At 38.0% G+C, this 144,179-nt stretch overlaps 9 protein-coding genes across 9 annotated transcripts; 7 read left to right on the forward strand and 2 right to left on the reverse strand.

The window, feature by feature from the left end:
- Window positions 1-22,681: 22,681 nt before the first annotated feature.
- Window positions 22,682-24,884, forward strand: LOC138893556 (uncharacterized). The gene is made up of 5 exons (XM_070178182.1): window positions 22,682-23,294; window positions 23,501-23,542; window positions 23,705-23,937; window positions 24,042-24,319; window positions 24,374-24,884. The coding sequence occupies exons 1-5, from the start codon at window positions 22,682-22,684 to the stop codon at window positions 24,882-24,884; spliced, it is 1,677 nt and encodes a 558-aa protein (XP_070034283.1).
- A 7,007-nt stretch (window positions 24,885-31,891) lies between these two features.
- LOC104093034 (uncharacterized) lies at window positions 31,892-37,463 on the forward strand. Its single transcript, XM_009598743.4, has 2 exons — window positions 31,892-32,614; window positions 36,113-37,463. Exons 1-2 carry the CDS (start codon window positions 32,016-32,018, stop codon window positions 36,771-36,773), a joined length of 1,260 nt encoding a protein of 419 aa, XP_009597038.1. The 5' UTR covers window positions 31,892-32,015; the 3' UTR covers window positions 36,774-37,463.
- Window positions 37,464-41,764: 4,301 nt separating this feature from the next.
- LOC104093033 (phosphatidylglycerophosphate phosphatase PTPMT2) lies at window positions 41,765-45,834 on the forward strand. Its single transcript, XM_009598741.4, has 6 exons — window positions 41,765-42,186; window positions 43,628-43,750; window positions 44,550-44,643; window positions 44,718-44,800; window positions 45,151-45,240; window positions 45,328-45,834. Exons 1-6 carry the CDS (start codon window positions 41,980-41,982, stop codon window positions 45,580-45,582), a joined length of 852 nt encoding a protein of 283 aa, XP_009597036.1. The 5' UTR covers window positions 41,765-41,979; the 3' UTR covers window positions 45,583-45,834.
- A 2,693-nt stretch (window positions 45,835-48,527) lies between these two features.
- On the reverse strand, window positions 48,528-57,116 carry LOC104093032 (mitochondrial-processing peptidase subunit alpha). The gene is made up of 13 exons (XM_009598740.3): window positions 56,954-57,116; window positions 55,523-55,759; window positions 55,113-55,409; window positions 54,863-55,030; window positions 54,586-54,753; window positions 54,385-54,465; window positions 53,493-53,559; window positions 51,816-51,913; window positions 50,338-50,410; window positions 50,063-50,133; window positions 49,913-49,962; window positions 49,068-49,180; window positions 48,528-48,783 (listed from the first exon to the last, which is right to left on the reverse strand). Exons 1-13 carry the CDS (start codon window positions 56,990-56,992, stop codon window positions 48,731-48,733), a joined length of 1,515 nt encoding a protein of 504 aa, XP_009597035.1. The 5' UTR covers window positions 56,993-57,116; the 3' UTR covers window positions 48,528-48,730.
- A 2,612-nt stretch (window positions 57,117-59,728) lies between these two features.
- Window positions 59,729-60,927, forward strand: LOC138893557 (uncharacterized). The gene is made up of 2 exons (XM_070178183.1): window positions 59,729-59,930; window positions 60,026-60,927. The coding sequence occupies exons 1-2, from the start codon at window positions 59,729-59,731 to the stop codon at window positions 60,925-60,927; spliced, it is 1,104 nt and encodes a 367-aa protein (XP_070034284.1).
- A 2,479-nt stretch (window positions 60,928-63,406) lies between these two features.
- On the reverse strand, window positions 63,407-68,182 carry LOC104093031 (glutathione hydrolase 3). The gene is made up of 7 exons (XM_009598739.4): window positions 68,020-68,182; window positions 66,621-66,955; window positions 65,268-65,786; window positions 64,916-65,142; window positions 64,572-64,836; window positions 64,328-64,465; window positions 63,407-63,989 (listed from the first exon to the last, which is right to left on the reverse strand). Exons 1-7 carry the CDS (start codon window positions 68,132-68,134, stop codon window positions 63,714-63,716), a joined length of 1,875 nt encoding a protein of 624 aa, XP_009597034.1. The 5' UTR covers window positions 68,135-68,182; the 3' UTR covers window positions 63,407-63,713.
- Window positions 68,183-80,696: 12,514 nt separating this feature from the next.
- On the forward strand, window positions 80,697-81,567 carry LOC138893558 (uncharacterized). The gene is made up of 2 exons (XM_070178184.1): window positions 80,697-80,919; window positions 81,473-81,567. Exons 1-2 carry the CDS (start codon window positions 80,697-80,699, stop codon window positions 81,565-81,567), a joined length of 318 nt encoding a protein of 105 aa, XP_070034285.1.
- A 29,408-nt stretch (window positions 81,568-110,975) lies between these two features.
- LOC138893559 (uncharacterized) lies at window positions 110,976-111,455 on the forward strand. The gene has a single exon (XM_070178185.1). The coding sequence runs from the start codon at window positions 110,976-110,978 to the stop codon at window positions 111,453-111,455; it is 480 nt and encodes a 159-aa protein (XP_070034286.1).
- Window positions 111,456-112,082: 627 nt separating this feature from the next.
- On the forward strand, window positions 112,083-112,526 carry LOC138893560 (uncharacterized). Its single transcript, XM_070178186.1, has one exon. It carries the CDS (start codon window positions 112,083-112,085, stop codon window positions 112,524-112,526), a length of 444 nt encoding a protein of 147 aa, XP_070034287.1.
- Window positions 112,527-144,179: the final 31,653 nt, after the last annotated feature.

Below are 144,179 nucleotides of genomic sequence, written 5' to 3' on the forward strand. Positions count from 1 at the left end.
TATGTATTATCAACAAGGCGACAAGTTAAACATTTATGCACATATAGTTCTAATATGACACTTGAGCATCAAGAGTTAACTTTACTCATCAAGGAAGCTCGCTCTCTCATGTAGGTCATTGTGGATCCCAAACCCCTCCTCCTCTACTTTCTATTTGCCTAGCTCACTTAAGAATTTTAGCACGCAATCCAAAGATTTATGAAAGGTTCACTCGTCTCTCTCAACAGAATGTCACAAGTACGACTTCAAGTACCATAGGCTAGCCCCTTATGTAGATCGCCACTAATGTAAGCTCACTCGGCTCGAGATCAAATATGACTTCTTTTGGGATGTAATGAAGGCTTTTGGATTAGGGTTGGATACAATATGGTTGAGTGGTTACACCTTTCCTTAAGCACTCCATCTTTTTATTCTCGGCTCATACCTTGCCAATTCTTTGAGGCATTTTCTTTTCCTTGGGGGACTAGAGAGACTTAACATCATTCTTTCTTGATCATTACATTCATATTTCTCCATGTGTGGGATCATTGCCTTTATTTGAATCCCTTCAACTCTTCTACTTATTCATTTTGTTGCATTTTTCTTTTTGTTCTTTTCTTTTCCTTTCCTTTTCTTCTCATCATTTCTTTTTCTCTTTTTGCGCCTTGATACCTTTTTCCACTTCCTCATCTCTCCTCCAAACTTATGTTTTTAGCCATTTGTTTCACATGAGTGTTAAGGAAATCTCGGGTTCCAAAAGAGGGTCACAATAGAACGGGTAAAGGATTATAACATGGTTTTCAAATGAGAAAAGCTAAAGGCTCGAAGAAGTTGAATAGGGATGACATCATTGGTAGGAAATAGAAAACTCAAACGGGCCAAGAAAAGCCTACAATCACTTCTCAAACCAAGCAAAACTTAGGATTTTGCCTTGAAACACATTCGGGGCAAGTTCTAGACCTTTTGCACGGGTACTTGGACTAACAACAAAGCAACTCACCTCTCAAGCAACTGGATTGTTAAAGAGGATAGAGTCGAGGGCCTATAACGACCACATTCAAGATTAAAAATCATATGGTTCTATTAAACCACTTGATGGTTGCCTAAGTCAATACAAGAGTCACAAAGTCACTAACTAGAGCTATTTCTTTCAAAAGCCTTATTTCTAACCATAAGCACGTAGTTAAGTATGTTGGTGCCAAATGAAGTACGATTGACTCTTCGAGCATGAATCAATTAGGTATTTTTATTCATTATTATTACTATTATTACCTAAACACAAAACATACTCATTCCCTTAAGAAGGTTGTCACGCCATCCATCGTTGGGATGAGTCACCCAGTTAACACAATAACTACCTTTGAAAAGAACCATGACATTAAGAAAACTAAAGGCTTATTATCTACTGAAACATAATAAGAAGCTACTAAATCAAAAGGAAGCTACTAATTCAAAAAGAAGCTACTGAATTAAATACTAACTAATACGAAAACAAACATAAAGAAGCTACAAAGCAAAAACTATCGAAAGCATAACTAATATACATAATGAGGGAGAAAGAGAAGATACATACATAATGAGAGAAGAAGAAGAAGAAGAAGAAGAAGAACAAGAAGAAGAAGAAGAAGAAGAAGAAGAAGAAGAAGAAAATAGTATAAAATTATTACAAGCCAAATGTCTCAGAATCATCAAATAAGATCAAATAAACTCCACCCCCTGAATAAAAATAAGCATTGTCCCCAATGCTTAACAAAATAAGAGTAAAGGAAGGGAAAGAGTGAAGAAGACTCTTTATGGCTCCTTGGACATCTCTGTATCCCCAGCAATGTCACCACCCTCAGTCTCGTCCAACTGGATCTCATCATCCTCAACTCTAGGAGTGACTGGGTTGGTGAACATGCACTGCCTCGGCAGTGTCGGCAACAGAGTCTAGCTCTTCAGACTGGCCAGCTGGTGCTACTGGTGCTGATGGTGTTGCAGCATCGGGTCCTGAAGGGTGTGGGTCAATCAGCATGTCGAAGGGAATATCTCCGGCTGCAGCAAGCTTGGTAAACTATCTCCGGAGCTTGTCCACTGACTTCTTGGAGGCCTGGAACTTTCTCATTTTCTTGACTTCTTTGCCCAGCTCTTCAATCACTGACCCGTGTTGTACTATAGTAGCCATGATGGTGTTCTGGTTCTTTAGGAGCTTCTTCATTGTTTCTTCCACAATAGGGGGAACTTGAGGTGCATGAATAGAAGACTATGTTGCAACAGTACTAGATAAGTCAACCAGCTTTGCAGTGGTTCTCTGCATCCAGTTATTGAGGCTCGACAATGACTGGGAGACTAGCAACGCAAAAACTGGAGCAGTAGGCATGGGCACCGGCTTCAAACCGAGGTGGAACCTATGGTAGGAGTTGCAGTAGGAACTGAAGATGGTGGTAGAGGCATAGTTGCAGCACTAGATGAAGGCTTGGTCAAAGTGGATGGAACATCAACTGCCTCTGCAACTACCACTGATGGTTCATCAGACTGGCATGTGGTGGTAGACGGGTGACCCTTTCTCTTAGGGTTGTGTGCATCCATCATCGAGTACCATGAGAAAGGCTTTTTCGCCCGCACCTTTGTATCAAAGTCCCTCGGCTCTACCCTAGCATCCGTAAGATACTCTATAATAGTGTTGGGATACGGGTAGGACATGTCAGCTTGCCGAGCAATCACAGAGATGTTGGCCGACATCATGCCATCCACATTGATAGGGTAACCGTCCATGATGGAAGCAACTAGAATTTCCCGAGGGATCGGAAGATAGGTCTCATTCTGGCACGGGTCTAGTCTGATGCATACAAAGGTTTTCCACCCCTTTGCCTCAAAGTTCACAGTGCTCTTGTGAATAGAAACCCATGTTGTGATCCATGGTGGTGGTGGCCCACGAGATGCTAGCATCTCTGCTAACCAAAGACGAGCTGCATCCCCAAGTGCACACTTTTCTAAGTACTCTGTGGGCTCGACATCATCAAATCCCAAGTATGTGTTCAATGTGTGCTGATTAAATTGCACTTTGAGGTTTCACACTTTCGTCACCTTTGTCCATTTCTTGGTATGTGCCACATTAGCGTAGAATTCCCGGACAAGGTACTCCGTAGCATCCACTACGCTATGGTAAACCACATCCACCCTTTGCTTTCTCTAAACTGTCTCAATATTGCAGGGTTATACCTCTCCAAATCTTTCAACTGAAACTGTCACTCAAGAGTGAGCGACCTCACTGGCCACCATTCACAGAAGCTGGAGAAGGCACCCAAGCTGACAAACCGGTTCTCCCATATCTCTTTCTTCTTCGACCTTTCAAGGCCGACAACTATAGCATCTCCCCCTCTGTCATTATCGGGGATGTCCTGAACTAATGTCTCTGGTGCCTCAGGGATAGGTGTAGTGAAAGGCTCAGAAGCCTGACTAGCACTTTTCGAACCCTCGGAAGTGCTGTGTGATGTGGACGACTCATCCCCAAGTTGATACCTCCCTGGCGGCCTTGACTGGACAGTCGGTTGCTCATGTACAGAGGCTGAGTTTCCCTCTGATACGTCCCTAGATGGGGAGTATGAACTGGTCTCGAAAAGGTTTGCACCTCTCCCTCTCCCGGTTGTAGGTTTCTTTGTGAATGTTCTTTGTTAGCCGACAGGTAAGGCAGTCTTGCCTCGACCCCTAGAAGGTTCACCCCTTCCTTTCGACGTGTCACTTCTGCCTGTCGATCGAACCATTATATGTATTAAGTAGAAGCAGTTGTTAATGGCAATTCAGTGTTCAATCAGATATAGGAGATACACAAGAAAACAACAGAAGACACAATGAAGGTCACAACAAAGTCATGCTTGCAGGGTGAGGACCTGCGGTCCACACATTTTTCATTGCGGCCACGGATTGGCTCTTGCGGACCACAAAATTCTCTATTGCGGCCGCAGATGTGAAGTGTGGTCCGCACATCCTTCATTACGGATGTAACTCATAACCCAAAAATATGCCAACTTTGTGATGACAGAGAATTGGCTGATGTGCGACCGCAACCCATTTTCTGTGGATCGCACATTTTTTCTTGCAGTCGCACATTGAATCACAAATATGTACAGCTGTTTTACGGCCGCAATGGAAATTCTGTTGTCCTCATAATTTTCCTTGCAGTTGCAGACCTATTCATTCCTAGACATCCTAGACTCAACTTTTGTGGACTGCACAATTGCTTGTGCGGCCGCAGATTTCCACAATTACGAACAGGCCAGTATTTGCTTATCTAGTGCTTGCAATTTATGCATACATTTTGACATGGAAACAGCGTACAAGCATGAAAATCGATTGACCTATTCCCCCTAGAGCATTTATCAGTTGACCCACTACAGATTTATCCCCATATGGTTGTACAGTTGAGTTCTATGACAAACGGCCTAAACTAATTAAAATAAGATCTAAATTAAACTAAAAATTGAAAAAATTTAACAAGTCATTGAATCATACCAGATATGAATCAGTGCAAGAAATGGGTGATCAATATTTCTAGGCGTGTGGGCAGATGATTTTCCAAGAGGTTTCAAATTGATGCAAGTTTTGTGCTCACAAAGGGAAAAGGGTAACAGTAGCCCTAGCCCTCTTATTTATACTATCGATTTTTCAAGGGAAGAAGGAGTGAGTGCAACCGTAGAATTCCAATTGCGGACCACACTTTGTTACCTTGTGAGTCTAAACCATCATTATGTCTGCGGTCCACAGAATTTTGTGTGCGACCGTAGATCCTTGTTACGGACAACAGATTTTGTATTGAGGCCGCAGATTGGCCATTTTTCTGACTGACCAACTTTAGAGAGATGTCATTTTCCACCTTCAATTTTTTCGATATGCAATTTAATTGTGCGGCCCCTGAGCACTTTTTGCTATAGCAACCATAATTGTGCGGTCCTCACAATGCAACTGCAGTCTGCAATTCTTTCGACACTTAACCATATTTCTGGTCACAAATCCTGTAAAGCACACTTCAAATCAAGTTAGCACAAAAATAACACTTAACTACAAAAGAAATAAAGAAATGAAAGATTTAACGTCGCGACACGACGCAGAATACCATCAGTTGAAATGAATCACCGCCACGATGTGGCCACCACCAACTTTTCACAAATAGTGCTTCACCCGGTGACTATTTACTCGGAATACCTTATCGTTTTTGTTCTTCAAGTCCAATACACCAAAGGGCGTCACACCCACAATTTCAAAGGGACCACTCCATTTAGACTTTAGCTTTCCGGGAAACATCCTCAACCTCGAGTTGAACAACAATACGAGATTGCCCACCTCGAACTCTTTGTTCTAAATATATTTGTCATGAAGATATTTCATCTTTTCTTTGTATAAGGACGAACTTGCATAAGCATGATAATGTCACGACCCAAAACTAACCCCTATCGTGATGGCGCCTATCGTGGAACTAGGCAAGCCGACTCATTTCCAAAACAAACCGATATTTTTATTTAAAAGATAATTTCAAGGTTATTTGACATAAAACCTCCATTAAAAGAGTTCAAATCAAAGAAAAACATAAGTGCGGAAAATAAAAGCCCGACATCGAGGTGTCACTAGTCATGAGCATCTGCTACAATCTGTCTAACAATATCAAGGCTAACTCAGCCCGAAAAATAGCTAAATACAACTAGAGGAAGATAAGAGGGAGAAGAGCAGGGGATGCGATCGCCAAACAGCTACCTTGCTATCTCCAAGAAAAATCTGCAACTAGAACACTCAATAACCGCTACCGTGTGCAACTACACCTGAATCTGCACACAAGGTGCAGGGAGTAACGTGAGTACGCCAACTCAGTAAGTAACAACAATAAATAAAGACTGAGCAGTAGTGACGAGCAATAAAGCATATAACGTTCATATCAGGAAATCTTAGTAAAATACCACATACTTTTAAAAATCATGATTTGAATCAAATTATCTAGTTTAAACCCAGTTCCAGTAAAATTATTTAAAGACATTTTTCCAACAATTTTTCAAACAAAGGCTCAATGCAAAGGTGAGCAAAAAAAATGATGAAATCATAAGCAGCCCCTCGGGCAAAACCTCACAGTCACTCGTGCCACTCGGGCATACCTCACAACCACTCTTGCTACTCGGGCATACCTCACAATCGCTCATGCCTCCCAGTCACTCAGCACTCGGCACTCAGCACTCAGCACTCGCACTCAGTAGGTACCTGCGCTCACTAGGGGTGTGTACAGACTCCGGAGGGGCTCCTTCAGCCCAAGCGCTATAATCTGCACGGACAACTCACGTGCCAAAATAATAAAGTATGTTGCAGGCGGGCATCCCCGATCCACACTCATCCTCACAAATCAGGTCCTTGGCCTCACTCAATCATAAATATGTTGCAGGCGGGCAGCCCCAATCCACACTCATCCTTACAAATCAGGCCCTCGGCCTCACTCAATCATAAATATGTTGCAGGCGGGCAGCCCCAATCCACACTCATCCTCACAAATCAGGCCATCGGCCTCACTCAATCATAAATATGTTGCATGCGGGCAGCCCCGATACACACTCATCCTCACAAATCAGGCCCTCGGTCTCACTCAATCATAAATATGTTGCAGGCGGGCAGCCCCAATCCACACTCATCCTCACAAATCAGGCCCTCGGCCTCACTCAATCATAAATATGTTGCAGGCGGGCAGCCCCAATCCACACTCAATGAAATTCTTTCTAAAACATATAAGTATCATATGATTTCAACAAAGTATGCAACCTTACAGTTGCCACGGGACGAACCAAGTCACAAATCCCCAAGAGTGCAGGCCCACACGCCCGTCACCTAGCATGTGCGTCACTTCAAAATAGTATAATGATACGAAATTCAGGGTTTCATACCCTCAGGACTAGATTTACAATCGTTACTTACCTCAAACCGGTTAAATCTCTAACCCGCAATAATCTTGCCTCTGGACTCGGCCTCAAAATGCTCCGAATCTATTCACAATCAGTACAATACCATCAATGCGCGCTAATGGGATGAATTCCATAAGAAAAACTACAAAATTAGACCAAAACCCAAAATTGGCTCAAACCCGGCCCCCCCCCCCGGGTCCACATCTCAAAATTCGACAAAATTTACAAAACTAGAAAGCTCAGTCACTCACGAGTCTACCCATACTAATTTTACCAAAATCCGACCTCAACTCGACCCTCAAATCTACAAATCTTATTTCCAAATTTCTAAGTTCCAATCTCTGATTTACACCTCAAAATCATGTAATCTAGTCGGATTATTCGATGATAATTCAATATTATGGAGTAGAAATGATCACAAAGGACTTACCTCAAGTTTTCCTTGAAAATATATCAAAAATCGCCTCTCTTCAAGCTCCAATTTATCAAAAATGGCAAATGGGACGAAGTCCCTATTTTTATAATTCTGCCCAGACAACCTCGGTTCTGCCTCGATCTTGGCCTTCGATCGAGGTCCACGATCTTGGTCCTCGATCTTGGTTCTCGACCCTAGGCCTTCGATCCTGGTTCTCGATCCTAGGCCTTCGATCATGTCTTCGACTCTGGGCTCGATCATGGCTTCGATCGTGGCCCTCAACTCTAGGCTCGATCATGACTTCAATCGTGGCCCTCGACCCTGGGCTCTATTTCTGGGCTCGAATCTGGCAGAAGAATTTCCAACAAAAGGAAATTGCAGCAGTTGTTGTAGTTCAATTTTTTAATCTGTAACCATCCGAAACTCACCCGAGGCCCTCGGTACCTCCACCAAATATACCAACAAGTCCTAAAACATCATACGAACTTAGTCGAATCCTCAAATCACCTCAAACAACGCTAAAACCATGAAATTCGCCCCAATTCAAGCTTAATGAACTTTGAAATTTCTAATTTCTACAAACAACTCCGGAACCTATCAATTCACGTTCGATTTACCTCAAATTTTGCACACAAATCCTAAATGATATAACAGAGGTATTCCAATTTTCAGAATTGGATTCCAACCCCGATATCAAAAAGTCAACCCCCCGATCAAACTTCTCAAAAAAAAACTTTCGGCATTTCAAGCCTAATTCTTCTACGGACTTCCAAATAATATTCCGGACACGCTCCTAAGCCCAAAATCACCATACGGAGCTATTGGAATCATCAAAATTCAAATCCAAAATCGTTTACATATAGGTCCATATCTAGTCCACTTTTCTAACTTAAAATTTTTAATAATGAGACTAAGTGTCTAATTTCACTCCGAGTTCCTTCCGGACTCGAACCAACTAACCCGATATAACATAATATAGCTGAATAACACCAAAAAAAGTAGGAATGGGGAAAACGGGATTATAACTCTCGAAACGATCGGTCGGGTTGTTATAGATAATAGCTCATCCAATTCATTCAAATGTCCAACCTCAAGTTAGCGGCTACATCCCAATCAAGATTCAACTTCTTTAGAGCCCACATGGCTTTGTGCTCAAGTTCCACCGGAAGAGGACAAGCTTTGCCAGACACCAACCGGTATGGCGATATTCCGATAGGTGTTTTGTAAGTCATCCGATAAGCCCATAATGCATCATCAAGCTTCTTAGATCAATCCGTCCGGTTAGCATTCACTGTTTTGGACAAAATACTCTTTATCTTCTGGTTGGAGACTTCCACTTGACCGCTTGCTTATGGATGATAAGGAGTCATGAATTTATGAGTAACACCATACTGACTAAGTAAAGTGTCGAAAGTCTTGTTATAAAAATGCGACCCCTCATCGCTTATGATAGCCCGCAGAGTGCCAAACCTTGTAAAAATTTTCTTCTTTAAGAATGCCACAACACTTCTTGCCTCATTGTTGGGTAGAGCAATGCCCTCAACCCATTTAGACACATAATCAACTGCGACCAAGATGTAGGTGCTTCCACAAGAACTCACGAAAGGACCCGTGAATTCAATACCCCACACATCAAAGATATCAATCTCCGAAATGGTGGTGAGGGGCATTTCATTTTTCTTTGAGATTCCACCGGCCCTTTGACATTCATCACATCTTTTACTACATCACTTACATCCTTGTAAAGAGCGGGCCAATAGAAATCGCCACTTAGCACTTTGGCCGTCATTCTTTCCCTACCATGGTGATCATCATATGGCGAAGAATGGCAAGTCCCAAGAATTTCCCCTTGCTCTTCTTCCGGTACACATCTTCTAATCACCTCATCCGTGGAAATCCAAAAAAGTTAAGGTTCATTCCAATAATAATCTTGACAATCCCATTTGAGCTTCTTCCTTTGGTTCGAAGAGAACTCATCCGGGATGATTCCACACATAAGAAAATTTACTAGATCCGCAAACCATGGAACCTCCTTCATTGAAATAGCCATGAGTTGATCATCAGGGAAGGAGTCATTGATTTTAAGGCCATCACGCGGCCTCCCCTCCTCCTCCAAATGAGACAAGTGGTCCGCCACTTGATTTTCACTTCCTTTTCTATCTTGGATGTCAATATCAAACTCTTGCAACAAAAGCACACATCTTATCAACCGAGCTTTGGAATCTTTCTTGCTCATAAGATAACGGAGTTCCACATGATCCGTGTGGACAATAACTTTTTCATCCATCAAGTACGGGCAAAACTTCTCAATTGCAAACACAATGGCAAGGATCTCTTTCTCCGTAACGGTATAGTTGACTTGTGCATCATTCATGGTCTTACTAGCATAGTAGACTAGATAAAAAATCTTGTTGATGTATTGCCCCAAAATATCCCCAACCGTTACGTCACTAGCATCATACATGAGCTCCAAAGGGACACTCCAATTTGGAGCGGTGATGATGGGAGTAGTTGTCAACTTTAATTTAACAATTCAAAGGCTCTTATGTAATCATCGTTGAAGTTAAACTTAGTATCTTTCTCTAGAAGCTTGCACAACGGGTTCACCTCCTTAGAGAAATCTTTGATGAAACGCCGGTAGAATCCTGCGTGGCCCAAGAAACTCCGCACGCCTTTCACCGAAGTTGGAGGTGGAAGTTTAGAAATCACCTCAATCTTTGCCTTGTCAACTTCAATTCCATTCTTTGAGATCTTGTGGCCAAGGATAATTCCTTCCTCGACCATGAAATGACACTTCTCCCAATTTAGCACCAAATTTATTTCTTCACACCTTGCCAACACTTTATCCAAATTTGCAAGACAATCATCAAAAGAATCACCAATTACCGAGAAGTCATCCATGAAAACTTCAAGGTAGTCCTCCACCATGTTTATGAAGATAGCCATCATACACCTTTGAAAAGTCACCAGTGCATTACACAAACTAAATAGCATCCGTTTGAAGGCGAAAGTACCATAGGGACATGTAAAAGTTGTTTTCTCTTGATCATTCGAAGCAATAAGGATTTGGTTGTAGTCCGCATATCCGTCAAGAAACCAATATAAAGCACGGCCGGCCAACCTATCAAGAATTTGGTCAAGGAAGGGGAGTGGAAAATGATCCTTCCTTATGACTTTGTTGAGCTTGCGATAGTCCATACACACTCTCCAACCGGTCACCGTTCTTGTGGGAATCAACTCATTCTTATCATTGGTGACCGCCGTCATGCCTCCCCCTACCCCCTTCTTTGGGACATATTGAACCGGAGAAGTCCATGAACTATCGGAAATGGGGTAGACAACTCCGGCATCCAACCACTTGATGATCTCCTTTTTGAAAACTTCTTGCATAGCCTCATTGAGTCTCCTTTGATGTTCAGTAAATGGTTTGGCGTCCTCCTCCAATTTGATCTTGTACATGCAAAATGTGGGGCTTATTCCCCGAATATCCGCCAATGTCCACCTAATAGCCTTCTTCCTCTTATGTAGCACCGCCAATGTAGAATCTACATCTTAGTCAAACAAAAGGAAAGAATAAACAGCAAAGTAGAACAAGGGCCAAGAAATTCATACCAAAGATGTGGAGGTAATGGCTTTAACTCCAAGATAAGAGGCTCTTTAATGGAAGGCTTGTATGAGGAGTTTTTCTATTTTCAAGATCCAAGGATAGTTTCCGGGGTGCATAATTGTACGATCCCATTCCTTACAAAGAGTTCACATATTCCATGAAGCCATCCATCTTGTCATCATCAAATTTGAGCAAGACTTCCTCCAACATATCACCAAATCCACCAAAGAACACACCTCGTTGCTATTTGGTTGCCGCATAGACTTGCACACATGGAATACCACTTTTTCATCACCCACCTGAAAAGTGAGTTCTTCGGCTTCCACATCACAAAGATCCTTCCCCGTAGCAAGGAAAGGTCTTCCAAGAATAATCGGCACTTCATAATCCACTTCACAATCAAGAATGGCAAAATCTGGCGGAAGAATGAATTTATCAACACGAACCAAGACATCTTCAATCACTCCCAAAGGTCTCTTCATTGTACGATCGGCCATTTGCAATCTCATTGATTTGGGTCTTGGTTTCCCAATTCCCAAGGTCTTGAAAACCGAATAAGGCATCAAATTGATACTTGATCCAAGATCACAAAGAGCTTTAGCAAATTTGGCACTTCCAATTGTACAAGGAATTGTGAAAGCATCGAGATCTTCCAATTTAGGAGCCATTAAATGCACAATTGCACTCACTTGATGAGTGACCTTGATAGTTTCAAAATTCATTGGCCACTTCTTTGTCACAAGATCCTTCATAAACTTTGCATAACCGGGCATTTGTTCCAAAGCTTCAACTAATGACACATTGATTGAGAGACTCTTCATCATTTGAATGATCTCTTTGAATTGATTCCCACCATTTGTTTGGCAAGTCTTTGAGGATATGGAGGTTGAGGCTTAGGCAATGGTGCCTTAGCCTTTTGCACTACCGGTTTTGGTATGTTAATAACATGATCCCTAGATGGGTTCACCTCTTCTTGAGTCTCTTCCACACTATCATCAATATCAATCCGAACTTTATCATTTGTCTGCACCACATCATTTGGACCTCTTCTTCTTGTACCACTTGCTCATCATCCACAAGTTGCCTTTGACTTGAGGTGGATGCATTCCCATCTTTTTCACTTCTTGTAGTAACGACAATGGCATGTCCCGTGTTGTTTTCACCCTTTGGGTTCACCACCGTTTCACTTAGTAGTTCCCCCTTAGAAAGAGAATTTAAAGCTTGAGAGATTTGCCCCATTTGAACTTCTAAGTTGTTGATCGATGTGTTGTGTGAGGCAAGTTGGGCATCCGAATCGACATTCTTTTCATCATTTTCTTGAACATGTTCTCAATACGCCTCATCTCATTGGTTAAAGAACTAGGACCATGGGAACTAGGACTATAGAAAGCCCCGACCCCCGATTGCCTTGATTATTTCTCCACCCGCCTTGATTGTTACCTCCGCAATTTCCTTAATTATTATTGTTATGCCAATTCTCTTGATTGTTGCCACTATTCCAATTTCCTTGTTTCTTTCCACCACTCCAATTTCCTTGGTTGTGAGAATTCCAATTTCTTGATTGTTTTGAGTTCGCTATTGTTGTTGACTTGGGCGTTGGAAGTTGTTTCGTTGCCCTTGAAAGTTGTTCACATATTACACCTCCTCTTCTTGGTCATTGTAAGAATCATCTTGATCAAACTCACTACCTTTTTGCACAAAATTGTCCACTCGTTGCACTTGGGGACCCTTGGTTTTCTATTTGTTCACCATCATGTTTACTCCCTCCATGGCATTGACTTGCCTAGGATTTTTCACTTGTTGAAGTTGAGCCTTTTCTAGTTGATTCATGGTGGTAGTCAATTCGGCTATGGCTTTCCCATGGTCATGCAACTCTTTGTGGAGGAGAATCACGTTGGGATCACCTTGTGGAACATTAGCCCGGGATTGCTATGTCAATGATGTGTCCGCCATTTCATCTAAAATCTCACACGCCTCTGCATAAGGCGTAGTCATAAAGTTCCCACCGGCAAGTTGATTCACAACATATTGGTTGGTTGTGTTGATCCCACGATAGAAAGTTTGTTGAATCATGTTATCCGTCATATCATTGTTGGAATATTCCTTAACGATTGTTCTATATCGTTCCCATATCTCATGTAGTGGTTCATTCAACTCTTGCTTGAATGCCAAAATTTCATCTCGAAGTATAGTCATGTGCCCCGGAGAGAAGTACTTAGAAATGAACTTTTTCGCCAATTTATCCCAAATGTGAATGGAATGATTCGGCAAACGTTCCAACCAATCTAAGGCTTTCCCCCATAGAGAGAATGGAAAAAGCCTTAGCCTCAAAGCATCCTCGGAGACATTTGTTTGCTTGCTCCCCCAACGCGTGTCCACAAACTCCTTCAAATGTTTGTATGCATTATGACTTAGAGCACCGGTGAAGAAACATTGTTGCTCTAGCAAAGTGAGCATCACGTTGGTGATTTGAAAGTTGCCCGCCCTAATACGGGGAGGGACTATTGTACTTACATATCCTTCATTGGGTAACACTCGGTGTGGAGTCGCTCGTGGTGGAGGTGGGGGTAGAACGGGCACATTGTCATGAGGCACTCGGCCTCTTCTATTTTCTTGAGGTTCAAGAGTAACCTCATCCACTTGGTCATCTTCAATGTCCACATCCCCCAAAGCAATATTTCCGAGCTCATTATTTGCCAGGGTTGTACCTACGATTTCTCAAACAAGTTAGTAATACGGAAGGGAAAAAAATACTCCAAAAACACACCCCAAATATATAACTAACACCATTTTTAACTCCCCGGCAACATCGCCAAAAATTAATCGCATCTAATTGCACACCTCAAAAGAAGTATGAAACGGTTATTTGCAATAATAAAACCCAACTACGAGTCGGGGTCGGATCCACAGGGAGCTAAGATGGGAGTTAGGGGTATATATTTTAATGCACGTGATTGAATTATCTTGATTTGCACTTCCACAATAAGGTTTGTATGTTATTTCTAATTTTACACTAAAGATTGCAGAATAAAGAAAGAAGACTAGGATAATTGTTTTTGAGGTTTTTCAAATTAATAAAAAGCATAGGGTTGTGACCATTACCTAGGTGTTTGCCTAATGGGATAAAGACCTTAATGCTTGTTTTGTTGATCGGGGTGTATTATAGCTATCAACTCTCAATTGCCCACTCAATATCTCTGGGTCAGAGAGTGGTTTTGCCCAATTTGGCTTTCTCAAGACCAAATGGGTATCACACAAAACAGTTGATAAAAGCTCAAGTCGGGTTATTACTATCTCTAGGTTGAACCCTTTAATTAGGTTAATCAATCTCTCAATTGACCCAATTCCTTGTTTGCCAAGTTTTTCTAGACTAAGTCTCTCTTTCTCAAGTAGAAACTAAGTCAAATGGGCATGAACTAATGTTTAACCATTAATTCCATAAATTAAAGCATGAACTAGGTTAAATAATAAACACCAAATCATAAACAAGCACTAAATTAGATACTCATAAGGTTTACATACTAGGGTTGGGTCACAACCCTAGTAAACATCTAGCTACTCATACTTGGGTTTGAAGAAAAAGAAGAAAAAGAAGAATAAAGACTAATTAAACTCATAATGTACGCTTAAAATAATAAAATCTATTGTAGAATACACCAAAATATAGTAAATTTCCAAAAGAGGCAAAGAAAAACGGCTACAGTGATTGCTGATGTCAAACCTTGACCTAATTTTGTGTAACTCTTCTATTTATACGAGTCTAAAAATCTCGGACAAAAATGCCCCTCGGGAGGTTCTATGGCCGCACATTCCATGTGCGGTCCGCAGACTTCTTCATCTGGCAGGAGCTGGGATTCTGCAGTCGCACAATTCTGGACTGCGGCCGCGAGCCAACATTTTTGCGATCCGCAGATTATGTCTGCGATCGCAAACCAGTCTTCTGCGGTCCATATATTTATGTCTGCGGTCGCACAATTCTTGTGCAGTCCGTAATTCACAGGGACTCGGGACATGGAAATTTGCACACTGTCTGAACTTGAGTCCTAGCCCAGCTCTTGCGGCCGCACAATTCATGTGCGGTCCTCAATTTGCACAAATATCTGCTGAATTTTGTTTCTTTGTTTGCGGCCGCAGGTGGAATTCTATTGTCCGCAATTGCTTCTGTAGACAGCACATTGTATGCTTTTGTGCCCTTTTATTTCCTTGTGCTTGGACTACTCCTCTTTGAGCTGGATTTCATCTTGGGAGTCCAACTTCTAGCATTCCTACAATTTTGCACAATTCATTAGTTTCAGGAATACAATTCAATGCTTTTAGACTAAAACAAAAGCTAAAAGGCACTAATAAGTAGTCAAAATCCCCACTTATCAACAATTAACTACCAGACTACCCTTGTTCAATGGAAAATATTACAGATGGTGAAAAGCAAGAATGGAAGACTTTATGACAACTGAAGACTATGAACTATGGACCATAGTGAACCAAGGTCCATTGATTCATACTAAGCAAAATGCACAAAATGAAACAGCTCTTAAGGACCCCCTATGAATTTGTGGCAGCAGATATCAGAATGATGGAGAAGAATGCAAAAGCTAAAAAACTCTTTATCTGTGGACTTGGTCCTGATGAGTACAACAGAATTTTTGCATGCTCTAATGCAAAACAGATATGGGATGCACTTCGAACTGCTCATGAAGGAACAAACCAAGTGAAAAGATCAAGGATAGAACTACTTATGAGAAACTATGAGCTCTTCTCCATGAAGGAGTCTGAGCTCATCCAGGAGATGATGACTAGGTTTTCCATAATAACTAATGAACTAAAATCACTTGGAAAGGTGTTTACCTCAGGAGAGTTGGTCAGCATAGTTCTAAGGATCCTTCCAACTTCATGGGAATCAAAAGTCACAGCGATCCAGGAAGCCAAGGAGCTGGACAAAATCTCACTTGATGAGTTGGTTGGAAACTTAAAAACTCATAAAATGAGAAAGATAAAATTGCGCAAGGAATAACCAAAGAGGTATAAGGCCTTGGTTCTTAAAGAGTCTGAGGAAGATGAATTTAACAATGATGATCCTGACCTAGCAATGTTTGTTAAGTTCAAGAGGTTCATGAAGAACTCTAAAAGTGTATTTAAGAGAGAGACCAGTGGTAAGCCTATGCAGATTGACAAAGCTAATTATGATGGGTGATACAAGTGTACCAAGCTAGATCACATGGTCAAGGACTGCCCAATGTGGGAAATTGAGTGGAAGAAAAAACGAGCTGAAAAGGAGAAACGAGAGAAGATGAGAGAAAAGAGTTCCAACAAAGGAAAAATCCTAGGTAAAGGATTCACTGAAGCAATGAAGCAGGCCTTCTTTGCAGCATATGAGGACAGTGAAAGTGAAAATGAGGAAGAAAAGGAGATGAGGCTATAAGTCTCTATGATGTAATTGATGAATACTAGGCAGTGGAGACAGAGCCTCCAGTACATCTTGAAATGCACATTGGAAGACCTCCTTTGTTTGATGGACACCACTATGATAAATGGAAGCTACGTATGGAAATATTCCTTCAGGCCACTGACTTTGACCTATGGGTAATTTTTAGTCATGGACCAATTCTCCCTGCCAAAATGGAAGGTAGCAAGTTCAACAAGAGAGAAGAGGAATACGAGGATGAAGGTCGCCAGCTAGTCCACAAAAATGCTAAAGCAAAGGGTCTTCTTTACATAAGCTTGTCCAGAAACATTATCTACAAAGTGTCATCTTGCATCTCTGACCATGATATATGGAGGACCTTGGAAGCTAACTTTGGAGATGAAAACATCGAAGTGGCACTGATGGCAATTGAAGAAACCCAAACAAAAGAAGAAGTGATCGGAATGATGGCCATGAGTGATTCAGAAACTGAATTTGAAACAAACTAGGTAAGTATCTCTAAATTGAAAGAAAACATTTATAGTATGTCTAAAAACAATTGAAGGCCACAATTATGACCATGATGAGTGAAATGGATAAAATGAGTGCTGGAAATGATCAGTTAATAAGCAATCTTTCATGTGTCAAACTTGATCTCAAAGAGCTTGAATCTGACAAAGATAATCTAGAGAGACAGGTCAAAGACCTTAAGAACCAGGTTTTTATGCTTACTTATAAGAATGAGAAGTCCCATGATATACATGGTGAGGAAAAAATGAGTGATCTGCAGGATAAGCTTAAAAAAAAATTAAAAGGGGCTAAAGATAATTTTTGTGATGCTGAATGTAGAAATAAAGTCCTGCAAGAAAATTTAGAAAAGACTAATTATGAACTATCTAGACTAAGCAAATGGCATAGATCTTCTAATGCCTTGAATTGGCTGAATGAAAACTGTAGCTCTAACAAATTAGGAATTGGCTACAGAAAACCTCTTCCCAAGTTTGATCCAAAGTATGTAGAAATTTCTGATAATAAAATATGCACTCATTATGGAAAGGTAGGACACTTTAGAGACACATGTCCTGTCTTAATTCATGCCCAGTTTACAAACACCTTTGGTATTGCTAAAAATGTGAATAAGGAAGAGGAGTCAAAAGCCAAGCCTCTTGTCCATATTAAGTGGATTAAGGTTAATAAAAAACTAGCTTATAATCCTCTTCCCTTCTAGGTAAGAAGATATCTGATTCATCCTTTTTCAAACAAAGAGGGACCCAACCTTGTCTGGTTTTCCAAGACTAACTTGTAATTTTTGGTGCAGGCTAAAGTGAGAGGGAACAATCAAGACTGGTATCTAGACAGTGGATGATCAAGACATATGACTGGAGAAAAAAAAAACTTCCTCTCACTGACAACCTTCCAAGGAGGGAGTGTGTCATTTGGAAATGGGAAAAAGGCCAGATAACAGGTATTGGAAAGGTTGGTAAGTCACTCCCTCATGATATGGAAGATGTGTATTATGTGGTAAGCCTTAAACATAATCTTCTTAGCATCTTTCAAATGTGTGACAAAGGAAATGAAGTAAAATTCAATTCCAAAATTCATACTGTCACTAAGCTTGATACTGACGAAGTTGTGTTAAAAGATAAGAGACATAACAATGTTTACAAGATATCTATTATGTCACTTCCCCAGAGTAAGCACACATGCTTAAGTGTAGTGAAAGATGATCCACTACTATGGCATAGAAGACTGGGTCATGCCAGTCTTTCTCAACTCAACAAGTTAGCAACAAAGGACTTGGTCCTTGGTCTACCAAAAGTTGAGTTCTCCTCAGACAAGGTATGTGATGCTTGTGTTAGAGGAAAAATGTAAGGTCACATTTTAAGTCCAAAAAGGTTGTCATCACCTCCAAACCTCTGGAACTCCTTCACATGGAACTATGTGGACCAATGAGAGCAAGGAGCGGAGGAGGTAAGATATATATTTTTGTGATTGTAGATGACTTCTCCAGGTATACATGGACTCTATTTTTGGGATCTAAAGATGAAACCTTTGATATTTTCTGTGTATTTTTCAGAATTATTCAACAGAAATTGGGGTGCAATGTATTAAGTATAAGAACAAACCATGGAACTGAGTTTGAAAATTCCAAATTCATTGAGTCCTGTAACTCACATGGTATTGATCATAAATTCTTTGCACCTAGAACTCCACAACAAAATGGGGTTGTAGAAAGAAAGAATAGATCCCTAGAAGACATAGGGAGAACCATGTTGATTGCTAGTGTCCTAAGAGTTTATGGGATGAGGCAGTTAATATTGCCTGGTCTGCTGAACAGATGCATGGTCAGACCCATTCTTGAGAAAACTCCCTATGAGTTGCTTCGAGGGAGAAAACCCAACATCACTTACCTGAGAGCATTTGGGTGCAAATGTTTTACGCATAATAATGGTAAAGAAGCTCTAGGTAAGTTTGATGACAGAAGTGATGAGGGAATTTTCTTGGGTTACTCTCCACATAGTAAGGACTATAAAGTTTTTAATAAAAAAACTATGTGTGTAGAAGAAAATATTCATATTATCTTTGATTAATCTAACAATTTAGCTAAGAAAGGTCTGCAGGATGAAGACTATGTCATAGGACTCACTAGTGATGAAGAACCTAAGGATTCTGAACCTCAATCTGAAGATGGATCCGGAGACTACAAGGAAATTGACAGTGATCATGAGGAACAAGAAGAAGAGAGAACTACTCTGACTGCTAACCAGACTGATGAAGCCATATCTATTAAACCTGTTCCTTTGGGTCACTCCTTGGAAGAATCTTCTCTTAGTATATAGATAAGTCCATGGAAACATTAAAGTTCACGTCCTCTTGAGAACATCATCTCTAATCTAAATGCAGGAGTGCAAACCAGGTCATCTATGAGAAATCTGTGTACACTCACAACATTTCTCTCACAGATTGAACTTAAGACCATCAAAGAAGCTCTAAAGGATCCATGTTAGATTATATCCATGCAAGATGATCAAAATTAGTTTGAAAGAAGCAAGGTCTAGAACTTGGTACAAAGACCCAAGAACAAAACTGTCATAGGTACCAGATGGGTGTTCAAAAACAAGCTGGATGAACAAGGAAATATCACAAGGAACAAGGTCAGGCTGGTGGTTTAGGGATACAATCAAGAGGAGGGCATTGACTATGATGAGACGTTTGCACCTGTAGCTAGAATGGAAGCTATAAGAATGTTTATAGCCTTTGCTGCACACATGGAGTTCACCTTGTACCAAATGGATGTAAAGAGTGCCTTCTTAAATGGTTATCTGAAAGAGAAAGTGTTTGTCAAACAACCTCCTGGTTTGAAAGTGAAGAATTTTCTGATTATGTGTTCAAGTTAGATAAAGCTTTGTATGGACTGAAACAGGCTCCAAGAGCTTGGTATAAAAGACTCTCAAAATTCCTCTTAACCAACAACTTTGTAAGAGGAAAGGTGGACAACATTGTAAAGCCCCGTAAATTCTTTTTAATTAATTCCTACTAATTTCGAGCTTAAGAATACGATTTAGTTCAACCCGGGTTACGTGATATTTCTTGAATAGAATACGTCATTGGAACACTTGGGGATAATTATTCTATCAAAGGTTTAATGTTGGATTAAGAGAAATTTAGAAGTTATCATTAACACTTGGATATAAATTTTTGTATAATGGGATAAGTGTTTGGAAAATATTAATCTTCAAGAATAATGATGGGGCAATTATATTTGGAATAAGATGGAAAGAGAGGTTTGGCAAAAAGTTGCCAGTAACTAAATTAGAAGAAGGAAACAAGGGAACAAGGGAATTAATTATGGATGACAAAAGCAAACATGTTAAGTTGAGAAATGAAATGAACAAAGTTGAATATCAAAATGTTGCTTCAGTATGGACGCTACACTTGATGTGTCGTATCTCCATCACGTCCAAAATAAGTTGGAGCCCATTATGAGGCAGTGAAATGTAGCGAAGGCGTACAACTTAGCATCCGAAATTTAAAACCCACATCTAAAGCTCTTATAAATAATTCGGGAGAGAGAAGGTTATATAATTTTGGTCCAAGTATTGAAGGTTTAGATAGGAGGGAGAGCTCTCTACCATTAATACATCTTCAAGGTAAGAATTAAATGCCTTTCTTTGGTAGATTTGGTTCATTTATTACATCTTTTGACCCTCCAACATCATGGAATTCATAGTTTTTTGAAGATAATCTCAAGGACACTTCAAGAACTCAAATCTTAAAAAATTTTGGGTTTGACAAAGAGGTAGTCTCTTCACTCCAAACTTATAAATTATACTCCATGAACGTAGTAGAGCTTACTTATGAAGATAGATTTGTATTTGAAATATCTATTCATGAAACCCTAGAAACTAGTCTTGAAATTGAAGAGTTGGTTGGTAGGGATGATGAATAGTGTTGGGTCTTACCTGAACGGTATCATTTTGAGATAATAATGGAACAATTAGATACCATGATATGTTTAATTAAGGATTTGGAGTTAAAATTCAAGGTTTGACCTTCAAATGATGAAATGGTCATTTTTGCTAAACTTATAAAATTGGACTTAAGTGTTAGATACTTAGTTGGCTTAGTTGGTATTGTTATGACGCGTTATTGAATTATGTGAGTTTGTATATGTAGATTGTGACTCCTTGGAATTATTGGATTATTTGGGATAAGGTTGGAAGCAATTTGAGGTGCGTTGAAACTTACTACCCTCAGAGCTTTTCTCCAAACTCATATCGAAACGTGATTAAATAAAAATTCTAAATGTGAGTCCTAGCTTGTGGGGACGAGCGAGTTGGGATTGTACTGCTTCTTGCATCATAAAATATTTAAATCTTATGAATATTATTTTCTTGAAATGTTTTATTTTAATTTTAAAACTAAATGAAGGAGGAATAGCACTTGTTGTATTTTTGAAATGAAAATACATGAGTTGTAAAATATCTTAGATTTAGCTATTCTCAAATAGTTGATTTGGCTATGAACATTATCATTGATAAATGTAAATATTTTGGTAGTTACTTAAGTTCACCGATATTGACCTTGGATACTTTTTCTTATTAGGTCATGAAACTACACGTGTCGGTGTAGGCGTAGAACCTACCTTATGGTTGGCAACTACGGTAGAGTACTTCCCATGAGGGGGTACTATTGTGCTATTTAATTAGCATGGTTGAGTCAATTCGTGTGGCATAACAATGAGACGACCTGAGCAAGTAGGGTATATGATACTTTTCGCTAGGTACATAACCTAGTTGACTTTCTTCTGTATCGGTGATGGTATAGTGCTCCCGGTAAATAAAAAATCTAACATGATTTTGTAAAGATTAATGCTAAAGGAAGACTTTGAAATATGTTTTACCTTATTATTTTATTATATTTTCTAAGTTGTTAATTGATATAAATGCTTCTTTCTTATATCAATTGTTATTGCATATCTTATATCTTCTTAAGTCTTGTCCTATCTTTTGGGAAGCGGTTCATGATTCGTACTAGGCATATGGAGCTTAGTCCTTTCGGCCACATTTTCATTTATGTTTTTAGGGACTGGATCTGAGCAGCTTGGGTCGCGTGGTTAGGATAGCTCTATATTTTTTGGTGAGACTCCACACTTGTACTCGTGGAGGACTTTGTTGTATTATTATTCTTTTGAGCCACCGGGTTATGTCTTGGTTGACTATTTCATTCCGTGTCATAGAGATTCCATAGACAATAGTAGTATTCATTTTTGGGTTATAATCCTATGGTTGCTCATATGGCATGTATGAATGAAATTTTCTTTTATCTTCATGATGTTTTCTTCTAAATGAAAATATTTACTTAAAGACATTATTCATGATTTGTTATTCCTTAAAATGATTATATTTGAAGAGGCTTTCGCATTCGACTATTAGGCATATAGATGAGTATTAATTTATGGTATGGTTCACTCGGGTCGGATAGAGTACCGAGTGCTGGTTATGTGGTTTTAGGTCATGACAAACACTCTGTTTCTAAGGAGCAAAGGCAAGCATATTCTGATTATGCAAGTGTATGTGGATGATATTATCTTTGGGGCTACTAATGAAGCAATGTGCAAGGAATTTGCTGAGATGATGGGAAATGATTTTGAGATGAGCATGATGGGTGAACTGAACTTCTTCTTGGGGTTGCAAATCAAGCAAACACCTACTGGAACCATGATACATCAACAGAAATACATCAAAGAACTGTTGAAGAAATTCAACATGGACTCCTCTAAGTCCATTGACACTCTCATTGCCATTGCATCAAAACTGGACCTTGATGAAGAAGGGGAAAGTGTTGAACAGAAACTATATTGAGGAATGATTTGGTCATTGTTGTACCTCACAGCAAGCAGGCCTGACATTATATTCAATGTGGGACTGTGTGCAAGATTTCAGGCAAATCCCAAGGAATCTCACTTGATGGTTGTCAAGATGACACTCAGATATCTCAAGGGGACCCTTGACATATGCATATGGTATCCCAGAGGGTATAGCTTTGATCTAGTTGGTTATGTTGATGTTGACTATGCAGGTTTTCATGTTGACATAAAAAGCACTTCAGGAACAGCTCATTTTCTAGGTTCTTGTCTGGTGTCTTGGGGAACAAAGAAGCAAAACTCAGTGGCCTTATCCACAGCTGAGACTGAATATATGGCAGCAGCATCCTGTTGTGCTCAGTTATTATGGATAAGACAACAGCTAAGGGACTATGGTATTTTTGTTGATTGCATTTTCATTTTATGTGATAACACTAGTGATGTAAATATTGCTACAAACCCATGTCAACACAAGAGAACCAAGTACATTGACATTAGATACCACTTTCTCAGAGACAATGTTGAAAAGGGGAATATCTCCATTATCTTTTGTAAAACTGAAGATCAAATTGAAGATATTTTTACTAAAGCTCTGAGTAGGGATCACTTTGAAAGTAACAGACTAGAACTAGGTCTAATCAATACTTCCAACTAGTTGAACCCTAATGATTGGCTAAAAAGTATAATTAGATGTAGATAGTCAAGTACAATGTGCTTGATTCAGACTCGTGCTTGTATTAAGCACACACAGCTGCTTAGAAAATATGGATGATAACTATATTGCATGATACTAATGTGAAGTGTTGAAGCTTTATTGCAGATTCAAGTAAGGAGTTACTAAGGAGTTGGTTCTTCGATTCAGGTATGTGTCATCTTGTCTTAATTCACTCGGACTTTATATCCTAAATTATGGCTATGCTCAGACTTCTAATCTTGTTAGCTTCACTTCTAGTTGTCTTCTAGTCAAAGAGTAAGGGAGAATCCTAGAGCAATTAGAGTTTAATTGCTCCTAAAATCATAACAGTCAAAGTAACCGTTATAAGAGTCCCGTTAGAACTCAAATTCGGTCACCTTATCTCTTCCAACTATGCATATGTGCCTGCTGCGAAAAATACCTCTAAGTCAACTAAGGTCAAGGCTACTCCAAGAAAATCTGTCAAGAATGTCAAGGTAGTTTCTGATGCTACTACTCAAGTAGACACAGTGGTCAAGGAAGCTATGGTTCATGGGGAATCAATGCCAATCACTACAAGTCAGGTACAACTCCCTCCTTGAAAATTAGATGTTATGGTATCCGCTATAGATGTTACACCCGTATACACTCTTCCACCCAGGCCACAAGTGATAAATCATAAGTGGAGGAACTCACTATAGAAAAAAGTGTAGACAATCTGGAGAAAGAGGTAGATACCACTATTGTGGTGCCTGTGGTTGAGGGAAAAGGGAGTAAAGAACCAGCGCAAAAGGAGGCATATGATGGTCTTTCATTCAGTTGGATGGAGGATGAGGATGATAATGGGGGAGAAAAGGAAGAAGGAGTTGTGGGCGGTCATGAGGAAAATACTACTCAGGACATAGCTAATGAAGAGGAAAAGAGTGAGAATGAGGGAGATTCTGGAGAAGATAATGAGAGTGAGATGTATGATAGGATAGGTGAACAAGTGAATGATTCTGCAGAAAAATAAAATAATAGTGAAGAAGAGGGCAATTCTGAGAATGAAGGTGAGGCTCAAGAAAAGGCAAGTGAAAGTGAAAGAGTAGATGAAGAAAGTGAGGAAGAGAATGAGAATATGAGTGAGAAATCTAAAGGCTCTATGACCATTGGGAACACTGTCATAGCCCCTTCAGAAGAAGCAAGTGGAGAGAAAAGGACTAAAGAATTCGGGCCCTTGTTAACACCTTTCACTGGAGATAAAGAGGTCAGCAGTATTGAAAATGACTTGCCCCTGTATGAGGTAGGGAAGAAACCCAGGAAGACTCCTGTGAAAGCAACAGAGTCTGCAGTCCCAACAAGTAAAGAAGTGGCTCCTCTTGCCAAGACTCCTCTTACAAGGAGTGAAAGAAAGGTTGTTGATAAACAAATCATTAAGGAGTTCAGAAGTGCCAAGAAGCCAAGGAAGAAAGTTTTAATTGTGGAATCTATGGTTGAGTTGGATGGAGAAGATGAGTTTAAGTCTGTTTTTCCAGAAATGTTCTCTACATAAAAGAGAAAGGTTGCCAAAGCTACAAAAACTGCTACCCCATTTGCAAGGGCCAGTAGAGGAAAGAAGAGAAAGAATGTGCCAGTTGTGGTTGATAGACTCACTGAGTTCGGGAACAGAAAGGGGATAGCTCAACTGGTTGAAAAACTTGAGCTACATGGATGGAAACACATGTTTGTCAAAGCTTTCCCCCCTTGTATGTGTTCATGTTGTGGTGGAGTTCTATGCAAAATTTCAATTTGATAAAAAGATAGTCAAAAGTAATGTAAGGGGGTTTGAAATGGAGTTTGATATTGAGGAGCTGGGGATGCTTCTGAATATTTCTTCTTTAGGATTTGACAATTACTGGAAGAAAAAATGGCCATCTATAGACAATGATGTTAATACTAAAATTGTGGTCACAAGAAAAATTTTCCAAAAGTTTGAGCTAGATGCTCCCCAGAAGGTGTACAAGACTGATATGATTCATTTCCAGAGGTCTAACAGAAGGCATGAAGCTACCCCATTGGACATGGATATAATGGAACTGCTTGACACTGGTAGACCTATCAATATCCCTAGCCTAATGATTCAGCATATGGCAAGAGATGCATACACTTTCAAGCCTAAGCATGTTATGCCTTATGGCGTCATGTTGACTGAGTTATTTGACAAGCTCAACATTGCCTTGCCTGAGCTTAAGTATGGAAATCACAATTATATTTTGGATGTTGTTACCCTCAAGCAGTGTGGCTATGAGGAGATCAAGGCTAGGGGATCCTCAGGATCTGCTATTCTACCTGGAAGCTGCAGGGCAGCAGAGCTCAGTAAGAGGTTGGGGTTGACTGTTGAAGAGAATGCCAAGCTTCGTGAAGACAATGATGAGCTGAGAAATAAAACCAGGCAACTTAGGGAAGAGCTCAGAAGAGATAGGGAAGCTCATGCCCAACAGATTGCCACTCTTGTGAAAGCATTGACCCCATCTACCTCTCACCTATGAACCTGTTCCTTCCCAATGTCCTTAGTTTCCTTTGCTATCCCAGTGATGCTTTAATTTATTTTTTTCTAATTTTAGTTTGAGTAGCTTGCAGTATGTTTAGTTTATTTTGTTCTAATGGTTTAAGACAAGTCCCTAGGGAAGATAAAGTTGGGGGTGATGAATATGTCTGTCTATGGTGGTGAAGATGGTGAATAAATTTGTCTTGATGTGATTACCTGTTCTAGTATGGACAAAGTTTGTCATCATTAAAAAGGGAAAATTTGTTGAGTATTGAGATTTTGATGATTAACAAAGTTTTGTTTAGATGCAATATTTGAAAACTCGGGTCCTCAACGAAGCTGCTTCATTGTTCTAAGAACCAGCTCCTCGGGGCAAAGTACTAGCTCCTCTGATTGATGATTGTACATATGTGCAAGATAACAACTTTATTTCAAAGTTATCCAGGTCCGAATTTGGTGGAAGAAGGATGCTATATGTGATAAGGGTTGTTGCCCAAGAAGATACGAATAATTCAGTGAGAGACAAGAGTCCCAAAACTTGTGGAGTCCTTGGAACAGTAAGCGTTCTATCAAACAAGAAGCTGACTATGCATAGGACTCCTAGAAGATCTTGAAGTCCAGACGTTTAAATACTATCTATTTTGGACTTATGAGATTATCCTTTTACACATCAACTGAAGAACTACATTCTGTTCACTCTAGTCGAGTACCAGTATTGTGTTCTTCTTGAGTCAGTCTAGTGAATATATTTTAGGAAATCGAGTTGTAATCAAGTGTCAAAAATAACTAGTGAGTTGGAGTGAGTGTTTGCTTTACAAGTTAGAGTAACTTGTAAATCAAATAGTCGTAGTAGGAGTACTAGAGAGTATTGAATTACCATCTTGTAATTGATACATTTTGGCTTATTGTTCTAGTGGAGTTGAAAAGCCTACATAGTAGGTTGTGGTTTTTGCACCTTTTGAGCCGGGTGAATTTTCACGTAAAAATCGTTGTTTTTACTTTACTACTTATTTTACTTCACGTTTAAGAAATACAGTAAATAACCAAGTTTTTTAGTAACTCATACAGGGACTCAATTTAACACTGTGGACTACTTAATATAATATTTTCCTTCGTAAATGTTTTTCACATGCACTAGCTGAATTTTTCTCTTCATTTAAAAATGAGATGCTCTAGTGGACCAAAACAAAAATCTAATGAAAGGAAACTCGGAGCATTGCCAAATTCCACAAATGACAGATATATTCAGCTTTCTAGCAACAACAAAAAAAAAATTATTCTTAATAAGAAATTTTTGTACAACAACAACAATCCAATATAACCTCATTAGTGGGGTTTAGGGAGTGTAGTGTGTACGCAGACCTTACCCTTACCCTAGGGTAGAGAGGATGTTTCCGATAGACCATCGGCTCCCTCCCTCCAAGAACTCTCCACCTTGTTTTTGGGGTGACTCTAACTTACAATCTCTTGATTGGAAGTGGAAGGTGTTCACCACTAAAGCAACTTGTAGTCGCACAAATATATTTTTTGACAACTAACTTTTTTTCATTAAAACAAAAGCTTTTGTAAAGCCGTTCTAATTCCACGTAATGCTATAACATTACAAACGTAGGATATGTCCCTCGCTATACACTTAAACTTACATCTAGAGATCTTCCTCTCTTTTTTTAATTCTATGCTGAATCAAACTATATACTTCACAGAAATTTTAATGGGAGAATATATGCTAGCCTAGGTAGCATTGTGAGTCAAATCACACTAAACTTATTTAACTGCCATCAAGATAACATACTAGTTGATCGTGTCTCTGTGCAGTCAGGTGCACAACGCATTACGTATGTGCAGGGTCCGAGAAGGATCGTATCCTAAGATGTATGATGTAGGCAGCATATCATAATGCAAGCATTAATGGTTGTTTTCACGATTCGAACCCGTGACTTATAGGTCATACAGAGATAAATTTATCATTGATTATGTGTGTGAATATATATATATAGCTTGATAACGTGTCAATACAACAACCATAATTGAGTGGGATACCAGGAAGTTGTTTGCCTGCCCAAATCTGAAATATAAAAAGACAAAATAGTCCTTGGACCCCAGCCCAATGGACCTGTCAATACTCAAGTTTGGGCTAGAGTGTGGGGCTTTTGTTTTGGGAGTGGTTCTGTGTGTGGGGTGGGTTTTTTTTGGGGGGGGGGGGGGGGGGGGGTTCCTACACAAACATTATGCTGCAAAATGATAGGTCATCTTCCAAAGACAACTGGATGGGTCCAAAGGGACAAAAGATTGGGGGGAAAAATTAGAAAAGGGTGATAAAGAGAAATAGAAGAGAAAAGAAAAAGTGCATTCAAATTCCTGCAAAATAAAATGACCGAAAATTATGCTTGAATATTCAAATTTCGACGGACTATTGGAAATAGTCTCTTTATCCTCACAAAGTAGACGTAAGATTTGCGTATACACTATCCTCCCCAGACCTCACGGTGTGGAATAATACTGGATATGTTGTTGTATTCAAATTTCAACGAACAAAAAAATATTAGGTAATTTATTTTTAGATGTCTATGTTTAAATGATGAACGCTCCGAAAAAGATATAGGTGCTCGAAAATGGTCAAAGTAGTTAAATATGAGGATCACTATTAGGAGCAAATATAGTGCATTAGCTACGGGTTCCCGTGAACCTAGTAACTTTTGTCTAGATCCGGTATTTTTAATGAAAAAATCATTAAATGTATAAGAATATTTTGCTTGGAATTCAATCCGTTAATCCAGTTATTATTGTATATTAATTTGAGATTTACGTAATAATCCATAAATTTAGAATTCTACGTACGTCCGCCTCTGATCACTATGACTACCGCCTGTGTTACTGAAAGATATCAGTATTTTGCTTACTGAAATAAGCAAAATACGTACAAACTAAACTAACAAATGCACTATAAAAGAGATGCATTAAGAAATATAGTAAGGTAGCAAAGTGACAATGTCATTATCAAATAACAGTTGTAAATAGGAAAAAAATGGTAAATAACAACTGTGAATGATTAGCATAAAGCTAGTATATATGGTTGGTGGTAAAGGGTCTTAATTAGCAAGATTTGGTAAGAGATTGAACAAAAAAGTCTCTATGGTTTCATTATGACAAAACAAATCTTATTGTTGCAAAATAGCTGTGCCTAAGTCACTAGACATAGACTAAAGTGCTGATGTCATGATGTCCTAATATTAACCAAAAAATAATAATCGCTAATTATTCTGATCATATAATGGGAAAGGAGTTTTGCAGCGGCTTACCCAGAAATTTTCATAAATATATAAATTATTTAAGTTATAAGCGATGTCATTTTCTATTCTATCTCTAATATTTTTAATATTTTATGCATATCTAGTAAAAGATTTCGACGACTCGTGACACCACATAAGCAAGGTGTATATGCCCTTGGAATTTTGGCGGTGTATACGCCCCTAAATTTTAGCGCAACAATAAAAATTATCGTTATTGTGATCATAAAGTAACGAGTTCAAGTCGCGAATACAATTTAACGATAAAAATAAGATTGTATGCATAAGACTTATATGTTCAGGCCATTTCCAAAACCCAAGAATAATAACAAGAGTTTAGTGCACCGATTTATCATTTTATTTTCTTCATATAATTGATTTAGAATTATTGATAGAGCCGCCGCTTAACAGCCGTCAAAAAATTCGGATAATCTGAGCTTGCACACAAATGACACGTCATAAACTTTTCCGTTAAATATCTAACGGCCAAACTGAAAGAAGAAGAAAAAAAAAAGGATTTCAGTTCCAAGACTAGTTAAGAAAAAAAGTTTGGTGACAACCTTTGCCAAACTGTTATGGGACCTATAAGGCTATAACTAAAGACCAAAGGAGACTTCAATTTCATGTCCTTTTCCTCTGCAAATTATCGTCAATTTCAGAACTCATCAATATATACAAAACAAGAGCAAAAATCTTGAAAACAATTTCTGAAAAAAAATATATTATGTCATATAATGGAATGATCTTTCATGTTATTTGGTCGACGAGAATTTAAGAATGTAAATATTAATATTTGGCGAAGGGTAGCAATTAATTCTCCTTGAACAAGGATAGTTCTATTTATGGTATTTATAATTCACGATTATAATGCAAGGATAAGTAATGTAAAGATTAGTAATAATAACATTACAATATATGAATTATTTTGTTGAATATTCAGTTTGATACGCTTTGCTATCATGACGGTTCGTTTTATGAGGAAAACAAAATTAGCAATCAAATGTTGTAATAAGTTAATGTTGAATTTTATGTGGAGATTATTATTATATATAATACCAATAAATTGTTTTTAAACTTCAGCAATTCTTTTTTTTTTCAATTGTAGTATTTATTTAATGCCGCCACAATTATGGTAATATGGTATTCGTGGCCACTCTATGAATTATTCGAATGCCAATTAGATCTTTAAGTTTAAGATAATATAATTAGACCCCTAAACTTAAGGTATAAGAAATTAAGGATTAGTACTTGAGTACAAACGTCTTCTTATAAGTATAGTTCTTGTACTACTAAGGAAATTTGTTCAATTAGTTATTCAAATGTCATTAAGTTTTTTGTGCAAAAACAATGATTGAACTGCTGTGCATTTTTAAAATAATGCCCAATATCCTAATTCTATGTTTTACCAACTGTTTTTTGGTGGAGAATCGTTGAGACTCTAGAGAAAATTAATCATTAGCTATTATTAATTTGAGGGCTAAATTATTTAGTCAAAAATCAAATGCTATGAAGATATATTCCATATCTTCACTAAATACTTGCGCAGTTGCTATATAATCATTTATATTTGGAAGAATCTCTAAATAAACTTTCTCAATTTTAATTATTGTGATCTTAGAATAACTTATATTGGTTGAGAAAACATTATTTACTTTTAATTATTGGCATTATAGGAACAATATTCATGATCCTTATAATGCACCGATTCGTTTGGTGCTCAAATTTCCAACTTGTACTTTATATTATAACTAGTAGCTGCCACAATCAAATTAATGTTGTTGTCAACCTTTTCCAAGATAATCCGATTAAATACAAACAAAAGATAGATAAAGTGAAACAAAGCTAAGGCATGTTTTTTTTTTGGAGTGTGAATGTTCAATTAAGCTCTATAACTTAATTTAGCAAATTAAAATATAAAGAGCTAAATTACTTAATCATGCTATTAATATTGTTTGGTGTAAACATTGGGTGCAAGTAAGTATTTACCATAAAAATACCAGTATCAATCACTTTAAAAACATTGAAAATACAACTTCATCAATTTCAACTTATGTGACCTAATTTTCTTTTTTGATATGTATACAAAATTATAATTTCTTTTTAAATTTGGAAACAATAATTTAAACTTTGCATTTTATATCTAATGACAAGTTTTTATTGTCACACAAATATTTAATACTACAAATTTCTGATATTTTATAACCACGTAAATGTCATACCATATTTAAAAGTACAAAATTCAGAGGTTTGTGACTTGTTAATAGTACCGTAATAGACTACATTACAATAACAAAGACGACGACAACAACAACATACATAATATAATCTCACAGGTGAAGTTTGTGAAAGGTAAAGTGTATGCAGACCGTACCCCTATTTCGTGTGAGATATGTTGTTTTCGATAGACACTCGAATTAAAAAAAATTATTTTTAAAATAAATTTAAAAAATACAAGAATAAAGACTCTATGATTAAAATTTTGAAAGAAAAAAAAAAGTATTAGATAACCCAAACAAAAAGAACAATAATATTGAAAAACAGTAACAATACTAATAGAGTGCGTTGTGATATGAAAATCATATCGTGACTAATAGTAGACGATATATACGATTACAAATAATTTTAATCAACTTAAATTAAAAAAAATTAAAGAAAGCAAATTAGATACAAGAAAGCCAGGGTGAGTGGGTTGGGTGTTTGGGGGGGGGGGGGGATTTGCAAATATATAACTTTATATGCATCCACTGCAGAAAACATAGATGTTTCCCAAGCTCCATACTACTATTGCCATTTTCATCTATTCCTCTCCTCAAACTTCTGTTCACTAAACCAAAGAAACAAAATTAAACAAGAAAACAAGTTAATTACAATGGATCCATGTCCTTTTGTTCGTTTAATAATCGAATCATTAGCTCTTAAACTACCATTAGCAGCAACTAAACCATCTGGTCATCACGTAATCCACCCTTCCACAACTCCCTGTTACGCAAAACTCAAGCTCAAAAACTTCCCTTCCCAAATTACCATTCTGCCCCTCTCCCCCGCTTCAACCGACTCCTCTCCTCCAGACTCCTCCGCCGTCGCCGCCGGTTTCCACCTCGACGCTGCCGCTCTCCGTCGTGTCTCAACCAAACCGGTTACTTTACACGTGTCTATTTTTACTGGACGTATGGGTCGCACGTGCGGGTTTAGTTCGGGGAAGTTGATTGGTTCTGTTCAGGTGAGTGTTGATTTTACTGGGGGGCATACGGAGGCGCGTGTGTTTCAGAATGGGTGGATGAAGTTAGGTACGGGAGAAAAACCGGTGGCGATGTTACATTTGGTGGTTCGAGCTGAACCGGACCCGCGGTTTGTTTTTCAGTTTGGTGGTGAACCGGAGTGTAGCCCGGTGATTTTTCAGGTTCAGGGGAATAGAAGTCAGCCGGTTTTTAGCTGCAAGTTTAGTGCTGATCGGAATAATCGTTCGCGGTAAGTCTTCGTCTCAACACTATGCATTTTTTATTGGATTTAACTTAAACTTATATTAAAATAAAGATTATACTAATTCACTTTAACTTACTGCTTTGTTTTTTCACGAACATTTAAGTTTTATAAACAGTGTATTATGAATTTGTAACCTAAAAATAAGTTCAAGTATACTGGTGTAATTTTTTTGTTTTTTATTGTCAGTTATAAGTTATCATTTTCACGTTATTAAATTCACTTATTATGAACAGTTAAATGCGGTTTATCTTTCGTTATTTCTCTTATTTGTAGAATTAGAGATTAAGTTCTACGCACTAGTGTAAAATATCTTTTTTTTATATGAGTAAACCCGCATCCGTTACACTTGGTGCGCACCGGGTAAACAAGCTATGTGCGACAGGCTTGTCCCAAAAAGCATTAAGGGGTATTCGATCTCAGGTCATTCGTATGACCGCCCTACAAACAAACAAACAAACAAACTGGGCAACCCGAAGGGTTGTAAAATATTTTATAATTAAGTCATTTATAAAGAAGTTATATGTGTACAAAAATTATTTCCTTTGTCTTTTTTTACTTGACATCTTTATACTTACGGCAAAGGGTCAAATATACCTCTTTACTTTAAAAAATAGTCTAAGAATATCCCTCATTATATTATTGGGTTATCTATACCCCTGCAGTTATACTTTGTGTTCAAATATGCCCTCATTTAAACGGAGGGACACATGTCATCGTCCTGTTGGTCAATTCTAAATATCTCCTAATTAATTAAAAAGACTCATTACTCATACCCGATTTTTTTTTTTTTGTAAATTTTGTAAAAACTGGAAAAAACTAAATTTGTTTTACTAAAAACTGAAAAAAACGAAAATATTTTTTTTCCCAGTTTTTACAAAAAAAAAAACTGCTTTAAAAAAACTGAAAAATATTTTCTAAAACAATATTTTTGTAAAAACTGAAAAGTAATTTTCTAAAGCAATTAAAAACTGGAAAAATTGAAATATTTTTAACTAAAATCTGAAAAAAAGTAAATATTTGTTTTTTTAGTTTTTACAAAAATATTGCTTTAGAAAATTACTTTTTAGTTTTTTTTCAGTTTTTACAAAAATATTATTTTAGAAAATATTTTTCAGCTTTTTTTAAAAGCAATTTTTTTGTAAAAACTAGAAAAAAAATATTTTCATTTTTTTTCAGTTTTTAGTAAAAACAATTCAGTTTTTTCCAGGTTTTACAAAAAAAAATTACATTAGAAAGTTGATTTTAAGCTTCTTCTTTTTTCAGTTTTTACAAAAACATTGTTTTAGAAAATATTTTTCAGTTTTTTCTAAAGCAGTTTTTTTTGTAAAAACTGAAAAAAAAAATATTTTTTTCAGTTTTTAGTAAAAATAATTTCAGTTTCTTCCAGTTTTTACAAAAAAACAAATATTTTTCGGATATGGGTAGTGAGTTTTTTTAATTAATTAGGAGATATTTAGAATTGACCAATAGGACGATGACACGTGTCCCTCCATTTAAACGATGAGTATATTTGAATCAAAGTATGACTGCATGGGTATAAATAACCCAATAATATAACGAGAGATATTTTTAGATCATTTTTTATACTTACGGTCGACACAAGAACGCTTTCTTGGAGAAATTTGTCGTGGGGACTGTAAATTATGGGACCATCGAAAATGATCGAATAATTAAACTGTCTCTGGAGAGAAGGAGTACTATTCTTGTAATATTTTCGTAAATCCTACTTTCACTTGGTCAATTTTGTCAAGGCTTTGTTGGAAGGATTTAACGTACATACGGCTAAATAGTCGTTACGTTATTCACGCTAATAACGTAATAAGAATTTATGGTATCGGTGCATTTTAATATGTTATACTACCTCCGTTCCAGTTTATGTGAACCTATTTTCTTTTTTGTCCGTTCCAAAAAGAATGACCCCTTTTTAAATTTTGCTTAAACTTACAATTCTACCTTTAATGAGAAGCTTTTATAGCCACACAAATACTATGGGCCTCTTTTTGAATTGTTTAGGACCACAAATTCCAAAAATCTTCGTTTTTTCTTAAACTCCGTGTCTAGTCAAATAGGTTCACATAAATTGGAACGGAAGGAGTAGCAAATACTAATTTTTCAGGTTAGTGAACTTACTTAACATAGTTAGTTACCTGCATTTATCTATAGTTTAATATTTTTTAAAAGGTATACTTATTTTGAGCCGGATTTCTATCGGAAATAATCTTTCATCCTTCAGACCCCACTTGTAAGACTATACTGGGTATAATATTGTTGTTATTACAGTGTATAGAAGTTAAAATCACTTCAAAGTTCAAACTGTTTGTTGAAATTGTACTGTACTATTTATTTATTTATTTATTTGTGAGGCTTATACCAATTAGATCTACACCATGACTTCCAAGTGATGATCCCATTAGTCCTCTTGTCGTTTGTACAACTGTTTGCTATAATAATCATCTCATGCATTTACTGATACACTAGATTAATTATTCTGTTCTTTTTAATGGATAATTCTTTATTAGGTTTTGTCTTGACCCTTGGCATGTAGAGATATTATAAAGTTGATTAAAGATATCTTACGATTTTATTCCCTTATGTTATACTTATAACACATTATCGGTCCAACCAATTAACTTTTTATCAAGTTCGATTATGCATTAATGACAGAGATTAGATAATTTCCATTCAGCAGATTTAGTTTAATCAACAGACAAAAGTTAACCACCATTGATTCCCTTCCCATGTGCAAAGATTTGGTTCCAAATTCTCCATCAACTGGTTAATATTCTTCTTTGACTATCTGTTTAGTTCGGATCCACCATTTGTTTTAGCATCAATTTATGGATTTATTAAATACACTGACTTTTGTTTTAATATTTTTTACTATCAATGTTTTTTATCATGTTATAAGTAACATGTTACCTACCTTACTGTCTAGTCAGGAATTTCACTAAGGGTGTCTAAGATTTAACATATTTGTAAAAATATTATTTGACTGATAAACTGACCATCTTTCGCCGACTGAAGCTTCGTTCTTTATCTGTTGTTAAATGTCATCTTAATCTCATAAAATACAGAAATAATGAACATCCTTCGTCCAGAGGCGGTCCTATGTGTGGAGTAGAGGGGTTATCGGAATCCGTTAACCTCGGCAAAATTATCGATGTGTTTATATGTTGAAAACCGTCATATATTTTGTTTGAAACCCTTATGATCAAAAGTCTGATGGGGACAGTAGTTGGGTAGTCCACTCATGTGCCGTCGCCACCTTCAAAATCCTGAGTCCGCCTCTGCCTTCGTCAGTTGTAGCTCTGCTCCTACTTGTTGTTACATGTCATATTGTCATCTTAATCTAATGGAATAAAGAAATTATAAACTTGTCACTCTGTATTGCACAGAAATTTAACTCTTAAATATGTTCTAGTTATTAACTTTGTTCATAAGTGGTCTCTAAGCTGAGTTTTTCTCTCTGTTGTGTCTGTACAGATCTCTTCCATCTGATTTTAACTTAAACAATAGAGGTTGGATGAGAACATTTTCTGGAGAAAAGGACAGAACAGGAAAGGAAAGAAAAGGGTGGATGATAATAATCTATGACCTTTCAGGATCTGCTGTTGCAGCAGCATCAATGATCACACCATTTGTACCATCTCCGGGTTCTGATCGCGTTTCGCGATCAAACGCCGGTGCATGGCTCATCCTCAGGCCAAATGGTGCTTCTGTTAGTAGCTGGAAGCCGTGGGGTCGACTCGAGGCGTGGAGAGAAAGAGGACCAGTTGATGGACTTGGTTACAAATTTGAACTTGTTACTGATACTGGCCTTACTAGTGCTGCTATACCAATAGCTGAAGGCACAATGAGCATGAAAAAAGGTGGACAATTTTGCATTGACAATACAGTGAAAGACTCTGTACTGAGCTCAAATTCGCCAATTCGCGGATTTGTGATGGTGTCAACTGTGGAAGGTGAAGGCAAGACCAGTGTTCCGACGGTTCAAGTTGGGGTGCAACATGTAAAATGTATGGCTGATGCTGCTTTATTTGTCGCGCTTTCGGCTGCCATTGATCTTAGTATGGATGCTTGTAGGCTTTTCTCTCAAAAACTTAGGAAGGAACTTTGCCATGATGATCAAGAATCATACTTCTAAAACTTGGTTAACAAAGCTCTAGCCCTACTATACAACAACAATGACAATAACAAACCCAGTGTAATCGCACAAGTGAGGTCTGAGGAGGGTAGTAGTGTGTACGCAGCCTTACCCCTACCTTGTGAAGGTAGAGAGTTTGTTTCTGATAGACCCTCGAATCAGGGGAAGCACTCTAACCCTACTATATATTCTTTCATTCACTTGCAGTGATGACCAAAAAAATACCCTGGTTTGAGCATGAAAGATGCCCTTTTTCTTCCTATAGCTGATTTTTAACCTATGTTGCTTGAATCCTTCAAAATATCGTCGCACACATGTCGAATCTTCAAAAAGACATTACTTTTGATGGATCTTGGACATACTTGACGGCATTTTGGAGGATCCGGACAACATAGTTTGTAACACATACTAAATATTTATTATTCTTTCAGAAAGAAAACATTCTTTATTTTTTGTAATCCTCTTTGGAAATCAACTCTCCTTTTGCAGGCTCAGTTTCTTAAGGTGATGGATTCTGTTAATAGATAACCATTCAGGGGTACTCTTTTTTCTTTGGTTACTTCTCAACCATGTTGATTTGTATAAATTTTTTTTATTACAGATATAAATATGTATAAACAAATGATTGATTTGTTCTTTAATATTTGTTCATTCTTTTATTATATTCATAATTTTCAAGTTGTGGGATTATACGGGATATGTTGTAATTTTTAAGTTGGTTGTGCTCTCCCAATACAAGTATTTCTCCACCCCAACCCCTTTATTTTTGTTTAGTTCTTTTTACAGATGTTGCCAACCTAATATTAATTATTATCATTAGAAATTTTCTTAATTTTATTTCAAGCAAGAAATTTCATATATCCAAGCTGACATTGTCCAATGTCGTTAGATTAAGGAAGTTGGTGATTTGATGATAGGTGAGTTGGTGAGTGATTGAAGTCCCGGTCTACAAATGGAATAGTACTTTTTCTGGCAAGTAAAGATGTACTCTTAACTTCTCATTAACTAATGATCAAGCGAAGCAGAAACAACAAATATATAAGTAGAATCTACCGTATTCTTTCTGGCAACCAAAAATATACTTTTAACTTCTTATTAACTAATGATCAAGCGAAACCGAAATAACAAATATATAAGTAGAACCTTTGTACGTTAAGCGAAAAAATTCTTTTGTTTCAGATTTTCGCTTACTTATTGTTTTTTTTTTTTGTAGAAATATTTATCTAAAGTTTTGATATCTACATATTAAGTTGACCCAAATATATTGGATGATATTTTACTGAATCCCTTAACATCAATTATGTACATGCTTTAATATTCTGAGTTATATTTGAAAATGGAGATGGTAATTCTCTATCAAGTGTCAAAAGCCGTAGATAAGTTTGTTATGCCTGACTATGTAAGTTGTAACCCAATAAAACTTTATTTGTGCAAAGATCACTTTTAACCTAGGGTCGAAATTATTTATTAGGAGAATTAAGTTAAATATAACATATTCAAAATGTCGAAAAAAAATATTTTGTATTAAGCTAGTCCGTGGTCAATAATAGTGGACAACCAAAGCCCAATCACGGGTTTGTTTCGTTTCGGGCAAAGAATATTTTTAGCCCGTGGTCAAAACTATTTATATCCGATAGTTAAAAAAATGTCTAAAATTTGTATATTTTTTATAATGTCTATATTTACAAAAAGATATTATTATTTTAAAAATGACTATACAATGTCATTTTCCTTTTTGTTTTTGTACTTGCATTGAGCTTATTTAGGCCCAAAAGCTTCTTCATTTTTCAACTTGAACTCAAATATTGAAGAGAAAATGACATTGTATAGCCGCTCTTAAAATAATAGGCGAAAATATATATTTTTTTTTGTATATATATACATTTTGTATGTTATATATAAATTTTATACATTTTTTCGGCTAGCGAATGTAAATAATTTCTGGCGCGGGTTAAAAGTGATAATACCCCAAATTTATATTTTATTTCATACATCACACATATTATAGTAATATTTATTTGAGTTTTAAAAAGTTTATACTAATTGATCCGTATGATCAGAAATTAATAACTAAAAGAACATTTGTAATAGATAATATGTGCGTCTTGCGGTCTAGGGGTGTAAATGGTTCGGTTCGACCGGTTATCTTGTAAAATTCGTACCACATCAATTTTTCGGTTATTCTATTATGTATAACCAAAATTGAACTTTTAAAAACCGTCCTAACCATATCGGTTTCTCTTCGGTACGGTACGGTTCGGTTAATTTTTGGTATTTTTTTTTATGTGATGTAAAAGTCACTAGTATGAGTAGAATACAATAACATACGTACTTTTATAAGATTTAATAAAGCTTTCTTAATATTTTTACATTTGAAAGGGTGATGTATTAAGAAAATATGAAAGATGGCTAGAGTATAGATCCATCAACTATTCCACATCAGCGTAAAAGAAACTAAGCAAATTAATACAAAGAAAATATAAATCACACGAGTGGAAAGATATTAACCAAGGTGGGACTGAGACTCAATGATAAAGTCTATAGAAAATTGAATATTCAAAAAGATAAATCTAAATCATACGAAAGGAAACATATTCAATACATTGTCGTTTGCTGCTCATAATCTCTACAATAACTTGTGTCTTAGCTTGCTATTGAATATGTTGGAAATAATTTAGTTTCAATAAGAGTAGCATAATAGGTTTAGAAATTAAAATTTTGAGTTTAATTACTTCTTGGCTTGTAACTGTTTTCATAATTCCAAGACCAAGAAATTTTTTAATGTTTTATTATTTTTAAAATTAATATATAAATATATTTTTTACATCTAAATTTATTCTGTGCGATTATAGATTTATATAAAAACTTACGGTTTTATTAAAACAAACCTAAAAACCGGTTCGGTACGGTACGGTTCGGTCGGTTTAATCGATTTTAAAATATTCATTAACTCCCCCTATTGCGGTTAATATAAATGAATTTGATCTTTCCTATTCCCCAATTAACTAGGGAAACTACCAGCTATGTCCATTTATAAGTAACTCATTACAAATATTGGTCAATTCATAAAATATTACTAATATTAGCCAAATATTACTAATATTAGCCAATTAGCTATTTGTAGCAAAAAATATGTCAAAATTTTGCTTTCTTTTGAGTGGTGTTATTATAATAGATTCGGTACATCTTAAGGAGCTTGAATCTCGGTTTTGGGATGATTTGGTGAAGTTTTGAGGTGGTTTGAATTGAAAATTCGAATTAAAAACTGAACATGAAAAACAATGATATATGTATCACACTGTGTATCATTTGTGTATCACATGTATATCCATGTGTGTGAGATACATGCGTGATACATGTTTGATACATGTGTCGCAGAAGAATTTTTTGAACTCGATTTAATTACGAATTTTGATACAAAACCAGTCCAAATCACCTCCAATCTTCCTCAAATTTTATATATTGACTTATCTATATGTTTTCAATGAATTTCAACTATACCCATTGAAAAAGTTCCCTTTTTGGTTAGATTTTTGGAATATTGTATATATTTTTTTGTATTTCATCACCTTATTTGCTACCTCATCCATAAAATTTCCTTTCCGTCTTGCACCTAATGTTGTTAAACATGCTTAAAAATATGGAAGATGATTTTTGCATGTGGTTCTTTGAGAGAAAGAATCTTATTTATTTGATTTTTCAATTTTTATATGTACTTGGCTAATTTTGGTAAGTTTATGACTAATGGCTAGAGGTTGGTAAGTTAAGACTTATTTTGGATATTTGTGTAAGTGTCCCTATTAACTATTCGTAATGAAAAAATACTAATGAATTTGATCTTTCTTATTGCCATATTTACTACTCATAAGGAAGTCAAATAAAACTATAAAAACTAACTCCAAACAATAAAACTTCGATCTTTATTAAAATTATAAAAGTTAACAAAAAATTAACCCTGAGCCAACCCGAGACCAAGGTGTTCCAAGACTTTGACTCGAATGGCCGCAAGTTTCTCATGATAATAAGGCCTCATTTGTTTGCACTTAATGGAGATTTGAATCTTAATCATTCAGATCTCAGACATTAAGTGCGTTTGTTTTTAAATTCTGGGTCTTAACCATTAGATCTCAATCATTAAGTATTTTTTTTACTTCACAACCACTTAACGAGTCTGAATAGGTGTGTATGATTAAGATCTATAGCAAAGATTTATTTTCATTAAGATGCTATCATACACATTCATAACTAATTGCCGCCACCGCTTACCATTATCAACTACTACCACCACCACCATCCTCAACCGTAGCCGCTACCACCCCCACCACCCATCGCCCCCACCACCATCAACCTCAACCATCATCAACCTCAACCATAACCACACACTCACCTAGCTCAACTACCACAACCAACCAACCTATCACCGTCAATAATCATAGTCGGCAATGTCCACCATTATAAATTACCACCACCCACCATCCCCTTACTCAATCACAACCACAACTACCACCACTACCTACCATTATTAACTATCACCATCCACCACCATCACCCTCAATCATAATTGCAATCGCTACCAATTGCCATTAGCTACTGCCTAGAATCACCACTATTAGATTAATTAGTATTTTATTTAAATTTTATATTTATTAATTTTTAAATAACGATAAATTTTATATATTCAGATATTAAAAAAACAAACAGTCTTAATCATTTAGTATTCAGATCTTAATTTATATTTTAATATTAAAATGTGTATTCATATTCAGATGTCTTAATCTTTTAATACACATTTTCATATTTAGATATGTATTTAGATTAAGATGTCTTAATATTTAAAGAAACAAAGGAGGCCTAAAGATATTATTCTTAATTCTCTTAAAAATTAACTTTATTCCTCTTATCTACTTATCAATTCTTCTTAGTCACATGCAACTCACGTGACAGTTCCTAATCTGTCTATTTCTGTAATTATCCTTAATTCCAGGCCTCAATTATCAACTTTTCCACTGCTCTTCTTTTCCACACTTTTGACTAGCTTCTGCTCTTTGATCCTTTTTTTTCTTCTCAAAAAACACGATCAATGGTCCGTACAACTCTCTCTTCTCGATTTCTCTATTTCCAATAATCACCAAATTGCCCCGCAAGTTTTCGATTTGATCAATTTAGGGTTTGATCTTTAGCTGTTCTGATCAGTTTATTAGTGGAAATGAAGATAGTGGATTTGGATGAGTCGTTAATGGAAGGTGATGGCAATTGTATAAATACTGAGAAACGGGTGATTGTTGTTGGTGTTGATGCTAAAAGAGCGTTGGTCGGAGCCGGGGCTCGGATCCTTTTTTACCCGACCCTTTTATACAATGTTTTTCGCAACAAAATTCAATCGGAGTTCAGATGGTGGGATCAAATTGATCAGGTTTGACTTTTTCCTGCGCTTCGTTACAATTTATGTGACATAGTTTGCTCTGCATAGAGTTTTAAGAAAGAAATAAAATTTTGAAACTTGTGGTTTTAAATATGTTATTACTATATAAGCTTAGAAATTTAAAGTTAAATTATTTTTATATATATAAAGTTACTTACTCCATCTCAAATTATCCGTGTGATTTCTAAAAATAGTAATCTCAAATTAATTATTTTTTGGAAGTTCAAGATAAAATAAATTATATTTTTTCTATTTTACCCTTAATAGTAATTATTATTGAAAATTGAGATAGCACATAAATATAGTAAATATTCAATGAAGAGAGATCATAGCTTAAGACATAAATAAGGATAAAATAGTCTAAAATCCCTCCTAATTAATGTTTCTTAAGAGACGTGTAAAAGAGAAATACGACATATAATTTGAGACGGATGGAATATCATTCAAGTTGGTACAGATAAACAAAAAGTGCATCACTTAAATTGGAACAAAGTGAGATAATCTATATGACATAGGTTGACTCTTGCAAACAGAATTTAAGAAAAGAAGGAATACTTTTGAAATAAACTTATGGTTTTAGATATGTCATTAATATTTGTGGGGCTATAAGGTTTTTGAAGTTGTGGTCAGTTTTAAACATAATATTTGTGTAGTTATAAATACTTCTAATTAAGAGTACAATGAGAAGTTTAATATGGAAGGTCTTAAACTTAATATTGGTGTCTAAAAATAGTTCTCATTAAGGATAAAAATGAGAAGTTTAATGTGTAGTAAGGCCTTAAACATAAAAATGAGAAGTTTAATGTGTAGTAAGGCCTTAAACATAAAAATGAGAAGTTTAATGTGTAGTAAGGCCTTAAACATAATATTAGTGTGACGATAAAAGTTTTTAATTTACGATAAAATGAATAGTTTGATGTGTAACAAGACTTTTGAAGTTTGTGGTCTTAAGCATAACATTTGTGTGACTTGTAAAAGCTTCTCATTACAGATAAAATGAGAAGTTTAATGTGTAATAAGATTTTTGAAGCTTGTAATATGGCAAGTCATGTTGAATGTCTACAACAACAACAACCCAGTAGAATCCCACTAGTGGGGTCTGGGGAGGGTAGAGTGTACGCAGACCTTACCTCTACCTTGGAGGGGTATAGAGGCTATTTCGGGGAGACCCTCGGTTCAATAAAAAGGGAGACAGTAGATCCGTAACAATAACAGAAACCAGAAAAATAATATTAGCATCGTAAGGGACAACAACCAAATGGAAGGGCAATTCATGTTGAATGTCTCTTCCTAGTTTTTAGTTGTTTGCCCTTCGCAACTCTGGAGAAGGAATTTGCCTCGCCCTGCTGCCGACCCCCCCAAAATAAATTTATACTAAGCTTAATATGTTAAGGTCGTATGCATTTGTGACTTTGTTTCTTGGTTTATCCAGTTTCTCCTCCTTGGAGCAGTTCCATTTCCCTCGGATGTCCCTCGGTTGAAGCAGCTTGGTGTTGGTGGTGTAATAACGCTGAATGAACCTTATGAAACTTTGGTACCATCATCATTGTACCATGTGAGTGATATCTATATAGAATATCATCCATTTTTCTGTATTTGATTATTGTAATTTGTAATCAAGTATCGTTAATTGGATAGCTATCGGTAGTCATTATAGGACTGGTACATTGTCTTTAAGCTTTTTCTTCCTGGAAAGCTTTCAGACAAGGATGTTCATTTCTTATATAGCTCAGTTTTGAATTGCTATGGAGCTTTTTTGTTGTAGTTTGTGTGTGCATATTGCAAGTTATCATTTTTTGTTTTTAGTCTGAAGTCTGAAATTAGTGTTGTGTTATTTGCCCCAAAAAAGAAGTATTCTTTGTTGCCAATGGCATGATACAATCTTCAGGGAGTTGCTCTGAATATCCACAATGACATTTTGACACATCCTCTGTCGGTAGGTAGTAAGAATTTCTATCCTTGACACTTTTCTGATCTCATTCAGTATCAATCAGTAAGTGTTTCTCTCTTCTGATATTCCAGTATCCACTATCTGAGGTAGACTAGGGTTCCAGCACCTTTCGTTGTGTTACATAAAGAGATGAAGCAGCTTCTCCCCTCTCGCCCATTCCTGAGCCTACATTGCACTGTAGAGGGCGACATCTGCGAGAAATTCAATGATAACCTTTGCAATTTGTTTGATTCTTTCTTTTCCAACTTAATCTGATATTGTTGATAATGGGTCGCAGAAATGTGTTTCCAGTTAAAGCATGTAGAGAACTTACTTTTTTGAGGGAAAAAGTCAAAAGAGTTGTCATTATTCATAGTTTTATTTCTTTAGGTGTATTTACATCTCTTTTACTCTGTGATTTCAGGCCCATGGGATAGACCATCTCGTTATTCCTACCAGAGATTATCTTTTTGCACCCTCTTTCGTGGATATAAACCGAGCAGTAGATTTTATTCGCAGTGAGTGATTGTTGTTTAAATATCTTCTCTGTCATACTGTGGCTTTTCCTCACTTATTTGCTTTTTTGTTGCAGGGAATGCGTCCATTGGCCAGACTACATATGTACATTGCAAAGCCGGAAGGGGAAGGAGCACAACCATTGTGCTGTGCTATTTGGTAGTTGCCTTTACCTAATATAAAGCCATTTGTTTTCTGTGAGGATAATGCTTTTCAGGCAAGCTAATTTAGTACTCCCTCTATTCTAATTTATGAATGATGCCTTTCTATATTAAAAAACAATTTGACTTCAAACTTCCTAGTTTACCTTTAATAAGTTGATTTATAGCCACACAAATATCTATGACTTATTTTAGGTCACAAGTTTCTTGAGTCTTTCCTTGTTTCTTAAACCTTGTGTCTAGTCAAAGTGCATCACATAAAATGGGACCGAGGGAGTAATTTTTTTACTTTCAACACTTTTAGCGATCTTTGGATTGTGTAAAGGGTTGATGCATTCACTAATTTAGGTGGAATATAAGCACATGACTCCTCGTGCTGCCCTGGAATTTGTTCGCTCCAGAAGACCTAGAGTTTTATTGGCTCCTTCTCAGTGGAAGGTAAAGAAGAATCTTTGAGTTACTTACCTGCTCCACTGGTGCAACATAGGATATTTATCTGCACGTTAATATATCTATGTTAAACAGGCTGTTCAAGAATTCAAGCAGCAAAGAATGGCATCTTCTGCGCTCTCTAGTGATGCTGTATTGATCACTAAAGCAGATCTTGAAGGATATCATAGTTCTTCGGATGATAGTCATGGCAAGGAACTAGCCCTTGTGCCTCGAATAGCAAGAACACAGCCGATGATAGCTAGATTATCCTGCCTCTTTGCATCCTTGAAAGTATCAGGTGGTTGTGGACCTGTTACCAGGCAACTGACCGAGGCACGTGCCTGCTAATCGCACACTCATCAGCAGCAGCTACCTTGTACAGAAGACCACTGCTAAAATAAGGTCAGAAAGAGTTTTATATCTTTGAATCTGTGCTTCAGAGTGAACATCAAGGGATTATGAATAGAAAAAAAAAACAGTTGAAGAGTCCTTCAACATTGTGTAAACATGTACAGAGTATGACTTTTGTTTTTATTTGTAAATATTGCATAATTATACTCTTCCCATAAGAAAGGGCTTGAATACAGACTTATTCTGAGAGTGGATTAAGCACACTACCAGCAAACAGTAATACCTTTGTTTTATCATCTCTAATTAGGAAGAGAAACAGACCAGCAACAAAGTCTACTTTCACTTCTCCCAATTGCCTTAGTCTCTTAACATAAGATCCCAGTTTTACTTCTCCTTATTTCTATCCCTTTCCCTCACCCCATGTGGGGGGCGGTTAAAGTTGAAGAATGTCAATGTTAAGATTGCGCGGAAACAAAAAATAATAATAATAATTAAAGAGTACTACAACAACAACATACCTATTATATTCCCACAAGTAGGGTTTGGGGAGGGTAGTATGTACGTATTCCTTATCCCTACGTTGTGAAGGTATAGTATAAGCAGTGACGAAGTCAGGAAATTCAACAAGGGTGTTTAAATATTTGCCAGTGGGTTAAGTAAGGGTGTTCAAAACCTATTTTTAATCAATAACAAGTAATATTTTACCTTATACGAAGTATAATTTTCCGGCAAAGGGTGGTCAGTTGACCACCCTTGGTTGCACGTAGCTTCGCCCGTGAGTATAAGTATATGTTCATAAGTTGTATTCCTGGAGCTAAAAGATAAAAGGTATAGTATGACACATAGATAAATCCAAAAAAAAAAAGAATAATAATAATTATTATTATTATTGTTATTGTTATTGTTATTGTTATTATTATTGTTATTGTTATTATAGAAAGATTTAATAATGAAATTGTTACTTCTGGTGTCCTAGTTTCACAATCAATTCAACACATCACCTCAAAGTGTGTGTTGGTTGGAGACTCATATGAATTAGCTGTTAGATTATTATTTTTATCTTTATTAATACTACTTTGTTGTGCGTGTATTCCTATCCGTGAGTATAATTCGTCTCTAACATTACACTTAAAAGCTAAGGTGGGTAATAAGGTGATTTCGATATTAAGTTACCAAGAGTGTACCAAAAATTACATTTGATAGTTTCTTTTCTTTTTACACAAATAATACAAGTGAAATCTAATGCACTGGAGTTCTACTTGTCAAAGCGTTGAAATCCAGCAATGATTTTAGGTAGGGTTATTTTTGTCCAAATATTTTACCGTGTGAAAGAGTGGCTAAATGCTAGTAATAGCTTTTTAAATACCGGCTAAGTTCTAACAAGATGTGTATGTGGATTGGATTGGATTGGTTTGGTTTTTATCACAATCAAACCAAACCAACTATATCGATTTGGATTGGTTCGTTTTGTCGGATTTTTCGGATTTTTTTGTTACATGAATATTATTTTAATCTTACTTTGTTAAATTTTTTATAAGTAAATATATGTTTTGAAAAAATTGACAAACATATGATCTATTAATATATTTTTATGGGAGAATTTTTTTAGTAATATATGATAGTTAATTTTTTAGTTGTCTGACAATAATTTTTCGTTCATGTACACTTTCAAGGTTAACTGAATTTAATAATTAAGCATAAAAATCAATATGATACTTATATAATGATATATTCTATTTAATTTTAAATTATCAAAATACCACATTCGAAAAAGATATATAAATTTAATAGATCCTGACATATTAATATGAAAGAACAAAGAGATTGACGCATTTCACTAACACTTGATAAGAAATTGATCATACAACTCATTTTTTTTTAAGTTAATAAAAATAGAGCACTTCATATTTAACTAAGTATTACATTCCATAAGGGAATCGCAAATATTTTTTAGACATTTCTTAAAGAAAATTTTATGAAAAGTCTTAAAAGTATATATAAAAATTATATATGTATGTGTCGGTTTGGTTCAGATTTTTTTACTCAATACCAAACCTAATTGAATTTTTTAATCGGTTTGGTTTGACTTTTCGATTTAGTGCGATTTTTCGGTTCAGTTTGTACACCCCTAACTCTAATAACCGGGGTTAAAAGTGGCTATGCCAACTAATTTTTTTCTGTTTTTCCTTTTGTAAAACCAAAATGATAATTGACCCGTCGATCAATTAGTACAAGAACAGTATCTTATCTTATATTCCTATGCCGGCCAACACTGAAGTTTGTACCTTTTCCGAACCTTCTTAAAACTCAGATTTTTGTTTCTTCTTTTAAATCATTATTGTTGTTGTTATACTAAATTGTTATCTTTATACATGTGATATATTATTGTAGTGTCTCGACCATGAAATATTTTTTGTCCATCTTTTTCAACTGATTTTCTTCCAATCATCTGGAAACATTAATTTGTAAACTCAAAATCCGTCTATTAAAAACTGATCTCTTTACCGTTATAAAGTAAGAGTAAGGTCTACATACACTCTACTCCCAGACCCCATTACGAGAAAATTACACAGGGTTTGTAGTTGTTTAAACCCCAAAACCCCCATATCAAAGTAACGATACCCCTCCATCTACACCATACTATTTGTTGTCTTTTATATTAAACGTGACCAAGAAGACAGTTTACTTTTTTTATTTAAGAAAATTAGTCTTTAATAATCTTTCAAGAGGTGGCTTTAATAGATAAATTCCTATATTTGGTAATTTATAATTCTATATCTAAAAATGAGAAATTATAAATTTAAAGGTGAAATGAGTGCAACCATATAGTCCGAACACACTTAGTTGTCTGCAATTCTATATCTAAAAATGAGATATTATGAATCCATGGTAGAATTTCAAATCATGCAGCAGTAATACCTCTAATGTCATGTAATCAAACGTTGAAGAAAGCTGAATAAATTACTAACTTTATACACAAAAATCATGTGCCAAAATGCTGCTTATCAAAGCTTGATAGAGCTGATTTATCTATAGTATGTAACCTCCTTTATTTTTCACAAGTTACGGCCGCACGCTAAAATTTCGAAATGGCTAAAAAATGACAGCATGAAAGTCTTGATCGTACTTTGTAGCTGAAAGTGTTTTATTTGGAATGGAACCTGCTGCTGACTGCATCATAACTCGGGAGGGAAAGAACTGCGATTTTGAAGTAAAATGAGCAAACGCAAAGGATCAGATAAAGGTTCAAAGAAAACTAAAAAAAGTCAACCCGGTGCACTAAGTTCCCGCTATGCGCGGGGTCCAGGGAAGGGCCGGACCACAAGGGTCTATTGTACGCAACCTTATCCTACATTTTTGCAAAAGGCTGTTTCCACGGCTCGAACCCGTAACCTCCTGGTCACATGGCGGCAACTTTACCAGTTACGTCAAGACTCCCCTTCAAAGGTTCAAAGAGAACTAATAATTGAAAAAGGATTTACCATCTCCATAAGATGCCATGGTCAGAGGCGACGAAATTAGCTTATGTGCAACGGAAGCAATATCTTTTGCTGAAACTGCATCAATAGCTTTCAAGAAATGCTCCACTGGTTTCCTGAGGACCCAGAAGCAATAAGCATAGAAAAACTTAAGTACTAACTCTCGTCAATTTCCACTAAACAATTGGGTCAGAGGTGCAATGATCATAGATCAGGAGGAGAATATAAAATGGAAAGTGAAAAAACCTAAGTACTTCACATCCTACTCAAACTTTTACATGAAATTTCTACACCTCACTTTACAGACGCCACTTCATTGGATGCGCATAGAAAGAAAGTTGGTCTATATCTCTCAAAAAAAATCATTTTTGGGACAATGGAAGGAATACATTAAATCTTATCTTGGTCCGCACACGTTCAACCTCCAACTTTGTAGCAAATAAAATAAAACTAGTAATAATTTTGATCTCTTACAGTCGAACACAACTCATCGCTCATTATAATGATAAATAATCAGGCCATCTGAAAACCTCCCAACCTAAGGCAAAATGGGTCTTTATATGGATGTTGAATTTTTTAATATGTAGAGAACAAAGCCTGCATGCAAAGTTCCCTCAGATTTTCTTGAAAAGGGATATAATGGGAAGGGAGATTTTTTGACTAGCCTGTTCAATGGAAGGATCAAGGTACACCGCCTAATCTATTTATTAGGTGGCATCAGTTTCTCAGATTCAACAAATATAATATTGACAATCTGCAAGAGACTTCAAGTGAACAACCCGATTCAGAGCAGCAAACTTCTTTAAATAATTAAGTCAGCAAAGTAAACGTTAGAAACAAGTGTATACCTCTCTCCATATGTCAAAAGTTGTCTGCCAATATCTTCTGATGCAACCATCTACAAGTCAGATATCAGCAGTAAGCACATATATTTTACAACAATATGTCCGGCAAATCCAAGCCAATGCAGTATAGGAGTTTGTGCTAGAGTTACATACCCGAGATTCCAAGTTCATAAGAATGGCAGATTTTGTTGACTGTTTAGCACGGTCTAGCTGTACCTGGTCAACTGCGTGAAACGAGTAGACGCAAAGGCCACAAAATAATAATCAGTAACAGGAAAATGGAGATGGAATAATTGCATTGGTACATCGGTGGAGTTCTTTAACTTGAAAGGAGTACAGTCCTTCCTCTCGGAAAGTAAGAACATTAGGTAGAAAACTTAACATAGCTTCAGGGAAGCAAAATAACAGTTCAGAATTATAATTCAAACCTTCTCCAGGGCTGGCTATTGCAACAAGCTCCTTAACTGCCACATCAACAGCTTGTGGCCCAAAATCAGAGGTCTGATAGCACAAACACCCAAAAGAAAGAAAGATTTACAGTTTAGAAGTCACTATTTCATGTAGAAGTAACATAACATAAATCATCAAAAGTGCTTCACAGCCAGAATTCTGCTGCAATATGCAATCGGAAGTCACCCACATATATAGCAAAACAATAGAGAAACAAGGGTTCAATTCATTTTCACACAACAAAATCTACGTGTGCAGTACGGTCCACTTAAATCAAAGAGGAAACATCTACCTAACAGCAATAAAACAGCTATTAGGGATATCCTGCCAATATCGGCACTTTTGGGTTATATGGACATAGTTTGGAAAACCCTATGCCTGTGCATTCCTGTTGTTAAGACCATGATTCTATATCTCGGTATCTCAAACACACTTCTAGTTAGATCACACTTACAAGACAATTTAGACCAGAGGTGCAATGTGCATTCCGAAGATTGATTTTCAGCAAACTAGACCTCTAACCTATATTTTCAGTTGACGGTTTCTTATTAATCATGAAGAAACATTTCTCGCAGAACAGTCTCAAGTGGTTCATGTCACTTTTGGTAGAGAAAACTGGAACGTAAATAAAAAATATCTTTTGATAAATAAACCAAAAAAAGACTCTTGACAAGAAAAATGAACTTTCAAAAGAAAAAACCTCTTTTACCCATCAACAATCCCCCGCCACCCAAAACAATGGTTCGGTTGGGGTTTTTTTTTTTGAGGGGGGGAAGAGAAAATTAATGTACTCAAACAACGGATATGTATTGGACATTGGATATAGTTAGTCAAATTAAAGAAACAGAACCTAGCAACACAGATATGCATTGGGCATAGAATGTAGTTAGTCACATTAGGATCTGGAAACATCAAGTCACGCATAATGACGAGATAATTCAAATGATAAATACTACCCTATCCTGAAAGGTAGGAGGGGAAAGGGAAAAGAAGGAAAAGGGTCTGAGTGAATTTTTTTTTTCTGTGATAAGGTAAAGGTTTATTAATTGATGTGCCAAGATGGTACCAAGGAAAAACAAGACTGCTGGGAATATCCATACAGTCAGTTACAACATCACCCTAATAGTTCCAGAAAATCCATATATTGATCCACACTACCAATGAGACTACTCTTACACCAAAGAAACAAATTATTCAAACACTTAATTTTTTACTCTAGCAATATGATCTCTCTGCCCATCAAAACAAGCTCTATTTCTCTCTAGCTAAATAGTCCAGAATATTGACAGAGGTATGGTTAAATGAAACTGATGTCTAAGAGAGAGAAACAACCTCGAATTAACAGATTAAACATTTAATATAAAGAATGACATAGGAATTGAAAGCATTGCATCTTTGCATGAAACAAAGATGGGGATAGATGAGCAATAATGAGAGCATCTACATAGGCGTTTACCGTAGTTGCTTGAATTCCAAATAATCCGGTGTCATTATAAATGCTGCTGAATGCAGAGAATGCTTGAATCTGAGGGTACTGATTCAAGACACGAAGATCTGCTCATCATTGTGGAAAAATCAAAATAAGCATGTGAATGGGAAAACTAGGAGAAAATCACATTTCCATCACTAAGCGAGTAAAAATACAATTCAATTTTGGGGCAGAATAGTCAACCAGTACATATCCATCTGATTACCAAAATATTGCCAAACAGCTGAATCTAATTTATTAATTTGTGAGTGCCAAATGGATATGCATCCTTTGTGTTTAAGTAAATGGTAAACACGCTTGTCTATAGAAACAGGGCAGGCTATGTCGACCAGACTCCATAAGAAGACACAATGGAGTCCCAATAGAATGAACTGCGAACCACTTGCAATCGAAGGGAGACATGTGAATTGAGACTCACTTGCAATTGATGCAGAGATCCATCACCCGGTCTGGGTTCAGAAAATGTACGGGAATTCTTGACCTCTTTTGAATTTTTTGAGGAAAAAACGAAGGGATGGTAGGACAATAAGGGGAAGACGACAACAGTGCCACCAAAGAAGGGCCAACAATTCTGCCGCTAGAGGACAGAAAGGAGTTGCAGCAGAATGTCACCTGGCCTACACGATAGTGCTCATGAGGACAGTATTTTATTTTTTTTATTTTTTTATAAGTACTCAAGAGGACATTGTTGCTCAGTGACAGCAACATTTAGAGTGAACTGCAAACCACTTGCAATCGAAGGGAGACTTGTGAATTGAGACTCACTTGCAATTGATGCAGAGATTCATCATTCCGTCTGGGTTCAGAAAATGTTTGGGAAATTTCTTGACATCTCTTTTGAAGTTTTGGAGAAAAAAACAAAGAAAGGCCGTGGAACTGAAAGGCAAAGAAAGGCCAGAAACATCGGAGAATGAGATCATCTCATTGAAAAGGCAAAAAGGGATGGAACTCAGGAGAATGAGATCATCTCTAAATCATGATGGGACTAGGGAGAGGAAGCCAGGAACATCGGCGTCTTCAAAAAGTTGAATATGGAGCTGAAGATGGCCGTGGAACTGAAAGGCTCTCAATGATCCCAATAAAAGAGTTACGGTGAAATCAGCAGTGCAAAAATGCAAATTGTCAATCGTCTGCCAAGATAAGGTGAACATTACGATTGCACAAAGATTACAGGGTTGTCTTTGGACGAAGTGTACATTTTTTAGTTCCACAGAAGCCACCAAGTGCATACAGCAGCATGTTAACTTTGATCTGGTTGTCTTTGGACGAAGTAGAAAGAAAACTTGGGAAGTGATTAAGTGAATCTACTCTGTGTTTTTCAGTTGATAGGAACACAGAAATTGGTGGGCTTTTGAGAGCATCGAGAAGTCGATCTGGAGCTAGAAAGAGCTCCTTCATTTGGGCAGAACTTTTGGATAGCTTGAAGCTGTATGATATGTATTTTAGATTTTGAAGACCCTTATTGGGGCTATCATTTATACAACAACAACATACCCAGTATTATCCCACATCGTGAGGTCTGGGGAGTTAGTGTGTACGCAGACCTTACCCCTACCTTGTGAGGATAGAGGGGCTATCATTTATGAAATATTGAAATTATATTGAAATTAAAGAACAGAAGTAAAAAATATGAGAAAAACTTACATAATCTTGAGTACATCCCTTTTCCAGGACCTCCAGCTGAGAAAGATCCACCTCCTCCCATAAGCATCTGTTAAATCCTCAAAATTAATATTTCCATTCCAAAACCACATCCCGCCCGCAGACAAACAAGGAAAACCATACTGTAAAATCAGACGAATGTTGCAAACTATCAAAGCATAAAAAAAACAAGTTTTTCTAATCTTTTAATTCATGATACATATTAATTAAATTCCTTAGTTCCTGATTATATGTGTAATACCAAGTAATCTTCTTCCAAGCACAGACTAACATATGGACATTCATCTCTCTTTTTCAGATTGATGAATGTAGACATATATGCATACGTTCCCTAAAAGTTTGTCGAAATTTATGAGATTATATTAATAGATTTCAAAGACACATGAAGTTTTCCTCCTGTAATCATTAAGGAAAAGATAAGCCGCATTTTATAGGGCTGAAGGTAAAGTAGCGTGAAATGAGAGGTGGTCGTTGTGCTAAGGGGTTTTACAAATGGGTAATGACTTGATAAGATTTAAGCTTAGAAGAGACTAGAAACTCAATGGAAATTAAAGGAAGAAGGGAAGAAAATGCAAACTGTAGGAATCTGTTCTATGTTTACGGCTGGAATTGCATTACTCAATCTTAAAAAGCAAAAAAGATGTTGAATCAGATATTATCTTGTTAGCATTAGAATGTTATTTATAAGCTCTAACGACAAATCCTACTCCTTAAAGGGTCAATAAACCAAGTGTTAAAAAACAATACTACTTTGACTGACACCTCTAAACAAACTGAATATTGCCAAAATATGACAAGACTCCACAAACAAACTAAACGAAAATCTTGCAATCCAAACAGCAAAGAGTTAACAGTTTAATTGAAACTTAAGTACCTGAAGAACTGTTAAAGTCATTGATTCCTTTTCAGACATCCAGCCACCAGGAACTTCAAAAGCAAGGGAAAAATGGGTCATCTGGTTTCAGAGGGGGCATAGGAACATGTTAGACACATAACTCAACACATATGTAAAGAGGGAGAGAGAGAGAGAGAGAGAGAGAGAGAGAGAGAGAAAAGAGACATTTCAGAGACACACCTCTGCATCAGCTTGACGGCGGTAATCTCCTCCGACATACACAGGTTTCGGCACCTCAGAAACAGCCACCTTAGGTAAATCAGACAGAAGAGGTTCTGCAATTTTTAACAATTCTCCATGTTCAACACCAGATGCAGCAAGAACCATTCGAGGAGCAGTATAATTCTCCTGTAAGAAGGAAAACCAGTTTAAAAAAGAAATGTTTCTCCGCAAAAGTAAGCAGTAAAAAGTGGATATAGGATGTTCAGTGTAAGGAAATCAGGGTTTTAACACTCACAGCTACAAACTGTTCCAGCACTGTGCTATTCAACCTGTTTACCGTAGCTTCTGTGGCCATCAGAGAATTCCCATATGGACCAGCGTAACCGGCAGAATGAACTGCCTCCAAAAGCAAGTGCTGAGGGTTTTTGGAGTACTCACTAATCTCAGCTTTAACCTTCTCAAGCTGCAAAGGCGAATATTATTCTCAGAAAAATAATATGACAGCAGTTTCAAGGAAATGCCAGGATGACAGAGAAGAGGGAAACCTGTTCAGTAACTTCCCAATCCAGGAATGCAGGATTTCTAACACAGTCAACAAGCATCTCCACCATTTGTGGTACATAAGTTTTCAAAGCATCATAAGTGTAGATCATATGCTCTCGTGAGGCTGAAGCTGTTACATTACCACCAATTGCTTCAATTTCTCGTACAATACGCAAGTGGCTCCGGTTTAATGTGCTTTTGAAGGCCATGCGTTCCAAGAGGTGTGTCACTCCATATGAAGCTGGTGTCTCGTAAATAGAGCCACAGTCAACATATAGGCCGATTGAGGCAGCAGGGTTCTGAACTCAATAAATTAGAACCATTATTAGAAATTGCAGTAAAGATAATCCAACGTTCATCCGATTATACAACCAAAAAAAAAATATATATATATATATAGAGTAGCTCATACCGCTGATGTTTCAGAGGCCACTTTGAGACCATTGGCGAGAGTTGTTATCTGGGTCTTTCCAGGTTCAACATAATCAGGTAATGGTGGTGAGAGTTTAACATCATTAAGGGGGAAGTCCAAGGGAGGCTGTTGACTCGACTTTTCACCGGTTAGCCAACTAAAAATGCCCCCAGATGGCTTGGTTGCAACAGCAGTTGAACTTGAAAATCTTGTCAAGACCCTGTTGACTTGACGTGCCTACAAAATAGTTTTAATCATTCAGAACATGTGCAAACTATTGGTTATATTTTCATGAAGTTGATAGCAAAACCTTACATCAAAATGCGATCAAAGAGAAAGTACGAATCCAACTCCAACTTTCTTTTCTTTTTATATTACTAATGAATATGGTAACCAACATCTACACTACACCCAACCCATATCCCCAAGAGTCAACAGTGATCCTTCCCCAATTTTACTCCCTTTGGTTGGTGACTCGAACCACCGACCCCAAGGTTGGAGGTGGAGGCTGGAAGGCGCTTTCCATTTTTTTTTTAAAAAAATTATTAATATTTAGTGGGATGGGGAATATTACATTGGTGGGATTTGATCCCTCACCACATAGTGAAGGATGAGGGGCTCACACAAAGTGGTTTACCCTCCAACCTCCAACCCTGACGCTTTCCACTTGAGTGCTCCTCCCTTATTATATGTTCTTTTTTTTATGACGGTGCTGTCTACGCCAGCTGCTTGCACCTCGACTATTCCATCAGGTACCTGCTACCTCCCACCAGTACAGATACCGGGTAATACTGCCCACCAAGTCTTAGGCGGATGGGAGCGCCCCTCACTTATTGTATCAAAATACACTAAAACCAGCACCACGTTCAAAAATTTAACTATTCCATAGTCTAATTTGAGCTACTTAGAGGCAAGACTAGCATAAAAACTTCATCTTTTTTTAATCAATTTCCCTCTATTCAACTATTACTTCATAAATGCCCCCAAATTCTTTTCAAAATTCCAATTTGACCATAAAATGATATCTTTTTGTATATCCCAGAGCAGTACAGTAAATTCCCAGCTGTAATCCAAAGAAGCAAAACAGAGAAATGAAATTCAACCTAACATACATGATTAAAAGTCAATATAATAATAAATCCATACAAATAGATTAATAAAGCAACAGAACGCAGATAAAAACTGACCTAATATCAGATCCAGAGATCCAACAAGACTAAAAAACCATTTATTTTTAAAAAAAGATCGAGTACAATAAACGCAGAACCTAATCAGTAATTTTTTTACCTTAAACATTACACAATAAAACCATTGCCCAAAAAAGATTTACCTTTTCATTGACATACAGTTTTTATATATAACTTCTAATATAATAATTTTATATATGTGCTTTTTTTGGGGGGGGGGGGAGGCGGAGGAGGGGGGGGTGACCTTAAGAGAGCTGAGGCGAGAAGATGCGATTCTGTACATGATTGACTGTGACGATCGGAAAACTCCTAAAAGATGAGGAACAGTTCGTTTTCTGTAGAATTTTCAATTATAGTTTCAGTGATGAAAGCTGCGGAGAAGAAGAGCTAAGTTTGTTTATTGGGCATTGGAATTGGACAACGTTTGAGAATGTAACCCAATGGGCTCTTCACTCTTAAATGAGGTAGGAATTGCACCTGATAGCCTATTTTATTACATGTGCTATTTAAGTTCTATCCAGTTTTTCTGGAGTATTTAAATTAAAGCCAGTGTTGGCAAAATTCCGACAATTCTTAGGACGCTGGTTTAAGAAATTTCTTCAATTTAAAGAAAAAAAAATTAATAAAAGAAAGTAGGTCGCCTGTGGTACATACGACCTGCAGCTCAAAAATTTATCCCCTCTTTCATATGACAAAATGAACTTGTTATCTTATAATGGGAAAATATTCAAATTCGCCAATGTATACTATACATATGCCAAAGTTGTTCTATTTCTCCATATGCCGAAATTGTTCAAATTTGCTATTTGTCACACTTTTAGTTTATTCGTAACTTTGTTCGATAGCAAATTATCTCACATTCATCTTGCTATTAACGGAACTCCAACCTGAAATGTGTGTACTTCACATTTCATATTCTTTTAGAGAAAAAATCCAAATTTACCCCTCATTTTTTTACTATGATTTAAAATAAGGGTGGCAAAATGGACAGGTTGGGCTGAATTTGGGCGAGTCAAAATGGGTTAGATCAATAAATAGGTTATTGCCCAACACAGCCCAAAGTGTACTTGGGCTAACATGAACTGGATCAAGATGGGTTAAATAATGGGTCATAGCCCAACCCGCCCAACTTGACCAATATTTTAGAACCATGTTCATCTTGCATAAACAAAGTCTTTTACCTTTTATACATAGGTGTATAAAAGGTAAATAAATATCATTAGTATTTTAAGAATCAAAATATATTTTCTTAAATAACAAATTAGTATTTAAAATGTGTAAGTTGAAAAATATTCTGCGAGTGGGGTGGGTGGGTGGTGTAGAAAAAACGGAAAAAACGAAAATAGAAAATTGAAAATACAAAAAAAAGTAAAAAAAAAATTCGAGAAGGGTTTGGGTGGGTGAGTGGTACAGAAAATTAAAAATGCAAAACAAAAACAAAAAAACAATTGCGGGTGGGGGTGGGGGTGGGGTGGGTGATAAATAAGTAAATTTCTAGATAAGTTGGGTTGATATCGGTCAAAAAAGGTTGATTCAGTTTTTAACTTTTTCTCCTCTTTCTCCCTTCTGAAAGATTCGTCCTTAATATTATTTCTAGGTAATTTCTTTGACATTGACTACAAATTTTGGTTCGATTGACCGGGATTAGGCAGTCAATTCATTTAATTGGATCAGCGTCAAGATTGGTGATCGCATTTTCAATTCAAAATTATTTTGGAGATTTTGTGTGAAGATTTTGTGAGTTTCATTCACCTTGGTGCATTTCAATCTTCACCCATCAGCTGTGAGAATTAAATTCCCCCAAATTCACTGTGATTTCCCAATTTGTTGCTCTCTCTGATTTGTTGCTTTGAAAATCCAAGAAAGGGAAAAGTTCGTCGTTGTTGATTATCTGCGTTTCCGATTTTGGTCAAGGAGATAATAAGAGAAACTCCAATTGTCATCTTCATAATCATCTTCAATCTATTTCTTCTCTGCCACTTTCATCAAGATTCTCGATTTCCATAAACATATCAGATTTACCATTAATAAATAGAATATCAAGAAACAGAGATTATTTATGGGTTTTGGCTCTACATCAGAGAATCAAAAAAGACTGTCATTTTCTTTAGCATCTTGAAGAGGACAAGAATTACTCTGCGATTGAATTACATCCCTCATTGCTGCAATACAGGTTCTATTATTCCTCTCTTGTCTTGATATTTTAATAGTTTGATATTTTAGCGTAATTGTATCCCCTTGCATGCCTATTTTGTTCTTGAATCTTTAGTTAGTATTTTCCCTAACATTGTCAAATTAATTGCATTAGTGATAGCTTTGCCTACTTATTTATATTGTTATTTACCTGTTTACATCGATATTTTGAATCTTTATTTCATATATCCTTTGGAACCTTTAGTTGTAGATTATAGCCCCCTTTAGCTATTGTATTGTATTTCTCCACCTATTTTTATATCCTTTAGTTGTAGATTATAATTCCTTTAGTCCTCTTGTTTTATTTCTTCACCTGTTTGTCTGACCTTCAGTTGTAGATTATAGTTTCCGTTAGTTCTTTTATTTTTATTTCTTCACTTGTTTTGCGACCTTTAGTGGTAGATTATTTTTCGGTAATTCATATTATTTTTGTCGCTTATTTTCGGGATAGTGCTTGCGTAATGACTCGTAGATTATAGTGGCCTTGGTGAACGATGGTAGGGTAAGGTCTTGTCCTCGGAGGTGTCAGTGCGGGGGAGGGGGTAAGGGGGTAAGAGGGCTAAGGGAGCTACTAGGCCGAGAGTGGGGTCTTGGAACATAGGAACTTTGACTGGAAAATCTGTAGAGTTAGCGAAAATTCTCGAAAAAAGGAAGATTAATATAGTTTTTGTACATGAGACTAGGTGAGCAGGAGATAAGGCGCGGGATGTGGGTAGTTTCAAACTTTGGTATTCTGGGGAGGGGGGGCAAGAACGGGGTAGGTATCCTGCTTGATAAGGACCTCCGTTAACTAGTAGTGGATGTTAGGAGGGTGAATGACATGCTAATGACTATTAAGCTAGTTGTCAGAGGTTTTACTTTGAACATAATCAGTGTGTACGCACCCCAGGCAGGCTTGGATGAGGAAGTCAAGAGGTGTTTCTGGGAGGAGTTGGATGAGATGGTGCGTGGAATCCTGCACACCGATAAGCTTTTCATAGGAGGAGATTTCAACGGCCACATTGGAGCGACGTTTGGGGGGGGGGGAGGTATGATGATGTGCATGGTGGCTTTGGTTTTGGAGATAGAAACGGAGGAGGAACGTCTTTGCTGGACTTTGCTAGAGCATTTTATTTGGTGATAGCAAACTCGAGTTTCCCGAATAAGAGGGAGCACTTGGTCACCTTCTGGAGTTCGGTGGTCGAGACTCAGATTGATTATTTACTCTGCAAGAAGTCCGATAGAGGTCTTTGCACAGATTGCAAGGTCATCCCGAGTGAGAACCTCTCGACCCTTCATACGCTCATAGTCATGGACTTTGAGATCACGAGGAAGAGGATGAAGAGGGCGATGTATAGCCAACATAGGATCAAGTTGGGATCCTTGACGCAAGCTAAAGCGCATGAGTTGGGGGCCAAGCTAGTGGCTATGGGGGCTTGGAGGTGCAGTGGGGACGCAAGAACTATGTGGACCACGACTGCGCAATGTATTAGGGAAGCTGTGAGAGAGGAATTAGGGGTCTCAAAGGGTTACTCTGGTGGTCACAAGAGAGACTGGTGGTGGAATGGAGAGGTGCAAAGAAAAGTAAAAACCAAGAAAGTAACGTATCTGAAGCTAGTGGAAAGTGTAGACGAAGAAGAGGAGAGGGTGAATAGGGAGCATTATAAGCTGGCTAAGAACGAGGCAAAGTTCGTAGTTACGACAGCCAAAACTGCAGCTTTTAGTTGTTTGCATGAGGAACTCGAGGGCCGAGGTGGGGATAAAAGGTTGTTCAGGTTAGCCAAGGCACGAGAAAGGAAGGCGCGAGACTTGGACCAAGTGAAGTGCATCAAGGACAAAGAAGGTAGAGTTTTGTTCGATGAGGGGCTTATCCATCGAAGATGGCAGACCTACTTCCATAGTCTCTTGAACGATGAGGGGGACATGAGCATTGTCCTGGGTGATTTGGAAATCTCCGAGAATCGTTGTGACTTTAGGTATTGTAGGCGGATTAGAGTTGATGAAGTTGAGGGGGTTATGCGTAAGATGAGCAGGGCAAAACGATAAGGCCGGATGAATCCCGGTGGAGTTTTGGAAGAGTACGGGCAAGGCAGGCTTGGAGTGGCTTACTAGGTTATTTAATGTCATTTTTAAAACGAAGAAGATGCCCGGAGAGTGGAGGTGGAGCACGATGGTTCCTGTATACAAGAACAAGGGTGATATCCAAAATTGCAATAAATATCGGGGTATCAAGCTGCTTAGCCATACTATGAAAGTTTGGGAGAGAGTGGTAGAGCTAAGGGCGATGAGGAGTGTGTCTATTTTTGCGAACCAGTTTAGGTTTATGCCGGAGCGTTTGACAACAAAAGTCATCCACCTTGTTAGGAGATTGATGGAGCAGTATAAGAAGAGAAAGAAGGACTTGCATATAGTGTTCATCTACTTAGAAAAGGCATACGATAAAGTTCCGAGAGAGGTTTTGTGGAGATGTTTGGAGGCTATAGGTGTACCTGTTGCCCACTTCAGGTTGATTAAGGACATGTATGATGGAATAAAGACCCGAGTGAGGACGGTGTGTGGGGACTCAGATCATTTTCCGATTATGATGAGGTCGCATCAGGGGTCAGCACTCAGCCTTTTTTTGTTTGATATGGTGATGGATGTACTGACGCGCCACATCCAAGGGGAGGTGCCGTGGTGCATGCTATTTGAAGATGATATTGTATTGATTGACGAGACGCGAGACGGTGTGAACGCACAATTAGAAGTATGGAGGCAGACTCTGGAATCTAAAGGTTTCAAGTTGAGAAGAACCAAGACAGAATACTTAGAGTGTAAGTTCAGTGGCGAGACTCAAGGAGGGGAAGGGGGAGGTGAGGCTGGACTCGCAGGTCATCCCTAGGAGAGGGAGTTTTAAGTACCTTGGGTCTATTATTCAGGAGGGTGGGGAGATTGATGAAGATATCACACATCGTATTGGGGCGGGATGAATGAAATGGAGACTCGCTTCCGGTGTTTTGTGTGACAAGAAGATTCCACCGAAACATAAGGGTAATTTCTACAGAGTGGTGGTCAGACCAACAATATTGTATGGAGCTGAGTGTTGGCCAGTCAAGATCGCTCATGTCCAGAAGAAGAAGGTAGCATAGATGAGGATGTTGAGATGGATGTGCGGGCACACCACGTTATATAGGATCATAAATGAGGTTATTCGTGACAAGGTGGGTGTGGCCCCTATTGAGGAAAAGATGCGGGAAACACGATTTAGGTAGTTTGGTCATGTAAAGAGGAGGAGCACAGACGCCCCGGTGAGGAGGTGTGATAGGTTGATATTTGAGGTCCTACGGAAAGGTAGAGGTAGGCCAAATAAGAGGTGGGGAGAGGTGATTAGGCAAGACATGACGCAACTTCAGCTGACCGAGGATATGACCCTTAATAAGAAGGTATGGAGGTCGAGGATTAGGGTAGTGGAATAGGTAGTCTAGAGTGTTCATAGCAGTAGTATTGGCACGCACTCTCACTTTCTGTTGGTAGTAGGTTTTTATGGCTAACCATTGTTTTCTTTCATTGTTGATCACCTTATTATCTGGTTGTTTTTATTCTACTTTATATGGCTTCTTGGTACTGTGCCTTCTTGTATATATTTTCATTAATATGGTGCTTATACTTTCCTGAGCCGAGGGTCTATTGGAAACAACCTCTCTATCCTCACAAGGTAGGGGTAAGGGCTGCGTACAAACTATCCTCCCCAAACCTCACGGTGTGTGATATTACTGGGTATGTTATTGTTGTTGTTGTTGTTTGGTTGATATTCCTTTGTTTTGGGGTGAGCTTCATGAGTTGTATTTGGTCTATTTCATGAGTCAAAATGGGTTATAAAAAATAATAGGTTAACTTAGGCTCGGTCCAAATAGACCCATGAGCTAAAATATTGTAGCCCAACTCATTAATCTCTGAGCGAGTTGGATGAGTTTGGGCTCAAATTGTTATCCCTAGTTTAAAATTACATGGGAGGTTGGAGCTACATTAGGGATCGAGCAAAGATGAAACTTTTTCCTTAATGACTAGGACATAATTAGAATTTTTTTTTTATGAATGGGTAAAGTTGCTCAACTTCAAATAGAGTATATGAGCAAATTTGACCATTTTCCCTTTTGTAATTCATCCACCTATCCTCATTTTGGTAATGTGTTTAAGTTCAGTATCAAGTTGATAAATTGTCATAACTTCCTTCAGTCATCTGCAAATATCTTAAATATTCTTTTCTTTGTGATTTTATTGTCTGATGTTTTTAAGCTCAATATTATGTTTCATCTTGAAATAGCACACTTGAGCCGAAGGTCTATCAAAAGCAATCTCTCTACCTCACGTAAGGTAGGGGTAAAGTCTTTGTACACTCCACACTCCCCATACCCCACTTGTGAGATCACACTGCGTATGTTGTTGTTGTTGTATCTTGAGAAAGCACACTACATGCTAAAGGAGATGGTAATGAATGGTTCAATTGTTGACACAAGCAAGACAAACAGTTTGACTCCGATTAAACTCATGAGCAAATCATCATAAGTTAATTCACTTTGCCCCAATATTTATTTCCTAGCAAAGGAGAGAAACAGTATGTTTCCTGTTAACTTATGACTTAAGACTAAACTTTTACATCAACATAAAATTACTAGAGAAGGTAGTTTCTTGATCATGTTGCACACAGAAGAGAGCATTTGCCTGATTCGGGCAAATCTTGAATTTCCCTTTCTATATTATGTCTCCAGAAACTGTGGCTTTTAGCCATTTTTTGAACCTTATATACAAACAATAGACTGATTCATACTCATAAATCGCGCAGGATGAGTCCATCAGATTGCTGCAGGTCTTCCATCTTTCCTAGGATCACTTACTGCTACAAGCATCCCACGAAAAACCCCGTTTTTATATTCTTTCCCACTCCTCCTTCCCAACTTTAAGGGAGAATTTGGAAGGTTTTGAACAATTAGCTGACAGATGGCTCCTCCGTTATGTGCCTCGAGTTGATGACCCCTCTCTTCCAAGAAATGCTTTTTCTCGTCCGAGAGTTCAATATGATCGCCATCGATGCATGTCCAGTTCTCGTACAGAACTACATTCGGAATTAGCTGCAAAAAGAAAGGAACACGAATCAATACTTGAGGTTTCAGAATTGATCGTTAAAGATACTTCCTCCGTTCCATTTTATGTGAACCTCTTCGGAGTACGAGATTCAAATTAACTAATTTACAGTGTGAATTTGGACATAGAATTTTCAAAAAATTTAAAATAAAATTTACATATTAGAAACTATATAAAAAGTATTATAAGTCATACTAATAGTTAACCACAATATTTGCAAAAAACGTGGTCAGAGAAAACTGCATGACTCCCCAAATAGTAATAGGTTCACATAAAGTGGAACAGAGGGAGTAGTGTACATTGCTAATCAGGTAAAGGGACCGACCTCGTGGTAGACTCTTGGACTCTGAACTGCTGCTAAAGGATCCATCCCCAAGATGAAATGGTTGATGAAAACCTGGACGACCGCGGGGATTATTTTCAGGCCACCACTACCACCAATTACACCAGCCAACTGATTATCCTGTTAAATTTCCAAGAAGAAGAAACAATCAATACAAGATATACTAAGCAACTACTACACCTCAATCCAGAGCAAGTTTGGATCGTCTATATTCTGGATTGGATACCTTTAGAACAATGATTGGGGCCATAGACGACAACGGTCTCTTTTTTGGTTGAATAAAATTAGCCGGAGCAGGAGGGAGTTCATCAGGGGATATTTCACTAGGTGTTGAGAAATCTCCCATTTCGTCGTTGAGTACAATACCAGTTGAAGGAGAGAGCACACCAGCTCCAAATGGATAGTTTACTGTGGTAGTCACTGATACAGCATTTCGATCGGAATCTACAATGCAAAAGTGACTTGTTCCGTGATCTCTTAGCTGACTCCACCTACGAATCAAGGACCAAAAGCGCTTTAGAGCCATTGGTATGCAATCAATAGGCTCGTTAGTTCTAGAATTTATCTAACCTGGGCATATAGTATTCAGGAGGAAAGGTGGTATTGTCGAAAATCTTCCGTTGAATTTCTTTGGCAAAAGATGGGGAAAGCATGTCAGATACAGTTTTACTGATATTTACAAAGTCAGGATCACCAAGGTCCATTCGAACTGCAAACATGTGTTTCATCGCCTCAATTAGTCGATGCAGACCTAAAGAACCTTCTACAGCATTATAGCATTCAAGGATTTTAAGAATCTGCATTTCCCCAATCGCAATAGTTTAGTCGGACAATCGTGCTATATTACGTTTAGACATATTTGAGGAAGGATTGGAACCAATATGTCTATGTGTGTACAGGCTAAGCTGGTTTATATACATACCAGAGAAATCCCGAGTGTTCCACTGGACGGAGGTGGCATTCCAACGATGGTATAGCCCATAGCATTAACGGTAACTGCTTCTGGAATTTCCACTTTGTAATTCCTCAAATCGTCCATTGTTAAAATTCCACCTGCTCTTTTCATATCTTCGATAAGCCTTTTACCAACCTCTCCATTATAAAATGCCTCAGGCCCTTGTTCAGCAATAAGCTCTAAGCTGTGGCTAAGCTCTACGTTATGGCAAATTTCACCTGCCCGTAACAACTTCCCCTCTGGTGCAATTACTTGTCGCAAGCCAGGATCTTTAAGTATCACCTTTGCTTTTGAAGCAATATGATGTGCAAGATATGGAGCAACCACGAATCCATCTCTAGCAAGTTTAATCGCTGGTTGAAATAGGGTCTTCCATGGCAACCTGCCATGTTTTGACCAAGCGGCGTGAAGACCAGCTAGCTCACCGGGAACTCCCATGGACAATGCTCCCTCTAACTTGGAGTTTCCATTATTATCATACATGTTCTGTTTGAGTATAATTTCATTGTCAATTTAATCAGAGAGGACAAACCAATCAAATTCAGAACTTGCAACTTCGAGTTGTCTATGTTTAGGTACTAAATACTAATTCCAATTCCCAATAAGAACAGAACAACAGTTTGTTCATGTAGACAACTACAACAACTACTACTGCTATGCCTCAATTCCAAGGAAGTTGGGGTCAGCTACATGATACTCGCTGTCCATTTCACTTCATCAAGCCACAGTTTACTTATGTCGATACAAATTAAAGAATTTAACTTATATACACTAACAAACCAAATTGTTTTTTACAATATCAGTGCTTCAATCCAAAGCAAGTTGGGATCGGTTATAAGAATCCTCAGTGTTCATGTCGCTCCATTTAAGCCACAATTTACTTTTGTCGATACAAATTAAAGAATTTAACGTATATACACTAACAACCTAATTGTCTTTTTACAATATCAGTACGTCAATCCAGAGCAAGTTGAGGTCCGCTATATGAATCCTCAATGTTCATGTCGCTCCATTTAAGCCGCAGTTTACTCATGTAGATACAAATTAAAGAATTTAACTTATATACACTAATAATGTAATTTTTTGTACAATATCAGTATATCTTAACTTGGTGTAATAGGCAGCGTGTCTTATTTTCCACATTAGTATTCCCACTATTTATGGATGATTGCATGTAATTTTCTGTTAGGTGGCCTACTATAAAAATTCATTTCAATTGTGTATAGAAGTTAAACTCTAAATTAAATAGTTATTTGATGAAGTTTGGATGAGTTGAAACTTGAATGAGACAAAGTAATGCTAAAAAAGAGAATTATGAACCTGTGAAGAAGCTAAAGGAGCAGTTTCCCTCATATCAATAGCTTGAACTTCTGATGTTGATGAAGATCTAACAACCATAAAACCTCCACCGCCAAGTCCACTGGCCATTGGATTGACAACTCCAAGGCAAAGTGCTGTGGCAACTGCAGCATCAACTGCATGTCCACCAATTTTAAGTATGGATATACCGATTTCCGAGCACCGGCCATCATCAGCAGCAACAACTGCTTGCTCTGATTCAACAATGTCATCATTTTGCTGCAGTCTTCCATTATATCTCTCAACATCTCCAACTAGCCAAATACCAATGTGTCCATGGTGTCTGAGGCCTATAACTACATTAAGATGGAAAAAAAAAGAACTACAAAATCAAATGAAAGAAGTGCAAAATGGATGTGCTAAAACAATTGTGTAAACTCAATTAGCTTCTTGAAATTTATTTCAGAAGATAATTAGACAATCAATGTTAATTTTAAAGGTAAGAATATACATGCCAATTTTTTATTTTTTTTATAATCGAAAAATCCCCGAGAGCTAATGGCGCATAGTTCGAAACTCAATGGATAGTGGGCCCGCTCCTCTAATTCTCACTTAAATACTAGTAGGATTTTTGTCTATAACAATGTTCCACTGCTAATTTTGGTTAAAAAAAAGTAGGAATGTACATGCCAAATTTTATTTTTTGATAACCGACAAGCAATTATCAGAAAAGTGCAGCCCGGTGCACTAAGCTTCCGCTATGCTCGGGTCCGGAGAAGGGCTCTTGTGATCCGGCCCTTTCCCGGATCCCGTGCTAGCGGGAGCTTAGTGCACCGGGCTGCCCTTTTTTGATAACCGACAAATCCCCGGGGTCAATAGCGTATCGTTCTAAACTCCATGGATAATGGGTTCGCTCCTCTAAATTCTCACTTAAATACTAGGCTTTTTGTGTATGACAAGGTTCAAACCTATGAGATGCGCCTAACTCACACATCACAAGTTACGCTTTTACCACTAGACCAAAATCCCACAAGCTTGTACATGCCAATTTGCCAGGTCAAATATTATCCAATTCAAGAAAGCCTGTAAATTTGACAATTTTTAGGCAAAAACCCAGAATTTGATTATTTTTTTAAAAATGTCCTTACAATAAAGGGTCAGCAGAATTTAACCCTCTACAGTAATTACTCAACAAAATCTTTCACAATTTCAAGTTTTATAACATGACACTTCACTTCTCTTAAGTAAAGCTAAGGAGTGAAATTCCATGATCATGGTGTTAATTAACTTCATTTTTCATAGTATTTTAAAGCCCAATTAGCGAAATTCCTTCAGAATTCAACTGAATATTCTGTTAACAGAATTGCATTTACTAAAAAAACAAAGAAGAAGAAGAAAAAGTAAAAGGTGAAAAACTCACATGAAATGGCAGTGAGTGCAAATAAAAAGCAAAGAGCAAAACTCCATTTCTTTCTTCTATTGAAACTAGCAGGAGAAGGGTCCAACAATGGAGCTTCTAAATTCTGTTTCCTCATCTCTCTATGACTAACAGAATGGCCGGGGGGGGGGGGAGTAGGTGAGAGAAAACTCAAAGGTCCTATGCTTATATAATTGCTTATACGTTTTGGTTGAGTGTGCTTTTGTTTGTTGATGATGACTTCACTTGATGTTACGGGTACATCTTTTTTTATAATTAGATAAAAAAAAGAATCTATATTTTTAATTTTAACGAGCTTTATACGTACGAATCCAAATTAGTCCGAATTTAATATATCAGACACCAGTAAAAAAGAAAAGAAAAAGGAATCTAATATTTAGAGTTAAGTTAAAAAAATAATATTAGAAAATTTGAAATTATATTTGGACATGTATTTTACTTAAAAAAAATATTACAGTTTTGTAAATAGGGAAAAAAGTTTTTCTGAAAATATTTTCGAAAATGGACAAACACATTTTTGACAAAAAAAATTTAGATAAGAAAGAAATTTTTTTTATGGACAAACGGGACCTAGATAGTTGGGATTTTAGTATTTAGTTTTGAATTTTTGGGAGTCATTGTAGGATTACCTGACACGAATTCGCAATAGAGAGAATTAAATATCGGAAAATTAAGAAAAAAACTATTTTACTCCTTTTTTTCCCCTTTAACCATGGGTAATCTAAAATTATTGGATCACTACTTTAAATTCACGAGGTGAATAAATTCAATAAAAATTAATAGCCTACCAAGTTCTTGTTTTTATCGTAGAAAAATCTTTATATAGGAAACATACGCTAGGAATTTAATAAAGAATCGCGGCAGCGTCCATTTATGTTATTTATTTACTAATGTTAATGTAGGTGTAAAAAGTTAGCTAGGTCAAATATTCAATAATTATCGTGAATGAACAGGTTGAGAGCTAGTTCAACTAGTGAGGTTTTTGCCTTTCACAATTAAGATGAAGGGTTCAAACATATTTGGAATTATATAGATGATTCCATTTTGTTGGACAAAATTATGGGGATAGAAAAGATATCTGATTAAGCTGGCGTTTGGATATAAAATTATAATTTTTGAAAAAAAAAATAGTACAATTTGAAGTTGAATTGAAAATTTATATTTGGAATTTGAAATTATATTTGAACATACATTTCACTTAAAAAAAATATTACATTTTTATGAGGGGAGAAAAAGTTTTCCCGAAAAAAATGAAAAAGTGATCAAAACTACTATTTGATATTTGAAAAACTCATTTCCTAAAAATCTTCAAAATATTACAAAAATTCATGGACAAACACGTTTTTGAAAAAAAAATACCAAAAAATAAAAATAAAAATTAGAGACAAATAGGACCCAAGTAGTTAAGGATCATAACCTATTACAATTTAAATAAAATAAGTGGCGTTTGGACCTAAGAATTGTAAAATTCCAAAAAAAAGTGAAGAAAAAAAATTCAAGTGAAAATGACATTTGAAAATTAGAGTTGTGTTTTGACATGAATATAATTTGGGTTGTTTTTGAATTTTTGTGAATGATCTGAGTGAATTTTGGAAAATTACTTTTTGGAATTTTTTAAATTTTCAAAAAATTTTAAAATTCATCTTTAAGTGAAATTTGAAAATTTTATGGCCAAACATTAATTTCGAAAAAATAATTGAAAAAAATCCATCGCCAAACGGGCTCTAAATTTTGTAAAAGATCTCTTTGGTGCAAGTTCACATTTCTACGTGGGGCACAAAAAATCCCATGATAGGCCTATCCAATTCTTAGTCTTTTCCAAAAATATATCCAAATAAGCTCAGAAAAGAAATACTATGGAATTGCGGCATTTTCCATTTATCTTCTTTCATTCATCTCTCTCTAAGTTTTTTTCTTTTTGGCAATTCTCTCTCTAAGTTTGTCTTTATGTGATTTTATTAATATTTTAAGTTGTCAACCTCATACTAAATGGAAATGACATGTTTTTCTTGGGAGTTTTGGTGGACTTCCACTCTAAAAGGTTAATAAATTTATTTATTATCATACCTACTTTATTATAATAAAAGAAATTATTTTTCTTTAACTAGCTAGCACGATGAAGGTGATTGAGGTGTGCATTAATTAATAAATTAATCCTTTAATAATTGCTCATTGATATAATTAAAATTACGTTAGGTGATCCAATTATCCAAACACGCTGAGTTGAAAAACTTTATGCTGTATTAAGAAAATTATAATATATTTTAACATGTTTCCTTTTTCCATTAATGATTTAATTTAAAAGGAAAGTGTAAAGACGTGAAAGGGAAAGCAAAGAACGAAAACCCATTTCTTTCTGTTGAAATCCTGACAATAGTCCAAGAGTGGAGCTTCCAATATTTGCTTTCCCATCTCTCTTGCAAAATACTAAGGGATTTAACAGCAAATTCGTGAGTTCGACAAGAATCAAAATTGCAAATCGAACTCTATATATGTAAATACAAAATACAAATAATTATCGATATAACAATAACAATAACAATAAAGTCAGTAAAATCTCACAAGTGAGTTTGAAAAGGGTAGTGTATATGCAGACTTTATTCCTATCTTTGGAAAGGTATATATACTGTTTTCCATAAACGCTCGATTCAAAAAAAAAAAAAAGCAGTAACATAAGCAGTAACAACATCCTTGTTCAAAATTACATATATATTTTAAAATTTAACTCTCGTATAGGTAAGACTGCGTACAATATACCATTGTGGTCCGGCTCTTCCTCGGACTCCGCACATAGCGAGAGCTTAATGTACCGGGTTGCCCTTTATTAGTTGAAGATGACTTGATGTTATATTTTGGTGAAAACGACAATAAAAAATGTAAAGACGTAAATTTACATGATTGGCCAGTCTTGTTCTTTTTTCAAAAATATCTTCCCTATACGATTCGTCAATACTATTGGAATCTAATATAGTATTACGGCTATGTCCATTTATTTCTTTTGTTGCTTTAATTACTTTTCCTAAAGTTGTCTTTTAGGAATATCAATATTTTATGTTGTTGCCTTCAAAGGAAAAATAGACATTTTCCCTTTGGAGTAGACTGAGAATATTTTTATATATTATGTTGCATTAAATCAATAAAAAAATATTTATTATTTTATATAATTTTTTATGATTCAATTATGATTATAAATAATATGTATTCTCATTTTGGTATTTAATTCCTATAGTTAAGTTATTGAAGTTTGTGTAAAGACTAAAAGACGGATGCGAGAAGTATTTCCAAGGCGGTTTGTTTCATAAGTCTGTCAATTATGTTTGATATTAACTTGATTGTACTCAATAATTGTCTAAATTAAATCATTTTTTAAGTAATCTTCTAGAACAAACACAATCAAGGCGATTATATTCAACTAATCCTTTAAATCCTAATAATTGTTTATTTATTAGCAGCAAACTTACTCACATAATTAGCGGAAAAAGTCCTACTTATAGATTTTGGCAATAGGTAGCAAATCAATGTTTATCATAACAATAATATGTATATTAAAATGTATATCATAATTTTTTTGTGTATATCAAAATGTATATCACAACTTTATTTTTCTACTTTGTATATCTAAAATATAAAATTATAAATATAGTTGTCTATAATTTATTGTTGTCTCTATATCCAAGTGTATAACACAAAAATAAATATATTTTTTATATCTCACCGTGTATAACATATCAAATGACGTATATACCAAAATGCATATCACAACTTTAGTTTTCTTTTTTGTGTATATTAAAATGTATATCAAAAATATATTTTTCTTCATTGGATATTTCAGTGTATAACACATAATTATTTTATGGATATACACAAATATATATGCTAGAAATATCAAACACGACGTTTTGAAGTTGAATCAACACGAAGTAATTTATTTTTTTGAAAATACAATCTAGACATTAACCGATTATTATACAAAAAAATACCACTGTGTTAGTGATAAACTTTTCCTTAGCAGAATAACTAAATGTAATTAATTGAAGAATATTAGTCAAGGCATTATTTTGTCATAAAAAGCTAAAATTGATGAATATTTGCCCAAATTAAAACTGAATAGTATATTTGGAAAACCAGAGACGGCAACCTTGAATCATTAATTGAGAGATTAGCAGAGAAATAAAGGAATTGATGGGCAAGCAGCGAACAGGGGGCGAACAAGAAAATTATATATAATATTTTAATATATATTAAATTCTAAACTCATAATTTTAACTGTTTTACAAGTTTAGTCCAAGAAGCTTTAAAATCGAATCTATCAAGTTTAAATTATTGATCAATTTTGGTCATATTAATTTTCTTTCTTTTGCCTCTTCAACCTTTGTTGTCCCTTGAGACACAACACAAAATTAAAGACAAGTTATTGTTTTGTATTTGTACGTGTTAACGCTACTTTTATTTAGCGAATAGCCGAAATTACACATGACAATTGGGCCTAACTCGTTGAGAGCCCGCCCAATTGGTCCAGTCGGGCTTAATACGGTTACGTCTGGGCCTCAACCTAACTGACTGGGCTCGCCTGCTTTGTTTTGGATTTGTTTTCAGAGGTCCAAGACAAAATATAGGCCGAGAAGAGCAAAAAAGTTGGACTTTAGCTTGAGAAAATGGCATGACAACACATAAAGAGAATTGACAATATTAGCCGTATATTAGGTTTGGCAAAGGTAATCCCAAAAAATTAGCATTATATAGCCAAAATCTAAATAACACTAGTTTCTTATTTATTCTCTCTCCCCGTATTTCTTCTTCAATTTTCTTCTCCAATCTTTTCTTTTTTTCTTCTTCTTCAATCTAGCAAATTTTCTTCTTCAATCTGGATTTGGAAGGGCATGTGTTCTTGATAATGATTGGGAAGTTGTAATGGTTGATATAATTTTTAGAAAAATATTACGGGTTCATGCAGATGAAGAGAAGCGGGGAGCGAACGCTTTTGCGGATAGTAAAAGGATCGATTGACGCTGCCATAATAGACACAATCCTAAAAGTGAACCCATTTGATTTCTCGTGTCTCCAATACAACCCAAATTAAACGAATAGAAAGTTCTTCCAACTAATTTGAAAATAAATGTTTTCTTGTGTTATTTGTCACACGGCCCATTCTTGGTGTTGATGGGTGAATTCATCCTCATTTTTTTTTCTTTCCTCTTTTTTATTTTTTTAATTAAAAAATAGTTCTAATTCTCATCTTATATATCAATGTATTTCTAGCATATATATTTGTGTATATTTACAAGAACTTATGTGCAATACACTGGGATATACAAAGAAAAAAAAATTAATTTTTGATATACAAAAGAAGAAAAATAAATATTATATATATACACACACACACACACACACATTTTGGTATACACAAAGAAAGAAAATAAACTTGTTATATACATTTTGGTATACACATTATTTGATCTGTTATACACTTGGATATACAAAACAATATAATTATTTTTATTGTGATATACATTGATCTAGAGACAACAATAAATTTTAAATAACTAATTTTATAATTTTATATTTTAGGTATACAAAGAAGGAAAATAAAATTTTAATATAGACAAAGAAGGAAATAAAGTTGTGATATACATTTTGATATATATATTATTATTGTGATATATATTTATTGTCCAACTAATGCCAATATCTATAAATAAGTTTTTTTCTGCTAATTATGTGGGCACGTTCTCATGCTATGCCAAAATCCCCTTTAGCTCTCAGCCCATTACCCCACTAAAAGTTCAAATTAGGACTTCATTTTAGAAAATTAACCTAAATAGCCATCCACACAACTGTTTAAACTTAAAATAGTCGATTGATGTATATTATATAAACAATCAAGGTATAATATATATATATATTTAATTATATATAATCAGTGTATAATTCGTGTACCGGCTAGAAACTTTAATAATTAATATGGATGGCTATTTAGTGTAAAGATCCCTTCATTTTACGAGGTGATTAAGGGTGTGTTTGGTACGAGGCAAAATATTTTCCTAGATCATGTTTTCATGAAAAATGAGTCGCTTCATCACTTATTTTCCTTTATTTGGTTGGTGAGTGAAAAACGTTTTTCGGAAAATATTTTATAGTGTTTGGTTAGAGAGTAGAATTTGTTTTAGAAAAATAATTTTTTATGCTACTTTCCTCACCCCCTTCCTCCAAGTCCCCATGTTTCCTGTGCTCCCCCCCCCCCCCGACCCAACATTTTCAGGGCTCTATTTTCTTCAAGAATTTAATTATTCTTCTAAAACTTCACACAAACCCAAATAAACTAATGTGCTGCTTTACTTTTTTATGCAAAAAATAACGTTGAAACTTGTGTTCCATAACTGAAAGAAAATACTCTTTTTTTGGTTGAAAAATAATACTCTTTTTACAACATGAAAATAAAGTACTCATTTTGTTGAAATGAAAGAAAATACTTTTTCGATATCATGAAAAGAAAATATTCTTTTTTTGTTGAAATGAAAGAAAATACTTTTTACTACATCATTTTGTTGAAATGAAAGAAAATATTTTTTCTACATCATAAAAAGAAAGTACTTTTCTTGTTGAAATAAAAGAAAATAGTTTTTACTATATCATTTTGTTGAAATGAAAGAAAATACTTTGTCCACAACATAAAAAGAAAGTATTTTTTTTGTTAAAATTATACCATGAAAAAAAAAAACTCATTTGTTGAAATGAAAAAAAGTACCATATCTATAACATAAAAAAAACTATTAATAATATTTTATTTTGGGTGGGTGGTGGGTGGGGGTGGGATGGTGGAGATAGGGAATAGGGTGGGCAAGGTTGAAAAAGAGTTTTGAAAAATATTTCTCTTCTCTTAATAGGGAAAACATTTTCCTTCAATTGGAGAAAAATGAGTTCACGAGAAAAATATTTTCCAAAATATTTAAGCCAACCAAATAGTTGATTTCCACGGGCTAGTTGGACCCTAATAAAGCTCACTTAGGCCATCTCCAGCCACACTCCATTTTGAGTTTTGTTACGCGAATGATCTCTTTATAAAAATTATTCTCATAACTAATAGTACTATTCTTTTATTGTAGAGATGGCAAATTCTATTACAGATATAGCATTATCGGCAATTATTAAATGCCGCTACAATGAGAATCCCATTTAAGGCCAACATTAAGGATACCTTTTTCATTAAACAATCTTGATGTAAATAACCAATAATTAAGATAACCGTTACCATCTCCGCCATTAGACAATCTTGATGTACCGTTTCCGTCTCTCTTTCCATAAACCAAAAAATCCCAAAAATCTCAAAGAATATTTCCTCTATTTCGCTGATTTATGCCTATCTTTTTCCAAAAGAAATAGTATTGTGATTTATACACTACTAACTACCATTAGTATTGTGATTTATACACTACTAAATACCATTATTATGCTGTGTATATTATCATATTATAATTTTATTATAATTCATACACTGTTAAATTTCATCATTATGTCATGTATATACACATTTGTACATAATTATATACTATTATAATATAATATATACGTATTCCACGTATATATTTATTATCCATTATTATTTATATTAATACGCAATCAATATATACAATGGTTGAAGAATTCATGATAAAATATAATATAAATATATATATGATTTTTACTCGGTATATTATCCGGTGTAATTTTTACATGGTTTATATCATATATAAGTTATCTATTGTAATTTATACATAGTTTATTATAATTTATACATGAATTATACAACGTATATTATCACAATTATGAGATTGTGTTCTAGGCTTCTATATGTATATTGTTATACATCATATTCCAGATTTTTTAGTCTCATACTTTCATTTTTTTTTGTAAATGAGACCGAACAGATAATGTAAATGTGAATAATAAATAAGTAAAAGTCTTTTTTATAGTGTAACTTAATTCTTTTTTTAAGGAAATTAATGCTTGGGTCACGTGATTATGGGTCCATGATTTAAAGCTATATGCTAGGGAATGTATTTATTTAATTGCCACATATGTAAAATACCTTTTACTGCTGGATTTGTGAAGTTTTTTCTTAAATTTTGCTATTTATGTTTTTTCCTCCTCCATTTTTGCCTCCAAACTCCATTTTGGAGTAAAAAATGAAGGAATTTTGCTCCAACCCACTTCCAAATTTGCCTCCATTTTGGATGGTGAATAGTGTCACTTTCAAATTTGGAGTGACACTATTCATCTACTCCATCACTATTCCCTATTATTATTTTTATTTATTATTTAACCCTTTTAATTTATCATATTATATATACCTAGTTATGTTTATGTAACAACTTCACAATAATCCTAAAGAATTTCTAATACAAGTGAAATTGCTTCCTTCCTCATGCTCTCGGCGCACGTTAATTAAGATACGCCGCCTGTGTCAGCCATGGCGAAACGGAGAGGTAGAGGATGCGGCAGACCTAAGACGCAACCCCTAGCTAACTTTGTAAGCTCGGTGGTAACTCGTAACCAACCATCGATGGAGAAATTACGCAAGAGATAACTACACCAACATCCATCCCCATTGTAGATCCAGCTACTATCGGAGGCACTGCATGTGAAATTGGTTCTTCATTGACGAACTCTGTTATCTCAAAGAGGCTAGATCTGAACACCCCAGTGACAATTGATCAATTAGCCCCTTCCCCGCTAGTGCTAGTCAATGGAACAGTAAATCAAGCTCAAAATCAAGTAGCCAAGAAAATTCGGAGAAATCAACAGTGGTAGAGATGGCGATTGCTGGTGAGCCTACTAGACCTAAAGCATCATGGACAACTTTGTTTCAGAAGAATAGGTTTGCCACCAATGGTATGTCACTATCATATATTCCGCCATAAATTGGTGGTTCAATTAGATAAGCTAGAAGTAGAAGAGGAGGAGAACAAATGGAGATGTACATTGATAGCATATATCATAGGTGATGGACCAGTGTACAATTCAATGAAACGATACATCAAGTTGCATTGGGCACATGTTACTGAACCTGAACTGTTCTATCATAATGAAGGCTATTATATCATCAAATTCCAATCTGCAGCAGATGTACTAGAGATATTATGTGCTGGACCTTACTCAATTGCTAAAAGGCCCATCATTCTAAAACCATGAACTCCAGACTTTGATTTCACAGAGGAATTCCCTACTGTTATGCCACTGTGGGTAAAGTTCCCTAAATTACCTATGTCGTGCTGGGGAGTTGGCTCTTTAAGGAGGATTGCTAGTGTAATTGGGACCCTTGTCTTTGCTGATGAGTGCACTACTAAGAAGACTCAAGTATCCTACGCTCGAATTCTTATTGAAGTTAATGTTACCAAAGAATTGCCCACTGAAATCATGGTTATGGACCCTTATGGAAAGAAGTTTCAACAGTCTGTAACCCATGACTGGAAACCTGCTTATTGTGACAAATATTTGGTTGTGGGACATAAATGCACTACCCAGACACACCATGTTATGCAACAACCAAATCATATAAGGAGAGCAATGGGTAACAAAAATATCACACAAGAATAGAGAACCAAAGGTCCTATATATGTTGCAACTAAACCTCAAAATCCAAAGCAAACTGCACCTGCTGAACAACAACTAGAGGGTAATAATATGGAAGTTGCAGGCCAAACAGGAATAACAAGGTTACCTGATCCTAGGGAGCCTAATAAGCCATCTCAACACAACACAACAGTACCTGTAGCTGCAAAGGAGAAACAGGATGACAGAGGCAAAGCAATGCAGAATAACACTGAACTTAACTTCATCAACTTCCCAACTTTGACCCCTATCCGAGTGAAGAATAGATTTGAAGTTGTGTCAACAAATAGATATGAGGATCATATGCCACCCGAGGATAGAGGTGGAAATACCATGCAACTATGATGAATTGGTTGTTTTGGAACATAAAGGGTATAAATAAAAGGTATAAACAAAAGGAGGTAAGAGAGTATATTAGAGGAAATAAAATTAAGCTGGTGGGACTCATAGAAACTAAAGTGAAGGAACGGAATGCTCAAAGGATTGCAAAAGCTATTGCACCTGGATGGAATGTGCTAACTGATAAGTGGGATTTTGACTACTTATTAGCTCCTTTTAGCTTTTGTTTTAGTCTAAAAACATCGAATTGTGTTCCCGAAACTAATGAAATGTGCAAAATTGCAGGAATATTGGAAGTTGGACTCCCGAGATGAAATCCGGCTCAAAGAGAGGTAGTACGAGCACAAGGCCACAAAAGGCACAAACGCATACAAAGTGCGGCCCGCAGAAGAAATTTTGCAGCTACAAAAGAAATTGCGGTCCGCAACCAAAGAAGAAAAACCCAGCCGACTTTCGTGCAAATTGCGGACTGCACATGAATTGTGCGGACGCAAAGAAGGGCTCAAGACCAAGATCAGAGAGATGACAAAACAGCCAAGTCCAGAGCTTCATTGAATTGAGGTCCGCATAAGATTTCTGATGCCGCATAAGATTTTCTTGCGGCCGCAATCATACTATTGCGGACCACAGAAGAGGGCCTTGCGGCCGCAATGCTAAATCTACGGACCGCACATGGAATTGTGCGTCCGCAGAACCTCCCGAAGGGCATTTTTATCCGAAATTTCCAGCCTTGTATAAATAGACGCGTTTCACAAAATTAGGTCAAGCTTTGACATCAACAAGTATTGTAGCCATTTTTATTTACCTCTTTTGGAAGTTTTCTATACTTCGGTGTATTTTACTAAAGATTTTATCATTTTAACTTTACATTATGAGTTTAATTATTATTCCTTCTTCTCTTTATTCAATTTCAAGCATGAGTAGCTTGATTTTTTCTAGGATTGTGACCCAACCCTAGTGTGTTCACCTTATAGGTAATTAAATTAGTGCTTGTTTATGATTGAGTGTTTATTATTTAGCCTAGTTCATACTTTAATTTGTGGAATTAATGGTTGCAAATATTAGTTCATGCCTATTTGACTTAGTCTCTACTTGAGAAAGAGAGACTTAGTCTAGGAAAACTTGGCTAACAAGGAATTGGGTCAATCGAGCGATTGATTAACCCAATTAAAAGGTTCAACTAAGAGATAGTAATAACCCGATTTGAGCTGTTATCAACTGTATTGTGTGATACCCATTTGGTCTTGAGAAAGCCAAATTAGGCAAAACTATTCTCTGACCGAGAGGTATTGAGTGGGTAATTGAGAGTTGATAGCTATAATACACCCTAATCAGTAAAACAAGCATTAAGATTTTTATTCCATTAGGCAAATACCTAGGTAATGGTCACATCCCTAGGCCTTTTACCAATTTAAAAAAAATAAAAAACAATCATCCTAGTCTTATTTCTTTATTCTCCAAACTTAAGTGTAAAAATTAGAATTAGAAACAAAACCTTTTTTGTGGAAGTGCAAATTAAGATAATTCAATTTCACGCATTAGAATATATACCCTAAACTCCCATCTAGCTCCCTGTGGATTTGACGCCGACTCTTCGTTAGGTTACTATAATTGCAATTGACCGTTTCATACCCTGTTTAGAGGTGTTCATTTGGACGCGATCAATTTTTGATGCCGTTGCCGGGGAGTTAAAAACGGTGTTAGCTATATATTTGGGTGTGTTTTTGGAATATCTTCTTTTCCTTTCGTGTCATTAACGAGTTTGAGAAATTGTAAGTGCAACCATGGCAAACAATGAGCTTTGAAATATTACTTTGGGGGATCTGGACATTGAGGATGATCAAGTGGATGGGGTTTCTCTTGAACCTCAAGCCAATAGAAGAGGCCGAGTGCCTCATGACAATGTGCCCGTTCCACCCCCACCTCCACCATGAGCGGCTCCACACCGGGTGTTGCACAATGAAGGATATGCAAGTGCAATAATCCCTCCCCGTATTAGGGCGGGCAACTTTCAAATAATCAATGTGATGCTCACTTTGCTAGAGCAACGAGGCTTCTTTATCGGTGCTCTGGGTCAAAATACATACAAACATTTGAAGGGGTTTACAGACACGTGTTGAGAGAGTAAACAAACAAATGTCTTCGAGGATGCTTTGAGGCTAAGGCTTTTTCCCTTCTCTTTATGGGGTAAAGCTTTTGATTGGTTGGAGCGTTTGCCGAACCATTCCATTCACACTTGGGATGAATTGGCGGAAAAGTTTATTTCTAAGTACTTCTCTCCAGGTCCCATGGCTACATTTAGAGATGAGATTCTGGCATTCAAGCAAGAGCCCAATGAACCACTACATGAGATATGAGAGCGATATTGAACAATGGTTAAAGAATATCCCAACAATGATATGACGGAGAACATGATTCAACAAACTTTTTATTGTGGGATCAACATAATCAATCAATGTGTAGTGAATCAACTTGCCGGTGGGAACTTCATGACTACGCCTTGTGCGGAGGCGTGCGAGATCTTAGATAAAATGACATACACGTCATCGGCATGGCAATCTCGAGCTAATATTCCACAAGGTGATCCTAATGTGATTCACCTCCATAAATTGTTGCATGACCACGAGCAAGCCATAGCCTAATTGACTACCACCATGAATCAACTAGCAAAGGCTCAACTACAACAAGTGCAAAATTCTAGGCAAGTCAATTCCATGGAGGGAGTAAACATGATGGCGAACAAACAGAAAACCAAGGGTCCACAAGTTCAACAACGAGTGGACAATTTTGTACAAGAAGATAGTGGGTTTGATCAAGATGATTCTTACAATGACCAAGAAGAGGAAGTGCAATATGTGAACAACTTTCAAGGACAACGAAACAATTTACAAGGCCTAAATCAACAACAATGGCAACCTCAAAACAATCAAGGCAATTGGAATTCTAACAACCAAGGTAATTGGAGTGATGGAAACAATCAAGGGAATTGGCATAACTACAATCAAGGAAATTGAAATGGCAATAATCAAGGTAATTGGGGAGGTAACAATCAAGGTGGATGGAACAATAATCAAGGCAACCGGGGGGTCGGGTTTTCAAAGGCCCCCAATGTATCAACAACTGAGTAATCTGCCTCCTTATTCTTCCCATGGTCCTAGTTCTTCAACCAATGAGATGAGGCGTATTGAGAACATGTTCAAGCAAATGATGGAAAAGAATTTTGATTTCGATGCCCAACTTGCCTCACACAACACATCGATCCGCAACTTAGAAGTTCAAACGGGGCAAATCTCTCAAGCTCTAAATTCTCGTTCTAAGGGGGTACTACCAAGTGACACAGTGGTGAACCTAAAGGGTGGGAACAATACGGGGCATGACATGGCCGTTACTACAAGAAGTTGAAGGGGTAGGAATGAACCCACCTCAAGTCAAAGGAAACTTGTGGATGATGAGAAAGTGGTACAAGAAGAAGAAGTCCTGAGAAATGTGATGCAATAAAATGATGAAGTTCAGATTGATATTGATGACAATGTGGAAGAGACTCAAGAGGAAGTGAACCCGTCTAGGGATCAAGTTATTGAGATACCAGAACTGCTAGTGTAAAAAGCTAAGGCACCATTGCCTAAGACTCCTCCTCCATATCCTTAAAGGCTTGTAAAGCAAAATGATGAGAATCGATTCAAAAAGTTCATTGACATGATGAAGAGTCTCTCGATCAATGTGACATTAATTGAAGTTTTGGAACAAATTCCTGATTATGCAAAGTTTATGAAGGATTTGGTGATAAAGAAGCGGTCGATGAATTTTGAAACTATCAAAGTCACTCATCAACTGAGTGCAATTATGCATTCAATGGCTTCTAAATTGGAAGATCCCGGTGCTTTCACAATCCCTTTTACCATTAGAAGTGCCGAGTTTGCTAAAGCTCTCTATGATCTTGGAGAAAGTATCAATTTGATGCCCTATTCGATTTACAAGACCTTGGGAATTGGGCAACCAAAACCCACATCTATGAGATTACAAATGGCCGATCGTACCATGAAGAGACCGTTGGGAGTGATTGAAGATGTATTGGTTCGTGTTGATAAATTTATTCTTCCAGTGAATTTTGTCATTCTTGATTGTGAAGTGGACTATGAGGTGTCGATTATTCTTGGAAGACCTTTCCTTGCTACGGGGAAGGCTCTTGTTGATGTGGAAGTCGGAGAACTCACCTTCCGGGTGGGTGATGAAAATGTGGTATTCCACGTGTGCAAATCTATGCGGCAACCAAATAGCAATGAAGTGTGTTCTTTTGTGGACTTGGTGACCGATGTGATTGTTGATGATACAAGGGCCACGATCAATGTGGGTGATATGTTGGAGGCCGTCTTGCTCAACTTTGATGATGACGAGATGGATGGCATCATGGAATATGTGAACTCTTTGCAAGGAATGGGGTCGTACAACTATGCACCCCGAAAACTCTTCTTGGATATTGAAAATAGAAAAACTCCTCCTACAAAGCCTTCAATTGAAGAGCCTTCGACCTTGGAGTTGAAGCCATTGCCTCCACATCTTCGGTATGAATTTCTCGGCCCTTGTTCTACTTTACCGGTTATTGTTTCCTCTTGTTTGACTAACGTGCAAGTTGACTCTATATTGGCGATGCTACATAAGAGGAAGAAGTCTATTGGATGGACATTGGCGGATATTCGGGGAATAAGCCCCGCATTTTGCATGCACAAGATCAACTTGGAGGAAGACGCCAAGCCATCTATTGAACATCAAATGAGACTCAATGAGTCTATGCAAGAAGTGGTCAAAAAGGAGAATATTAAGTGGTTGGATGCCGGGGTTGTCTTCCCCATTTTCGATAGTTCGTAGACTTCTCCGGTGAAGTGTGTCCTAAAGAAGGGGGGCATGTCGGTGGTCACAAATGGCAAGAATGAGTTGATTCCTAAAAGAACAGTGACCGAGTGGAGAGTGTGTATGAACTATCGCAAGCTCAACAAAGTTACAAGGAATGATCATTTTCCACTTCCCTTCCTTGACCAAATGCTTGATAGGTTGGCCAGCCGTGCTTTCTATTGCTTTCTAGATGGATATTCGGGCTACAATCAAATCCTTATTGCTCCGGAAGATCAAGAGAAAGCAACTTTTATATGTCCCTATGATACTTTCGCATTCAAGCGGATGCCATTTGGTTTATGTAATGCACCTGCGACTTTTCAAAGGTGTATGATGACTATCTTCACGGACATGGTGGAGGACTACCTTGAAGTTTTCATGGATGACTTCTCGGTGGTTGGGGATTCCTTTGATGATTTCTTGGCAAATTTAGATAAAGTATTGGCAAGATGTAAAGAAATGAATTTGGTGCTAAATTGGGAGAAATGTCATTTCATGGTCGAGGAAGGCATTGTCCTTGGCCACAGGATTTCAAAGAATGGCATTGAAGTCGACAAGGCCACGTGGGGTTTTACCGGCGCTTCATTAAGGATTTCTCTAAAGTGGTGAACCCGTTGTGCAAGCTTTTAGAGAAATATGCTAAGTTTCACTTCAATGATGATTGCATGAGAGCCTTTGAATTGTTAAAGTTCAAGTTGACAACCACTCCCATTATCACCGCTCCTAATTGGAGTATCCCTTTTAAGCTCATGTGCAATGCTAGTGATGTAGCAGTTAGAGCTGTTTTGGGACAACGCATCAACAAGATTTTTCATCCGATCTACTATGCTAGTAAGACCATGAATGGTGCCCAAGTCAACTACACCATTACAGAGAAAGAGCTCCTTGCCATTGTGTTCGCAATTGAGAAGTTCTGCCCATATTTGATGGGTGCGAAAGTTATTGTCCCCATGGATCATGCAACACTTCGTTATCTTATGAGTAAGAAAGATTCTAAAGCTCAGTTGATGAGATGAGTGTTTTTGTTGCAAGAGTTTGATATTGACATCCAAGATAGAAAAAGGAGTGAAAATCATGTGGCAATCCACTTGTCTCGTTTGGAGGAGGAGGGGAGGCCGCAAGATGGACTTGAAATCAATGACTCCTTCCCCGATGAGCAACTCTTGGATATTTCAATGAAGGAGGTGCCATGGTTTGTGAATCTAGCAAACTTCTTTGTGTGTGGAATTATCTCGGATGAGTTCTCTTCAAACCAATGGAAGAAGGTCAAACGGGATTGTCAAGATTATTATTAGGATGAGCCATACCTTTTACGGATTTGTACGAATGGGGTAATTAGAAGATGTGCATCGGAAGAAGAGCAAAGTGATATTCTTGGGGCTTGTCATTATTCGCCATATGGTGGTCACCATGGTGGAGTAAGAACGACGACCAAAGTGCTAAGTTGCGGTTTCTATTGGCCCAATCTTTACAAGGATGCAAGTGATTTAGTAAAAAGATGTGATGAATGTCAAAGGGCCGGTGGAATCTCGAAGAAGAATGAAATGCCTCTCACTACCATTTTGGAGATTGATATCTTTGATGTGTGGGGTATTGACTTCATGGGTCTTTTTGTGAGTTCTTGTGGAAACACCTACATCTTGGCCGTGGTTGATTATGTGTCTAAATGGATTGAGGCAATTGCTCTACCTAATAACGAAGTGAGGAGTGTGGTGGCATTCTTGAAGAAGAATATTTTCACTAGGTTTGGTACTCCGCAGGCTATCATAAGCGATGAGGGGTCGCATTTTTGCAACAAAACTTTTGACACTTTACTTAGCAAGTGCAGTGTTACTCATAAAGTTATGACTCCTTATCATCCACAAGCTAGCGGTCAAGTGGAAGTCTCCAACCGGGAGATAAAGAATATCCTGTCCAAAACAGTGAATGCTAACCAGACGGATTGGTCCAAGAAGCATGATGATGCATTATGGGCTTATCAGAATGCTTTCAAAACTCCGATCGGAATGTCTCCATACCGGTTGGTGTTCGGCAAAGTTTGTCATCTTCCAGCGGAACTTGAGCACAAAGCCATGTAGGCTCTAAAGAAGTTGAATCTAGATTGGGATGTAGCCGCTAACTTGAGGGTTGCACATTTGAATAAATTGGATGAGTTCCGGTACCATGCTTATGCAAGTTCATCCTTGTACAAATAAAAGATGAAATATATTCATGACAAATACATTGGGAATAAAGAGTTCAAGGTGGGTGATCTTGTATTGTTATTCAACTCACGATTGAGGATGTTTCCCGAAAAGCTAAAATCTAAATGGAGTGGTCCCTTTGAAATTGTGGGTGTGACACTTTTTAGTGTATTGGACTTGAAGAACAAAAGCAATGAGGTATTCTGAGTCAATGGTCACCGGGTGAAGCACAATTTGGGAAAAATTGGTGATGGTCACGTCGTGGCGGTGATTCATTTCAAATGATGGTAATCTGCGTCGTGCCACGACGTTAAATCAAGCGCTTCTTGGGAGGCAACCCATGTTTCTTTTTCTTTTCTTTTCTTCTTTTGTAGTTAGGTGTTATTTTTGTGATAACTGGATTTGAAGTGTGTTGCAGGTATGAGTGCACTTTACATGAATTGTGCACAGAAATTTGGTTAACTGTGAAAAGGATTGTGGACCGCAATTGTATTGTGCGGACAACACAATTATGGTTCCTGCAGCATAAGGTGCTATGCGGCCGCACAATTACATTGTGGACCGCACAAATTGAAGGTGGAAAATGACAACTATATGAAGTTGGTCCGTCAGAAAAATGGCCATTCTGCAGCCGCACCAAATATTCTGCAGTCTGCAACAAAATTTGTGGCCGCATGCACAATTATGCGGACCGCAAAATGAAAGGGAAACTGAGCCCCCAGATAACGGAGTGTGGACCGCAATTGGAATTTTGCGTCCGCACTCACTTCCCCTTCCCTTGGAAAACATCGAACAATATAAATAGAGAGGCTAGGGAATTGTTCCCCTTTTCCCTCTCTAAGCTCACACCATGTACAAATTTGAAATTTCATCTTAAATTGTCTGCTTACACGCCTAACAACTATTGATTACTCATTTCTTGCACTCATTCATATCTGGTGTGCTTCATAATCTTGTTAATTTCTTTTAATTTTTAGATTTTTAGTAAAAACTTAGACCATTTGACTGTTGAGTCTAATTGAACCACCATGTGGGGTAAATTTGTAGTGGGTAACCTGGAAAATGCTCTAGGGGGAATGTGTCAATAGATTTTCATGCTTATATGTTGTTTCCATGTCAAAACTGTGCAAAAATTGCAAGCCCTAAATAAACGCACCACGTGTTCGTCATTGTTTGAAATATGTGGCCGCACAAGAAATTGTGCGGTCCGCAGAAGTTGAGTCTAGGGTACTTTAGTAAGGAATGGGTCTACGGCCGCAAGAAATTTGTGCGTACCGCAGAAATCCCATTGCGGCCGCAGAACAGCCTATTTCCTGTTATGAAAGAGTTGTCAAAATTGTTGACTCACATGTGCGGCCGCAAAACAATTTGTGCATACTGCAGAAAATAAGTTGCAGCCGCAAAAGAGTCAATTATCTGTTATCAGAGAGTTGACATATTGGTGGTATCCGAGTTGTGACCGCAATGAGAAATGTGCGGACCGCTATCTAATTCTGCGGCCACAAATGAAAATTATGCGGTCCGTAAGTCCCATTCTGCTGCCACAATGAAAAATATGCGGACCGCAAATTCCTACTCTGCAAACATGTTTCAACTATGTTCCTCATTGTATCTTATAGTGTATCCTTACATTCATTGCATGTCTGAACTTGAATTGCATCTAACAATTGCCTTTGCTTGGTACAGAAAATAGTTCGATCTAGAGGCAGAGCTGACCCTTCTCGGGGACGAGGGAAGAGACCATTACCTAGTGCCCAACAACTTGAAATCAGAAAGAAAACAACAGCCGGTAGAGGGAGAGGTGTAGACCTTTCCGGGACCAGTTCTTATGCCCCATCTAGGGAAGCATCAAAGGGCAACTCAGCCTCTGTACATGAGCATCCGACTGTCTGGTCAAAGCCGCCAGAGAGGTATCAGCTCAGTGATGAGACATCCACATCACACAACACTTCCGAGGGTTCGGAGAGTGCCATTCAGGCTTCTGAGCCTTCTACTACACCTGTCCCCTAGGTATCGGAGATATCAGTTCAGGACATCCCCAATAATGGCAGAGGGGGAGATGCTACAGTTGACGGCTTTGAGCGGTCTAAGAATAAAGAGGTGTGGGAGGACCAGTTTGTCGGTTTGGATGCTTTCTCCAGTTTCCGTGATTGGTGGCCAGTGAGGTCACTCACTCTTGAGCGACAATTTTAGTTGAAAGATTTAGAAAAGTATAACCCTGAGCAGTTTTAGGAATGCAAAGGATGGATTGGTTTACCCAGAGCATAGTGGATGCGAAGGAGTACCTTGTCCGGGAATTCTACGCCAATGTGGCGCATATCAAGAAAGGGACAAAGGTAACTAAAGTGAGGAACCTCAAGGTGCAATTTGATCAGCACACATTGAACACTTACTTGGGGTTTGGTGACGTCGAGCCCACATAGTACTTAGATAAATATGCACTTGGGGATGCAACTCGTCCTTGGCTAGCAGAGATTCTAGCATCTCCTGGGCCACCACCACCATGGATCACAACAGGGGTTTCCATTCACAGGAGTACGCTGAGCTTTGAGGCAAAGGGGTGGCAAACCTTTGTATGCAACAGACTAGACCCGTGCCAGAACGAGACATATCTTCCGATCCCTCGAGTTGTTCTAGTTGCTTCCATCATGGCCAGGTACTCTATCAATGTAGGTGCCGTGATGTCGGCCAACATCTCTGTGGTCGCTCGACAAGCTGACACATCCTACCCGTATCCCAACACCATTGTAGAGTATCTCACATATGCGAGGGTAGAGCCGAGGGATTTTGACACAAAGGTGCGGCCGAAGAAACTCTTCTCATGGTACTCACTGATGGATGTACACAACCCTACGAAAAAGGGTCAGCTGTTTACCACCACATGCCGGTCTAATGAGCCGTCAGTGGTAGTTACAGAGGCAATTGATATTCTATCCACTTTGGTCGAGCCTTCGTCTAGTGCTGCAACCATGCCTCCACCACTATCCTCAGTTCCCACAGTAATTCCTGCCACAGGTTCCACCTTGGCTTTGAAGCCGGTGTCCATGCCTATCGCTCCACTTTCTACGCTGTGAGTCTCCTAGATATTGGCGAGCCTCAACAACTAGATGCAGACAACCACTGCAAAGCTGTCTGACTTATCCAGTACTGTTGCAGCGCAGTCTTCTATTTCGGCCCCTCAGATGCCCCTATCAGTGGAAGAAACTCTGAAGAAGCTCCCGGAGAACCAAAACACAATCATGGCTATATTGATGCAGCATGGGTCAGTGATCGAAGAGCTAGGCAACGAAGTAAAGAAGATGAGAAAGTCCCAGGCCTCCAAGAAGTCAGTGGACAAGCTCCGGAGACAGGTTACTAAGCTTGTTGCAGCTGGAGATATTCCATTCGACATGTTGATTGACCCACACCACCCAAGCCCAGATCCTACAACACCAACAGCACCGGTGGCACCAGCTGGCCAGTCTGAGGAGCCAGACTCTGCTGCCGACACTATCGAGGCAGTGCGTCAGATATTCACCAACCCAGTCACTCCCAGAGTTGAGGATGATGAGATCTAGTTGGAAGAGACTGAGGGTGGTGACATTGCTGGGGACACAGATATGTCTAAGGAGCCATAAAGAGTCTTCTTCACTCTTTCCCTTCCTTTACTCTTATTTTGTTAAGCATTGGGGACAATACTTATTTTTATTCGGGGGGGGGGGGGTGGTGTCACGACCCCATTTCCCCCTCCGTAGGATGGCGTGATGGCACCAAGTCTTTAAGACTAGGTAAGCATAATAATTTGCGGAATCAATGAATAATAAACTAAACTATAATCTCTACACATGAAATATAAATATAAAACTGCCATTCAATAATTACAACTCCCAAAACCCGGTGGAAACAAGTCACTAGCTTCTAAGAGCAAATACTAAGTGTCTCTATACGTCAGAGTCTAAAGAAAGATAAGGAAAATAATATAGTAAGGATAGAGGGGGACTCCGAGGTCTGTGGACGCTGGCAGATATACCTTGAAGTCTCCATGTGCGGTCCAACTCACTAGTATCTAGTCTGGTGGGAAGAACTTGGATCTGCACAAAAAGATATGCAGAAGTGTAGTATGAGTACACCACAATGGTACCGAGTAAGTGCCAAGCCTAACCTCGGTAGAGTAGTGACGAAGTCAGGTCAGGGCCCTACTGGTTTAAAAGAAAGTAAGGCATAAGAAGTTTTAGAAAATATCAGCACAATTAATAGAAGTAACAATAGGGGCAGTCCCGAGGTACCGCCTCGTAGTCCTAAGTAAATATGCAAGACATGGGGATCTCCTGAGTAAACGTCTCGTAGTCCCAAAGTAAATATGCAATACATGAGGATCTCCCGAGGAACCACCTAGTAGTCCCAAAGTAAATATGCAGTACAAGGGGATCTCCTGAGGAACTAGCTCGTAGTCCCAAAGTAAATATGCAGTACAGAGGGATTTCCCGAGTAAACGCCTCGTAGTCCCAAAGTAAATATGCAATAGGTAATCGTAGGAAACACGAATTTACAGCAAGGATCTTACAGTTAAAGATTTAATTCAAATCAAGGAAAAACAGGTAATTCAACTAAGCATGTTGCACAAATTGAAAATAAGAGTTAAGGCACGTAGATATGCGATACTAGGCTAAACATGATCACTACATATGCTAAGGCAACTCAGTTAATGAATTTTAAAAGAAGACAACTCAGTTAAGGAAATTAAAAGATGACAAGTCAGCAAGAACCGACTTTTTCCATAATCAGCCAGTGTACGCATTCGTCACCTCGCGTACACGACGCTCATGTATCACAAATTGTTACAATAGTACCAAATCCTAGGGGGATTTACCCCACATAAGGTTAGACAAGTCACTTACCTCAAATCTCTCCCAATCAGTCAAGTAGTATGCCTTTCCCTCGACTTTCCAACTCCGATCGGCTCGAATCTAGCCAAAATAATTTCATACTATAAATATAGCTACAAGAAACTAATTTAAATAATGAAACTATGACTTTAGAAAAGAATCACAAATTCGGCCCAAAAAGTCGACCCGGGCCCATGTCTCAAAATCAGGTAAAAGTCACAAAATACGAACATTCACTCGATCACGAGTTCACCCATACCAAAATTATCAAATTTCGACACCAAATCGCCATTCAATTCCTCAAATCAACTCACCAAATCCCTAACCTCCAACTCCCAATTTCCACCTTGAATGCACACTAACTAGGTAGGAAAATAAATGGGGAAGCAAGTTTATTGATCAAAAATAAGCACAAGGGAATTATCTCAAGAAAATCCCTAGAAAATGCTCTCAAAATTTGCCCTAGACCGAGTTTGCAAAGTCCAAAATGATAAAAATCACGAAGCCCTTAGGTTTTAAACACTGCCCAGGCTTTTCGCACATGCGGCCAATTATCCGCACATGCGGAACTGCTTCTGCGACCCGTGATCCACTTATGCGGAATCAGCTCTTGGCATCCATTCCGCTTCTGCGGTCCAAATCCCGCTTCTGCAGGTGCACATTTGCGCAACCACGTCCACTTCTGCGGACAGGCCTTCCCACACTCCTCCGCTTATGCGACCAATATTCCGTAGAAGCGACTCCACTTCTGCGGCCTTCACACTGCATCTGCGACCACTGTCCAATTAACCTATCCCCGCACTTGGGTCCTATTGCTCGCTTCTGCGGGCTCGCACCTGCGATCAGCCTTGCGCAAGTGCGATTACACCAGAACCAACCCAGCACCAGAAAATCTTCTAAGTCCAAAAATGATTTGTTAACCATCCGAAACTCACCCGAGTCCCCCGGGACCTCAACAAAATATACCAACCAGTCCTAAAACATCATACAGACTTAATCGAGCCTTTAAGTCACATCAAACAACACTAAAAAATTCAAACTTCTACATCCGATGCCGAAACCAAGAAAATCAAGTCCGATTGACCTCAAATTTTGCACACAAGTCATAATTGACATTACAGACCTATTCTAACTCCCGGAATCAGAATCTGACCCCGATATCAAAAAGTCCACTCCTGGTCAAACTTCTCAAAAATGATCTCATTTTCTAACCTTCACCAATTGACGCTAAAATGTCCTACGGACCTCCGATTCAACATCCGAACATGCTCCTAAGACAAAAATCATCCTACGAAGCTGTTGGAACTGTCAAAACTCTATTCCGGAGTCATCTTCACATAGTTCAAACTACAGTCAATTCCTATGACTTAAACCTCTATTTTAGGGACTATGTGTCCTCTTTCACTCCGAAACCAAAAATAAATCCTCCCGACAAGTTACATAACTACTAGCTAAAGTAGAGGGAGAAATAAATAGGGGTTCAGGGTTAATTGTCTCAAAACGACAGACCGGGTCGTTACATCCTCCCCCTCTTAAAACATATGTTCGTCCTCGAACGAGTATAGAGACATACCTAAAGTTGTGAAAAGATGAGGATAAATGCTGCGCATATCATGCTCGGTCTCCCAAGTCACCTTTTCGACCAGATGACCCCTCCACTGAACATTCACTGAAGCAATATTCTCCGGCCTCAACTTTCGAACCTGCCTATCTAAAATGGCCACCGGCTCTTCCATATAAGATTTGTCCTTGTCTAATTGGACTGAACTGAAGTCTAACACATGAGATGGATCGCCGTGATACTTCCGGAGCATGGAAACATGGAATACTAGATGAACTGCAGAGAGACTAGGTGGTAGTGCAAGTCTGTAAGCCACCTCTCCAACCCTCTCAAGGATCTCAAAAGGTCTGATATACCTAGGGCTCAACTTGCCCTTTCTTCCGAACCTCAGAACACCTTTCATGTGCGAAACCCGGAGCAAGACTCGCTCCCCAACCATGAATGCAACATTGCAAACCTTCCGATCCGCATAACTCTTCTGCCTGGACTGGGCTGTACGAAGTCGATCCTGAATTAATTTAACCTTTTCCAAGGCATCCTGAACCAAGTTTGTACCCAATAGTCTAGCCTCATCCGGCTCGATCCAACCCACTGGAGACCGGCACCGTCTACCATAAAAAGCCTCATACGGTGCCATCTGAATGCTCGATTGATAACTGTTGTTGTAGGCAAACTACGCAAGTGGCAAGAACTGATCCCAAGCACCCCCAAAATCCATCACACACGCACAAAGCATATCCTCTAATATCTGAATAGTGTGCTCGGACTGCCCGTCCGTCTGAGGGTGAAATGTTGTACTCAACTCCACCCGAGTACCCAAATCACACTTTATGGCTCTCCAGAACAACGATGTAAACTGCGTACCCCGGTCAGAGATGATAGATACCGGTATGCCATGAAGCATGACAATCTCGCGGATGTAAACCTGAGCCAATTGCTCCGAAGAGTAAGTAGTAACCATAGGAATGAAATGAGCTGACTTGGTCAATCTATCCACAATCACCCAAAATGCATCGAGCTTCCTCTCAGTCCGTGGGAGCCCAACAACAAAATCCATAGTGATCCGCTCCCATTTCCACTATGGAATCTCTAACTTCTGAAGCAATGCACCCGGTCGCTGATGCTCATACTTCAGATGCTAAAAATTTAGGCAACGAGCTACATATTCCACTATGTCCTTTTTTCATCCGCCTCCACCAATAGTGCTGCCTCAAATCATGATTCATCTTCGTGGCACCTGGATGAATGGAGTACCGCGAACTATGAGCCTCCTGGAGGATCAACTCATGCAAACCATCTACATTAGGCACACATAGCCTGCCCTGCATCGGTAATACACCATCATCACCATTAGTGACTTCCTTGGCATCACCGTGCTGAACTGTATCCTTAAGGACAAGCATATGGGGGTCATCATACTGACGCTCCCTGATACGATCATAGAGAGAAGACTGAGAAGCCACACAAGCCAAAACTCTGCTCGGCTCAGAAATATTCAATCTGACAAATTGGTTGGCCAAGGCCTGAACATCCAAGGCTAAAGGCCTCTCTGCTACTGGTAGATATGCTAAACTGCCCAAACTCTCCGCCTTGTGACTCAAGTTATCAGCCACCACATTGGCCTTCCCGGGATGATAGAGAATGGTGATGTCATAATCCTTTCAGCAACTCCAACCATCTCCGTTGCCGCAAGTTAAGACCCTTATGTTTAAACATATGATGTAGACTCCGGTGATCGGTGAAAACCTCACAAGGAACACCATACAAATAGTGCCGTAAGATCTTCAAGGCATGAACAGTAGCTGCTAACTCGAGGTCGTGGACATGATAATTTTTCACATGCACCTTCAACTACCTGAATGCGTAGGAAATCACCCCACCGTCCTGCATCAACATCATACCGATACCAATGCGCGACGCATCACAATACACCGTATAGGAGCCCGGTCCAGTAGGCAACACTAACACTAGAGCTGTAATCAAAGCAGTCTTGAGCTTTTGAAAGCTCTCCTCACACTCCTCGGTCCACTTGAATGGAGGACCTTTCTGGGTCAATCTGGTCATAGATGATGCAATAGACGAAAAACCCTCTACAAATCGACGGTAATACCCCACCAAGCCAAGAAAACCCCGGATCTCCATAGCTGAGGATGGTCTGGTCCAACTCTGCATTGCTTCAATCTTCTTCGGGTCTACCTTGATCCCCTCACTCGATACTACATGACCCAAAAATTCCATTGAGTCTAGCCAGAACTCACACTTCAAAACTTTTTCATACAACTTCTTCTTCCTCAAGGTTTGAAGCATAGTCCTGAGGTGCTGCTCATGATCCTCTTGACTTCGGGAGTACACCAAAATGTCATCACTAAATACGATGATGAAGGAGTCGAGATAGGTCTGAAATACACTGTTCATCAAGTGCATGAATGCTGTTGGGGTGTTGGTTAGCCCAAAAGATATCACAAGGAGCTCGTAATAACCATACCGAATCCTAAAAGTTATCTTCGGGATATCTGGCTCCCGAATATTCAACTGATGATAGCCTGAATGTAAGTCGTTCTTAGAGAACACTCTAATACCCTGAAGATGATCAAATAGGTCATCAATATGTGGTAATGGATACATGTTCTTTACTCTAACCTTGTTCAACTGGCGATAATCAATACACATTCGCATAAAACCATCCTTTTTCTTTACAAACAAGACTGGAGCACCCCAAGGCGATACACTGGCCCGAATGAAGCCCTTATCGAGAAACTCTTGCAACTGTTCCTTTAATTCTTTCAAATCTGCTGGGGCCATCCGATAAGGTGGAATAGAAATGGGCTGAGTAGGGGTGGGCATAAAATCCGAAAAACCAAATTTCGAACCGAACCGAATTAATTTGGTATTTTAATTTTAGTTTTTTCGGTATTTTAGTTTATTTCGGTACAAAAATTTCGGTATTTCGGTAATTCAGTACGGTATACAGTATTGGATTTTTGATATTTCAGTATTTTGGTATACCGAAATAGTTTAGTCCACGCCCAACTTTATTTTTATTTTTTAGTCCAATAACCTTAATCCCACGCCCAAAAGTCCAAAATCCCTAATTCCCTAATCCCTTACCCTTAGGCTTAGTCATGAGTGACAAGCAAAAAATCTGTATAGTATTGGTCGAGATGAGCGCCTAAAAAGACATAATAGGAAATATTTAATTGTATGATTAAACATGATTTTGTTCATGAGTGACAATCGATTCCAACCTGCTATTGTTGTAAGTCTTGTGGTACAATAATATTTTGCTCCTGACTTGTATTAGTTCTTAAACAAAAAAATATGCCTGCCTTGAACAAACTAAAAATTCTCCGATAAAGAAAAACATACATATTACAGTATTTACTATAAAGACTCAAAATAAATAACATAAATTACACAGCGAAAATCATTCACGGAATAAGATACATAAGATAAATAACCTAGTTTAACAATTTGAAGCAAGAATGAAACTCATCGACTAAAGAATACATTAGTTGGATCATTTTCACACACTAACGACTATAAATCTCACAACAATTTGTGGAGGCAAATTGCATTCCTACGGTCATTGACTCATCTTCGTCTACTCAAACTCAAAGTGTATTGCCTTTCGTCTCTTCTCTGTACACAACCTAAGAACTTAAATTGATCTTTGGTGGAATCTCAAATAACATGGATTACATTAGTTAATGGAGTAGGGGAGACAATGAAGATTTGGTTTAAACCGAAACCGTACCGAAACAAAATAAGAAATACCGAACCGTACTAAAATTCTTTGGTACGGTATTTGGTATACACAATTGATAAATCGAATACCAAAACAAAAATCTTCAATGTCGAACCGAAGTACCGAATGCCCACCTTTAGGGCTGAGTGCCCGGTAACAAATCAATGCGAAAGTCAATATCTCTGTCGGGCAGCATGCCCGGAAGATCTGCTGGAAATATATCGGCAAAATTCCTCACTACCGAAAATGACTCGACAGTAGGAGTATCAACACTAACATCTCTCACATAGGCCAGATACGCATCATACCCCCTCTCAACCATTCGCTGAGCTTTAAGAAATGAAACAACCCTACTAGGAATATAATCCAAGATACCTCTCCACTCTAGCCGCGGTAGACCCGGCATAGCCAACGTCACCGTCTTGGAATGATAATCAAGGATAGCGTGATAGGGAGACAACTAGTCCATGCCTAAAATAACATCGAAATCCACCATACTGAGCAATAATAAATCAGCTCTGGTCTCAAAACCACTAAGAAAAATCAAACACGACCGATACACACGGTCAACAATAATAGAATTACCAATGGGTATAGATACATAAACAGGTGAACTCAGAGAATCACGGGATACACCTAAACACGAAGCAAAATAAGATGACACATAGGAATAAGTGGAGTCTGGATCAAATAAGACTGATGCATCTCTATGACAGACCGAAATAGTATATGTGATAACAGAATCTGATGCAACTGCCTCCGTCCTAGCAGAAAGGGCATAATATCTGGCCTAGCCTCCCCCCTTTAGGACGACCTCTACCTGTCCGACCTCCAAATCTAGCTGGCTGTGCAGGTGGGGTGGTACCTGGAGTTGCAATCATAGCCTGAGGACTCGGTAGAGCATGCAGTGCCTGAGAAATTTGTGGAGGTGCACCCCTCCTGAATCTGGGGCAATCCCTTACCAAATGACGTGTGTCGCCATACTCAAAACAAGCTCTCGGAGGACGTGGCTGTTGCGACTGGATCGAGGCACACTAGACACTAGCGGTGCATAATAAGGATCTTGGGGAATATTATTGTCCGGAGCACCGCTAGCAGCCAGAAGTGCCGAATGAACAGGGCGACCCATATAACCTCTACCCTGACGAGCTGTAGCTAGGGTACGAGTACCACTGTAAGTGCCAAACTCTCGAGACCTCTTGGACTCTCTCTCTCTCTCTCTCTCTCTCTCTCTCTCTTGAGTCAGCATACCCTCCAACCTCCTAGCAATCCCTACTACCTGCTGATACGCAATATCCATCTCCAACTCTCGGGCCATGGCCAATCTGATGCTGGGATTAAGCCCCTCAATAAACCAACGAATCTGCTCTCGAACAGTAGCAACCAAGGCTGTTGCATGCCTGGCCAAATCACTGAATCGGACCGTATACTCTGACACAGTCATAGAACCTTGGCGCAAATGCTCAAATTTCACACGCCAAGCATTCCTGAGACTCTGGGGAATATACTCCCTCAAGAACATGTATGAGAACTGAGTCCAAGTGAGCAAAGCTGCCTCAACCGGACTATCCAACTCATATGCGCGCCACCACTGATAGGCTGCTCCTTTAAGCTGGAAGTTAGTGAAAGAAATCCCACTAGTCTCTGCAACACCCATAGTACGGAGGATATGGTGGCACTCCTCAAGAAAACCCCGGGCATCCTCTGATGCCAAGCCACTAAAAGTAGGTGGGTGGTACCTTTTGTACCTCCCAAGTCTCAGCTGCTCTGCCTCAGAAGTTGTTGCCCTGACCTCGGGCTGAACTGGAGCTACCGGCTGTATCAATATGATCTCTGGATCCTAGTCTACCTGAACTCGCTGCTCTAGGGTACCGGCGACGGGAGTCTGTGCTCCTCCCCCGACTTGAGATGTGGCAGGAGCAAGAGGTATTAATCCTGCCTAAGCCAAGGTGCCGAACATGCTCAGAAACAGGGTTAGAGTCTCCTGGAGGGCTGGTGTAGTAACAAGCACCTCAAGTACCTGCCCTCTAACTGGAGCTACTGGTGGCTCCTCTGTAGCAGCTCGTGCGGGTGCTCTGGCATCACCATATGGACGTCCTCGACCTCTGATCATCAATCCAACTGTACGTGTCCTCACCATCTGTGAGAGAATAGAAAGACAAAAGTTTAAAGTACGAAGTCAAAATCTCGCATGATAAGGATTCAAAGAAGGTGAAACTTTTCCTAACAGTTCCATAGCCTCCTGAAGATAAGTACAGACGCCTCCGTACCGATCCGCGAGACTCTACTAAACTTGCTTGTGACTCATAACACCTATGAACCTAGAGCTCTGATACGAACTTGTCACGACCCCATTTTCCCCTCCGTAGGATGTCATGATGGCACCTAGTCTCTAAAACTAGGTATGCCTAACAATTTGCGGAATCAATGATTAATAAACCGAACTCCAATCTCAACATATGAAATATAAATATAAAACTGCCATTCAATAATTACAACTCCCAAAACCCGGTGAAAACAAGCCACAAGCTTCTAAGAGCAAATACTAAGTGTCTCTATACATCAGAGTCTAAAGAAAAATAAGGAAAACAACATAGTAAGGATAGAAGGTTTCGGCATCGAATGTAGAAGTTGGAAATTCTTAAGTTCCTTAAGCTTGAATTGGGGTATGATTCATGGTTTTAACATTGTTTGATATGATTTGAGGTTTCGACTAAGTCCGTATAATGTTATAGGACTTGTTGGTTTGATTTGACAGGTCCCGAGGGGCTTGGGTGTATTTTTTTTTGGATAATTGGTTGAGAGACTAGTAAGGTTAAGAAATTTGGGAGTTTGACCATGGTTAATATCGAGTCAAGACGACCTATTTTCAGTGTTATGAGTGCGCAACCAGGTCCGTAGTGCGTTTTATGATTGAAATTCATATATGGTTTGTGTCCGGGAGGTTTCGGGTGAGTTTCGGATGGTTAAAGGATCAAAATTTATACTTAAACAACTGCTGGAAATTTCTGTAGCTGGAAAAATCGAGGCCATGAAAAAAACCGTGGTCATGAAAAATGGAGGTCATAAAAATCAAGGCAGAGGGACTGGACAGAACTGTGAGTTATAAAGCAGGGGACTTCGTCCCATTTTCCATTTTTGTCAAATTGAAATTTGGGGAGAGACGATTTTTGGGAGATTTTTAGAGAAAATATCGGGGGTAAGTGTTCTTAACTCAATTATGGTTAGATTACCGGAATCCATCATTTGTTTTCACCATTTAATTAGTGTTTTGAGATTGAAATTTAGAAAAAATTTAGAAATCTCATAGAAATGATTTTTTGAGATTTCGGTGTCGGTTCAGAGTCGGATTTGAGTGAAACTGGTATGGTTGGACTCGTAATTGAATGGATTGTCGGATTTTGTGAGTTTCGCCGGATTCCGAGACGTGGGTCCCACGAGCGATTTTTGAGCTTAAATTCAGTTTTTTAATAGAAAATTAGCATTTTCTTATGGAATTAATTTTAATAAATTTTATTGACTGAATCGAATTATTTGTAGCTAGATTTGAGGCGTTTGGAGGACAATTCACCAGGCAAAAGCTTAGCGGAATAAGAATTTCACGGTTTGAGGTAAGTAACACTTCTAAACTTGGTTTTGAGGGTGTGAATCCCTGAATTGGTGTTATATAAATTGTTTGGAAGTGACGCACACGATAGTTGACGAGCGTGTGGATGTGCATCATTGAAATTGTGAATTGAACAAATTCTGTGGAGTTGAAAAAATTAAAGAATCATGTTATTATCTAAACATTTCCCCACGTGTTAGAGAAATTGAGATGAGGCTCTTATTAAAGATCATGTTTAGGCTACGTCCCGATATTTTGGGACCCATGGGGTCGTGTTGCTGTTGAATTAATTGTTTTAAAAATGTACATTTCACACTTAGTAATATACGTCCATTGTGAGGATATTTATGGGATCGGGACTGCTCGCATGCAGTAAGCCAGAATGACTTTATACATTCTATTTGTTTTGGATCGGGGCTGCCCGCCTGCAACAAGCTTTATTGGCTTTACTATTTTATGGATCGGGGCTGCCCGCCTGTAGCAGGCCTTATAGGCTTTATATCACGCTTAGGCTGAAGGAGTCCCTCCGGAGTCTGTACAAACCCCCAGTAAGCGTAGATGATTATACATATTCGGGATGGATTTCCCAAGGCATGGACTTGTCTTACTATTGTAATGAATTTCCTGGATGTGGATCTTGTCTGTATCATTTACATTTGGGGATAAATTACCCCGGGACTGGATTGGCCTTATTAAGTACTGAGTGACCGACTGTCAGTCGATGTGTATTTTTATACGGGTTGGAACACCCCTGGGATGGATTGGCCATAAACTGTACCGAGTGACCGAATAATTTGTGACCAGTATTTACATGGGGTCTTTCTACTGAGATGTCATATTCCTCATATCATGCAATATTGATCTATTTCACTTGTATTGAGTTTTACTGTTGAACTTGAAAGCATGCCTACATATTTGTACCATTATTTATACTGGACTGTACCTACGGAGCTCGTCACTACTTTCAGCCTAGAGGCTAGTCTTGTTACTTATTGAGTTGGTTGTACTCATACTACACTCTGCACCTTGTGTGCAGATCCAGGTGCTTTCGGACACAGCGACTGTTAGACCTCAGTGTGATACCAGTTGGAGACTATCATGGTAGCTGCCTGGCGTCCGCTGACCATGTCTCTCTTTCCTTCAGTTATTGTACTATTCTATACTTTCGGACACTGGTTTTTATCAGTCAAATATTGTATTCATATTAGATGTTCATGTACTCCGTGACACCGGGTTTTGGGAGTGTTATATTTGTATTTGTGAGATTTCTTCCGCTGAATTTAGTTATTTTGTTTTCAAATTCACGACTGGTGAGATTTTGGGTCGTGACAAGTTGGTATCAGAGCCTAGGTTGCATAGGTCTCACGAGTCATAAGTAGGTTGAGTAGAGTATTGCGGATCGGTACAGAGACATCTGTACTTATCTTCGAGAGGCTGCCGAACCCTTAGGAAAAATTTCACTTTCTTGTATTCTATCGTGCGGAATTGATTCACTTTCTACGGCCTTCACAACGCATCTGTGACCACTAGCCAATTACCCTAGCCCCGCACCTGCGTCCCATTGCTCGCTTATGCGGGCTCGCACCTGCGGTCAGCCTTGCGCAGGTGAGATTACACCAGAACAAGCCCAGCACCAGAAAAGCTTCTAAGTTCAAAAATGATCCGTTAACCATCTGAAACTCACCTGAGACCCCTAAGACCTCAACCAAATATACCAACCAGTCCTAAAACATCATACAGACTTAGTCAAGCCTTTAAATCATATCAAACAACGATAAAAATATGAATTGCACATCGATTCAAGCCTAATGAACTTTAAAACTTCAAACTTCTACATCTAATGCCGAAACCTATCAAATCAAGTCCGATTGATCTCAAATTTTTCACACAAGTCATAATTGACATTATAGACCTATTCCAACTTCTGAGATAATTAATTTGTAATAACTTGACATTATTTTTGATCTTTTTCCTTATTCTGTATATATTCTCTCTTCTTCTCTTATTATGTATATATCTTCTCCTTCTCCCCCATTGTGTATATTCGTTAGGCTTTCAATAGTTTTTGCTTTGTAGCTTCTTTATGTTTGTTTTCTTATTAGTTAGTGTTTAAGTGAGTAGCTTATTTTTTGAATTAATAGCTTCTTCTTGATTTAGTAGCTTCTTTTTTTGTTTTAGTAGATAATAAGCCTTTGGTTTTCTTAATGTCACGGTTCATTCCAAAGGTAGTTTTTTGTGTGAACCGGGTGACTCTTCCTAACGATGGATGGTGTGACAACCTTCTTAAAGGACTGAGTCTGTTTTTGTATTTAGGTAATCATAGTAGTAATAATGAATAAAAAAAAGACCTAATTAAGGCATGCTCGAAGAGTCAAACATGCTTCACTTGGTACCAACACACTTAACTACGTGCTTATGGTTAGAAATAAGGTTTTTGAAAGAAATAACTCTAGTTAGTGACTTTGTGACTCTTGTGTTGACTTAGGCAACCATCGAGTGGTTTAATCGAACCATAGTGATTTTCAATCTTGAATGTGGTCGTTGTGGGCCCTTGACTCTTTCCTCTTTAACAATCCAGTTGTGTGAGGGGTGAGATGCTTTATTGTTAGTCCAAGTATCCGTGTGAAAGGTCTAGAACTTTCCCCCGAATGTGTTTCAAGGTGAAATCCTAAGTTTTGCTTGGCTTGAGAAGTGATTGTAGACTTTCCTTGGCCCGTTTGAGTTCTCTATTGCCTACCAATGATGTCATCCCTAGTCAACCTCTTCGAGCCTTTAGCCTTTATCATTTGAAAACCATTTTACAAGCCTTTACCCGTTCTATGGTGACCCTCTCTTGGCACCCGAGCTTTTATTAACACTCATGTGAAACAAATGGCTAAAAACGTAAGTTTGGGGGAGAGACGAGGAAATTGAAAAAGGGTATCAAGACACAAAAAAATGATGAGAAGTAATGGCAAAGAAAAGAAAAGAACAAAAAGAAAATTGCAACAAAACTGAATAAGTAGAAGAGTTGATGGGATTCAAAGAAAGGCAATGATCCCAAAGATGGAGAAATATGAGTGTAATGATCAACAAAGAGTGATGTTAAGTCTCTCAAGAAAAAGAAAATGCCTCAAATACTTGGCAAGGTGTATGCCGAGAATAAAAAGATGGAGTGCTTAAGGAAAGGTGTAACCACTCCACCATATTGTATCCAACCCCAACCCATAAGCCTTCATTACATCCCAAAAGAATTCCTATCTGATTTTAAGTCGAGTAAGCTTACATTAGTGGCGATCTACATGAGGGGAAAGCCTATGGTACTTGAAACCGTAGTTGCGACATTCTCTTGAGAGAGATGAGTGAGCCTTTCATAAATCTTTAGACTGAGTGCTAAAATTCTTAAGTGAGCTAGACAAACAGAGAGTAAAGGAGGAGGAGTTTGGGATCCACAATAACCTACATGAGAGAGCGAGCTTCCTTGATGAGTAAAGTCAACTCTTGATGCTCAAGTGTCACACTAGAACTATATGTACATAAATGTTTAACTTGTCGCCTTGTGGATAATAGATAAGTGGTGTGAGAAATTGTTGGTTCCAACTAATGTGTGAAAGGCTCAACTTTGATTGGCTGAAATGACCCTTAACTTGTGGAGGTGGGAACTATTTTGTTTGCTTGAGGACAAGCAAAGACTTATGTTTGGGGGAGTTGATAAGTGGGGATTTTGACTACTTATTAGCGCCTTTTAGCTTTTGTTTTAGTCTAAAAGCATCGAATTGCGTTCCTGAAACTAATTAAATGTGCAAAATTGTAGGAATGTTGGAAGTTGGACTCCCAAAATGAAATTCGACTGAAAGAGGAGTAATCCGAGCACAAGGCAACAAAATGGCACAAAAGCATACAAAGTGCAGTTCGCAGAAGAAATTATGGTACACATACTTTTCATTGCGGACGTAACCAAAGAAAAAAAACCCAACAGACTTTCGTGCAAGTTGCGGACCGCACATGAATTGTGCGGGCGCAAAAGAAGGGCTCAAGACCAAGATCAGAGAGATGACAAAACAACCAAGTCCAGAGCGTCATTGAATTGTGGTTCGCATAAGATTTCTACGGCCGCAAAATATTGTCTTGCGGCCACAATCATACTATTGAGGACTGCAGAAGAGGGCCTTGCGGCCACAATGCTAAATCTGTGGACCGCAGAAATATTGTCTTGCGGCCGTAGTACAGAATTGTGCGGCCATAGAATACCTACTCCTGCTAGATGAAGAATTTTGTGGACCGCACATGGAATTGTGCGGCCGCAGAACCTCCCAAAGGGCACTTTTGTCCGAAATTTTCAGCCTTGTATAAATAGACGAGTTTCACAAAATTAGATCAAGTTTTGACATCAGCAAGTACTGTAGCCATTTTTCTTTGCTTCTTTTGGAAGTTTTCGATACTTGGGTGTATTTTACTATAGATTTTATCATTTTAACTTTACAATATGAGTTTAATTAGTGTTCCTTCTTCTCTTTCTTCAATTTCAAGCATGAGTAGCTAGAATTTTACTAGGGTTGTGACCCAACCCTAGTATGTTCACCTTATACGTAATTAAATTAGTGCTTGTTTATGATTGGATATTTATTATTTAGCCTAGTTCATGCTTTAATTTGTGGAATTAATGGTTGCAAATATTAGTTCATGCCTATTTGACTTAGTCTCTACTTGAGAAAGAGAGAATTAGTCTAGAAAAACTTGGCTAACAACGAATTGGGTCAATCGAGAGATTGATTAACCCAATTAAAGGGTTCAACCTAGAGATAGTAATAACCCGATTTGAGCTTTTATCAACTGTATTGCGTGATACCCATTTGGCCTTGAGAAAGCCAAATTGGGTAAAACCATTCTCTGACCGATAGGTATTGAGTAGGTAATTGAGAGTTGATAGCTATAATACACCCTGATCAACAAAACAAATATTACAGTTTTTATCCCATTAGGCAAACACCTAGGTAATGATCACAAAAATATCAAAAACAATCATCCTAGTCTTATTTATTTATCCTCCAAACTTTAGTGTAGAGATTAGAATTAGAAACAAAACCTTTTTTGTGAAAGTGCAAATTAAGATAATTCAATTTCACGCATTAGAATATATATACCCCTAAATCCCATCTAGCTCCCTGTGAATTCGAACCCGACTCTTCGTTGGGTTACTATGATTGCAATTGACGGTTTCATACCTCTTTTAGAGGTGTGCATTTTTACGCGATCAATATTTGGCGCCGTTGCCGGGGAGTTAAAAAGGTGGTAGCTATATATTTGGGTGTGTTTTTGGAATATATTCTTTTCCTTCTGTGTTATTAACCTGTTTGAAAAATTGTAGGTACAACCATGGCAAACAATGAGCACGAAAATTTTGCTTTGGGGGATTTGGACATTGAGGATGATCAAGTGGATGAGATTCCTCTTGAATCTCAAGCCAATATAAGAGGCCGAGTGCCTCATGACAATGTACCCGTTCCACCCCTACCTCCACCACGAGTGGCTCCATACCAGGTGTTTTCTAATGAAGGATATGCAAGTTCAATAGTCCCTCCCCGTATTAGGGCAGATAATTTTCAAATAACCAATATGATGCTCACTTTGCTAGAGCAACGAGGCTTCTTCACCGGTGCTCTGGGTCAAAATGCATACAAACATTTGAAGGGGTTTGTGGACACATGTTGGGGGAGTAAACAAACAAATGTCTTCGAGGATGCTTTGAGGCTAAGGCTTTTTCCCTTCTCTTTACGGGGGAAAGCTTTAGATTGGTTAGGACGTTTGCCGAACCATTACATTCACTCTTGGGATGAATTGGCGGAAAAGGTTATTTCTAATTACTTCTCTCTGGGGCACATGGCTACACTTAGGGATGAGATTCTAGCATTCAAGCAAGAGCCCAATGAACCACTACACGAGATATGGGAGCGATATAGAACAATGGTTAAAGAATGTCCCAATAATGATATGACGGAGAACATGATTCAACAAACTTTCTATCGTGTGATCAACACAACCAACCAAGGTGTAGTGAATCAATTTGACTGTGGGAACTTCATGACTACACCTTATGCGGAGGTGTGTGAGATCTTAGATTAAATAGTGGACACGTCATCGACATGGCAATATCGGGCTAATGTTCCACAAGGTGATCCTAATGTGATTCACCTCCACAAAGAGTTGCATGACCATGGGCAAGCCATATCCGAATTGACTACCAACATGAATCAACTAGCAAGATGAACAAGTGCAAAATCCTAGGCAAGTCAATGCCATGGAGGGAGTAAACATGATGATGAACAAACGGAAAACCAAGGGTCCACAAGTGCAACAATGAGTAGACAATTTTGTGCAAGATGATAGTGGGTTTGATCAAGATGATTTTTACAATGACCAAGAAGAGGAGGTGCAATATGTGAACAACTTTCAAGGGCAATGAAACAATTTCCAAGGCCTAAATCAACAACAATGGCGACCTCAAAACAATCAAGGCAATTGGAATGGCAATAATCAAGGTAATTGGGGAGGTAACAATCAAGGTAGATGGAACAATAATCAAGGCTCCCAGCTTCGGGTATTCAAAGGCCCCTGATGTATCAATAACCGAGCAATCCGCCTCCTTATACTTCCCATGGTCCTAGTTCTTCAACCAATAAGATTGGGCGTATTGAGAACATGTTCAAGCAAATGATGGAAAACTTTGATGCCTACCTTCAGTACACTACATTAACAGAATTACCTTGGAAAGGTGATTACTATACATGGTTTAACAAGCAACATGGATCTCATAGGATCAGAAGTAGATTAGGTAGAGTGTTTGGCATTTATGAATGGATAATGTCCAGGGGTCATGTCGATACAAACTACGGATTGCCTCAAATATCAGACCATGCTCTTATGCTCCTAACTTTGACATTTTCCACATGGAAATGTAGAGTGCCTTTCAGATTCTTTACATATGGGCAGAATATGATGACTTTTCTCAAATAGTTGCTAGCATATGGAGTTCACATAGTCCACAGGGTAATCTGAAATTAGTTTAGGCAAGATTGAAAGATCTGAAACCTGCTTTGAAGTTTCTGAATTCTAAGGAATTCAAGGGAATAACTCAGAAAATTGAGAAGGTTAGAATTGAGCTGAGTGACATCCAAGGGAAAATTTCATTGGGTTGCACTGATAATTTACTTGATATGGAGAAAAAAGTACTACTGAACCTTGAGAAGTGGTCTTTAATTAAAGAGAGTGTCCTTCAACAGAAAGCTAGAGTAAAATGGATACAACTGGGAGATTCAAACTCTAAGTACTTCACAACAGTGATGAAAGATAGAACTCAAAAGAATCAAATCATAGAAATTACAACTTTGCTAGGAGATAAGCTGACTGACCCTGATGCTATCAAAAGAGAGATTGTTGATTTCTATAAAAGTTTAATGGGAACATCTACCACTACCTTTCCTGCCATTAACAGAATGTACATGAAGCATGGGCCTACACGATCTCACTAACAAAGGGTCGATCTATGTGCAGAAGTAACCAATCAAGAGATTATTGAGAGCCTCAAAGAAAATGGTGATGATAAAGCTCGAGGTATTGATGTCTTTAATGCAGTTTTCTTTAAGAAAGCCTCGGACATTATCAATATTCAGATCATAGATGCTGTGAAAGAGTTCTTCTCAACAGGAAAACACTATAAGGCCATAAACTGCACTACTGTTACATTGGTGCCTAAAGTGAACAAACCTACCAAAGTCAAAGAGTACAGACCAATAGCTTGTTGTTTAATCCTCTACAAGATGATCTCTAAAATATTGGCCTCCAGATAACAAAAAGTCATGCCTTACATCATTTGTAAAGCTCAAGTAGGCTTCATTCCTAGTAGAAAGATTGCTGATAATGTCATTATAGCTCATTAGATAGTCAAATCTTACATAAGAGCACATATATCCCCTAGATGTATGATAAAGATTGATCTCCAGAAAGCTTACGTCTAGTAAAATGGATCTTTGTAACACCCCGTAAATTCGACTTAGGTATGAATGTGTTAAATGAGTAGTAATATTATATTTTGGACATGTGAAGTTCTATCAGAATGAGTATGGGTGGAAATAATTATTTTAGAATCAAGACAAAGAGTAAGGTGTATAAGATTCGATAAAATCGACAAAGTTTTACAAAAGGTCTTACTTGCAGCAGGATGTAGTGAAAATGTGTAAATAATTAGGGAAAACTCAAAACACAAAAGTTGTAGCCCTTTGAAATAGATTTCCAATGATATATTGTGGATCCCGAAAGGATCTCTGTGAAAAATGTTATGTGCGATTTATTGAGAAATGCACAGTATGCGCGCCCAGGTGCACGACCGGATAGTCCTGTGCGCAGTCACGCACTTGTGGCAGTGCTACTGCCTTTCTGCTTGTTAGGTACGTGGTTGGGCCTTCAGGTGCACAGGAAAGATGAGTTCTAATGGTGATTCTAAGTTAATTTCCTATCTTAAAGCCACAAAGATGATATTTAAAGGGTATATCTATCACTTGGTTCAAGTTAGGGATGCATATGCTCAGATTCTCACTCTCTAGTCAGTACCACTTCTAAATGGGTTCCCAGAAGTGTTTCCAGAAGATCTTCCTGGAGTCCCTCCCGATCGAGAGATTGACTTTGAAATTGATCTACTCCCAGGCACTAAGCCGCGCCTTATAGAATGGCTCCAGCACAGTTGAAAGAGCTAAAAGTCCAGTTGAAAGATCTTCTAGATAAGGGATTTATAAGGCCAAGTGTCTCGCCTTGGGGTGCACCAGTCTTGTTTGTCTGAAAGAAGGACGGGACTTTGCGCATGTGCATTGACTATCGTCAGTTGAATAAAGTCACCATCAAGAACAAGTATCCTCTTCCCAGAATAGATGATTTGTTCGATCAACTTCAGGGTTCCCAGTGTTATTCCAAGATTGACCACAGATCGGGATACTAACAGTTGAAGGTTAAGGAAGTTAATATTTCAAAAACAGCTTTCAGGACTCGATATGGGCATTTCGAATTTTTGGTAATGTCATTTGGTTTAACGAATGCACCACCAGCTTTCATGGACCATATGAATAAGGTCTTCAAGACTTATCTTGATTTTTTTGTTATTGTGTTTATTGATGACATCTTTATTTATTCTAGTAGCGAGACTGACCATACAGAACATCTCAGAATTGTGTTGCAGACAATGCAGGATCACAAGCTATATGCAAAATTTTCTAAGTGTGAATTCTGGTTGAAATCAGTAGCGTTTTTGGGCCATGTCATCTCAGTGGAAGGCATGAAAGTGGACTTTCAGAAAATAGAGGCAGTGAAGAATTGGCCTAGACCCACCTTAGTATCTGATATAAGAAGTTTCTTGGATCTAGCAGGTTATTAGGCGTTTCGTAGAGGGATTTTCTTCTATCTCGTCCCCTTTGACTAGACTGACTCAGAAGAAGGTCAAGTTTTAGTGGTCGGACACTTGCGAGAAACGTTTTGAGTAGTTAAAGAAGAGGTTGACTTCAACGCCAGTTTTGACACTACCGGAAGGAACCGAACGGTTTATTGTTTATTGTGATGCTTCAGGGGTTGGTCTTGGGTGTGTGTTAATGCAGCATGGTAAAGTCATAGCCTACACACCGAGACAACTCAAGGCTCACGAGAAAAATTATCCTACTCATGATCTTGAGTTAGCAGCCATGGTATTTGCGTTAAATATCTGGCGCCATATTTGTATGGGGTGCATGTTGATATTTTCACAGATCACGAGAGTACATCTCCGAAGATGGTGGCGTTGTTCTTCAAAACATGGTTGAATCCTCTTTAGTAGCCGAAGTGAAGGAGAAGCAGTTTAGTGATCCCTACTTATTGCAACTGAATGAGAGGATTCACAAATACAAGACTACGACTTTTGAACAAGGGGGAGGTGATGGTACTTTGAGGTATAAGATAGACTATACGTTCCAGACGTAGATGAGCTCAGAGAGCGGATTATGTCAAAATCCCAAAAATCCAGGTATTCTATTCACCCAGGTTCTATAAAAATGTATCATGATCATAAGGAGATTTATTGGTGGAACAATATGAAATAGAACGTAGCAGATTTTGTGGCTAAGTGTCCAAATTGTAAGCAAGTCAAAGCCGAACACCAGAGGCCTGCTGGTTTGGCTCAGAGTATAGAAATTCCCGTTTGGAAATGGGAGATGATAAAAATGGACTTCATAACAGGTTTACCTCGCTTGTTTCGAAAGCATGATTCGATTTGGGTGATTGTAAACCAACTTACCAAGTCAGCTCACTTCTTGCTAGTGAAGACTACATATTCAACAAAGGATTATGCCAAGTTGTATATCTAGGAAATTGTTCGATTACATGGGATTCCTTTGTCCATCATCTCAGATCGTGGTGCTCAGTTCATAGCAAACTTCTAGAAATCCTTTCAGAAAGGATTGGGCACAAAGGTGAATCTCAGCACAGCTTTTCATCCTCAGACAGATGGCTAGGCAGAGCGCACCATTCAGACTCTAGAGGATATGTTGAGGGTGTGTCCTATTCATCTATTCAGTATCATGTAACCCAGTAGGGTTCAATATTTTGGTATCATATATTGCAGTATGATTCTCAGTTCCTTATTTTAAATCCTGAATGTTGAACACATGTATTTGGGTCTGAGGCTGTAGTTCATGATTTATGCATATTTGGGCCTGAGGCCGTAGTTTATGCTTTATGCATCTATGAGCCTGAGGCCGTAGTTATGTATACGTATACTTGGGCCTGAGGTCGTAGCTTGTGCACATATATATTGGGCCTGAGGCCGTAGTTTATCAGATAAACAGATTGTTCATCATTCAGAAGAGGGAGTATTCTTATCCTTACTTCCTTGTTCAGTTATCAGTTTATCAGTTATCAATTATCAGTTATCTGTTCAGTTCTCAGTTATCAGTTATTAGTTCAGTTTCAGTTTCTGTATTTACTGTTCTCTCTTTCAATTATTTTACATACCAATACAATTCAAATGTACTGATGTCCCTTTTTGCCCGGGGCCTGCAACTCGCATTGCTGGTAATGATTTACAAGTTGATGACTCTGCTTGCTAGAGCATCTCGTATCAGCTATTGGTGAGCCCAAGTCTTTTCGGGGGATTATCCCTCTTTTCTTTGAGTCTTTATAGTATTTCAGTTAATAAGGTATACCAGGAATCTTGTCCCGGTAAACAGTTAGCATTTCAGAATTCTTTAAAGGCTTCGTAGACTATAGTCCAGTCATTCAGATAGTAGCAGGATTTTATATGTTAGCCTTGTTGGCTACTTGTTTATACTTACAGAATTTTCAGTACTTTATGCATTTATGATATTTCAGTTAGACTCTTTAGTAGATCGGCATGTTGCATGTTTATATTCAGCTTACAGTTATACCACATGCTAATCCAGCCATCCAGTTGGTTCGCTCAGTCACATGCAGTTAGGCACCGAGTGTTGTGTTATGCCCAAGCCATGGTTCGGGGTGTGACAAAGCTTGGTATTAGAGCCAGGTTCAAGAGTCCAAGGGTGTCTATGAAGCCGTGTCCAGTGGGGTCACTTTTATGTGTGTGTGCATGCCACACGTGTAAACAGTTGACCACTAAGACATCTAGGATTGTTCCATTTCTTTCATACTCTAGATCGTGCACTTAGATCTATGCTTTCAGGAATCCTTCTAACTCGTGCGAATTGCGTATTTCAAAAAACTGCCTGCAAAAAGAAAGTACACCAAGAGGGCCTCTGTTACTAACCAGGGGGCTACGACTAGTGCTGCTTAGGAGGAGGACACTCTGGCCCAGAGAGTTACATCGGGCTCAGTGCCTAATGTTTCAGACATGGATGTGAGGGGAGCTATCCAGTTTCTCACCCAGATTGTTGCTACTCAGGCTCAAAGGCAAGGAAAAAGTGATGTTCATGAGACGGTTAGTTCCAGGTCCATGGAATTCCTCAACATGAAACCTCTAGTTTTCACAGGCACCAGAAAGGATGAGGATCCGCAAAACTTTATTGATGAGGTTCAGAAGATATTTTGAGTGATTCATGCTACAGACACTGAGGTAGAAGAGCCTGATGCGTAGCAGCTGAAGGATATTGCTAACACTTGGTATGAAACATGGGAAGAGCCCCGAAGAGAGGATATGGCTCCTGCGACTTGGAAGGAGTTTGCATATGCGTTCCTTGAGCATTTTCTACCTATTGAGGTCTTGGAAGCTAAGGCTTTAGAGTTTGAGAGACTCAAACAAAATGAGATGAGTGTGAATGAGAATTACCTCAAGTTCGTCTCTCTGGCCAAGTATGCTCCTAAAATGGTACATGATACAAGGGCCAAAGTTTGGCGGTTTGTGTTAGGGCTTTCAGATGATTTGTTTGCTGATGCTAATATAGCTGCTCAGAACAATGACATGACCATTACTAAGATGGTTGCCTTTGTTCAAGGGAACAAAGACAGGTTGAAGGAAGAAGAGCCGCTACAGAGAGAGAATGATAGGGAATTCAGCAAGAGAGCTAAGTCTGCTGGAAATTTCAGCCATAGGGGATCTCAAACAGGTGGCAATCACCAGTTCTTCAGGAAATCAAAATCAGGACCTGCTCCATCTTCAGCTAGTGCACCAGTTTAGAGGTCCAAGTTTAATAAGAAAAACCAAAATTTCAGAGCAGCAGGCTCACAGTCACAGACTAGTGTGGGCTACAAAGGCCTTGAGTACCCTACTTACAACACGTGTGGTAAGAAGCATCCATGGGTGTGTCATTTGGTCATAAATGGTTGTTTTGGGTGCGGTCAGTAGGGCAACTTCTTGAGGGATTGTCCATAAGCAGTGCAGGATAATGTAGGCAATGTAGCCCAGTCCACTAACTCGGTAGCCCCTCAGAAATCTCAGGCCCAACAAGGGCGTGGTGCATCAAAGTCTGGTAAGGTAGGCGGTGGTCGAAACCGCTTTTATGCGCTTGTAGGCCGTCAGGATAGATAGGCTCGTGGAGATGTTGTCACATGTATGCTAACAGTCTTCACTTTTTATGTTTACGATCTTATGGATCCGGGATCCACCCTATCGTATGTAACCCTATATATTGCTAAGAAATTTGGGATAGAACCAGAAAATTTGTGTGAACCCTTTGAAGTGTCCACTCCACTTGGAGAATTAGTTATAGCAAGGCATATCTATAAGGGATGTCCAGTCAAAGTGTATCATCATCTTACTGTAGTAGTCTTAGTATAATTGGAGATAGTAGACTTCGATGTAATCATGGGCATAGATTGTTTAGAGTCCTGTTATGCCACAGTGGGTTGTAGAACCAATATAGTAAGTTTTGAATTTCCCGGCAAACCAGTCTTAGAATGGAAAGGTGATGCAGTAGCACCTAATGGTAAGTTTATTTCCTATCTTAAAGCCATAAAGATGATCTCTAAAGGGTATATTTATCACCTAGTTCGAGTAAGGGATGCAGATGCTCATTCTCCCACTCTCCAGTCAGTACCAATTGTATATGATTTCTCAGAAGTGTTTCCTGAAGATCTTCATGGAGTCCCTCCCGATCAAGAGATTGACTTTGGAATTTATCTACTCCTAGGCACTAAGCCGATATCTATTCCGTCTTATAGAATGGCTCCAACAGAGTTGAAAGAGCTAAAAGTACAGTTGAAAGATCTTCTAGATAAGGGGTTTATAAGGCTAAGTGTCTCGCCTTAGGGCGCACCGGTCTTGTTTGTCTGAAAGAAGGATGGGTCTTTGCGCATGTGCATTGACTATCATCAGTTGAATAAAGTCACCATCAAGAACAAGTATCCTCTTCCCAGAATAGATGATTTACTCGATCAACTTCAGGGTGCCCAGTGTTATTCCAAGATTGACCTCAGATCGGGATACCATCAGTTGAAGGTTAAGGAAGTTAATATTCCAAAAACAGCTTTCAGGACTCAATATGGGCATTTCGAATTTTTGGTAGTGTCATTTGGTTTAACGAATGCACCACCAGCTTTCATGGACCTTATGAATAGGGTCTTCAAGGCTTATCTTGATTTGTTTGTTATTGTGTTTATTGATGCCATCTTGATTTATTCCAGTAGCGAGACTGACCATCCAGAACATCTCAGAATTGTGTTGCAGACACTGCATGATCACAACCTATATGCGAAATTTTCTAAGTGTGAATTCTGGTTGAATCAGTAGCGTTTTTGGGCCATGTCATCTCAGGGGAAGGCATGAAGGTGGACTTTCAGAAAATAGAGGCAGTGAAGAATTGGCCTAGACCCACCTTAGTATCCGATATAAGAAGTTTCTTGGGTCTAGCAGGCTATTACAGGCGTTTCGTAAAGGGATTTTCCTCTATATCCTCCCCTTTGACTAGATTGACTCAGAAGAAGGTCAAGTTTCAGTGGTCGGATATTTGCGAGAAATATTTTGAGGAGTTAAAGAAGAGGTTGACTTCAGCGCCAGTTTTGACACTACCGGAAGGAACTAGAGGGTTCGTTGTTAATTGTGATACTTCAGGGGTTGGTCTTGGGTGTGTATTAATGCAGCAAGGTAAGGTCATAGCCTATGCATCGAGACAACTCAAGGTTCACGAGAAAACTTATCCCACTCATAATCTTGAGTTAGCAGCTGTGGTATTTGTGTTAAAGATCTGGAGCCATTATTTGTATGGGGTGCATGTTGATATTTTCACATATCACAAGAGCCTCCAGTATATCTTCAAGCAAAGAGAATTGAATCTACGTCAGAGAAGGTGGCTCAAATTGCTCAAAGATTATGATGTTGATATCCTCTATCATCCGGGGAAAGCAAATATTGTAGTGGATGCTCTCAATCAGCATTCTGTGGGAAGCTTAGCTCATATTGAAGCAGACAAGCGAACTATGACGAAGGAAGTCCACCGATTAGCAAGTCTAGGAGTTTGACTTTTGGACTCCGAAGATGGTGGCGTTGTTCTTTAGAACATGGCTGAATCCTCCTTAGTAGCCGAAGTGAAAGAGAAGCAGTTTAGTGATCCCTACTAATTGTAGGTGAAGGAGTGGATTCACAAACACAAGACTACAACTTTTGAAAAAGGGGGAGGTGATGGTACTTTGAGGTACAAAGGCAAACTATGCGTTCCAGATGTAGATGGGCTCAGAGAGCGGATTATATCAGAATCCCATAATTCCAGGTATTCGATTCACCCAGGTTCCACAAAAATGTATCATGATCTTAAGGAGATTTATTGGTGGAACGATATGAAAAAGAACGTAGCAGATTTTGTGGCTAAGTGTCCAAATTGTCAGCAAGTGAAAGCCGAACACCAGAGGCCTGATGGTTTGGCTCAGAGTATAGAAATTCCCGTTTGGAAATGGGAGATGATAAACATGGATTTCATAACAAGTTTACCTCGCTCATTTCGGAAGCATGATTCGATTTGGGTTATTGTAGACCGACTTACTAAGTAAGCTCACTTCTTGCCAGTGAAGACTACAAATTCAGCAGAGGATTATGCCAAGTTGTATATCCAGGAAATTGTTCGATTGCATGGGATTCCTTTGTCCATCATCTTAGATCGTGGTGCTCAGTTCACATCAAACTTCTGGAAATCCTTTCAGAAAGGATTGGGCACAAAGATGAATCTCAGCACATTTTTTCATCCTAAGACAGATGGCCAGGCAGAGTGCACCATTCAGACTCTTGAGGATATGTTAAGGGTGTGTGTTATCGATTTTAAAGGTAATTTGGATGATCATCTACCCCTCATTGAGTTTGCTTATAATAACAGCTACCACTCTAGTATCAAGATGGCACCGTATGAAGTTCTGTATGGGCGAAGGTGTAGATCACCAATTGGTTGGTTCGTAGTTGGCGAAGCGGAGTTGTTAGGACCCAATTTGGTCTATCAAGCTATAGATAAAGTCACCTTGATTCAAGAGCGTTTGAAGACAGCTCTGAGTCGCCAAAAGTCCTATTCAGACGTAAGATGTAGAGACTAAGGAAATTGCTTTAGTGAAAGTGCTTTGGAGGAATCAAAAGGTTGAAGAGGCTACGTGGGAAGCCGAAGAGGACACGAAGTCCAGATATCCCTATCTCTTTGAAGAACAAACAAAAAATGTAGAAGGTAATTATCCCTTTCCATTTAGACCTTATATTATAATATCCATGCTTTTAATTATTTAGTGAGCTCAGTATTCAATCAATTCAATAGTCATTCACTTCAATATTCGCATGTCTCCATCAGACCCGTTTAAGGTCTAGAGTTAGTCATAGTTACAACCAGGACAATCATTCGAGGACGAACGATCCCAAGGGGGAGATAATGAGTAGTAATGTTATATTTTGGACATGTGAAGTTCTAACGGTATGAGTATGGGTGGAAATAGTTAATTTAGAATCAAGACAGAGAGTGAGATGTATAAGATTCGATAAAATCGACTAAGTTTACAAAAGGTCTGTCTTGCAGCAGGATGTAGCTACAATGTGTAAGAAATTTGGGAACACTCAAAAATTGAAAGTTGTAGCCCTTTGAAATAGCTTTCCAAAACTATATTGTGAAGCCCTAATAGATCTTTGTGAAAAACGTTATGTGCATTTTACTGAGCAATGCACAATATGCGCGCCCAGGTGCATGCCCGGATAGTCCTGTGCGCGGCCGCACACTTGTGGCAGTGCTACTGCCTTTCTGCATATTAGGTGCACAGTTAGGCTTTCAAGTGCGTTGGAGCGCACCCGGGGGGTCATTTGTAAAGCCCTATTTCTTCCCCCACACCCCAAAACACAAAAACTTGCTCTAGAAAGGGAAGCTCTCAAGAACCTAACCTTCCCCAAGGTCCCTCCACTATCCAAGGCGAGTTCTAATGGTGATTCTAAGTTAATTTCAATTCTTCAACACCTTATTAACATGTATAAACCCTTCAAAATATTAGATATTTGATTAGGACATCATTGTTGAGAAAACAAACTTTGGGACTCGAATTCAAGAGGATTGAACGTCAGAAAGTTAATATCTTCACCATCTACTTGATTATAGTATTGGATTAATGAATATAGACTCTAGTTTATGGGAGATGAGTTGATAGAAAAGCATGAATGGTTATAGGTTTGGGTTGTTGATTGTTGATTGTTGATTATTGGTTTAAGGTGTTATTTATCTTATGGGTGATGAAGAATGATGCTGATTATAACCATTTGAGATTTTAGAATTTATCTAGAAGCTAGAGAATGGGTTATTGGGGGGTAAAAACACCATTAATAAGGACTATGAAGCTTTATACCCACCAAGTGTTTGATAAAATACATAAGTGACCAAACATGAGTATTATTGCTAATATGGAATCCCTTTGACTTGTATTGCTATAGATTAAAGTTGAAAGGGTTGACAAACGTTGTATTACGCTCAAGAGCATGAAATTAAGGTATGCGAGGCTAACTCTCTACGTTTGGGAATGTTTATGATTCTCCCTACGTCTCATTCTAATGACTATTACAAATTTCCTTAGAAAGTAACTATGACTCAGTTCCATGAATAGTTGTAGAACTTTTATTCTCTAGATGACATGGTTTCACAATTCATTCTATATACCATGAGTCTCAGTTATGACAGATCATTTTATTATGAATACATATTCCAGTCGAGTTCTATTCAACATTTCAGTATCATGTAACTAGTAGGGTTCAATATTTCAGTATCATATATTGCAGTATGATTCTCAGTTCCTTATTTTAAATCCTGAATATTGAACACATGTATTTGGGCCTGAGGTCGTAGTTCATGCTTTATGCATATTTGTGACCGAGGCCGTAGTTTATGCTTTATGCATCTTTGAGTCTGAGATTGTAGTTATGTATACGTATACTTGGGCCTAAGGCCATAGCTTATGCACATATATATTGGGCCTGAGGCCATAGTTTATAAGATAAACAGATTGTTCATCATTCAGAAGAGGGAGTATTCTTATCCTTAATTCCTTGTTCAGTTATAAGTTTATCGGTTATCTGTTCAGTTCTCAATTATCGGTTATTAGCTCAGTTTCAATTTCTGTATTTACAGTTCTCTCTTTCAATTATTTTACATACCAGTACAATTCAAATGTACTGACGTCCCTTTTTGCCCGGGGCCTGCATCTCGCGTTGCTGGTAATGATTTACAGGTTGGTGACTCTGCTTGCTAGGTCATCTCGTATTAGCTATTGGTGAGCCCTAGTTTTTTCGAGGAATTATCCGTCTTTTCTTTCAGTCTTTATAGTATTTTAGTTAATAAGGTATACCGAGGATCTTGTCCCAGTAAACAGTTAGCATTTTAGTATTCTTTAGAGGTTTTGTAAACTATAGTCCAGTCAGTCAGATAGTAGCAGGCTTTTATGTGTTAGCCTTGTCGGCTACTCGTTTATACTTGCAGACTTTTTCAATATTTTTTGCCTGTATGATATTTTAGTTAGACTCTTTAGTAGATCGGCATGTTGCATGTTTATATTCAGATTACAGTTATACCACATGTTTATCCAGCCATTTAGTTGGTTCGCTCAGTCACATGTAGTTAGGCACCGAGTACCGTATTACGTCCAGGCCATGGTTCAGGGCGTGACAATCTTCTTACAGTAGGTTATGGAGGAGCTTAGATTCCCTGACAGGTTTATCAGATGGATAATGGAATGTATTAAGATTGTCAACTATACTTTTCTTGTGAATGGGGAAACCACAGAACCTTTCAATGCTGCCAAGGCTCTTCGACGTGGAGATCCTATCTCCCCTTTTCTCTTTGCTATAGTAATGGAATACTTGAGTAGATCACTGCATGGACTTAAGAAGGAGCCTAAATTCCAATATCATCCCAGATGTAGGAAGTTGGGCATTACTCATATGAGTTTTGCTGTTGACCTTCTGTTATTTGCTAAGGGAAATCTATCTTTAGTGGCCACATTTTACAAATGCTTTTCTCAATTCTCTCATGCATCAGGATTACAGGCTAATCTAGGAAAACACTCAGTATATTTTGGTGGGGTAAAGCAAGTTGTGAAGGTCCAGATATTGGCACACCTGGGATTTGAAAGTGGATCCTTACCCTTCAAGTACCTAGGCATTCCTTTGTCTACAAAGAAAATAGCTCTCATACAGTGGCAACCATTGATTGAAAAGATCACATCCAAAATTTCTTCCTGGACTGCTAAGAAGCTATCTTATGTTAGTCGTGTGTAGTTGGTCCAATCTGTAATCTTTGGCATACAAGCATACTAGGATCAATTGTTTATCTTACCTGCTAAGGTACTGAAAATGATAGAGGCACTTTGTAGAAGTTACATCGGGTATGGAAATAATACAATAACTAAGAAGGCCTTAGTAGCATGGGAAAGGATTTGTACTCCCAAGTCAGCTGGTGGACTTAACCTCATTAACCTTCCTCTGTGGAACAAAGAAGCTATTGCCAAAACTTGCTTATACTTAGCACATAAACAAGACAAGCTATGGATAAGGTGGATCAATGCATATTATATCAAACAACAGCAGCTCCAACAGATGCCAATACCTCAGCAAACCAGTTGGATGGTGAGACGAATAATTGGATCCAGAGCAACTCTGCTACAGACACAGAATATATATGACAACAACAAAAGTATCATTAGAGAAATATACCTACAGCTCCTAGGCGATTTACCAAGAGTAAGCTGGAAATGTTTGATTTTCCAGAATACTGCTGGGCCAAAGTCAGTCTTCATTATGTGGTTGTTGCTCCAGGGCCGATTGCCAACTAAAGATAGGCTAGCCAGCTGGGGTATAATTGTTACCCCTCAATGTGTTATGTGTTATGTGTCAAGATCAGGATGAATCAAGGGAGTACCTCTTTGTTACATACCCATACACTAAAGAACTTTGGAAGAAAGTAATGACTTGGGTTCTGATGTTTTATACGTCAATACCATACAAGAGGGGGGGTAATTTGTGTGGTGTCCAATTTTTTGCGTGCACAGATTATAGAAGGACCTGGTTCTTCTATATGTTCCAACTACTACTGTTGCAGAATAATAAATACAGAAAATAAAGAATACAGAGATTTCTACGTGAAAAACACCTGGCTCAAAAGGTGAAAAAACCACGACCTACTTCCCAGTAGGATTTTTCCCAAAACTCTTTACTAAATCAGTTAGCCAAAACAACATTTACAAAAACCTAGGATTACCTCTAACCCTTTGTAGAAAACTATCCTCTAGCTATTTGCGACAAATTTCAAGTTAACTCTAACTTGAAAATACAAAGTACCTATTACAGATGCTTCAAGATAAAGCTAAAAAGGTACAAGTTAAAACCACCTACTATAAATAACTAGACTAAAAGACAACAGTTAGAACTGGTTCTTCTAGATGGTTCAAGTAGCGTCAGATTCACACACTCAAATATCACTCAAACTGCTTGCAAAATTTCCTCGCTATTTTGCTCTCAATTCTTGCTTAACTTCTGCTTTTGTGCGTATCTGTACAATAAGAATATTCTGCAATATATAGAAGTTAGTCGATAAAGAATTAACTAGAATCCTAATGCTACTCTTCCTTGGTGGATGAGTTCTAGATAAACTCAACTCCTAAAACCTTCCTTATCTTAGATATTGTTCTTACTGAATAAGGAGTCCTTCTCCTTATCATTTTTGCAATCTTTGTGATCAGGAGATATCTCAATCTACCAGAATACGCTTATCTCCTGCCTGTGCACCTCACATGCCTTGACTCTGCCGGTGTCTATGTCTGCCAGTGATGGACCTGGTTCATATCTGAGTTCCTTTGTCAATCTTCAAAACTATTCTCTTTCTTGGGCCAACAAATTCCCCTTTTTTGATGATGACAAACTTTATGTGTCCATAAGCTTAGGCATGTTTCAACTTAATCCAACATTGACACATATTAGAGTATTGAGCACTTATCATAAAGAACCAGGGTCATTTAGGTTATAAATATCACTTGTTTAGAGCACATCTTCCCCCTTTTGGCATCATCAAAAAATTGCAAAAATATGTGTGAGTCCCAGATTTTATAAAAATTACTCATGGACACTGGAGCAACTGAAAATGCATTCATGGATCAATCATCAGTAATCAACTAAGAATTCAAACTATCAAAGAAATATAGACAGTGCATAAGAACAAGAGCAACAAATTTCATTGATAGAAAGTACGGTTCTTCCACAATCCACAAAATGAAACAAAAACATTTAAAGCATGAGCAACAAAGAGAAAAAGTCTCGAATCTGGGTCACTGAATTTCTAGGCAGGCTAGGCAACTAAGGCTTGGAAGAACTAGGGGCTTAGATAAGATTCAACATATCGTGAAGAATTCTCTCATTCTTCTCCCATTCCTTTGTAAGCTCAACTCTGAGAACATCCCTCTCAGATTCAACCTCAGCCAAACGAGTCTTCAGCCTTGCTATCTCAGCATCATTTGCCCCACTCTCCTGCACTAGGGCTCTGACCTTGCTGTTTACAGGTGTCCTTTTCGATGAACCAGGTTCATTGGGGACGGCATGGATCTCATAATCACAAGCAAAAAGAGTATTGATCCCAAAATGATCTTTGCTTGTGGCCATCTCCGCCTTCTTCAATGGCACCTTATAACGAGCAAGAACAGAAGTGAGGATGAAACCATAAGGAATGGCATGTGCTTTGGAGCCATTGACAACTCTATCCAAAAGCTGAATGATGAACCCAGGCAAGTTTATCTGCCTCCCACTGTCCATACACTCCATCAAGACCAAGTCCATGTAATTTGCAATATGCCTCATTTCCTGCCTTGGCAACACACACTTGTTGATGAATTCAAATATCACCTTGTGGGGTGGCTTCATTTCACTCTTATAGACTGCCTTGGGCTCACTCTCTTCTTCATTATCACAAAATTTCCTTGTGATAGACAGGGCCGTTGGAAGAGAATCCTGACTGGGCCATTTCTGCCTAGTATAGTCATCATAGCCTTCAGAGGGTATGCCAAGGATTTCACCCAGTTCTTTAGCATCAAAAGAGATTTGGACCCCTTTCACTAGGCTGGTGACTCTGCCTTCCTTGACCTCAGCATTGGCCATGAATTCCACAATCTCATTCCTAGCCAGTCTCCCATCCAACTGAAGGACCATGTCCTTCCACCCCTGTATCTCAAGCTTCTCCAGCAGCAAAATCATTCCTTCTTCTTCCAAGTCATTCAACAATCTCCCCTTCAGAATTGTTTTTTTACCAAACTTTGTCAGCTTGTCCTTCTCACCATCAGACACACCCTCCTCTTCACCACTCCAATCATCTTCTTTAGTAATTTTCACTTGCTTGGCTTTCACTATAGACCTGGTTCGCTTAGCCAAGATAGAGGGTTCAACAGACTTAGAAACAGATGAAGACTTCTTTGAGGAAGTCTTGGCTTTCTTTGGCTTAGGGGTCTGAACCTCTACTTCTGCCACTCTTTCACTTTGATGGACCAGGTCCATCTCATCCAACTCAACAACCTCAACAGGCTCAACCACTTTTTCTTTCCCTTTATCCACTATTTTCTTCTTACTCTCCTCTAAAGCTCTCTACAACTCCTCCTCACTTTTCTGTAGCTTGCTCCTTGTAGTTCTTCCTCTTGGAAGAGGAATATCAGAGGTCTCAGAAAGAGCAACTTTCCATTTCTTGTTAACCTTTTCAAGAGATCATCCAGGGTTTCCTCAGTAGATGAACTAGGTACATCTGCTTGTTTTCCAAGATTTACTAGCCCTTCAGCGGCTTCTCCTGATCCACCTCCCCATGTGTGCCTACCACCTTCTTCCTCCTTCTCTGGCTCAGCTCCATAAATAGCAACTCTAACAGATTCAGAGGTGGGTGAAGAATCAACCACTTCTTTCCTTTTTCCCCTCTATTCACTCCGTACTCCCTCTCTCTTTTTATTTTTACCACTTCTCCTTCTTGTCTCAGGCATTTCCACATCTATCACAGACCCAGCCAGGATGAACCTAGTTTCTAAATTTTTAGTGATCTCAAAAATAACCTCAGATGAAGGTTTTGGGACAGAAGTTACTTGTTCAGAATCGAAAGACCTAGTTTCTTCCCCCTCAGTCGCTGATTTAAAGGAATCACTCAAATTTTGTAAGTTTTGGGCTTGTCTTGCTTGAAGCTGGGCATTTAATTTTCGAGATAAAGCACCACTGGCCACTATTTTTCTAGCAAGCATTTCAACTCTCCTTTTTCTAGGTTGGGGGGTAGAACTAGGTTGAGGGGTTGTTGAAGAAGAGAAAGGAGTAGGGGTGGAGTAGTACCAGGGTTATTCCAGGGGTTAGACATTTTGGTTATGGTTTTGTGAAGAAGGGAAAAACCTTGGATTGAATTCGAAGGCAAGAAGAGAAGAAGGGGTTTCGACGGTTTTTCAGAAATAATGAAGAATTTCCAGAGTTGATGATGAGGGATTTAAATGAGAAGTGTAATTAATACATAACGGTAGCTTTTTGTGGTCAATTAGAAGTCTAATCACTCTGCAATTTTTAGTTTGGAATGACTGTTACAACTCCCCTAGAATCTAGGTGTTTTAATTCAGTGAAGGATTCTTTAGGTGAAACGGAACTGATTCAAATTTTTATTGGATAGACTTTGGAAGATTTTGGACTTGGGTAGAGTTTTTATCATGATTAAATATTAGTATTTCAAAATGTGCATAGTGTAGAACACATACCTCATTTTTCAGATGAACCAGCACTGATGAACCAGGTTCTTCACTAAGAATTCTCTCAACCATGTCTCAATTTGTAAAAATAGAGAAACTTTCATTAGAGACCAGTGATTCATATTAAAACATGGCATAGGAGTATACTATTTACAGTATGATCTCTCAACCATGTCTCAATTTGTAAAAATAGAGAAACTTTCATTAGAGACCAGTGATTCATATTAAAACATGGCATAGGAGTATACTATTTACAGTATGAGGCTGAGCAACAATTAATCTGGTTATTTACACAAGTTCCAGATTTTCTAGCCATGGCATAGGACTATAGGAGTATACTATCAATCTGTTTTTTTTTCATGTACAATCTGAACTGGTTCACTTAGGTGATCTTAATCATCCCTAATTCTAACATGTTCCTTTCAAAGTCCTCTCTACTTAGTGATTTTGTAAAGATGTCAGCAATCTGTTTATCAGTAGCACAAAATTCTATAGTGATCAATCCATTCTCATAATTGTCCCTTAAAAGTGATGTCTAACATCTATGTGCTTTGTTCTTTTATGATGAATGGGGTTCTTTGTCATACTGATAGCACTAGTGTTATCACAAAAGATAGGGATACATCCAACATCGATTCCAAAATCCCTCAATTGCTGTTTAATCCACAATAGTCGAGCATAATATGAGGTTGCAACCACATACTCAGCCTCAGTAGTAGATAAGGCCACAAAATTCTGACTTTTAGTGGCCCAAGACACAAGGCATGAGCCAAGAAAGTGTGCCATACCTGAGGTGCTCCTTCTGTCCACTAGAAAACCTGCATAGTCAGCATATCCCACAAGATTAAAATTACTACCTTTTGGATACCAAAGACAAAGATCAGTGGTGCCTTTTAGGTATCTCAAGATTCTCTTTACATCAGTCAAGTGAGATTCCTTTGGATTTGCCCGAAATCTTGCACAAAGTCCTATACTGAAAATAATATCAGGTCTACTAGCAGTGAGATACAATAATGAACCATTCATTCCCCTATACAACTTATGATCAATAGATGAACCAGGTTCATCTGTATACAACTTTGTGGTTGTTGCAATAGGAGTGTCGATTTCTTTGGAATCTTCCATTTTAAACCTTTTAAGCAACTCTTTTACATACTTCTGCTGATGAATCATAGTTCCATTTGAATATTGTTTAATTTTTAAGCCTAAAAAGAAATTAAGCTCACCCATCATGCTCATTTCATATTTACTCCCCATTAGTTTAACAAAATCTTTACTTAACTTGTCAGTAGTTGCTCCAAAGATTATATCATCAACATATATCTGAACTACCAAGAGATCTTTACCTTTTTCTTTCAAGAACAAAGTATTGTCAATTTTACCTCTTGTAGTCATGCTCAAGCAAAAACTTTGATAATCTTTCATACCATGCTCTTGGCGCCTGCTTGAGCCCATAAAGTAATTTGTCAAGTTTGTACACATGATCAGGACTTTCCTTGCTTTCAAACCCCGGAGGTTGCTTGACAAACACTTCTTCCTTTAGATAGCCATTAAGGAAGGCACTCTTGACATCCGGTGAAGGGTGAATTCCATGTAAGCAGCAAAGGCTATGAGGAGTCTTATTGCTTCCAACCTTGCGACTGGAGTAAAGGTTTCATCATAGTCTATGCTCTCCTCTTGGCTATATCCTTGAACCACCAATCTTGCCTTGTTCCTTGTAACTGCTCCATCTTCATCAAGTTTGTTTCTGAAGACCCATTTTGTGCCAATTACTGATCTGTCATTGGGTCTTGGTACCAGATGCCAAACTTGACTCCTTTCAAATTGGTTGAGTTCATCTTGCATTGCATTTACCCAGTCTGCATCCTGCAAAGCCTCAAAAATATTTTTAGGTTCAATAAGAGATAAGAAGGTATCAAAATCACAACGATTCTTTAATGAAGATCTGGTTTTGATTCCAGAGATTGGATCAATAATTATGTTCTCAGTGGGATGAGAATTTTGATACTTGTAAGGTTTCACAACCAACTGATTTCCCCTTGATGTTCCTTCAGTGTTTTGTTACTGTGGAAAAGGTTCAGGTTCCACTGAAATTTGAGAATTGTTTTGTTCTATTCCCTCTGTCATGTTGCCTGGGATAGATGAACCTGCTCCATAACATGTTCCTTCCTCCAGAGATGCTTCAGTATGGGCTGTAGTTTCATTTAAGTGTTTAACCAGCCCAATTGCTTCATCATCATGTTCTTGTCTCTAAGAAAGAATGTTAGTTTCATCAAAAACCACATGTACACTTTCTTCAACACACATAGTTCTTTTGTTATAAACTTTATAAGCTTTACTATGTGAAGAATATCCCAAGAATACTCCCTCATCACTTCTGGGATCAAATTTGCCTAGGGAGTCTTTACCATTATTGTGCACAAAGCACTTGCATCCAAATGCCCTAAGATGGGATATATTTGGTTTTCTCCCTTTAAGTAACTCATAGGCAGTCTTCTCTATAAGAGGTCTTGTCATGCACCTATTTATGATATAGCATGTAGTATTTACAGCTTCTGCCCAGAAGCTATGGGGCAGTTTACTAGAAAGAAGCATAGTCCTAGCCATATCTTCAAGTGTCCTATTCTTTCTTTCAACTACTCCATCTTGCTGTGGAGTCCTAGGAGCAGAAAAATTATGATCTATGTCATGCTCATCACAAAATTCAGCAAATTTAGCATTTTTAAATTCAGTGTCATGATCGGACCTAATTGATGCAAGTTGATTACCTAGTTGTTTCTGAGTTTTTCTAACAAAAGAAGTGAACATGTCAAATGCTTCATCTTTAGATGTTAAGAACAATGTCCAAGTAAACCTAGAGTAATCATCAACAAGCACCATTACGTTTCTTTTACCACCTATGCTTAATGTTCTCATTGGACCACAGAGATCCATATGAACCAGTTCCATCATTCTGGTGGTACTTACCACTTTCTTGCATTTAAAAGAGGATCTTACCTGCTTCTCCCTTGCACAAGCCTCACAAACAGTGTCTTCCTTGAACTTGATATTAGGCAGTCCTATCACCAAGTCCTTGGAGACTAATTTATTGAGTTGACTCGGACTGGCATGTCCAAGTCTCTTGTACCAAAGGAGGGGATCATTGTCCAACACACTTAAGCAAGTGAGTTCATTTTCTGACAGTGTGGACAGATCTACAATATATATATATATATATTGTTCACTCTTTTTCCCTGCAAAACAATCTTGTCAGTGGTAAGATTAATCACAAAGCATTTAGTAGAGATGAATGCTACCAGGTTACCTCTATCACACAGTTGTGATACACTAATTAGACTGTATTTTAATCCGTCTATCAAATAGACATTCTCAATCGAGTGAGAGTCAGTCTTACCTACCTTACCAACTCCAATGATCTCACCTTTCTTCCCATTTTCAAAGGAGACATTACCTCCTTTGAGGTCCTCAAGTGAAAGGAACTGGTTCTTGCATCCAGTCATGTGCTTTGAGCAGCCACTGTCCATGTACCATATTTGGCTACTCCCCTTCACTTGAACCTACAAAAGGAAATCATGGGTTAGTCTTAGGAACCCAAACTAGTTTGGGTCCCTTTCAATAAGCAAAAGGATGAATTAAATTCTTTTTAGCCCAACTTGGTAACCAATTCTTCCCTTGAACAAAATTTTTGTTCTTTTGACTAGCCCTTTCTTTTGCGTTACATTTACTTTTATAGTGACCCGTCTTACCACAGTGAGTACAGATCTTGTTCTCAGGAAAAGTGAGGTACTTGCTTTTAGGATCCCACTTAGGTAGCTGATTCCCAAAGCCAAGTGCTCTTCTATTGCTATTGTGATGTTCATGTAGCCATGACAAAGCATCGAAAGACCTGTTCCATTTACTAGTTCTGTCTAGTTCATGCTTGACCTTGCCTAGATCCTCCTTTAGCACTTTTACTTGCTCATCCTTCCTATACAACTCATCTTTCAGTTTGCCTACATTTTCTTCTAAAGTGAGTTGTGTGCAATCAACTGTCTTCTTACTGGTTCCTAGTTTCAGTTTTAGATTTTCAGATATTAACTCAAGAACATTTGCTTCAAATGTATGAACCTGGTTCTTCAGAGCAGTATTTTCACTCACAGTTTCACTAACTCTGAGTTCCAGGTTCTTACCCTTTGCTTTTAAAATCACACAATCCTTAGACAGCTGCTCTTTTTCTTTATTTATTACCTCGGATTCATCAATGAAATTTAGCAATAATTAAGAGAGTTTTTCTTTAGACAAAAACTTAATCTTGTCTTTGAGATAAATTATACTTACCTCAGATTCATCATGAGATTCCCTATCTGATTCTCCAATTGCCATAAGTGCTTGTTCATCTCCATCTTCATCATCTGATTCCTCATCTGAACTTTCTCCCCAAGCAGCAACCATAGCCTTTGTTGATCCTTTGTTCTTCTTGGGATGAACTTGTTCCTTCTTCATGTTCCTTCGTTCAGATCTTTCCTTATTCCATTCAATTTCCCATTAAGGGTAGTTCTTGATGTGATGATCAGTCTTCCATACTTGTAGTAGCCCTCATTGGTCATTTTTCAGGAACCCTTGCTTTGTTGTAATTTCCACCTCTTGAAGAACATTTTCCTCTCATAAGGTATTTTTTGAAGTTCTTGGTGATCATAGCCATTTCATCTTCCTCCAGATCAGCACCTTCAGTGATTCTGAGTGCCAGGCTCCTTTCCTTCTTGGGAACATCCATCTTCATGGTTTGCCTTCTAAGTTCATAAGCAGTGAAATTTCCAATTAGCTCATCCAACCTAAGAGTGGCAATGTTCTTTGATTCCTGAATAGCAGTGATTTTGCTCTCCCATGAGACTGGCAGAACCCTTGTCAAAATCTTCTCAGCTTTGTCTTCTTCAAGAATAACCCTTCCAAGAGACTTAAGTTCATTTGTTAGTGTGGTGAACCTTGTATACATCTCTTGGATGGTTTTCCCTTCCTTCATGGTGAAATTCTCATATTGAGAATATAGTAGTGTTCCCCTGGACCTCTTCACTTGAGGTGTTCCTTCATGGACTACTTGCAAAGTGTCCCAGATTTCCTTGGCAGTGGTACAACTTTGTATTCTACTGTACTCATCTGGAACGAGTCCACAAACAAGCCATTTTTTGGATTTAGCATTATTCTCCCACTTTCTCAAGTCATCAGCAGTGCAGTCAGCTCTTATTTTTGGCACCTCTTCTCCTTCGACATTTATCTTCATGGTAGCCAGTGGAGCATCTGTGATAATGTCTCATAGCTCATAGTCTTCTCCTATGATATGATCTCTCATCCTGTTTTTTCACCAAGAGTAATACTGGCCGTTGAAGAGTGGTGGCCTAGCAGTGGATTGCCTTTCCTAGTTTTCAGGTGCTGCACTCATCTAGATCTTCTCCTAAGGTGTTAGCCTCTTCAAGGATAACCCGTTCTGATACCAATTGATGTTTTATACGTCGATATCACACAAGAGGGGGGTGATTTGTGTGGTGTCCAATTTTTTGCGTGCACAAATTATAGAAGGACCTGGTTCTTCTATGTGTTTCAACTACTATTGTTGCGGAATAATAAGTACAAAGAATAAAGAACACAAAGATTTTTACGTGAAAAATACCTGGCTCAAAAGGTGAAAAAACCATGACCTACTTCCTAATAGGATTTTCCCAAAACTCTTTACTAAATCAGTGAGCCAAAACAACATTTACAAAAACTCTTTTGTAAACCTAGGATTACCTCTAACCCTTTGTAGAAAACTAGCCTCTAGCTATTTGCGATAAAATTCAAGTTAACTCTAACTTGAAAATCAAAGAACCTATTACAAACGCTTCTAGATAAAGCTAAAAAGGTACAAGTTAAAATCACCAACTACAAATAACTAGACTAAAAGACAACAGTTAGAACTAATTCTTCTAGCTAGTTCAAGTAGCGTCAGATTCGCACACTCAAATATCACTTGAACTGCTTGCAAAATTTCCTCACTATTTTGCTCTCAATTGTTGCTTAACTTCTGCTTTTGTGTGCATCTGTACAATAAGAATATTTTGCAATATATAGGAGTTAGTAGATAAAGAATTAACTAGAATCCTAATGCTACTCTTCCTTGGTGGAAGAGTTCTAGTTAAACTCAACTCCTAAAACCTTCCTTATCTTAGATACTGTTCTTACTGAATAAGGAGTCCTTCTCCTTATCGTTTTTGTAATCTTTTCGATCAGGAGATATCTCATTCTACCATAATACGCTTATCTCCTGCATATGCACCTCACGTGCTTTGACTATGCCGGTGTCTATGTTTGCCAGTGATGGACCTGGTTCATATCTGAGTTCCTTTGTCAATCTTTAAAACTATTCTCTTTCTTGGGCCAACAGGTTCAAAAATCACATATGTCTACCACTTGTTGGGATCAACATCTTTAGTGGATCATCAAGCAGGGAAAAGGGAAGTCCAAGAAGGCTAGCATCTTCAAAATGATCTATGCTGAGATTTCGCATGCAATATGGATAGAAAGAAACACACGTATATTTGAGCAAATGTATCGAGGGAATGATGTCCTTTGCGGGAGATAGCACACATATTCAATGCTAGAGTAGCTACTCGAGCTAGGAGCTACATACAACAATTTTGGCTAGGAACCAAGTACATTAAATAGTTTTGTTTGTAAATAGGTATGGCTTGTTTGATTTTCAGTTTTGAGATAGTCAGCTGATTAGCATGACTATGGTTTTGTACGGTCTCTCTTTGGTGATTAATACAAAAGAAATTTAATTACCAAAAAAAAAATATATTTATGTAATATCTTTATAATATTAATTTTACATCTTAATTTTGATAAATTAATTTTCATGCATATATTATTTTATGTAAAATTGTAAGTTAATTTTATGGGAGCATACTAGAAGTGGAAATATATTTAAGTAGTATTTAAACTAAATTTTAAACTACATGTAATATGTATTGAATTATCTTGTATCTCAACGATTTCACTTTTATTTGACTTATCCATTAATATGTATAATCTATAATATTTGCGTACAAATTATATTATTTATAAATTTATGGTATGAAATAATTTTATTTTAAATGGTTATATAAGAAAGAAATATGAATTATTTGGGATGAATATGTAAACAAGAGAAAAAAGATAAAATTTGGGATGAATAAAAGTAACCATTGTGATTTGTAAGTTACCAAATTTAATTATTGGGATTGGTTAAACAAATAAAAGATTAACCCAACAACTTAATGGCCAGACGAAAAGAAAAACAACTTAATATTAAAGCTGAAATGTTTGTTCTCTTCCCTTATGACCAAGAAAGTTATAAGAGAATGCTTGATATTCTGATATTTTTTTATTTTTTTTTGTATTTTCTGAATTCAAGGAGAGAAAAAAATTGGATTAAAAGAAAATGCCGGAGTTTTAGCAATAATGCTTATTAATGAGTTTTACCAATAATGCTTATGTAGGTGGCAATTCGATATTTTGTGAATCCTTATGTAAAGCCTCAAAAATTCGATATTTTGTGAATCCTTATGTAAAGCCTCAAAGTTTACTTATAGAAAATGAAGCTTCGTCAATATACGCGGTAACGTTCTTTTTATAGCTCTTTTTTTAGTTTTTCACCCGATATTCGACACTCGTATTGGGTCCGACTAATTTTGGATTTGTGCTAGAAAGTCTCACATTGGGGTAAAACACTCCCTAACGAAGGCAATTACATACCTAAGGATTGAAGCTGAAACCTTTAACTAAAGATAAATGAATACTTATCTCTCCACCACAATCTTTGTTGGTGTTATAGTTCTTGCTCAATTCCGGAGGAAATACATTAAATAAGAAAATGTTCATCAATTATAAAACTATGGGCAAATTACTATTATAATACGTCTAATGTGATGGTTGATTAGGACTGTTATGTTATTGAATACGACAATCAACGGTGGCTATTCTACTTTAGACAGAAGTCATGATATGTTGTTGAATATGACAATCAACGTGTGAATATTTCTAGCCTCATCTTACTTGCTTTTTGCTACCTTTTGTCACATCTCATCCAATTTCACGTCTATATCAAACCAAAGTAAGCCATCACAAAAGTTAAATGACTGTGCGATTGCTTCCACTTTACTGTTGATTTCCAAAATAACAATTCTTTATGCTCTTCTATGACTTATTATTGTTGTCATCCTCGTCATAACATATTTAAAGGGAATTTTGGAGTAACAATAAAGTAGTCTTTATATCTTATAGGTCACATATTCGAGTCGTGAAATCAGCCATCAATATTTGCATCAGGATAAGCTATTTAAATCACACTTCCTTGGAGTGTAGCCCTTTCTGTAATTCTGCATAAAACGAGATGCTTTGTGCATTGGAATACGCCTTTTTATCGTCATCATAACTCACATGACCTAATTTGATATGGGTAACGGCTGAATGAGGCAACTTGAGTGTAACACAAGTTGTAATAGTATGTCTAAGTACTAACGAGATTCACTTGATTACTAAGCGTTTTGAAAAAAACGATAAAATTGAAACGATACAGAGTAAATTATCACAATCAACAAAAGTTTTATAAGTGGAATTGTTACTATTATAACTCGTTGTTTCCATCTCAATATACAACAACTATGAAAAAAGGATTAGTGAAATCAAATAATCTTTGATAATTCAACATCATAAATCATAATTATTCAATTAAATTAGTATAGTTCCATAACTGGAGTCTAGGAAAGATAATATGTACGCAAATTTTACCCTGCATTGTAGAGGTAGAAAAACGATTTCTTATAGATCCGTGGGATCGTCACCTCAACCCAAGAAGAATAATGATTGAGAACAAGAAATTGCAAAGAGGGAAGTTTTCTAAAAACTCCATTTACATTAACAACTACCATTTCTGGGACATTTCTATAAGTGTTTACCCTCAAAATCAGATAACAATTGAATTTATACGTGATTTTAAGGATACGTGATCTAACTTGATACAAAATGAGAAATCAAATTAATATTGAAATAAACGATGAAAAGGTAAATGCAAATCACACAAGTTAAACAACCTTAGCCTTGAAGGTTGATCACCTTTGAGTAAAAAATGCTTTAATCGATGCCGGAACAGAATGATGAGATAATAAGAACTAGAAATAACAGTATATTGCTTAGGGATACATGTTACAATGTGTTCCTAATGGATTATCAGACCCCCTTTATATAGTAGATGAGTCATATTCTAGGTACATTTCTATATAAGGTAAAAATTTCTTGATTTGCTGATTACCGGTTCCTTGCTGATATGTGTCAAGATTCTCGCCGTAATATCTGTCTGGTCGAGAATATTTCGGTCTTCTGTTAGTTATCCTCGAGCTCGTTCGAGGCTAAGGCCGACACTAGACTCAATTTTCCTCGAAGGCAGGTTTTCCGACCTCAGGCCGTTGTCACCATGTTCCAAACCTAATCTACTAAGTTGAAGTCGAGCTCGATTTCGACCGTATACAATAAGTTTACTTTTATAACGCTTAGTTTTTTTTTGTGATTTATAATATTACACTCATCTATTTGAATTTAATATTTCACTAACGAAACTAATTTTCAATGATAAATATTTTGTAATATTAAATCTTGTTCGGATGGAAAACAAAAACAAGTGAGAATATACACGTGGTGGCACACAGTACAAATCGTACGGCGAACTTAGATTTGGTATTTTCCCCTGCTATAGTGTCAACGCCTTAAACATACCTCGTGGTGGGGATCACGTGATTTAACCATTTCTTTTGACTTTGAAAATCCCCGCACTACTCTTCTCCTTTTTTTCTTTTTTGTTTTTCACCTCTTCTTTAAATTGTTGTTTCCTAAAATATTCTGTGGTTTTTATTAAAAATCTGAGGCTGATCTAAAATTTTAACTTGTTAAGTATAAAACTTAAAATTCTTTGCTTTGAACTTGTATTTTTTTTAAATTAGGTCGCCCATATTTAATATTTATTAAAATTATAGTAACTTTTACCTGTATATTCAGCTGACTCTGTTGTTGAAGGTTTGAATAAAATTGAGTTTAGTTTCGATATAGTGACACTATAAAATTATTTTTATGCCATTAAGTTATTTAATAAATAAATAACATTTATAATAAGTACAATTTTTGAGAAGGAAATGTGAAATTTATAAAAGTTATTTCAAATTCAATTGTGTGCCTGCCCAAACAAGTCTTAATTTCTTAGAAAAAATTATTTACTTAATTTTTGTGCAAATAAGTTTTTCTTGCAATGAATTTCTGGGAAGCTCCCTTTTTCTTCCCTAGTCCGATAGCATTACTATTAGCATAATATTTCTTTGTTCTTGTATTGATGATACTACCTATTATTTGATTACTTTCTTGCGCTTCGATTTTCTTAATATTTTATTGTTGTTATCACTTGTTGCCACTACTTCTTTTTATTTTGTCTTTAACCGATAGTCTATTAAAAATAAACTATATGCACTCCAGGATAGGGATAAGGGCTGCGTACACACCAACTTATCTAGACCGTAGTAACTGTTGTTGAATTTTAGGAGGCGCAAGAATCTATTTCCATCTTTTTTTACAAGCATGTAACAAATGACAGTACGTGCTAGCAAAAGCAAATATCCTCTTCTAGAATGCCCTCATTCTCTCTCCTTTTTAAGCTCGTGTCTTTTCTACTTTGCATATAGACCATCAAGGATACAAATCGAATCGAAAATCCGCATCAAATCGAAAAGTCAAATCAAATCGATTAAAAAGTCCGATTAAGTTTGGTAATGAGTAAAAAAACGGAACCAAACCGACATATAAATATATAATTTTTATATATACTTTTAAAACTTTATATAGAGTTTTCTTTTAAAAATATCTAGAAATATTTGGGATTCTTTATGGAATATAATATTTTATAGAATATGAAGTGCTCCATTTTTATTAACCTTAAATGGATTGTATGGTCACTTTCTTATCAAGTATTATTGAAATGTATCCATCTCTTTGTTCTTCCTTATTCATATGTCAAGATCTATTAAATTTGTATATCTTTTTCGAATTTGAAGTAGTATTTCGATAATTTAAAATTAAATAGAACATAATTTAGGTATCAAATTAAATTTTATATTTAATTATTAAATTCGGTTAACCTTGAAAGTTTACACTAAATTCCCGCCGCTCGACGACTCCTCCTCCTCGTCGTCCACAAGACGGTGCAAGAGGGAAGCCGGAAGCTCCGCTGTCGAAATATCCGCACGCGGAGAAGAAACCTATGATGAGGCAGCAGTAGATGGGGACGACGACCGAGCAGACCTGGCCGCGGTTAAAGAAGTAACAAAAGCAGATGATCAAGCAGGCCTAGCCGCGGTCACAGTGGGAATAGACGCCGAAGAGGAGGCAACCTTCTTGTTACGAAATGCAGGAAGAGGAGCCCTCAGGCTCCTCGAAGATCCTCGGGCTAGAAAACAAAAATCAAAGTAAGGTTATCACCACCACCAAGAGCAAACTATAATAAGTAGGCAACCATGACGCCAAAACAGCAAAAATATATATAGATAAACTCACCGGCCAAGGAAGGAGCATGCCCGAACTTCTTAAAAAAGCCCAGCCACTCACGAATTACCACGATGTGAGGCAAAACCCGACCAACCCTGCTAGAAATATCCCCAACCAAAAGAGGGGGCATGTCACGACCCAAAACCTAACCTGTCGTGATGGCGCCTATCATGATACTAGGAAGGCCGACGCTTCCAAACACTTTCAACATTTAACATAAATGAATCAAGACATTTAAAGTAACAAGAGTTTTTCATAAAAAAAAGGGGTAAAACCCATAGCATAAGTGCGGAAAAATAGCCCGAAATCGGGGTGTCACAGAATACATGAGCATCTATACCAGGAGCAGTCTAATACAACATCAAAGGAATAAGAAATGAAATGCGAATAAGATAATGAAGGAGAGCCAATGCCTGCGAACGCCATGCAGCTACCTCGATAATCTTCGGAATCAACTGCTCAAATATCAACACCTGCTACGACCGGGAACACCTGGATCTGCACACGAAGTGCAGAGTGTAGCGTGAGTACAACCAACTAAGAAGGTAGTGACGAGCTATGCAAATACAGTTTATTTACAATAATTCCAGCAAAGAATAGACATGCTTTAAAATACGACAGTTTAAGTCAAATCAGTTTTATACAGTTAAAGTGTAGGTAATCCGGATATAGAATCTTTCAGAAATTTCACAACAATGACAGATAGCAACTAAGTGCATCAACTAATGAAAAACAAGTACAGCCTATCAGGGCAACAATCACTCAACTCGTCACAACAGCTCAATCACTCGGCTCTCAGCCCTCGGTACTCACACTCAATAGGTACCTGCGCTCACTGGGGGTATGCAGACTCCAGAGGGGCTCCTTTCCGCCCAACCGCTATATCGCTATGGCGTGCAACCCGACCCAGCCATATAAGTAGCCATAAGGCTCGTTGCGGCATACAACCCGATCCACAGTCCATAAATATCCATAAGGCTCATTGCGGCAGGCAACCCGATCCATATACCCTCACATAGCTCACAGCTCGGCACTCAAGCCCTATCTCAGTCACTAACCTCACCAGCCCTCTCGGGCTTTCAAAAATCATATAAATCAGCCAAAAGAGATAATATCAAGTATCAACAAGAAAACAAGAAGAAATGGAGATATGACGCGCAAGTCAAACTGTGACTGAGTACAAGACAGCAAATAGCGGCTAATTCAATAGGAACCCGATCGCTGAGGGTCCCAACAGTGATATCATATGGCTTAAGCATGGTTTCTAACATGAATGGCAGTCAAATTTCTAGAAGACAGAGAGAACATGTATTAACAATAAGCTATTCGACTTTACAGTCTCACAGGACGGACCAAGTCACAATCCCCCATGGTGCACGCCCACATGCCCGTCACCTATCATGTGCGTCACCTCCAAAATAACCACATTATACCAAAACTCCGAGAGTTTCATACCCTCAGGACCAGATTTAAAACTGTTACTTACCTCAAACCGCACAAAATCCTACTCTGCAATGCCTTTGCCCCTCGAATCAATCTCTAAATGCCCAGAATCTAACCACAAATAGTACGAGATAATCAATATAGGATAATTGGATCAATTCCACAAGAAAACTACTAAATTATAACCCAAATCCTAAATCGGCTCAAACCCGGCCCCCGGGCCCATGCCTCGAAATCTGATAAAAGTCATAAAATCTAAAAGCCCATTCACTCACGAGTCTAACCATACTAAATTCATCAAAATCCGATATCATTTGGTCCTCCAAATCCCCAAAATCCACTCTCTAATTCTCAAGCCCTAAACCCCCAAATTTCACTTCAAAATCTCGTTAATTAGGTGGGGAAATCAGTGGGGAATCAAGATTTATGATTAAAAAAATGAGTACAAGAAGCTTACCTCAATAATACCCTCTAAATCTTCTCCAAAATCGCCTATGTCCGAGTCTCAAATGGTGAATTAAGACTAAAAACACGAACCCTTGCCTTTAAACCCTTTGCCTAGACTTTTCGCATATGCGGATCCACTGTCGCATCTGCGGAAAATCTATCGCAGGTGCGGATTCCACTTAAAATCCCAGATTCTGCTCCTGCGGCTACAAGACCGCATTTGCGCCTATCGCAGGTGCGAAAAACCCATCGCACCTGCGACTCGATCTCGCACCTGCGCCCAGCTGCCCGCTTTTGCGACCATTGCAGGTGCGGGAAAATCTCTGCACCTGCGGCTTCTGCTCAACTCATCCTTGGCCGTTTCTGCGAGCTCGCACCTGCGGTTCCCACTCCGCAGGTGCGATTACACCAGCAACTACAGCACTTCAGCTGCCCTTTCAAATCCAAAACCAAGTCCGAAACCTCCCGAATTTCACCTGAGGCCCCCGGGACCTCAACTAAACATGCCAACAAGTTATATAACCCAATACGAACTTAGTCGAACCTTCGAATCACTCAAAACAACATCTTCAAGCCTAAAGAACTTCTAAACTTCCGAATTCCGTAAACGACATCGAAACCTACCAAACCATGTCTGATTGACCTCAAATTTTGCACACAAGTTCTAAATGACACCACAAACCTACTCCAATTCCCGAAAATTAAATCCGACCCAGATATCAAAATTTTCACTTCCGGCCAAAATCACCAAAATTCTAACTTTTGCCAATTCAAGCCTAATTCTACTACAGACCTCCAAATCACAGTTCGGACATGCTCCTAAGTCCAAAATCACCCAACGGAGATAACAGAACCGATGGAACTCCATTCCAGAGTCGTCTTTATACAATTCTGACTACGGTCAAACAACTAAGACTTAAGCTTCCGTTTTAGGGACTAAGTATCCCAAAATACTCCGAAACCAAAAATAAAACTTCACGGCAAGTCACATAAGCAGAAACAAACGCAGGAAAAGCAGAAAATAGGGGATCGGGGCTAATACACTCAAAACGACCGGCCGGGTCGTTACAGGGCGTAGTCTTGGCTGCACGAAAAGGGGACAAAAGTTCAGAGCCTACAACTAAAATAGACAGATCAAATGTTTTAACAAAAGAAGAATAAGTGCTTACAAGTGTAATTCCAAGTCTCAGAGAAGCTGTCCTCGTTGGCCACCACATCTTCGGTTCTGACAAAGAAACAATTATGTCAGAAGTGACGATTTGCCTTGTCATCCATCTTCACCACTAGTTATTTGCCTCCTCGATGGCAAAGGTTCAACATTGTCCCCCTTTAGAAACCAGGGGCGAAAAGATGCATGAGATGCTAGAGTGTGATCTCGAGCCCAGCCAACTCCACAAATTTAGTAAGCATCCTGATGAGCTTGTAGATATATGGGGCGAAGTGAGCTGGGCACACGCCATAGTAGCGACAGAATTCCTCCATCAATGGGAGAAGAGAAAGAGCGTAGCCGACCTGGAAGGGATATGCATAGAACACGCAATACCCGGGGCGGTAGATTTGTACCACATCACGCCCTGCTCAAATCAATGCGGGCAGGAATGTTGAATTTTGCCCTAAGCTCTGCTAGATCGGCCTCTTTCATCGCTGACTCACAGACCTCGGGCTCGTCTTTAGGCACCTTAGAGAAGTCAGACCTAACTTTCTCGCCACGAAAAATTATTTCTTCACCGTAGGAAAGTTGTCATCTTCTATGGAGACAGAGATGCCATCAACGTGAGAAGGCATAAGCACCGCCAAAGAAACAGGGTCAGTTCCCACACCGGAACCATAGGTTACATTAGCCATAACTTTGATGAGAGAAAGGATATTCAGGCAAAGAAGGATTAGAAGCAACATGAATCACTAAGACCAGGAAAGAAGACACACAACAATAGAAGAAGGAGAAGAAGGCGCAAGGTTTTGATGAGAAAAACTCGTAAAAAACAAATGAATGTCATCACATCTTTATTTATAAGAATTCGGGCATCAAAACCAAGAGATTATACCATCATTACCCAGCACTGGAATCGAAACGGCAACCCCAACTGACAGTCGCACGAGAAAAGTTGTAAAGCATCGAAAAAATACGCCATAATGACGTATGATGTCATGACATCATTCTAGTGCAGAAACGGTGTAACCTCGAAAGTTGTGGCTAACGAAAGGCCATGTTGCCAGCTCGTCCCAAACTTAACTGCCCGAACCACTCGCCCACTCTTCTCGACCATAACCAACAAAATTCGATCATCGACGTCGTATGAGGACAACCTCAATAATCGGAGGGACTAACTTTATAGGTCAAAATCTACCGTCGAGCATTTAGGGAGAGGTAGTATCGAGGGAAGAGTCAATCGAGGTTGATCAGGAAACGGCAAAACTCGTGGTCGGGATGTCAATAATGATCGAGGTCGAGCACTATGGAAAGGGTGTAACAACTAGTTTTTAGAATAGTATAATAGAGGGAATATTCTAAAGAATATTCTATGCACATGTACTATTAGGATGTTTTAAGGAAAGGGGGCATGTAATATTCACTGGAAAAGAATAGACTTATAATAAAGATTCTCTCTCTTGTAAAATATACAAAAATTACCTTTTCATCAAGATTCTTGTCCATATTATTTCACACTTTTTTATTAGATCCGAGAATAGTTCGAACATTTTAGGATTTATCTGTCACTCATTATTGTCAGGAAAAACAATCATTTAGTTCATTCATTATTAGGTGAACCACTCCTCCTATTTACTTAAATACCATTTATTGTTATTTATTGCTAGTTACTCTTCCATTATTGCTCATACCTTTTGAAATATTTAATGTATGTTATTGTGAGTCTCCCATTAGATCTGTTCCACATTATTCACATGTTCAGAATTCACATTTAGAGACATTATCATTAACTAGGTTTAACCCATCATTACATAAATAAAATAGTTTTAACCAAAAATTATACTTTTTGGTCAAACACTTATATGACTAAATTTTTTAAATATATGTGTGTGTGTGTAATACAACTTATTTTCATGTTTGTGTAGTATTTCTTACTTTTTAATGTAAAATCTAGATTTTAATGGTGAAAAAGCTTCCCTCTTGTGAGTTTAGACTATTGGCTATGTTAACAAACAATAGTTCAACTTAAGTAACAACAAAACTAGAAAATTGTTGAATGCAACCAAATGTCGGATCTATTTTGAGCAACCATTTGCACTATATAAAACAAAAGAAAGTGAAAATGTGTTACTCAATGGTCAATAAATTAAGTGGATGTAAATGTCTTAACACAAATACTCATGTTTCAGCTAAATTACTAGCATTAATTAATTAAGTAATATTTTCTTATTTGTTGAATTTTGTGAGCAAAACTATTCGTCACCTACAATAAAATAATCAAAATATGCAGAAATTAATCCGAATACAATTGTTATAATTAATAAAAAGTGCAACTGGGTAAAGATTCAGCTTTGGATGCTCTGCAAACTGCAAAGTAAGATAGGGGGGGACATGGGCGGCTTAAATGCCATCAAATGGGTTCATGTTTACGTGTCCTTCCTTATCTATCCATTTATTCCCCTTAAATTCGTATCAAGCGTCATGCTTTATTATTACCGTAGGCAAATAATTCGAAACCATAGGGAATATTTCTTTCTTCTAGCTCAATAATATATGGCTTTAGGTTATTAAAAGTGTGGACAAAGGGTTAAATTGAAGTACTTTGTTTATTGTTATTTATATTCCAATAACTTTTTAAACTAGGTACATTAAGAGAATTTATGCAAGCATAACCCTTAGCCGCCGAATACCTACATGCCTAATATCCTTTGATCTTAAATTTTACTTCATTAGCTTTTGTTAAAATGGAAAAAAAATTCTTTCTTTGATTTCATAAATTTATAGAACCGGACAAACCAAGAGTATGCACTAAGCCACTAACCTAGTAACCTCTCTACCCTTTAAAACGGATAATAATTGAATTTATATGTGGTTTTAAGGATAAGTGGATTGACCCAATACAAGTGATTAATAGCGTTAGATTAAACAAATAAAAAACGTAATAGATGACCAAACCAATGATAATGGTGATTTCGGGCTCGGTTGATGGCTCGATGAAGAACTTGCCCTCGATTCCAGGCTTATACTTATGAAGAACTTAAGAACAAGAATTGAAACTTTGAACAATAAGGAGAATTGAAATAAATTGCCTTGATATGTGTGTTACAATGGGTGCTCTGAATAATAAGCTTTCCCCTTTATATAGTAGGGGAGTTTTACCCTAAGTACAATTCTAAAAAAGGTAAAAATTTTATGTTTCACTAATGACTAATTTTCTACCGATATGGGCCGAGATTCACGTCGTGATATCCGGTTAGGCACGGACATCACGACCCTTTGTTAGTCGTGTGCAACTGTTTAGTAATGCTCTCTGAAGTCTCAACCCTCAAATCGTACCAGGAGGATATGGCCTCGATATTCCCGAGGACGGGTGTTTTGACCGAGCCCCGATACAAGGGGCTCCTTGCTCTAACTCTGATCCATTACGGTCACGTTCCTGCTCCGTTTAGCTCACCGGGAAGTCGAGTCATGCAATGAGCTCGGTTTTACATTCCTCGAAATCGTTTTTTTCTCATGAGTCCTCGGTTATTATGATCTTGATCGCTTCTTTTTTCATTCCTCGTTGGATTACGTCCGGATCCACTGCCCCTTAGATCTCCGCTATACAGTTAGTACCGATCTCTGCTCGGTCTTGGTTCATGATCGAGTTCTCTTTTAGACCTCTCACTAGTTCTGATGGGATACACTAACCCAGAGGGGTCCTAGAGCTGATCATCCTCCACTCCAATTTTCGATTGATATCTGTTATGGACGTCAACCCAAGCTACCGCCGGGTATTCTATCAAATTCTGTTTCAGCTGTTGTGAAGCAAAAGAGCTTTGGGGATTGAGTCCTTGAGTGAATGCTTGAACAACCCAATCGTCCGCAACCGAGGGCAGATCCATCCTTTCCATTTGGAACCTCGACACGAACTCCCTAAGCATTTCGTTATCTCTTTGCTTGACTTTAAAGAGGTCTGATTTTCTGGTCTCGACTTTGATGACCCCGACATGAGCTTTTACAAAGGCATCTGCAAGCATAGCAAATGAATTAATAGAATTAGGGGGAAGGTTGTGATACCATATCATTGCTCCTTTAGATGGGGTTTCCCCGAACTTTTTCAGTAAAATCGACTCGATTTCGTCATCTTCCAACTCATTTCCCTTGATGGCGCATGTGTAGGAGGTTATATTTTGGATCAGTGGTCCCGTTATACTTTGGAATTTTGGGCATACGAAACTTCTTTGGGATCAGTTTCGGAGCTGCGCTCGGATAGAAAGGTTTTTGGACGAACTTCTTAGAATCCAAGCCTTTCAATATCGGGGGTGCTCCTAGGATTTGATCAACCTTGGAGTTATAGTTCTCTACTTTTTTGTCGTTGGCTTCAATTTTCTTTTCTCATGATTCCACCGTTTTGTCAGTTCCTTAAACATCTTTATTATCTCGGGGTTAGTTCCTGGTTCAACTTCACCCGGTCTTTCTGTGGCCGGTTCATTTCTGCGTGTGTTTTCCCGGGATAGTTCATGCTCAATTCTGCTGGGGGCGCAACTTTGGCTCTGCAACTAGGCTATCACTGCTTGTTGATCATGTAACATTTTGAAGATCACTCGCAAATTGATCCCATCACCTTAGCCGTCATGTGTACTCCATGCCATCGATTGGGCTCCTCGCGAACGCTATTTTCAGGGTCGGTAGGCAACTTTGCGTCGATAGCTATATGTGAGTTATCATCGACCGGGTCCGCGACTGGAACTCCGTTGAGGTAATAAGGGACACCTCATTGTCTGGTACTACATTGTCGTTCTCGCCCTGGTGGCCAGACTCAACACCAACGTTCGAAGGAGCAGATTGAGAGTTCGGCACCTGAAGTTAAAATCTCAAAGAACAAGTGTAAAATAGAGTGTGTTATGAAAATTTGTATTAAATTACCACTATTATTCCTATCCTCATGGTAGACGCCAAAATGTTTACCCTTAAAAATGGATAACAATTAAATTTATATGTGATTTTAAGGATAAGTGGATTGATTCAATACAAGTGATTGCGTTAGATTAAACAATTAAAAAATGTAATAGATGACCAAACCAATGATAACGGTGATTCCTGGCTCGGTGCTCGATGAAGAACCTGCCCTCGATTCCAAGCTTATACTTATGGAGAAATTAAAAACAAGAATTGGAACTTTGAACAATAAAGAGAATTAAAATAAATTGCCTTGATATGCATGTTATAATGTGTGCTCTGAATAATAAGCCTTCCCCTTTATATAGTAGACGAGTTTTACCCCAAGTATAATTCTAAAAAAGAAAAAATCTTCCGTTTCGCTAATCACTCATTTTCTACCGATATGGGCCGATATTCACGCTATGATATTCGGTTAGGCACGAACATCACATCCCTTTATTAGTCGTGTACAGCTGCTTGGTAATGCTCTCCAAAGTTTCAATCCTCAAAACGGACCCCGAGGATATGGCCCCGATATCCCCGAGGGTAGGTGTTTTGATCGAGCCCCGATATGAGGGGTTCCTTGCTCTAAATCTGATCCATTACGATCACGATCCTGCTCCGTTTAGCTCACCGGGAAGTCGAGTCATGCAGTGGGCTCAGTTTTACCTGTATACATAACCTCTTGGCAAAACTTAAATTTTCATGTTATCCTTAAATCCCACAATTATATTTTTAAAAAATTTTAAAAAGATCAAAAGTGCTTTTTTGTAACAAATTTAAAAGACTAAATCAGCTCGAAAATAATTTTAAAAACCATATTAAACCTCTTCCTAACATAAGGGACATTTTTTTTTTCTAGAATGTTTTCCAACAATGCAAAACTTAAATTGTGACGACCAACTCAAATAAATACTCCTGTTATAAGAAAAATCAAACTATGATTGATGTCTATCTTCCTCCATGATCTTCCTCTCAATTGCTTAATGACATATTCAATGACATATTTCTTCATTTTTCATGCCTATATAAAGACATTGTAATAGATTGAAAGAACACACAATTGAAGAAGAAATAAAATCTCTTCCTTCTCTCTATCTCCATTTCTTGTTCATGTTTTACTAAATTGCTTTTATTTCATAACACATTATCAGTCCGAGACTCTACCATCTCAAAAAGCTCTTTGAGAAGACTAAGGTATAATTTTTATCCACTTTTAATTATGATTGATATTATGAAAAGAAAGTTCATTGTCCTTGAAATTATGGGCAAGAACTATATGTCATGGGTGTTGGATGCTGAAATCCATTTAGATGCAATGGGTCTTGGAGATGCCATTAAAGATAGAAATAAAGCATCTACCCAAAATGTGATAAGGCCTTGATTTTCTTGCGCCATCACCTTGATAAAGGGTTGAAAATAGAATATCTCATAGTCAAAGAACCACTTGTTTTGTGGAATGACTTAAAGGAAAGATATGACAACTTAAAGTTGGTCATTCTTCCATAAGCACGATATGATTGGGCTCATCTGAGGCTCTAAGACTTTAAGTATGTTTCTGAATATAATTCTGTGATGTTCAGAAATACTTCTAAATTGAAACTCTATGGAGATAGTATCAGTGACTATGATATGCTTGATAAAACGTTCACATCGTTTCATGCCTCCAATATGGTCTTGCAAAAGCAGTAGCAAGAGAAAGGTTTCGAGAAGTACTCTGAGTTGATTTCATAGCTCCTTGTGGCTGAACGAAACAATGAGTTTCTTATGAGAAATCACAAAAATTGACCCACTGGGTCTACACCTGTAACGACCCGGCCAGTCGTTTTGAGAACTTAATTCTCGTTCGGCATTATAAGGCCCTGAGCAGCTTCATATTATGTGTATTGACTTGCGTGCGTGGTTGAATTCAGTTACCGGATGATTCAGAGTAACTTGGGACACTTAGTCCCTAAAACGAAAGCTTAAGTCTTAGGATTTTGACCGTAGTCGGAACTATGTGAAGACGACTCCGGAATGGAGTTTTGTTGGTTCCACTAGCTCTGTTGGGTGATTTTGGACTTAGGAGCGTGTCCGGACTGTAAATCCGAGGTCTGTAGCTGATTTAGGCTTGAAATGGCGAAAGTCGAATTTTTGGAGATTTGGACTGGAAGTGGAATTTTTGATATCGGGGTTGGAATGCGA

This window comes from Nicotiana tomentosiformis, chromosome 6, assembly GCF_000390325.3.
Source record: "Nicotiana tomentosiformis chromosome 6, ASM39032v3, whole genome shotgun sequence".
NCBI lineage: Eukaryota > Viridiplantae > Streptophyta > Magnoliopsida > Solanales > Solanaceae > Nicotiana > Nicotiana tomentosiformis.

Coding starts and splice junctions, on each gene's coding strand:
- LOC138893556 (XM_070178182.1), top strand. CDS start 22,682: ATGATTTGGTCATTGTTGTACCTCACAGCAAGCAGGCCTGACATTATA. Junction 23,543..23,704: donor GAGTTGGTTCTTCGATTCAG/GTATGTGTCATC, acceptor AAATCATAACAG/TCAAAGTAACCGTTATAAGA. Junction 24,320..24,373: donor GAAGATAATGAGAGTGAGAT/GTATGATAGGAT, acceptor ATAAAATAATAG/TGAAGAAGAGGGCAATTCTG.
- LOC104093034 (XM_009598743.4), top strand. CDS start 32,016: ATGGATCCATGTCCTTTTGTTCGTTTAATAATCGAATCATTAGCTCTT. Junction 32,615..36,112: donor GATCGGAATAATCGTTCGCG/GTAAGTCTTCGT, acceptor GTGTCTGTACAG/ATCTCTTCCATCTGATTTTA.
- LOC104093033 (XM_009598741.4), top strand. CDS start 41,980: ATGAAGATAGTGGATTTGGATGAGTCGTTAATGGAAGGTGATGGCAAT. Junction 43,751..44,549: donor TACCATCATCATTGTACCAT/GTGAGTGATATC, acceptor CTGTGATTTCAG/GCCCATGGGATAGACCATCT. Junction 44,801..45,150: donor CCATTGTGCTGTGCTATTTG/GTAGTTGCCTTT, acceptor TCACTAATTTAG/GTGGAATATAAGCACATGAC.
- LOC104093032 (XM_009598740.3), bottom strand. CDS start 56,992: ATGTACAGAATCGCATCTTCTCGCCTCAGCTCTCTTAAG. Junction 55,760..56,953: donor CTCGCCTCAGCTCTCTTAAG/GTCACCCCCCCC, acceptor ACTATTTTGTAG/GCACGTCAAGTCAACAGGGT. Junction 54,754..54,862: donor TGCTGGAACAGTTTGTAGCT/GTGAGTGTTAAA, acceptor TCCTTCTTACAG/GAGAATTATACTGCTCCTCG.
- LOC138893557 (XM_070178183.1), top strand. CDS start 59,729: ATGACTATTAAGCTAGTTGTCAGAGGTTTTACTTTGAACATAATCAGT. Junction 59,931..60,025: donor GACGTTTGGGGGGGGGGGAG/GTATGATGATGT, acceptor ATTTGGTGATAG/CAAACTCGAGTTTCCCGAAT.
- LOC104093031 (XM_009598739.4), bottom strand. CDS start 68,134: ATGAGGAAACAGAATTTAGAAGCTCCATTGTTGGACCCTTCTCCTGCT. Junction 65,143..65,267: donor GAACACTCGGGATTTCTCTG/GTATGTATATAA, acceptor GGGGAAATGCAG/ATTCTTAAAATCCTTGAATG. Junction 63,990..64,327: donor GTCCAAGAGTCTACCACGAG/GTCGGTCCCTTT, acceptor TTCTTTTTGCAG/CTAATTCCGAATGTAGTTCT.
- LOC138893558 (XM_070178184.1), top strand. CDS start 80,697: ATGGCGAACAAACAGAAAACCAAGGGTCCACAAGTTCAACAACGAGTG. Junction 80,920..81,472: donor TTGGAATTCTAACAACCAAG/GTAATTGGAGTG, acceptor AAAATGATGAAG/TTCAGATTGATATTGATGAC.
- LOC138893559 (XM_070178185.1), top strand. CDS start 110,976: ATGGCTCCTGCGACTTGGAAGGAGTTTGCATATGCGTTCCTTGAGCAT.
- LOC138893560 (XM_070178186.1), top strand. CDS start 112,083: ATGGGCATAGATTGTTTAGAGTCCTGTTATGCCACAGTGGGTTGTAGA.